General features: G+C 37.2%; 1 protein-coding gene across 1 annotated transcript; it reads right to left on the minus strand.

Moving 5' to 3' along the window:
- Window positions 1-28304: 28304 nt before the first annotated feature.
- MROH9 (maestro heat like repeat family member 9) lies at window positions 28305-91588 on the minus strand. Its single transcript, XM_003258864.3, has 15 exons — window positions 91538-91588; window positions 82245-82306; window positions 80271-80317; window positions 69261-69340; window positions 68192-68327; window positions 65814-65900; window positions 62548-62652; window positions 55970-56105; window positions 44300-44412; window positions 41128-41277; window positions 37720-37868; window positions 34783-34948; window positions 31582-31724; window positions 30480-30611; window positions 28305-28957 (listed from the first exon to the last, which is right to left on the minus strand). Exons 2-15 carry the CDS (start codon window positions 82267-82269, stop codon window positions 28711-28713), a joined length of 1716 nt encoding a protein of 571 aa, XP_003258912.2. The 5' UTR covers window positions 82270-82306; window positions 91538-91588; the 3' UTR covers window positions 28305-28710.
- Between the last annotated feature and the right edge of the window lie 52591 nt (window positions 91589-144179).

Genomic DNA, 144179 nt, shown 5'->3' on the forward strand with positions numbered 1-144179 from the left:
AGCAGAAAGAACAAAGCTGGAGGCATTGTGGTACCTGGCTTCAAACTATACTATCAGGCTACAGTAACCAAAACAACATGGTACTGGTACCAAAGCAGATACATAGATAAATGGAACAGAACAGAGACCTCAGAAATGACACCACACATCTACAATCATCTGATTTTCGACAAACCTGCTAAAAACAAGCAATGGGGAAAGGATCTCCTATTCAGTAAATGGTGCTGCGAAAACTGGCTAGCCATATGCAGGAAACTGAAACTAGACACTTTCCTTACACCTTATACAAAAATTAACAAGGCTTAAAAACTTAATGTAAAACCCAAAACCCTAAAAACCCTAGAAGAAAACCTAGGCAATACCATTCAGGACATAGGCATGGGCAAAGATTTCATGACAAAAACACCAAAAGCAATTGCAACAAAAGCAAAAATTGACAAATAGGATCTAATTAAATTAAACAGCTTCTGCACAGCAAAAGAAACTATAAGACTGAAAAGGCAACCTACAGAATGGGAGAAAAATTTTGCAATCTACCCATCTGACAAAGGTCTAATATCCAGAATCTACAAGTAACTTAACAACAAAAAACCGCCTCAAAAAGTGGGCAAGGGATATGAATAGACACTTCTGAAAAGAAGACATTTACATGGCCAACAAACATATGAAAAAAGCTCAACATCACTGATCATTAGAGAAATGCAAATCAAAACTACAATGAGATACCATCTCATACCAGTCAGAATGGCAATTATTAAAAAGTCAAGAAACAATAGATGGTGGCAAGACTGTGGAGAAATAGGAACGCTTTTACACTGTTGGTGGGAATGTAAATTAGTTCAACCATTGTGGAATACAGTATGACAATTCCTCAAGGATCTAGGACCAGAAATACCATTTGACTCAGCAATCCCATTACTATGTATATACCCAAAGGAATACAAATCACTTTACTGTAAAGACAAGTGCACATGTATGTTTATTGCAGCACTATTTAAAATGCCAAAGACATGGAACCAACCCACATGCCCATCAATGATAAACTGGATAAAGAAAATGTGGTATATACACACCCCGGAATATTATGCAGCCATAAAAAGGAATGAAATCATGTTCTTTGCAGGGACATGGATGAAGCCGGAAGCTGTCATTCTCAGCAAACTAACACAGGAACAGAAAACCAAACACCACATGTTCTCACTCGTAAGTGGGAGTTGAACAACGAGAACACATGGACAAAGGGAGGGGAACAACGTACACCAGAGCCTGTTGGGAGGTGGGGGTTCAGGGGAGGGAACTTAGAGGGCCAGTCAATAGGGGCAGAGAACCACCATGGCACATGTATAGCTATGTAACAAACCTGCACGTTCTGCACATGTATTCCATTTTTTTTTTGGAGGAAAGAATAAAAATAATTTTTCATTGATGGTTTTTGTCTGATTTTGCTAACATTTCTCAACCCTGTACTCCTTGTCCCTTACTGAGTTCTCAACAAATATTTTCTCTTTTGCTGGTTGTAATTTAATTTTCATTTTTGGTGATATATGCTTTTTCTTACATTTTCCCCCTTGTACTTTGAAAGCTTATTTTTCATATGCTCCCATTATCCCATCCTAGATTCCCTGTATGCTTGTGTCTATACTTTAGATCTTCATTTTAAAATGTTTTGTATTCATGGAAATATATATCATAACTTTCATCTGCTCTATAGACATATTTTCTAAGGTTTGTTTTTCTTCATTCTTTTGTCTCTTTTTTCCCTTGAAGTACCTCTGTAGAAAGATAATGCTGTTTCTTTTTAAAAATTACTTATTTACCAATCTTGCAATAGTTATATACAGAGGTTTATTTGTGGGAACTTCCAAGGTAGAATTCAGGATAGCAGGGATTATTTCTGGTTTGAAATAAAGTTACTATTGGCTGAGCATGGTGGCTCATGCCTGTAATTTCAGCACTTTGGGAGGCTGAGGCAGGCAGATCACTTTAGGTCAGGAGTTCAAGACCAGCCTGGCAAACATAGTGAAACTCCGTCTCTACTAAAAATACAAAAATTAGCCAGGTGTGGTGGCGCATGCCTCTAATCCCAGCTACTCTAGAGGCTGAAGCAGGAGAGTTGCTTGAACCTGGGAGGTGGAGGTTGCAGTGAGCCAAGATTGTGCCACTGCACTCCGGCCTAGGCGACAGAGCAAGCTTCTGTCTTAAAAAAAAAAAAAAAAGGAAAAAAAAGAGAAAATGACAGAAAGTTATAACACAGGGTTTTTCTTTGTGTGTGTGGGTGTGTGTGTGCGCGCACACATGTGCCTGTGTCTGTGTGTATTCTGCCCCTCCTCTCTGATTAACACAGATCAAGGGCTTTAGTGCTGATCATAATTCATTTTGTCATCTAACCTGACCGAGAGCGTCCTCTCTATATGTATGATGTGACCATGTATTTCCTCATTCTTTGCTGCTCCTGTTACTCCATGATGCTAATTGGGGTCAAGGGAAGATCCTACTGCCAAGTTGGAGACTCACTACTAAGATGGGCATTCCAAAATAAAGAATAATTAATTTTTATTTTCACAGTGAGAGCTAGTACAGAAAAACTGTTTGGTCAGGTTTGTCTGATACAAAAAACTTGTCTAGTCTTAGAGTCTTCCTGGGTTTCCCCTGCCTGTTTCCACTTTTTAAAAACTTTAGTGGATTTGGTAGTTCTTCCTCATCTATTGTAGTTTGTGGTTACAGATGTCCAAGTTTGGTCGAAGATGATGTTTTTATATATTTTTAAATTATTCTTTTTCTTTGGGTAGTAATTTTTAAGTGCTGAAGGGGAATAATGAACAATGGTATGTCACCATCTTAAGTTTTGAAATCCATTTTGCTGAACACACTTTGCATAATAATCATACAGCTATATTCTCTGTGTATTATAAAATAGAACTCTATTCTCATCACACGTATCAACCTCTGTTCATCACCATCACAGGTGCTGTCCCTCATAAACAGAGACATTAAAAAAAATGTAAGAAAGACTTTTAGCTTCTTCTCCATTCTATACCATTTAAGACAAATTAGGAATTGAGAACTGAATTATATTTACCTATCAAAATAACCGATGCCCTCTTAAGATATGTTCTGGAGCTCCACAGGAATCCTAAGGTATCAGATATCAAATCTCTAATGTAGTTCCTATGAGAAATAATCTGAGAATAAAAAGGGAAAAAAGCACCTCTCTCAATTGTTGAAATAGAACATTTGCTCCCTCCAGAAAGGCTTCAACATACCAAATCAGGACCAAATTAGAAGTTGGGATGTTTTTGCATGAACTATACTCTTGTTCCCAAAGTCAACTCTCTTTTTCCGTTCTTTGGTTAGCATTCATCCATCCCCACTTGTCCATCATTGCTGTTCATGCTGGGTTTCAGAGGACTAGCTCAAGAGGCAGTGGCAAATTAATTCTAGTTTTCTTTTTCATGATCTGGGATATTCTTCCTACCTTAATACCCATCCATAGCTCAAAATGGGTGGACTGGAGGAAGAAGATAAGATGGATGATCGGTGTTGAGAAATAGGAAGTGGAAAATTCTAATTCTCTCGGCTCAAGCTCCAGCTATAATCACTTATTTAAAATATTTTCTTCCATTTTTTTCCTCCAAAATCCACTCTTATCCCCATTACAGTTTTTATCACTTTGGATATCCTGTAAGTTTTGTCTACAACTCTTATAGTAGTAAAAATGGAAGGGCCACTTACAAGATTGTTACAGATACTGAGCACCACCATCTCAAAACTGTAATTTTCATCTTTGAGCAAACGTGATGTTGACCACTTTAATTGTGAGGTACAGATTTTTAATGTATTTTTACATGCCTGTGAGACAGAAAAAGGCCAGTGAAGATCTATTCATCTGTTGTTAGATAAAACATTATAATTCTTGGTAAATTTATGAAAAAGATCAAATGACTTACTTCAGCTACTCTTTTATCGTCATCCTCCAAAAATAGGATTAGGGGCACCAAGCCTTCTAGAACCACATCATTCAACATCCATGTGTACTCTCTCATATCCCTAACTAATTGACCAAAGTGTTGAATTGCCATACTTCGAATGCCTCCATTAATCTGTAACAGAAAAAGGCCTTCTTTGAGGATAATATTAGGGCTTTTTTCTTCAATCAGTAATCTACACACACACACACACACGCACATCGTATAAATATATATGTATATATGTATATATACATACACTATATGAAATTTTATTTATTTTTAGAAAAAATTCACCTTGGGTTAGTTAGGGCATCTTTTAATTTTAAAATAATATTTGCTTACCTATTATTCACAATAGCCAAGATATGGAATTAACCTAAGTGTCCATCAGTGGAATAATTGAAATACTTTTCAGCCTTAGAAAAGAATAAAATCCTGTCATGTATGACATGGATGAATTTGGAGGACATCATGCTATTTGAAATCAGGGACAGAAAGACAAATATTGCATGATCTCACTTATATGTGGAATATTAAAAGGTTGAACTCACAGAAGAGGAGAGTGGGCCTAGGTTGCCAGCAGCTGAAGGGTGGTGGGAGGCACTGGGGAAGATGTTGGTTAAAGGATACAAAGTTTCTTTTAGACTAGGTGAATAAATTCTAGAGATCTAATGTAAGTCTAGTTACATTAGAGTATAGTTAATAATGTAATGTATACTTAAAAATTGCAAAGAGACTAGATCCCAAATGTTCTCACCACACACACACAAAAAGATATGTTAGGTAATGGCCATGTTAATTTTTTTTGATTTAATCATTTCACAATGTATACATATATCAAAACATATTGTATTCTGTAAATCTATACAATTTTAATTTATTAATTATGCCTTAATAAAGCTGAACAAAATATATAAACTAGTAAAAAAATTTACTTACCAAAATTCAGATTGCATTAAAAAACTGTGAAAAATGAGTTTCTTAAATTCAGGAAGATGATTAGTATTTAATAACATCCTAAAAGTATAAACTGAAATAGTATGTATAACTTGGAGATAATTTTTGTAAGGATACTTATAATAATGTAACCATGCTGTGTTCAAAGGCTGGAGGACTTTGCTGAGTTGCCACTAAATAACAATGAAGCTCTCTGCATACTGGCATACAACCAGGTTTTCAAAGGCTACTTATGCCAAATAGGAAGGTAATTGGATAAAAATTATTGTATAAAGGAAAAATTGCAATTCAGAAGAGGTTAATTTTTAAATTTTTATTTATTTATATTTTATTAGAGACAGGGTCTCACTCTGTTGCCCAGGCTGGAGTGCACGGGCAGGATCATAGCTCACTGCAGCTTTTAACTCCTGGGCTCCAACAACCTTCCTGCTGGTCTGAAATTCTTGGGCTCAAGCAATCCTCCCATGTCAGTCTTGGAAAGTGTTGGGATTACAGGCGTGAGCCACTGCACTTGGCCCGAATTTTAAAAATATAATATCACCTTCTGGTTTTAAGGAAATGTTTATAATCTCATATTGATTTTTTTTATATGAGCATTCTGACTACTTTATCCCACATATGACCTTGGCCAAACATTGCCTTCTCTTTGCCTTAGTTTCTTTACATGAAAATTGGATAATAGTAATACAGTTGCTCAGAAATTTATGTAAAATAGCTCAAGTAAATCCTTTAGAAAAGCCCCTAGTATATATTAAGTGTTCAATAAATTAAGCCACTTTTTTTTTTTAACTTTAAGTTCTGGGATACAAGTGCAGAAAGTTTAGGTTTGTTACAAAGGTCTACGTGTGCCATGCTGGTTTGCTGCACCTATCACCCCATCATCTAGGTTTTAAGCCCCACATGCATTAGCTATTTCTCCTAATGTTCTCCCTCCCCTTGCCACCCACCTTCCTAAGTGGCCCTGGTGTGTGTTGTTCCCCTCCTTGTGTCCATGTGTTTTCATTGTTCAACTCCCACTTATGAGTGAGAACATGTGGTATTTCATTTTCTGTTCCTGTGTTAGTTTGCTGAGAATGATGGCTTCCAGCTTCATCTATGTCCCTGAAAAGCACATAATCTTCATTCCTTTTTATGGCTGCATAGTAGTCCATGGTGTATATATACCACATTTTCTTTTTTTTTTCTTTTTTTAATTTTATTTTATTATTATACTTTAGGTTTTAGGGTACATGTGCACAATGTGCAGGTTTGTTACATATTTATCCATGTGCCATGTTGGTTTGCTGCACCCATTAACCCATCATTTAGCATTAGGTATATCTCCTAATGTTGTCCCTCCCCCCACCCCCCACCCCACAACAGTCCCCGGAGTGTGATGTTCCCCTTCCTGTGTCCATGAGTTCTCATTGTTCAATTCCCACCTATGAGTGAGAACATGCAGTGTTTGGTTTTTTGTCCTTGCGACAGTTTACTGAGAATGATGTTTTCCAGTTTCATCCATGTCCCTACAAAGGACATGAACCCATCATTTTTTATGGCTGCATAGTATTCCATGGTGTATATGTGCCACATTTTCTTAATCCAGTCTATCGTTGTTGGACATTTGGGTTGGTTCCAAGTCTTTGCTATTGTGAATAGTGCCACAATAAACATACGTGTGCATGTGTCTTTATAGCAGCATGATTTATAGTCCTTTGGGTATATACCCAGTAATGTGATGGCTGGGTCAAATGGTATTTCTAGTTCTAGATCCCTGAGGAATCGCCACACTGACTTCCACAATGGTTGAACTAGTTTACAGTCCCACCAACAGTGTAAAAGTGTTCCTATTTCTCCACATCCTCTCCAGCACCTGTGGTTTGCTGACTTTTTAATGATGGCCATTCTAACTGGTGTGAGATGGTATCTCATTGTGGTTTTGATTTGAATTTCTCTGATGGCCAGTGATGATGAGCATTTTTGCATGTGTTTTTTGGCTGCATAAATGTCTTCTTTTGAGAAGTGTCTGTTCATGTCCTTCGCCCACTTTTTGATGGGGTTGTTTTTTTCTTGTAAATTTGTTTGAGTTCATTATAGATTCTGGATATTAGCCCTTTGTCAGATGAGTAGGTTGCAAAAATTTTCTCCCATTCTGTAGGTTGCCTGTTCACTCTGATGTAGTTTCTTTTGCTGTGCAGAAGCTCTTTAGTTTAATTAGATCCCATTTGTCAATTTTGGCTTTTGTTGCCATTGCTTTTGGTGTTTTAGACATGAAGTCCTTGCCCATGCCTATGTCCTGAATGGTATTGCCTAGGTTTTCTTCTAGGGTTTTTATGGTTTTAGGTCTAACATGTAAGTCTTTAATCCATCTTGAATTAATTTTTGTATAAAGTGTAAGGAAGGGATCCAGTTTCAGCTTTCTACATATGGCTAGCCAGGTTTCCCAGCACCATTTATTAAATAGGGAATCCTTTCCCTATTTCTTGTTATTGTCAGTTTGTCAAAGATCAGATAGTTGTAGATATGTGGCATTATTTCTGAGGACTCTGTTCTATTCCATTGATCTATGTCTCTGTTGTGGTACCAGTACCATGCTGTTTTGGTTACTGTAGCCTTGTAGTATAGTTTGAAGTCAGGTAGCGTGATGCCTCCAGCTTTGTTCTTTTGGCTTAGGATTGACTTGGTGATGCGGGCTCTTTTTGGTTTCATATGAACTTTAAAGTAGTTTTTCCAATTCTGTGAAGAAAGTCGTTGGTAGCTTGATGGGGATGGCATTGAATCTATAAATTACCTTGGGCAGTATGGCCATTTTCACAATATTGATTCTTCCAACCCATGAGCATGGAATGTTCTTCCATTTGTTTGTATCCTCTTTTATTTTGTTGAGCAGTGGTTTGTAGTTCTCCTTGAAGAGGTCCTTCACATCCCTTGTAAGTTGGATTCCTAGGTATTTTATTCTCTTTGAAGCAATTGTGAATGGGAGTTCACTCATGATTTGGCTCTCTGTTTGTCTGTGATTGGTGTACAAGAATGCTTGTGATTTTTGTACACTGATTTTGTATCCTGAGACTTTGCTGAAGTTGCTAATAAGCTTAAGGAGATTTTGGGCTGAGACAATGGGGTTTTCTAGATATACAATCATGTCATCTGCCAACAGGGACATTTTGACTTCTTCTTTTCCTAATTGAATACCCTTTATTTCCTTCTCCTGCCTGATTGCCCTGGCCAGAACTTCCAACACTATGTTGAATAGGAGTGGTGAGAGAGGGCATCCCTGTCTTGTGCCAGTTTTCAAAGGGAATGCTTCCAGTTTTTGCCCATTCAGTATGATATTGGCTGTGGGTTTGTCATAGATAGCTCTTATTATTTTGAGATATGTCCCATCAATACCTAATTTATTGAGAGTTTTTAACAGGAAGGTTGTTGAATTTTGTGCAAGGCCTTTTCTGCATCTATTGAGATAGTCATGTGGTTTTTGTCTTTGGTTCTGTTTATATGCTGGATTACATTTATTGATTTGCATATGTTGAACCAGCCTTGCATCCCAGGGATGAAGCCCACTTGATCATGGTGGATAAGCTTTTTGATGTGTTGCTGGATTCGGTTTGCCAGTATTTTATTGAGGATTTTGGCATCAATGTTCATCAAAGATATTGGTCTGAATTTCTCTTTTTTGGTTATGTCTCTGCCAGGCTTTGGTATCAGGACGATGCTGGCTTCATAAAATGTGTTAGGGAGGATTCCCTCTTTTTCTATCGATTGGAATAGTTTCAGAAGGAATGGTACCAGTTCCTCCTTGTACCTCTGGTAGTATTTGGCTATGAATCCATCAGGTCCTGGACTCTTTTTCGTTGGTAAGCTATTGATTATTGCCACAATTTCAGAACCTGTTATTGGTCTATTCAGAGATTCAACTTCTTCCTGGTTTAGACTTGGAAGGATGTATTTGTTGAGGAATTTATCCATTTCTTCTAGATTTTCTAGTTTATTTGTGTAGAGGTGTTTGTAGTATTCTCTGATGGTAGATTGTATTTCTGTGGGATCGGTGGTGATATCCCCTTTATCATTTTTTATTGCATCTATTTGATTCTTCTCTCTTTTCTCCTTCATTAGTCTTGCTAGCGGTCTATCAATGTTGTTGATCTTTTCAAAAAACCAGCTCCTGGATTCATTAATTTTTTGAAGGGTTTTTTGTGTCTCTATTTCTTTCAGTTCTGCTCTGATTTTAGTTATTTCTAGCCTTCTGCTAGCTTTTGAATGTGTTTGCTCTTGCTTTTCTAGTTCTTTTAATTGTGATGTTAGGGTGTCAATTTTGGATCTTTCCTGCTTTCTCTTGTGGGCATTTAGTGCTATAAATTTCCCTCTACACACTGCTTTGAATGTGTCCCAGAGATTCTGGTATGTTGTGTCTTTGTTCTCGTTGGTTTCAAAGCACATCTTTATTTCTGCCTTCATTTCATTATGTACCCAGTAGTCATTCAGGAGCAGGTTGTTCAGTTTCTGTGTAGTTGAGCGGTTTTGAGTGAGTTTCTTAATCCTGAGTTCTTGTTTGATTGCACTGTGGTCTGAGAGACAGTTTTTTATAATTTCTGTTCTTTTACATTTGGTGAGGAGAGCTTTACTTCCAACTATGTGGTCAATTTTGGAATAGGTGTGGTGTGGTGCTGAAAAAAATGTATATTCTGTTGATTTGGGGTGGAGAGTTCTGTAGATGTCTATTAGGTTCACTTTGTGCAGAGCTGAGTTCAAATCCTGGATATCCTTGTTAACTTTCTGTCTCATTGATCTGTCTAATGCTGACAGTGGGGTGTTAAAATCTCCCATTATTATTGTGTGGGAGTTTAAGTCCCTTTGTAGGTCACTCAGGACTTGCTTTATGAATCTGGGTGCTCCTGTATTGGGTGCATATATATTTAGGATAGTTAGCTCTTCTTGTTGAATTGATCCCTTTACCATTATGTAATGGCCTTCTTTGTCTCTTTTGATCTTTGTTGGTTTAAAGTCTATTTTATCAGAGACTAGGATTGCAACCCCTGCCTTTTTTTGTTTTCGGTTTGCTTGATAGATCTTCCTCCATCCCTTTATTTTGAGTCTATGTGTGTCTCTGCACGTGAGATGGGTTTCCTGAATACAGCACACTGATGGGTCCTGACTTCTTATCCAATTTGCCAGTCTGTGTCTTTTAATTGGAGCATTTAGTCCATTTACATTTAAAGTTAATATTGTTATGTGTGAATTTGATCCTGTCATTATGATGTTAATTGGTTATTTTGCTCATTAGTTGATGCAGTTTCTTCCTAGCCTCGATGGTCTTTACAATTTGGCGTGTTTTTTCAGTGGCTGGTACCGGTTGTTCCTTTCCATGTTTAGTGCTTCCTTCAGGAGCTCTTTTAGGGCAGGCCTCGTGGTGACAATATCACTCAGCATTTGCTTGTCTGTAAAGTATTTTATGTCTCCTTCACTTATGAAGCTTAGTTTGGCTGGATATGAAATTCTGGGTGGAAAATTCTTTTCTTTAAGAATGTTGAATATCGGCCCCCACTCTCTTCTGGCTTGTAGAGTTTCTGCCGAGAGATCAGCTGTTAGTCTGATGGGCTTCCCTTTGTGGGTAACCCGACCTTTCTCTCTGGCCACCCTTAACATTTTTTCCTTCATTTCAACTTTGGTGAATCTGACAATTATGTGTCTTGGAGTTGCTCTTCTCGAGGAGTATTTTTCTGGCGTTCTCTGTATTTCCTGAATCTGAATGTTGGCCTGCCTTGCTAGATTGGGGAAGTTCTCCTGGATAATATCTTGCAGAGTGTTTTCCAACTTGGTTCCATTCTCCCTGTCATTTTCAGGTACACCAATCCGAAGTAGGTTTGGTCTTTTCACATAGTCCCAAATTTCTTGGAGGCTTTGTTCGTTTCTTTTTATTCTTTTTTCTCTAAACTTCCCTTCTTGCTTCATTTCATTCATTTCATCTTCCATCACTGATACCCTTTCTTCCAGTTGATCGCATAGGCTACCAAGGCTTCTGCAATCTTCGTGTAGTTCTTGAAACTTGGCTTTCAGCTCCATCAGCTCCTTAAGCCCTTCTCTTCATTGGTTATTCTGGTTATCCATTCATCTAATTTTTTTTCAAAGTTTTTAACTTCTTTGCTATTGTTTTGAATTTCTTCCCGAAGCTCCGAGTAGTTTGATCGTCTAAAGCCTTCTTCTCTCAACTCGTCAAAGTCATTCTCCATTCAGCTTTGTTCCATTGCTGGTGAGGAACTGCATTCCTTTGGAGGAGGAGAGATGCTCTGCTTTTTAGAGTTTCCCGTTTTTCTACTCTGTTTTTTCCCCATCTTTGTGGTTTTATCTACTTTTGGTCTTTGATGATGGTGATGTACAGATGGGTTGTTGGTGTGGATGTCCTTTCTGTTTGTTAGTTTTCCTTCTACCAGACAGGACCCTCAGCTGCAGGTCTGTTGGAGTTTGCTAGAGGTCCTCTCCAGACCCTGTTTGGCAGAGTGTCAGCAGCAGTGGCTGCAGAACAGCGGATTTTTGTGAGACTACAAATTCAGCTGTCTGATAGTTCCTCTGGAAGTTTTGTCTCAGAGGAGTACCTGGCCGAGTGAGGTGTCAGTCTGTCCCTACTGGGGGGTGCCTCCCAGTTAGGCTGCTCGGGGGTGAGGGACCCACTTTAGGAGGCAGTCTGTCCGTTCTCAGATCTCCAGCTGCGTGCTGGGAGAACCACTACTCTCTTCAAAGCTGTCAGACAGGGACATGTAAGTCTGCAGTGGTTCCTGCTGAATTTTTGTCTGTACCCTGCCCCCAGAGGTGGAGCCTACAGAGGCAGGCAGTCCTCCTTGAGCTGTGGTGGACTCCACCCAGTTCGAGCTTCCTGGCTGCTTTGTTTACCTAAGCAAGCCTGGGCAATGGTGGGCGCCCCTCCCCCAGCCTCACTGCCACCTTGCAGTTTGATCTCAGACTGCTGTGCTAGCAATCAGCGAGACTCCGTGGGCATAGGACCCTCCGAGCCAGGTGCGGGACACAATCTCCTGGTGTGCTGTTTTCCAAGCCCGTTGGAAAAGCGCAGTGTTAGGGTGGGACTGACCCGATTTTCCAGGTGCCGTCTGTTACCCCTTTCTTTGACTAGGAAAGGGAACTCCCTGACCCCTTGCACTTCCGGAGTGAGGCAGTGCCTCGCCCTGCTTTGGCTCACGCACAGTGCGCTGCACTGAGTGTCCTGCACCCACTGTTTGGCACTCCCTAGTGAGATGAACCCGGTACCTCAAACGGAAATGCAGAAATCATCCATCTTCTGTGTCGCTCACGCTGGGAGCTGTAGACTGGAGCTCTTCCTATTCGGCCATCTTGGCTCCACCCTCCACATTGTCTTTATCCAGTCTAACGTTGATGGGCATTTGGGTTGGTTCCATGACTTTGCTACTGTAAGTAGTGCCGCAATAAACATACATGTGCATGTCTCTTTAAAGCAGAATGATTCATAATCCTTTGGGTATATACACAGTGATGGGATTGCTGGGTCAGATGGTATTTCTGGTTCTAGATCCTTGAGGAATCACCATAGTGTATTCCACAATGGTTGAACTAATTTACATTCCCACCAACAGTGTAAAAGCATTCCTATTTCTCCACAGCCTCACACGCATCTATTATTTTTTGACTTCTTAATAATCACCATTCTGACTGGTGTGAGATGGTATCTCACTGTGGTTTTGATTTGCATTTCTCTAATCAGTGATGTTGAACTTTTTTTCATATGTTTGTTGGCCATGTAAATGTTTTCTTTTAAGAAGTGTCTGTTCATATGCTTTGCCCACTTTTTGGTGGGGTATTTTTTTTTCTTGTAAATTTAAGTTTCATGTTGATTTTGGATATTAGATCTTTGTCAGATGGGTAGATTGCAAAAATTTTCTCCCATTCTGTAGGTTGCCTATTCACCCTGATAATAGTTTCTTTTGCTGTGCAGAAGCTGTTTAATTTAATTAGATCCCATTTGTCAATTTTGCTTTTGTTGCAATTGCTTTTGGTGTTTTTGTAATGAAGTCTTTGCCCATGCATATGTCCTGAATTCTATTGCCTAGGTTTTCTTCGACGGTTTTTATGGTTTGAGGTCTTACATTTAAGTCTTTAAGCCATGTTGAGTTAAGTTTTGCGTAATGTGTAAGGGGCGGTCCAGTTTCAGTTTTCTGCATATGGCTAGCCAGTTTTCCCAGATCATTTATTAAATAGGGAATATTTTCCCTATTGCTTGCTTTTGGCAGGATTGTTGAAGATCAGATGATTGTAGATGTGTGGTGTTATTTCTGAGGTCTCTGTTCTGTTTTGTTGGTCTATATATCTGTTTTGGTACCAGTACCATGTTGTTTTGGATACTGTAGCCTTGTAGTATAGTTTGAAGTCAGGTACCAAGATGTCTTCAGCTTTGTTCTTTGCGCTTAGGATTGTCTTGGCTATATGGGCTCTTTTTTGGTTCCATATGGAATTTAAAGTAGTTTTTTCTAATTCTCTGAAGAATGTCAATGGTAGTTTGATGAGAATAGCACTGAATCTATAAATTACTTGGGCAGTATGGCCATTTTAATGATATTGATTCTTTTTATCCATGAGGATGGAATGTTTTTCCATTTGTTTGTGTCCTCTCCGATTTCCTTGAGCAGTGGTTTGTAGTTCTCCTTGAAGAGTCCTTCACATCCCTTGTTAGCTGTATTCCTAGGTATTTTATTCTTTTTGTAGCAATTGTGAATGAGTGTTCATTCATGATTTGGCTCTCTGCTTGTCTATTGTTGGTGTATAGAAATGCTTGCGATTTTTGCACATCAATTTTGTATCCTGAGACTTTGTGAAGTTGCTTATCAGCTTAAGGAGTTTTGGGGCTGAGGTGATGGGGTTTTCTAAATATAGAATCATGTCCACAAACAGAGACAATTTGACTTCCTCTCTTCCTATGTGAGTACCCTTTACTTTTTTCCCTTGCCTGATTGCCCTGAATGGAACTTCCAATACTATGATGCATAGGAGTGGTGAGAGAGGGCATCTTTGTCTTGTGCTGGTTTTCAAAGGGAATGCTTCCAGCTTTTGCCCATTCAATATGATATTGGCTGTGTGTTTGTCATAAATAGCTCTTATTATTTTGAAATATGTTCCAACAATACCAGGTTTATTGAGAGTTTTTAACATGAAGGAATGTTGAATTTTACTGAAGGCCTTTTTGGCATCTATTGAGATGATCATGTGGTTTTTGTCATTGGTTCTGTTTATGTGATGGATTACATTTGTTGATTTGTATATGTTGAACCAGGCTTGCATCCCTGGAATGAAGCCGACCTGATCGTGGTGGATAAGTTTTTGAATGTGCTGCTGGATTTGTTTTGCCAGTATTTTATTGAGGATTTTCACATCAATGTTCATCAGGGATATTGGTCTGAAGTTTTATTTTTTGTTGTGTCTCTGCCAGGTTTTGGAATCAGAATGATGCTGGACTCATAAAATGAATTAGGGAGAAGTCCCTCCTTTTCAATTGTTTGGAATAGTTTCAGAAAGAATGGTACCAGCTCTTCTTTGTATGTCTAGTAGAATTTGGCTGTGAAATCTTGGTCCTGAGCTTTTTTTTTTTTTTTTTATCAGTAGGCTATTAATTACTGCCACAATTTCAGAACTTGTTATTCGTCTATTCAGGGATTCAACTTCTTCCTGGCTTAGTCTTGGGAGGGTGTATGTGTCCAGGAATTTATCCATTTCTTCTTGATTTTACTGTTTCTTTGTGTATAGATGTTTATAGTGTTCTCTGATGGTAGTTTGCAGTGCTGGCGGGTCAGTGGATTTCCCCCTTATCATTTTTTATTGTGTCTGTTTAATTCTTCATTTTTTTTTCTGTATTAGTCTAGCTAGTGGTCTATCTATTTTGTTATTTTTTTCAACAAACCAGCTCTTGGATTCATTGATTTTTTGAAGAGTTTTTTGTGTCTTTACTTCCTTCAGTTCTGCTCTGATTTTAGTTATTTCTTGTTTTCTGCTAGCTTTTGAATTTGTTTGCTCCTGCTTCCCTAGCTCTTTTAATTGTGATGTTAGCGTGCTGATTTGAGATATTTCTAGCTTTTTTTTTTTTTTTTGATGGAGTCTCGCTTTGTCACCCAGGCTGGAGTGCAGTGGTGTGATCTTGGCTGACTGCAACCTCCGCCTCCTGGGTTTAAGCAATTCTCTGCCTCAGCCTTCCGAGTAGCTGGGATTACAGGCATGTGCCACCACAGCAGACTAATTTTTGTATTTTTAGTAGAGACGGGGTTTCACCATCTTGGCCATGCTGGTCTTGAACTCTTGACCTTGTGATCCACCCACCTCAGTCTTCCAAAGTGCTGGGATTACAGCCATCAGCCACTGCTCCTGGCCGATATTTCTAGCTTTATGACATGGGCATTTAGTTCCATAAATTTCCCTCTCAACACTGCTGTAGCTGTGTCCCACAGATTCTGGTCCGTAGTCTCTTTGTTCTTATTGGTTTCAAAAGACTCCTTGATTTCTGCCTTAATTTCATTATTTACCCAGGAGTCATTCAGGAGCAGGTTGTTCAATTTCCATGTAATTGTGGGCTTTTGAGTGAGTTTCTTAATCCTGATTTCTAATGTGATTGCACTGTGTTTTTAGAGACTGTATTACGATTTCAGTTCTTTTGAATTTGCTGAGGAGTGTTTTACCTCCAATTATGTGGTCTATTTTAGAATCAGTGCCATGTGGCACTGAGAAGAATGCATATTCTGTTGATTTGGGTTGGAGAGTTCTGTATATGTCTATTGGATCCACTCGATCCATAGCTGAGTTTAAGTCCTCAATATCCTGTTAATTTTCTGTCTTTTTGATCTGTCCCCTATTTCTCAGAGGTTTTGCTCATTCCTTTTTATTCTTTTTTCTCTAATACTGTCTGCATGTCTGATTTCAGCAAGATAGTCTTCAAATTCTGATATTGTTTCTTCTGCTTCATCAATTCAGCTATTGATACTTGTGTATGCTTCATAAAGTTCTTGTGCTGTGTTTTTCAGCTCCATCAGGTCATTTGTTTTCCTCTCTAAACTGGTTATTCTAGTTAGCAGCTCCTCTAACCTTTTATCTAGGTTCTTAGCTTCTTTGCATTGGGTTAGAACATGCTCCTTTAGCTCAGAGGAGTTTGTTATTACCCACATTCTGAAGCCTACTTCTGTCAATTCGTCCATCTCATCCTCCGTCCAGTTCTATGTCCTTGCTGGAGGAGGTGCTGTGACCATTTGAAGGAGAAGAGGCACTCTGGCCTTTTGGGCCTTCAGTGTTGTTTTGTTGATTTTTTTCCCATCTTCATGAGTTTGTCTAGTATTGATCTTTGAGGCTGCTGACATTTGAATAGGGTTTTTGTGGGGACTTTTTTTGTTGTTGGTGCTGTTGTTGATTTCTGTTTCTTTGTTTCTCTTGCAATGGTCAGGTCCCTCTTCTGTAGGGTTGCCGCAGTTTTCTGGGGGCTCACTTTAGGCCCTATTCATCTGATTTGCTCCCATGTCTGGAGATGTCACTCTAGGAATCTGGAGAACAGCAAAGATGGGTGCCTGCTCCTTCCTCTGGGATCTCGAGGGGCACCAACCTGATGCCTGTGGGATTGCTCCTGTATAGGGTTCCTGATGACCCCTTTTGGAGGGCCTCAACTGGCTGGGTTTTATGGGGAGCAGGACCCACTTAACAAAGCACTTTGGCTGTCCCTTGGTGGAGGGGGTGTGCTTCGCTGGGGGGAAAGTCCACTTGTCTGGTCTGCCCTGCTTCCTCCAAACTAGTCGGAGGAAAGGCTATGTCTGCTGGTGTGCAGAGACTGTGGCCACCCCTCCCACTAGGGGTTCAGGCCTAAGGAGATCAGAGTTCTGTCCCTGAGCCCCTGGCTGGAGTAGTCAGACTTCCTGCAGGAAGACCCCAGTGAGGAGGGATGGGTCCAGGTCAAGCCTGAAGAGGCACTGGTCAACAGTCTGCCACAGCTGGTGTGTTAGGCTGTGGGGGATACCTCTTGGGATCAAGCCATCCAGTCTCACTGGCTCCAGCAGGGAAAAAGCATAGCCTGGAGCTATAGAGATGGCTGCTGCCCTTCCCCCACCCTGGGGGCTTAGTGTGTTAGGTGGCTATCAGTCTGAGTGCCAGCTGTCAGCCCTCCCCCAAGGAGTTTAAAGGGCTTAGACAGCAGGCAGCCACAGCTGCTGTGCCAGTCACCCCTCCCCCAGGAGTTCAGCAGTCTTAAACAGATTCTAGCTTAGTGGCTGTTGAGAATCTGTGCAACTCTGTGTTTGGGACCCTAGGTCCTTGTGGCGTGGGCTCACGAGTGGGATCTTCGTGGAAAAAGCACGTTTTCCCAGGCTGGGTAGCATGCTCACTCACTGCCTCCCTTGGCTGGGGGTGGGGGCTCCCCTGGCCCGTTTGGCTCTCAGGTAGGCCTCCACACCACACTGCTCTGCCTTCCTCTCCATGGGTCACGCCTGCTGCCTAGTCAGTTCTGATGGCAGAACCTGGATACCTCAGTTGCCAGTGCAGGATTTGCATGCTGTTTGGGATTTGCATCTTTGTGATGGGAGCTTCCGGATGCTGCTGCTTCCAGTTGACCATCTTGGCCCCGCCCCTTTAAGCCACTACTATTATTATTACTATTCTAATGTGTTTATGTGTTTATAAAATTCATTTTTGCCACTACTTTTTTTCCATAATTTCATAATACTGTGCTTTTCTTCACTGAAATATAAGTGATTAAAAACTTAGAAGTTTTGGCAAGATAATTTATTGTGAAATAATTCTCTGGTTTACAAACAATTTATTGTGGAGTTCTTTAAAAATACATAGATTCTCCATGGCATACCAAAGTTTTCATTCAACTTTTCTGAAACATATTTACCATGTAAAATGAGAATTTTCAGAAGGAACAACTTTCTGATAAAATACTTTTAAATTCAAGTTTTATATGATAATAACAAACATTTATTTGGGGCACGGCAAATATCAAATCTAATTCTTATAATAAACCTAATATCGTTTATGTTATTATTGCTGTTTTATAGATGGGGAGAAAGTGATACACCAAAAGACTGAAGAAATTACTCAGTGTTTCATAGCCAATAAGAGGTGGAAGAGGGATTTGAACCCAGGCAGTCCAGATATAGGGTTAACCAGTATATAGCCACAAAGCTACAATTTCATCCAAGGATAGAGGCTATTCCTTGATTCTTCTTCTTTTTTTTCCCCAGGTTCTCACAGTGTACTTTTTTTTTTAAAAAAAGACCAGTACTTACCTAACTAGTATTTTTATCTCTGGAAAAGAAATGGTGGCTTCTTACAAAATGACTATCTTCTATTGACTTATTCTGTGACCTAACATCATTGCCTCAACTTGAGTTTCAGCTGAACCACAAAACCTAATGATCTCACATATCTAACTGTGTAACTCACATGATCCATCAGAGGACAGTAGCTGGAACCAATTCCGGTACCCAAAGAGTAGGTCACTTTGTCCAGTTCGTTTAAAAGCCATCTAAGGGTGAACAAGGCCTGAAGTACAACAGTATCATCTTTGGAAAGGAAGGCATCCAGGATGGCTATTAATATACTGCTGACATTTTCTGTCTACATATAAAAGGAAAAATGATGGGATTTAGGAACTAGCAGGAGACTTGAACTGACATTTATATGGATACCTTGAGTCTGGGCGGCACATCATGGTGTGCGGAAGCCGACTCACGAAAATCTCTTGTCAAATTTTCAAAAATGTTGACTTTTTGTTAAAAAAATTAATTATTGAAAATTAAATTATATAAATTTAAAATTAAATAGAAACTGATAATACTAAAAAATTATCACTCCCTAATTCTTTCGCTACATTTTACTATTACCTATGCTCTTGAGGTTATTCATGGGCATTGTTTCTGATTGGCGGGAATATTAAATAATGATGTGCTATTGTGCATCTTTTCCCAGTTCCATGGTTAGTGATGTCCCTTTGAAAGCTTGAAATTAGCCATCATAAGGATCTTTACAACAGGGAATTGGCCTTATTTTCAGAGACCTGGCTGTCAAGCATTTACTAACACACTACTGGCAGAATGACCTCTAAATTAGATGATAGTGACCCATTTGGACATGAGAGCTACTGAGACACTCAGGCAGGTCATGGGAGTCAATGTACATCAGAACCAAACAGAATAGAAGGCAAGGAAAAACATGAAAAGGAGACACCAGAGAGAAAGAAAGGCAAGGAGAAAAAGACTAAAGGAAATGAATGAATATTATTTTGCCAAAATAATAGCTTTAAGGAGAAAAAAATAGAGCTAGGGACTATGTCAATGCCAGAGGCCATTTGTGTCTTTACCGACAGTATATGAAATCTCAACCCAGATCACTTTCCACTGCTTTTCTTTCACTCTCCTAGGAAGCCTTGACAGAATTTTCCTTTCCGTTTTTAATAACATTGGGAAGAGCTATGGGTAAAGCAATAAATAATTTCCTGCTTACTAAGATAATGTACACTACTGGTAAATCCATCAACTTGTATTATGTATTTAAAGCAAACAGACCATGGCTTATGTCATTCTAAATGCACAACGGGTGTGCACTGATAGGCTTCTGTTCTCAGAGGCTATGCTCAATAGATAAACAAGGATTTATTATTGGATGTATTATGAAAGTAATGATTTATAGAACATTTGCACTGTCAGCATTTTGCAAGATACTTTGGAGTGTAGAATTACAGAACATGGAACATGCTTAAATTCAGTCGACCTGGAAGGTAAGAAATATTCACGTGAGTCAGTGGGAAACAATATAAGATTGTTGTTCTCAACTTTAACTTGAATAACAGTCACCTGGAGGACCTTTAAAACACAGACTGGTGGGCCTACCCCAGAATTTCTGATTCCATAGGACTGGGGTGGGGCCTCACAATTTGCATTTCTAGCAAGTCTCCAGGTGATGCTGATACTGCTGGTTCAAGAACTATGCTTTGACACTGGTATAAAATATGAGTGCTCATAATTGATATGGCTCTGAGAGGGATGAGGCTGCTAGAGATAAGAATTTTCAGTGCAGTTTGACTTGGGCTGATCACTGAAAATGGAGAAAAATGTAAATATATATAGGTAAAGTAGGAACATTATGAGTAGAAGAAAAAGCTTGAGCAAGTGCTCTGAGATAGGAATTAGTGTGTACACATGAGCGCATGCTGGAGGGGAAATCATGTGTATATGGTTTAGACTGTAAGACAAGTCTAGGGCAATGAGGATAAATACATTCTGAGTGCAATGAATGATTTTCTGTAAAAAAAAAAAAAGGCGATAAAGCCACTAAATGAACTTAACACATCCTTTCTATTCAACTCAGTTTCCTTGTTAATAAAACAGCAGGCTTTGATATGTTTTAGTTATATAGAGACTGAAAAATATCACCGCTTTGTCAGTGAAGATGTTAAGTGGTATCAAAATCTCAGATTATGATTTTGATGATGCTGGCAGACACAAATCACATACACATACCTTATTGATAACTGGTGCCATGTAGACAAGTCTATGAAGGATCAGTTTGCTAACTACAGGATTGGAATCATTGATCCAGTTTGTGAAGAGGACCAAAAATTCTTCTGGTAAACGGTCCTTGAAGAAGTTATTCAGAAGCTGAAAGAAAATAGTTAATAAGTTTATAAGCAAAGTAGAGGCCAAACTGCATGACTTCTGTCATAAAAATCAAGATATTCTAGGTAAAACTAGAATGCAAATCTCACTAAAACATCAAATACATATATTTCAGTGCTCACAGCAGTGGGGAGAGACAGCAATCAGGATAGAAAAATAGATGCTTTGTTTCGTTTTGTGTGTGTGTGTGTATGTATTTTACATTTTCCTCCATTGTTGGAAACTGAGTGACCCAATTTAAATTTCCCCATCATGCTGATTGTAGTCGGGTTGTGAGTTTCTTCACAGTGTATGTCTACATATGCTAAGAGGTGATACCCACTACAGGCCAGGCACTGCACTAGTAAATAGAAATACGATGGTGAGCAAAACGGTAGCAACCCACAGCCCTGTGGAGCTTCCAGGCAAGCTAGAGAGACTGATACTATACTATGTACTATTCTAATGAGACAAAGTTTCTAATTTTAGTCAGTACTAGGAAAGAAAGCTACCAGATGTCACAACACATCTGCATCTACAGGAGAAGTCCCCAAACTTTTTGGCACCAGGGACCAGTTTTTGGAAGACATTTTTTTTCCAGGAATGGCTGGGGAGACAGGGTGTAAAACTCTTCTACCTCAGATCATCAGGCATTAGTTTAGATTCTCATAAAGAGCCTACAACCTAGATCCCTTGCATGCACAGTTCACAATAACGTTTGTGCTACTATGAAAATCTAATGCCGCCGCTGATCTGACAGGAGGCAGAGCTCAGGTGGTAATGCTCCCATGCTGCTCACTTCCCCCTGTGCAACCCAGTTCCAAATAGGCTATAGACCAGTACCAGTATGTGGCCCAGGGAGTTGGGGACCCCTGATCTATGGGACTATTGAATTTACATTGTGTAATGTAGATTCAATTTAGAATGAAGAGTGATATTTAGATTTAGATTTGTGAGTTGGCATTAGCTAGAAGAAGTGTTTAGAGAGGAGAACTTCAAGGATGGTGAACCACGTGCAAAGGCCCTGAGGGAGATGAAGCAGGGTATGTTTGAGCACCTGAAAGATGAGTGAGAGGAGGGGAGAGGGAACAGAAGACTGGACAGCAGGGTGGCTTGAGGGCAAGTATGGAAGGTGGGACAGAACCTGCAGGCCAGTTTGAGGAAGTTTAGTTTTTAAGAGATAATACCCAAAGTGAAGACATGAGTATCATGAGCCTTCATATATTTAATAACTGACAGTCAAATATGCTGATTAAAATCTCTCAAAAACAATTATGGTTTTGGCCGGGTGTGGTGGCTCATGCCTGTAATCCCAGCACTTTGGGAGGCCGAGGTGGGCAGATCATGAGGTCAGAAGTTTGAGACCATCCTGGCTAACATGGTGAAACCCCATCTCTACTAAAAAATACAAAAAATTAGCCGGGCGTGGTGGCGGGCACCTGTAGTCCCAGCTACTTAGGAGGCTGAGGCAGGAGAATGGAGTGAACCCGGGAGGCGGAGCTTGCAGTGAGCCGAGATCAAGCCACTGCACTCTAGCCTGGGCGATGGAGCAAGACTCCATCTCAAAAAAAAATAAAATGACAGTTTTATAAAATCATGTTTTCCTTGGAAGAATTTAAAATATCCTTAGATCAGGTACAGAGAAAGATAGGGAGTGACAGAGCAAGAGAGCGAGAGTGAAAGAGACAGTGAATGAGAGAGGAAGACAGATCACATCTTCTTTTCAAACTTTCAAAGAACCTTCACAAAAATTAGATACCGTGTCAAAAAATATTAATAACTTCTCTAAAGCAAAGCAATTAAAAAGCGATTAAAAAATCTGTGATCTAATAAAAGAAGAAACCAAAAATAAACTTTAAATAAAAAAACAAGAAAGCCTATAAAGCACTTGCAAATTTAAGAGAAATTTCCCCTAATTTGTGGATCAAAATCTTAAACCACAGAGGAACTCAAATACTCAATGGGATGACAACAAAATATAAAACAATAAAAATTATGTATAACATAGATATTTATACTATAGTTGGAAGTAAATGCATAATTTGACTTTAAATATTTTACTTAAAAAGAAATGCTAACATGAATTATTTATATCCTGAAATTAAGAGAAACAATATCACAAAATATGAAACAGTGCTAAAGAAAGTTGGTGTAAGAAAATAATAAAGGCAGAAATCATTGTATTAGGAAACAAAAAAAAAATAGAATTAATAAGCCTATTGCCTTTTCACAGGAAAAAATCCTATTAAGATAAACAGATTTTTGATCCATATAATACAAAAAAGAACAAGTAAAATGAGCAGTGAGAAAAAAAGTGTGGAGTAGATCAAAAATTTAAAAAGAATATCTGTGTTAGTAGTTCTTAGGCAAGGATGAGTGCAGGATCTTCTGTGGGCAGCTTTTATACATTACACATGTCTGGGCTTCATCCTAGTAGGTTTTCCAATGGCAGACCCTGGCTTATGTACTTAAAAATATTTATTGGTGATTTTAATATGCCCATCTAGTAGAGACTCAGTGATTATGGCAGTAATTTGAAATTCTGAGTGAAATAAATTATTTTCTGGAGAAATACAAATCTCCAAACATAAGTCAAGGAAAACTAGATCATTGAAATAGATGAAAAATAATGGGAGACTGGTAATAATCAATGCATTATTTCCAAACAGGATCAAAGGTAATTCTTTCTGAGTGATAACCACACATAAAAATGTAAAGTCATATTTTCCCTTTGGGATTCCAGTAAGTAATCTGTAGGGTGGTAATTTGGTGCTATGTGAATATTCCATTCTCTAACAACTTTTCACTTAATTGTTTTAACATCTATTGATGATTTTTCTGGATTTAGTTATCACATTAGGGCTTGCAGAAATTGTGATTTGCCACTTCTAGCATTCCTTCTACATTTAGTGGCTGGCATCTGTCTCACTGTCTGTCTCTATTCCTGTCTCTGTCTCTCTTCTCATTCTCTCATTTTCAGAACCACTAAGGACTCATGAAGTAAAAAAAAATCAATGTTACTAAAAATCCTAGAAGAAAACCTGGGCAACACCATTCAGGACGTAGGCATGGGCAAAACTTCATGTCTAAAACACCAAAAGCAATGGTAACAAAAGCCAAAATTGACAAATAGGATCTAATTAAACTAAAGAGCTTCTGCACAGCAAAAGAAACTATCATCAGAGTGAACAGGCAACCTACAGAATGGGAGAAAATTTTTGCAATCTACCCATCTGACAAAGGGCTAACATCTAGAATCTGCAAAGAACTTGAACAAATTCACAAGAAAAAACAACCCCATGAAAAAGTGGGCAAAGAATATGAACAGACACTTCTCAAAAGAAGACATTTATGCAGCCAACAGACACATGAAAAAATGCTCAGCATCACTGGCCATCAGAGAAATGCAAATCAAAACCACAATGAGATACCATCTCACACCAGTTAGAATGGCGATCATTAAGAAGTCAGGAAACAACAGATGCTGGAGAGGATATAGAGAAATAGGAACCCTTTTACACTGTTGGTGGGAGTGTAAATTAGTTCAACCATTGTGGAAGACTGTGGCGATTCCCCAAGGATCTAGAACTAGAAATACCATTTGACCCAGCAATCCCATTACTGGGTATATAGCCAAAGGATTATAAGTCATTCTGCTCTAAAGACACATGCACATGTATGTTTATTCTGGCACTATTCACAATAGCAAAGACTTGGAACCAACCCAAATGTCCATCAATAATAGACTGGATAAAGAAAATGTGGCACATATACACCATGGAATACCATAAAAAGGGATGAGTTCATGTCCTTTGCAGGGACATGGATGAAGCTGGAAACCATCATTCTCAGCAAACTATCACAAGAACAGAAAACCAAACACCACATGTTCTCACCCATAAGTGGGAGCTGAACAATGAGAACACATGGACATAAGGAGCAGAACATCACACACTGGGGCCTTTCAGGGAGTGGGGAGCTAGGGGAAGGATAACATTAGGAGAAATACCTAATGTAAGTGGATGGGTTGATGGGTGCAGCAAACCACCATGTCACATGTATACCTATGTAACAAAACTGCACATTCTGCACATGTACCCCAGAACTTAAAGTATAATAATTAAAAAAGGAAAAAAATAATGTTACAATTATTTAGTTACTATTCATTTTGATACTCAAAGTTGGCTAGTAGCAGCCACTACTTCTTGTGTCCTTTTGACATGGCCCCATGGGCCTTTAGTCCTTCTTTGGGTTGTGGAAAAATTAGATGTCCCTGACTCCTATTTTTCTTGCCCTCTGAAACCAGCCATTTTTTCAAGGAGACATGGTTCCTTTTGGTGAGTAATAGCACTTAGAAACCATTAGAAATGGATGCTAAAGTACTCCTAGCTGTCAGAATATCATGTCTTCTTGGCTTTTACTCAGAGCTTGGAAATAGTTATTCTTTAAATCGTGAGTTTATAATGTTGATATTTTTAATTCAAAGCTAATATAAGAGTTTATATTAACTTTTTGCAGCTTCATGTTTTTATTGCCTTCCTTTTACTTGGAAAACCCTGGCGTCTAATAGGATTAATATATTTACTTATTTGCTTTCTGATAAATAATACATACCTTAGTCTTAAAATGATATCAATATACAATACCAATAAACCTTCTGAGTAGAAGTGAATATTTCTTTATAGATATTTTCATTCTTACAATATATCTAAGTCAAAGCACTATGTTCATAAGCTGCATGGAGTAATTATATTATCTGTGTGGTTATTAATTTGCAATACAAATAAATTCATTTGCATCAGTTTAAATTTGGCTTTTTTCTTCTTGATTTAATTTTATTCTTTCAACAATAACTTTATGAGTCAAAACTACACAAGAGGGTTACTTTGAAAGTCTCATTTCCATCCCTATCCATTCTACCCTATCACTCCCATGTCCTTTAAAGTAACCAGTTTCTTTAATATCTAGTTTATCTTTTTGTTTTCTCTCCAAAAGGTAAGTACATATTTTAAAATCCTTATATTTTATAATATATAATAAAACTATATAGAATTATATATAATACATAAAACATGTATTTAGTGTGTGCATATGTATATGTTTCCTAAAGAATAAGTCTACATTTTATATACTTCTATAGTATATAATACATTTCTTTTTCTCTCTTATGCAAAAAGTAGCATCTGTGCTGCTCTGCAGCTTGTTTTATTTTCACTTAACAAAATCTCCTGGAAATTACTCTGCATCAGTACAAAGAGATCTTTCTCATTCTTTTTTTAAAAGAGATACGGTCTTGTTATGTTGCCCAAGCTGGAATGCACTGATTATTCACAAGCACAATCACAGCTCATGACAGCCTCAAACTCCTGGCCTCAAGTGATCCTTCTGTCTCAGTATCCTGAGCAGCTGTGACTACAGTTGTGTGGCTTCTCATTCATTTTTATGGCAACATAGTACTAAAATCTGTGTGGATCACAGCAGATGATTTTAACTACAGCCTTCTTCCAAAATTTTAAGAAATGGATGATTTCCAAGAATCATAAGTAATTCCATTGTACAGAAAAGTATTTAAAATTACTGAATTGATTTTTACAATTGAATGTAAATCTCATACAAAAATATGAGAGGCAACACATAATAAATAACTACAGAACAAAATCACCTCTGAACAAGATATAAAAATTCTTAATAAAATTCTAATAAGTCAAGTTCCAACTATATCTAGTTTATAGAATATTACAATGATAGTTTTAATGTTAGGCTATCTGTGACTATTATATATTATTAAAAAGTTATATAAAAATTATGTTGTTCACTGTCAAAATACAGTCAATAAAATTCAACATTTCAAATACAACTATGAATAGAACAATTGCTAATAACAGTGTATTTCCAATAAAAGTTAACCATCTTAATAGTGAAATAGAAGCATTTCTATGAAAATCCATAATAAAACAAGAATGGGGCCGGGCGCGGTGGCTCAAGCCTGTAATCCTAGCACTTTGGGAGGCCGAGGCGGGCGGATCACGAGGTCAGGAGATCTAGACCATCCTGGCTAACACGGTGAAACCCCATCTCTACTAAAAATACAAAAAATTAGCCGGGCGTGTTGGCAGGCGCCTGTAGTCCCAGCTACTCGGGAGGCTGAGGCAGGAGAATGGCGTGAACCCGGGAGGCAGGTTCTAGAAGATAACATTGGAAAAAAAACTTCTAGACATTGGCTTAGACAAGGATTTCATGACCAAGAACCCAACAGCAAATGCAACAAAAAAATAAATAGCTGGGACCTAATTAAACTAAAGATCTTTTGCATGAGAAAAGGAATAGTCAGCAGAGTAAACAGACAACCCACAGAGTGGGAGAAAATCTTCACAATCTATACATCTGACAAAAGACTAATATCCAGGGTCTACAATGAACTCAAACAAATCAGTAAGAAAAAAACAAATAATCCCATCAAAAAGTGGGCTAAGGACATGAATAGAAAATTCGCAAAAGAAGATATACAAATGGCCAACAAACATATGAAAAAATGCTCAACATCATTAATGATCAGGGAAATGCAAATCAAAACCACAATGCAATACCACCTTACTCCTGCAAGAATGACAGTAATCAAGAAAATCAAAAAACAGTAGATGTTGTGAATGCAGTGATCATGGAACATTTCTACACTGCTGGTGGGAATGTAAAGTAGTACAGCCACTATGGAAAACAGTGTGGAGATTCCTTAAAGAACTAAAAGTAGAACTACCATTTGATTCAGCAATCTCACTACTGGATATCTACCCAGAGAAAAAGAAGACATTATTCGAAAAAGAAACTTGCACACACGTATTTATAGCAGCACAATTCCCAATTGCAAAATCATGGAACCAACCCAAATGCCCATCAATCAATGAGTGGATAAAGAAATGGTGGTGTGTGTGTGTGTGTGTGTGTGTATGCATATATATATATGCGTATATATATATACACACACACAAATATATATACGTGTATATATATACAAATATATATGTGTATATATATATATTTGATGGAATACTACTCAGCCATAAAAAGGAATGAATTAACAGCATTTGCAGTGACCTGGATGAGACTGGAGACTATTATTCTAAGTGAAGTAACTCAGGAATAGAAAACCAAACATGGTATGTTCTCTGTGATATGTGGGAGCTAAGCTATGAGGATGCAAAGGCATAAGAATGATACAATGGATTTTGGGGACTTGGGGGGAAGAGTGGGAGAGAGCTGAGGGATAACAGACTACAAATATTGTGCAGTGTATGCTGCTCGGGTGATGGGTGCACCAAAATCTCACAAATCACCACTAAAGAATTTACTCATGTAAACAAATACCACCTGTACCCCAATAACTTATGGGGAAAAAAAAGAAACCCACCTGTAAATAGTCAACTAAAGATTGATAAAGAAGCCAAGAATAGACACTGGGCAAAGAATAGTCAATTCAATAAAAATAATGAGTCACACAGTAAAATTAATGAGAGGTCAAAACAGACTGAGCATATTCGAAATCATTGATGACTACCGCCATGTTCAGTTAAATTAATTTATGTATACTTTTGAAAGTTTTAGAAGTAGATGGTATAGAATAACAGTATGCTTTTCATAATTTATTAACCGTTTTACTATGATGTTTGAAATCACCTCAAATTTTGAAAATATTGGGCACTTCACCTTAGGTAATACGTGCCTATTATATTATTTTTATGAAAAAATTAGATTTGACTGATAATTTCAGGTTATAAAGCCTTTAGTTTTTGTAAACAAAAGTTTGTCAATTTGCTTGATTCCATTATAGTATTACAATACATGGCAAAATATTCATATACAAAGTAATATGGTTCCACATCTTCATTTTACCCAGTTACTCAGCCAGTTCCTTTCTCTCCCTAGATGGTCAGAAGTACTGCCTAGATCCCAGACGTTAACTACCATCTTTATTAAACCCAGTTATCCTTCAATATACTTTAACAATCATGCAGAAATATATAAACTGGTACTAAAAAATAATTAGTGTTTGTACAAATTCACACCCCTAGAAACAGAGAAAAACCAACTGCTGGGGAAAGGTGAAGGGACATCTCTTCTATAACCCAAATCTAACTCCACACCTCTCCCCATCCAACTTCAGATATCTTTCATGATCTTAAGTCTTGGTAAGAACCAACATTCAGAGAGAGAGATACAAGAAACTGGAATTTTGATTTAAATTTGGATACGAAAAGGAAATGAGAACACAGCTGTTCACAGTCTACAAAACTCACTTCAGTGAGGAATATTATTACGGTGACAGTGTCTTCTGACCTTCTAGGACCTTCTACTGAGAGCTTATAGAGATAACGCAGGGTCTCCGGAAACTGTGGAAAGTTATATTCACTGAGAGTTCTGTAAAAGAGAATAAGGCACTGAATTAGCAAAGGAGAAAACACTATGCTAATAGTGGCAAAGAGAGAATCATTATTCTAATACCTTGTACCTCCCAGAAGAAATGTATTCTTTAATATTCCCTAAATAAATTGTAGTCCCACTATGAATTCTACACATACTCTGGAGAATTACATATAACTGGATCCCTGTCAACATCTCTTTCCTTAATGTCACTTCTCTTTTCTGTCTCTCCCATTCTTTGCCACAGAACAGAATGTCCTATTTTAGTGCAAGCTCCCATCAATTCTTGACTAAAGGGAGAGGAAATAAAAATCTAGTGCTCAGTCCAAGATGGCTGCATACAGTTCATCTTTGTGGTTTTGGACCAAGCTCTTTCTCTGAATGATGTAACGCCGATGAGAGTTTGGGACCGCCCTGGATTAGTCAGGAAAGGAGGTGATGAGCTCTGATTCACTATGCCATTCTCCAGAACACACTTGGGTGGTGGAAAGCCTCACACTTGTCCTGACATGGTGGCCTGGATCAGATCAGTAAGGGCAGAATTGCAAAGGATAACATGAGAAAGTTTCCATTTTAAGATTCCCGGTTGGTCTTCCAAACCAGTGCTTCTCAAACTGCAACGTGCAAACAGATCACCCTGGGGATATTGCTAAAATGCAGTTTCTGATTCATTAGGTAGGTAGGTCTGAGGTGGGCCATGAGATTCTGAATTTTTAACTCTCAGGTGATGCTGTTGCTGCTTGTCTGTGGACCCAACTTTGAGTAAGAAGATCCAAAGTTTCTTCTTAGATATCCTTAGAGTGACAGTCAACTTGTGACAACTTGCAGGGTGCAGATGTACTATACTTTAACACAGCATGTGTTCCTGAAATCTATTTGCAAATGAGATGCTGTTATAAAAGCACCAAGGCCCCATAGACCACAAAGAGTGTAGTTTCTGGGTCAGTCACAACTTGAAATAGTCTTAGTCTGTCATGTTGTCAACAGCCCGTGTTTTGATTCTTGATCAGAAAATCTGATCCCTACAATCAGAAACTTGCTGTTCACTAAAGCGTTAACTAGAAACCCCCCCTTTTCCAGTACAAGAAAAATAAAAATTCTCTTCTATTCTTTTCCAAATTTATTTGGCTTATTGAGTATAGGTTTTTACTGGACCTCTTTCAAGTAGAAACACGTCTAAAACTGATGCCTGCAGTGCAGGAATCAGCTAAAATCAGAGGGAAAAAACCAAACTCACTTCTAGTTTTCTGTATCTGTGAAAAAAGAAACCTGTTCTGTGGAGGGAGGATAATTGGGCGTCTATATTATCAGGTAAGGGGGCAAGAAAAAGGAAAAAAAAATCGCAAATAAAAACACTTCAAAATAATTGAAGAAGTAGAAATCAAATAGCAACTCAGATCATTAAGAGAGATTTGGAAATTGGAATAGATGCCTATTTTGTTCCCGCATGGCTTATTGAAGGAAGTTGGAGAAGGTGGGATAGAGACCAAGAATCCTACACAGAGACCCCTGTTCTTACTTAGCAATAAAGTAGACTGCGTAACATGGATCTTCAGATAACTGGTCCCAGAAATTCATCTTCATTAGAGTAATATCCACCTGTTGCAGTCCAGAACAATTCAGCAGAACTCTCAGGGCATCCTGGGCATACCTAAAGCCCCAAAAGCGAGCAAGGTCATCACATGCCAGTGATATTCAAAAAACTAAATACACATTACCTGCCTTTTCATCCCATCTTGGGCAGAATATATATTTTGATAAAGGTGATGTCTCAATGGAAAAAGACTGCTAAATGTCCTACATCTTCTCTGATTAACAGTACAGGGATAAGGGTTAAATTAAAATTGTGGCACACAAAATCTAGCATCAATCGCAGAACACCTTATTTGTTTATTATTATTAGCTTATTTGCAATAGATAATTTGAAAGAGATGTTCAATGATGCAATGACTTGCTAAAGGTGTCCATTTTCTTCTATTAAATGATTAGGATATATTCTTATCTAGTTGGGATGCTTTGATGTATGTCATCTTAGAGAATAGGGCAAATAGTAGACAGTTGGGTTGAGATTTCCCTGCAGGGTAGCAAAATCAACTGTACTCTCTTGGGCAAAATGGAATTGCCAAACTTCTATGTGGACAGACAACTGCATGTAGTCATAAACCCACATATCACATCTCCACAAATTAATTTTACAGTTCACAAAGCTCATCTGAGCACATCATTTTTAATCTTATATGTATAATAACCCTGAGAGGTTACTAGCAGAAAGTAAGTAAATGGCAGAGCAAAAATGTATCTGACTTTGGATTTAATGCTCTGCTCTCTTTTCTGTGGTAGTCTCTTACTGATCTGATAGGGAGTGTGGTAGGAATCAACAGAGTTCTGTGGTCATGGCTCTTTATATACTACACATGCTCAGGGAAGGTGAACTAACTTTTAGGTACCCGGGCTGGTTACTTTTCTGAAGGCATTCTACCATTCAGAGGAGAGAAAAGTGTAATAAAGGAACACACTGCACATGGGACTGTAAAGAATCCCATATGAACTCAAGAGGGTAGAAGTATTGACAGCTGGATGCTTATCTCTTATTTAATCTGAAATAACCAGTTTTAACTCACAAAGTCCTGTCCTTAGGTTTCAGTTTCAGCTTACTGCTGTAGAAGACTTGGAACATAAGGGTCGTCAAGAGCTGGGGGAAAAACTGGGCCACCGCTTTCTTGTAGGAACCAAGAGGCAGAAAGGTGCACAGGGCCTGGGATGCCTATAAGGGAAGGAAATAGGAGGTAGAAATATAAACATTTTTCTCTAAACCCAGTCAACCTTACTGAGGGGAGCAAGAGAGTGACTCTGCAACCCCTCCTTCAGCCTCCTTGAAGAAAACCTAAAGCATATATGGGTATCCATTCATTCAATAACAGCCGTTACATCAATTGTGAGCTAGGAACTGTGCCAAGCCTACTATGGTAAGGGACTCTCAAGGCACTATACAAACACCCTGGATGACAAACCAGTGGGATGCAGGTTGGTTTCCAAGGTAGGATTCCCTCCCAAGGTCCCCTTCCTATGTGGCCATGAAGAGCAGTCATACTAATAACCTAGGTCCTTCCTGTGCTCAAACAATACAAGGAAGTGAGATATTTAAGGGGAAGGCAGGTCAGGTCACCAACAGATCATTTGGCATATTGACCACTGCAATATGGGTGGGAGGTCACCACATCAGAAATATGGGTCTGGGCTATAATCTTAAAAGACACATTCCCAACTGCCATAATCCTGAATATTGAAATCCTGGGAGTTCAAACTCCCAAAAATGTAACTCGGGAAAAATAATTTAAAAATTTTAAAGACGTGTTTACATTCTTAAAAATGAGATTTATTGGTTACCAGAGGTTGGGAAAGGGTAGTGGGATGGGGGGAGGTGGGGATGGTTAATGCGCATAAAACAATAGTTAGAATAAATAAGATTATTTGATAGTACAACAGGGTGACTACTGTCAATAATAATATATTTTTAAATAAAGAGTGTAATTGGATTGTTTATAATTCAAAGAATAAATGCTTGACGGGACGGGTACCCCATTCTCTATGATGTACGTATTTTACATTACATGCTGGTATTGAAACATTTCATGTGCCCCATAAATACATACACCTACTCTGTACCCATAAAAATGGAAAATTTTTTAAAAAATTAAAATGACATTTATTTGAGAAACATGAAAACATGACAGAAAACTTCATAGGTCCTTTTATACAATAAATTAGGCAATAATAACATATGTACTTTTCCAAACATAAAACACTTAGGTATACTAACAGCAGTCACATGGGTAACAGTTATGGGCAGACAAACCATATTCATAAAGAAATAGCTTATATAATTGTGGTCATCTGAAATCCCTTGGTGGACAACCTAAGTCTTTTCACAAGACAGACCAATGGATCACCACCACGTATGCAGTCCCCAAAGAGCCGAGATCTCAATACATTTTATCTTTCTTGAAAAAGGCAAATATACAAAAATGCATCACTTCATTTATTGAGGAAGTTTCAACATTTTTATGTATAAGCGCAATGCTTACACACAAAGTCAATATAGTGACAATGCATCTTCATGGAGATAAATTTGCAAAATACATAAAAATAATTAGAACCCTCTAGAAGTCTTTACATTTTTATCTCCAGTATAGGAAATGAAATATGTAGTATAGCAAATTGGAAAAAATAATGTTGACAACTTAAAATATAGAGAAAAATAATTAAAAAGAAAATAAAAAACACTAAAAAGAAAATTCAACATATAAAAACAATAGGAATAAATTATGGGCAATTGCATAGAGGTGGTTCATAAGAGCTGGTCAACTTTTATGATCATTAATTATATTTTGAAGTCCTTTATTATGATGAATGGCTGTTATTTTTTCTTTTCTCTTTTAGGGCATGGTTCTCCCTGGAGAATATGTTCACATTTATTTTACATGTGATACTACTCTTTTTGAAATTCTTTTATGGTTTGACATACACTAACTTAAGCATTCCCTGTTAAATTTTCCCATCTTCTGTGCCATGATTTTATGTTGTTTTGGCATGCAGAAATCTATTTCACATGCACTCATAGAAAGACCACAGATTTGGAGGAAACAATACTGATGGTTGAACAGCAACATCACTGCCTAAGTGTCTTCTCCTACTGTACACATAATTAATTTCAAACCAGTCAGTAACTTTTCTGGCTTATTCAAGGCGTATGTGGCTTTAATTTATCAAAAGCTCCTGGAATTTCATCAGCTGGAAGGAATGTCAATGCAAACAAATGACATATTTTACCACTAAAGTTTGCATCATTGCCATATTGCCTGGCTAATTCCCTCATCTGAATTTTCCTAGAAATGCTTTGGACTGAATGGAAAAAACAAACTTTGTTAGTGACAACTTGAAATTCACTTTTAGAAGCCTTGATTGCACCTAATTCCAAACCTGTCATTACAGTTTGGGGATTCAATTAGATGATAGAAATTTTAGACTTTTGGGATTTTGATATTTTGGAATTTCAATATTCAGGATTATGGTGTTCAGGATTTTGCCTTTAGGGATTATAATTGGCATCATAGAAATACATATTCCAACATTTCACATTTGTGAAGCAATGCCAACTTTATACTACTCTGTCTCTGTAAGACCTTAATTTACTCCCAGGAGTGGTGATTTTGGTTTTCAGGAGAATAAAATGATGGACACAGATGAGATTAGGTCTTTCCATGGCTACAAACGCCTATATGATCTAGCCAGTGGCTACTTCTGTCATATCATCTCCTATACTTTCATCTCCCTTGCCCAATTCACTCAGATTCTTTGGCCTCCTTGTATTCGCTGACATACAAGGTAAGTGTCCATCAATATAAGACTTTTCCCTTCTCTCAGTCTGGAACTCTCTAACTCAGATATATGTTAAGGATCACATCCTCACCTGATTCAGGTCTCTGATTAGATGCCAGCTCAGCAGAGAGGCCTGCCCTGACCAACTTACCTAAACCTTGCCAGTCACTTTCTTTCCTCCACACCACTATATATCTCTTTTAAGCTTTATACCATCTGACTTACAACACATTTATTTGTTCATTGTCTGTGTTTCTTACCACAATGTAAGCTCCATAATAGGGCATAGCACATAATAGACACTCAATAAATATGTGTTGCATGAATGGATGCATGAGAAGAGGACTGTGTTAAGAAAGTATGATTGAGTCTGTGGGCAGATAGGGATTTTCACAATCAGGAAAACAATACTGAGAAGAAGAAACACTCATCGTGTTATTTACCGCCAAAGGCATCAAGTTGGTAACATCAAGAGGGAAACATTTTCCTTCCGTTAGGGTGTCCTCCATTTTCCCAGGCATTGCTTTCAGTATCAATAAGATTGTCTTCAGCACATCAGGGGCCACGCTCGCCTCAGAACCTGCCGCCTGCCACATCTGTATCAGAGTGCTGCAAACACAGCCCCGCCCCACACAATGAGAATCATGTTTGTCATGTCCTACTTGATAGAATAACAAGAATCAGGAAAATAGTCTTGGTTTTACATTTTTATATAGCAAAGACACTGCAGACATGTCCAAAGTAAACTGAGATTCCTATTTCCAAATGATCCCACAAGCCTCTTATCCTAGTAAATAGAGTAAGAATTTAAATAAAACCTTATGGAAAATACCAGCCAGGCGTGGTGGCTCACGCTTGTAATCCCAGCACTTTGGGAGGCCGAGGCGGGTGGATCGCGAGGTCAGGAGATGGAGACCACGGTGAAACCCCTTCTCTACCAAAAATACAAAAAAATTAGCCGGGCGTGGTGGTGGGTGCCTGTAGTCCCAGCTACTCGGAGAGGCTGAGGCAGGAGAATGGCGTGAACCCGGGAGGCGGAGCTTGCAGTGAGCCGAGATTGCGCCACTGCACTCCAGCCTGGGTGACAGAGCGAGACTCCGTCTCAAAAAAAAAAAAAAGAAAATACCGGAGTCTGCTCTGCAAGTTCATTTCTACTGCAATTTAAATGTCTCTCTAGCTCACTGTCAAGAACTGATCAGCTTTCTGCAGTCTATACTTCCTCTGCTCCTCCTGCCTTGTGACTTTGTTTGTTTAGGAATAATAGAATATTTATTTATTTTATTTTTATTTATTTATTTTTTTTTGAGGTGGAGTCTCGCTCTGTCACCCAGGCTGGAGTGCAGATGGCGCGATCTCGGCTCACTGCAAGCTCCACCTCCCGGGTTCACGCCATTCTCCTGCCTCAGCCTCCCGAGTAGCTGGGACTACAGGCGGCCGCCACCATGCTTGGCTAATTTTTTGTATATTTTAGTACAGACGGGGTTTCACCGTGTTAGCCAGGATGGTCTCGATCTCCTGACCTCGTGATTCGCCCGCCTCGGCCTCCCAAAGTGCTGGGATTACAGGTGTGAGCCACCGCGCCTGGCCCGGAATAATAGAATATTTTAAAACTGGCATGGGAATACAAATTAATATGTAGATTAATATAAAAATAAAAAACCCTAAATAAAAATGATCTAATTAAATAATAAAAACAAAACTGAGCTCAGAAGAGTGAGCCATTTTGTCAAATATCACACAATGAGTGACACAGGTGCTATTAAAATCCTAGCTTCTCAACCTCCAGTCCCCTAGCTCCTTTTCCTATATACTCGACACTCTTCAAGATTAGTCTTACTATTGCTTATCTTAGAAACTGCTATACATCTCTGCACCGATGTATTTCTGATACCTTGCCAATTCATACTGGATTCTGACACTTATTGCTCAGGCTTTCTGTGTTTAGGTTCATCATATAGGTGCCTGATCCCTTGGAATATGGAAATACCCAGCTCTGTAGCACCAACTACCCACCTGCTCCTGCCTACAGGTCCCACCTAGAATCACATGGACATCAGCTCTCATATGCCGTGTCTCCTTGTCTTACCTCTTGTTCATACCTCTTGGCTGAGCAAATGTTTCATGTGTTTCTTTGGTTTAGTTTCACTCCAAATCCTGGCCTTTTCTACCTCAATCTTCACACAGAATTAGACCTGCTGGTAGCAGCTTTGATTACGTTCACCTAACAAATTATGCCTGCTTTCTGTACTTCCTCAGCACATATTGCTTGTACCAGATTTATTGGCAATTTTTATCTTGTATGCATGTGGATATATTCCCTCTCCTTAACAAAACGCTTGAGGGCCAGGAATACTTTACACAAAGTGGGTGCTTAGTTCTGGATAAGTACATTGTCTTACGAAGATCTTTCTAGGAATTTTATGAATAGTAAAATACTTTGTGAGTTAAAGCTTCCTAAATAAATGCAATCTTTCAGTCTGAAAAATAAAGTTATGTGATTTATTTAGACTTCTGTTGATTTCAATGCCCTTTCACAGACATTAACTAACTAACCCACATAACATATCTATAGATAGAACTTTCCTCATTTTCTAGATGAGGAAATTTAGCATCAGGGAGTTTTATCAAACTTGCGTAATGTCACATAAAATGTAAGGGTCAAAGTTGATGGAAACAGATTCATTTGTTTCCAAAGCCCAAGTCCTCTTCAAAATAAAACTCTCTGCCTTTTACGCTGTTCGTAGTAGAGAAGTAGTACCTTGATTTCCAATGTTTATGCCAATTGTAGAAATGGAGTGGCGTGATTTTTCTAAGCTCTTCTAATGTGCCTGTTAGGTTCATATTGTCCCATAGGCTCACATTTGTATTTTTTTCTTCTTAAACTTTTCTTGTGATCCTGGATCATAAATTTCAGTCTAATAGTTAAAGGACACAGGACTCCCAATTTTAATGCTTGTTATTGGTATGTAGAAATATCTTATGTCTCTCCTTTGTAAACAAGAAAAACACTACATGTACAAATTTATTTCTTCAACAAAAATGAGTAAATTCACAAACGGGAATAAAAATCCATTATCATATTGAGGAGAGGTTTGTTCCTCTGGGATATGCAACAGAACACAATTTAAAGCTTCAGATAAATAATAATGACATTGGTCATATCTTGTGGGCCTACTGTGTTTTAGGTATTATACAAAGATATGCACAACACATATGATCTTAAGTCTTACAATTATCCCACCTGATGCAAAAACAGATTTTCTCTTTCAGAAAAAAACCAGGCCTGACTATGGTAGATTGAGATTTGAACCCAGGTCCATCTGACAGTGCAACTTGTGAACAAGCCCTCGTGGAAGGGACAGAGGGTTGGGGGACCTTACTCGTCTGCTGGAACTGGGTAGTCCATAAGTTGAAAGATGACCTTCTTGGGTGAAGTACGTGTCAACAAAGTGATAACCCGCAACATAACATCCTTCATGCAATTGTTATCACACAATTGCCTATAAATAGTATCCACAATCTTAGACACCTGGAAGAGAAATTCCACAGGTAAACAAGAATCTCCTATTCCATAGTCACCTCTAAACCAAGGCATTTCTGGGACATAAGAATTCACTTTTTCTCAGAATTACCAAGGCAGCAACTAACATACAAATAAGCACTAGTAGAAAGCATATTTATATGTGTGACTACACAATGCAAAATATTCATTTGGATGAAGACTAAATCTGTGCATTTATGAATAGCAGGAAAATGCCCATTTCTTTAAAAGTTTATTTTGGGAGGGTTGAATTCATTATATAAGAAACATAAGCTCAGTATAGGAAACATGCATATAATTCAAGTACTTAAAGAAAATCAAAATAATGGAACAGAATAACAATGGAGCTACAGTGTATACTTCAAAGAAAACTTTTGCAAGTTAAAGACGATTTGAATCCACATACTGAAGGGATGAACCATGTATCAGAGGAATGACCCAGAATGGTAAACACTAACCCATAATCTTGCAAACTCTACTCATAGGTCCCATGTTAGTTTCATTTTCCCCACTTTTTACTCATTCTTGAACAAGGAGAGTTCTAGCTGGATCTGAAATTTGTCTCAAATCAGTGGCTGTGTATTCAATATCAAATGTAATCCACCCAGATCATCTCACTTCTTTTGAAAATAATCCATTGCATTTTTTTCTTCTTAAATATTTCTTGTGATCCTGGATCATAAATTTTACACTAACAGATTATAAGCTGAAAAAATAGTTGATGCAAATTTCCATTACCCTGCAGTTATATCATATACAATTCAGTTATCCGTACAACTTTCTATGGCAAACAAAATAATAAATTATAAATGTTAAAAAGTGCAGGGTACTTTTCCAACCACATAGGTTCCAAGGTGAGCAAGAAATGAGAGATATCAAACCACTCTTTTCCACAGACCTTTTAACTATAGGATTTAGAGTTTCTTCTAGTTGTTCTCTCCCTATTTTAAATGCAGATACCTCTAAAGCAAGCCACCTATGTCACTGGGTGCTTAATTGTAGAAATTTATACTAATTGATGTCCAGTTATAAAAATGATAGTCTGTTTCAATTTTGATGAAATATTTGATGTGTTAGGATTATTTAGAGATTAGAAGCCCATATACTGTATGTGCAATTTAGGGGATTTTTAGGGATGTTTTTAGTCTTATAACTCATTTTAGAACCTAACCCCATCTAAGACAAGAATCCACTGTGTTCAGTAGTCCAGTTGCTTGTGGGAGCTGGGGTTGAGTCATAAATTGAAGAGCCCATTTTGTCCATGTTTTTTCTGTGGTTAGAGATTTCACTGTAGCAGAGGCTAGTTTTACACATCTGGTTTTCTGTTTGGTCTCTCTTTCTCTCAGGGACTTGGTAAGGCTTCATCTCGCCTTCCTTTGAGTGCTCTTTTCCACTTCACTAGAAGAGAGCTCTATTTTGTAACATGACTCTTGCCCTTCACCTTTCCCTGTGGTTGTGTTTGCCCTACAGAATGCTCCCATTTGCAGCAGCATTGAGAGTTCTATATAAAGCATCACCTCCCCTTTCCTGCTCTATGAATTTGAGTAAGACTTCTCAGATTATTTTCAGTCACCTTGCACTCCTGTGTCAGGAGAGGGAACTGGAGGTTCATTCCTCACGTCACCATCAGGGCTGGTTTCATGGGCCTGTGACCTATGTGTTTGCACAGGGCTCCGTGCTGAGAAGGTACCTTTATTTTGTTTAAAGCTCTGCCACTATCACCTTGAACTTTTAAACAATTTCATCTTTGTATTTGGTAAATCAAGTCCCATGGGACAGTGGAGCAGAGGAGATACAATATGTGAGTCTGCCATTGTTCCTGTGGTCCCTTTCACATGTGGTGTTCACAAAATTCTAGGGGACCCATGATGTGAAGCTCAGTGGAAAAGCAAGATAAGCATCTTATTGAAACTATAACCTACTTTAAAAATTCCCACTTAGTCTGAAAATGACATAGAAGGAAACAGAAAGGGTAGCCCATAAATTATTTTCCTTTCAGGCTTTCCTTACTCATCAATAAGCTGAAGGTAGAGAATGTTGGTAGGATATGTGAATGATAAAAATTGAAATTTTAAAAGTCGAGCTAGTTTTATGTAGTGTTTCCACTCTTTTGGAAAGAATGTAATACGTATGCACGTGTGAGCTGTGAAACACAAATGGCATTATTTTGGTGATTCTGCACATGAGCTAAATGCTCCTATGTTTACGTTTCTAACTGGCATTGCACAATATATGTATGGATAGTAAAATTTGTGCACACGACTAAAAAATGTTAATTGTTCTTTTTGCTTAGAAAGACATTAAATAGCAAACAAAACCAGCATGAAGAATTGAGAGAGAGAGACTGTGGAGGAAAGGCGAACACTGCATGTGCTTACACATTTAATGACATTATTTCCTATGTTGTGAGGAAGCAGTCCCAGATTTCATTCTGCACTGAGCCCCACAAATTATGTAGCCAGCTCTATGGCAAGCTGAGGGTCTTTGAAATCTTTCCTTAAGGGATACACAGGGGATTTCAATTACAGCTATACTGTTTTATTGCTATTAATATATTTCTTTAAAATTTCTAAAGCAAATATGGCAAAATATTATGATTTAATATGATTGGTGGATAAGCATTCATTACCTACTCTCTAAAATTGCTCTTATGCTTGAAATATTTCACACAAAAAATTCTCAGGCCAAGCATGGTGGCTCATGCCTGTAACCCTCATGCTTTGGGAGGCCAAGGTGGGAGGGTTGCTTGAGCCCAGGAGTTTGAGACCAGCCTGGGCAACATAGCAAGACCTCCATCTCTACAAAAATTCATTTAAAAAATTAGCCGGGTGTGGTGGTACATGCCTGTAGTCCCAGCTGCTTAGGAGGCTGAGGTGGGAGGGTTGCTTAATCCCAGGAGTTTGAGGCTGAAGTGAGCCAAGGTTTCACCACTGCACTCCAGCCTGAGCCACAGAGCAAGACCCTGTCTCTAAGTAAAATTTAAGAAACCAAAAGCCTTATTATATTGAAGTGATATAATGAACAATGACAAGAAGTACATATAAAAAGAAGTGGACATTTAACAATGACGAGTTAATGGGTGCAGCACACCAACATGGCACATGTATACATATGTAACTAACCTGCACGTTGTACACCTGTACCCTAAAACTTAAAGTATAATAAAAAAAGTGGACATACAACAAAGGCAAAAATGCACATTAGAGAGTAAACCCTGTGCTCTCCTGCTTATTGTCAAGTATCTTACCATGGTGACCTTCTCAGCATGAAATTCCAGAGTAAATTTCAGTATGGATGCTGCATCAGATGCGATTTTATCATCAGATGAAGAGAGTTTCATCAGGAGACTCCACACAAAGTCAGTCAGCAAGGAAGGCAGTAAGGTTTGCCCTACTCTCTGCAACCACAAAGGATAGTCATGACCTCAGGCCTTACTCACACCAACATAAGACAGCTAAACTCAGATATGGTGGGGGATGCTCAAGAGCTAGGCAGGGCCACAAGACTTCCATGGGCCATATACATCTCGTTGGAGTCTCCTTCTTCCATGAAAAATATTAAAAATTATATTTTACAACAATGTTGGTACAAAAATGACTATAATCCAAGTGAAATTTAATTTTTTTCTTCTGATTTTAAAGCAATTCAGCTGTTCAAATATTATCATGAATTTCTTCAGTTTTGGAAATGAGTTTACTCAGATCAGAAACAAGTTTGAAGAAAGCAGAAGATGCAGGAGGGGACAGAGTGAGGAAGTCAAGGGAATCAAAGGCATGGACTTTCCTCTTTTACAGAAAGGGATCAGGAAGCAGAAAGAAATAAAAGGCCTTTATGTCCATGATCAAGGTGCAAGAACTACAATTCAAATAATCTCTTTTTAAAGTCAGAGGACTATCCATGGATTGTAAAATTTGAACAAACTCACATTGATTATAGATTTCTCAAAGAAAGATAAACAAGCCAAATTTTCTCCTTTTGCCTTTATATGGAAAAAAAAGTCATTCTCCCAAGTACAGAGGATGCCCAATCTCACCAATAAAGGTTTTTCTTCACTCTCCTTAAAGAGATGGATTATTGCTTTTTGGTCATAAGGCAGAACTAAGGTCTGAGTGAGAATTGATGATCACTAGCTCCTCTCCCACTGGGCAGAGGGGTGACGGATGGGAATCTTGAGAAGCTATGGAAGAAAATTGGAGGGGGATAACCAAGGCTTGGAGAGGTGGGCTGAATATCATAAATAGTTTGCCCTACTTTAAGAAAGCCAGATTTAATTATATGACACTGGATTTTTTAAAACTGTTGGAAGGCAGAATATTCTTTTTGAATATTTGCTTACTCAACAAAAAATTTACTTTAGTATCTATCTAAAAAGTTGTAGAAAAAGCAATTCCCAGTGAAACTTAGAGCCAGTGTTAGAAGTTTCTGTCATGTACAGGTGAAGATGTGATAGCAGATTATATAAAATGGTAGGTTTGCTTTGTAAAATATGATCTACACGTAACTCTCCAGAAATACACCAATTGCACAGGATCAGCTGGGTTCTTCAGAGGTCATTTTTATCTCCTCCTGCTTCTTACTGCTACGCCATGTTGTTACATGTTCTTGATGCCGCTTGCTTGAATGTTTGCATAATATACTATTAACTTAATAGTCCACAGATTTTCATTTATTCCTCTATGTTTGGCATATACTTTAAAAAATCTGTGAAGAAGCTCTTCTCACAAATAATGGTGTCATTTTGAGTTATTTCTTTCTATAAATTCCCATGAGTGACACTGCTAGTTTATTTGGTATGAACATATATAAATATATATATATTTTTTAGTTAATGACACTTTTGTGGCTCTCTGTGGATCCTTTGCAAAACAGTGTCCTCTCTTACAACCAACCACTATATAAAAAGAGAGTGCCATAGTTTGGGAATTGTTTTCTGTTTTGTTTTTCAATCCAGCCCTCCCATTTAATGGTGCTTTGCTTCCAGTTTCCATAGTTAGCAACCTTGCTGCTTCTACTCCTATTTGCATGCTTTGAACTTTGTCTTTGGCTATGGTCCTCTTGGTCTTGTATCTACAATCTTGTATTCTCTCAATTTACCTGATCCATCTACTACTGGAAGTCCCAACTCCGGGTTTTCTAGCTACTGCTCCTGCATGTAGTGCTGGGCTTGCTTTGGTCTCACAATTGGGAAATGAATAACAGGTCATGAACACAAGGACCCAGGGTGCCTCCCCCAAGCCAAAGGATTTTTACACCTGTAGGACATTAAACTCAGATGAGCAAGGACACCAATCTAGAGGCTGTGATGATAAGTCTCATGAACAGCTTAGAAGAGGCCCCATCAGACTGCTGGTCCTAGGTTCACTAGCCTAGTTATGGTACTCAGGATTTCAATTCCAGGATACTGGAGTGGAGGATAGAAGGATGAGAGAAGATTTGCTAGTAAACTTAAACAGATGCCTGGTTTCTTTATGTAAATGAACATAGTCAACCAGGCTTGAAATTTTTGAGAGGAGGTGGGAAAGAATAACTTTTGATTTTGGAAAGATGTACCATCAGGCTTCTACATATTTAAGACAGCTATGCAGTATTTTTGACCATATCATGTTAGATGTATTGCTTCTGCGTGTCCTCAGCCTCCCACAATTCAACCCATCTCAGCCATGGAAGAAGACACTGCTTTATACATGTAGTTTTAAGAGGAACCCCTAGATCCTCCCACCCCAAGAGATGAGCTAGCCTAACGGGCTTCCCCAGAAATTTTGCTGAACTACTGGCTCAACGTGTGTGGCTGGAAGGTGCTGGAAAGCCCAACCTGGGCCCCAGGGCTGTGCAACTTCTGGAGCCTATGGCTAAACCTATGTAGTTTGACGAAGGTGAGGGAGTATATATAGCTATAGAGCCTCACAGTTCTTCCAAGGGTCGAGACAGTGTAAAAACTACTTACTTGGTACTGAGGTTTATCATGTAGCTTTTTTAATTTTTATTTTTCATTTAATAGCACTTTTAAACAAAATCAAAATCACAGTGTCATTATGATGTTTGCAGATTAAATTGTGATAGTATTGGAAAGTCTATTAACTGATGACTGTTAATTTTTCTAAATAAGCAGAAGTTCTCCATTTTTAATGAACTATTTGTTGGCCAAACAAAAAGAAGTGTAACTAGGAAATACCTCATTTGCTTTCTATAGGGATTAAGTAAAGTAATACAAATTACTATATTTGGGAATAATAGGTATAACTACTATTAATAGAGAGGAAAATCAAAACTAAATGGTCTATAATCATTTACATTTTACCACACTGAGTTTAAAAAAAAAGAAAAAATACTAACAATATAAACTTTGTTGAAATAAATTGTTACTAAGGGTAATAATACATATAAACAAAAGCCCTTGGAAAAAGTGGGGGCTAAGTTACCTGAGCTATTTTACTTTTGTCTTGTTGAAACTCCTTGGGTAGAAATTCTACATCAGAAGAAGGAAACTGGAGGCTATGACTTTTACCGTTTGTAGGCTTATCTTTTCCAATATCTGCTGTGTTAAGAAAAAGAGTTTAAGGTTGTTATTTGATCACTGGTTTGTTCTATGACATTACTATTTCCAATTTTCTTTTACTGCCCAGTTCTGGAGATATGAAGTTTTCCAAATATTTAACTCTCTGCTCATAGTTTAGTCTCATAAAATATTATGGCACTCACACAGAATTCATAAAGTGTTTAAGAGAGTCCGTGTGATATATGAATGGACAAATACTTTTAATAATAGCCTGACAAGATAACAAATACATACAGACCATCAAATGCATGGTTGAGTGTGCTGGAAAAGCTAATGCTAAGCTGGAGGGTCTATTGGCAGGGAGAGTAGACTTGGAGGCATCTGAAATGAGCTGAGGAGTGGTAGACCAGGGAATCCAGGGAATCCAAGGAATCCAGAAGTGCTCAGCAAAAGCTTCAGGTGCAGATAACTTCAGTTCCGGAGAAGGTGAGCTTTAAATGATTTTGTTTGTTTTTAAATAGCTCTACAGAGATATAATTGACATTTATTTACTGATTTTTTTTTTTTTTTGTCTTTTTTGAGCCAGGATCTTGCTCTGTCACCCAGGCTGAAGTCCAGTGATACAAACAGGGTTCACTGCAGCCTTGACCTCCTGGGCTCAACTGATCTTCTCACCTCAGCCTCCCCAGTAGCTGGGATTGCAGGCACCTGCCACAGTGCCTAGCTAATTAAAAATATACATATTTTGTAGAGATAGGGTTGCACTATGTTGCCCAGGCTGGTCTCCATTTCCTGGGCTCAAGTAATCTGCCCGCCCAGGCCTCCCAAATTGCTGGGGTCACAGGTGTGAGCCACCATGCCCAGCCCATATAACATATCTAAGTTGAACAACTTGGCAAGGCTTTGTGTATCTATCCACTCAGTAAAACATTACCACAGGAAAAAAAATGAACATATCTATTGCCTCCAAAAGTTTCCTCATGCCCTTTTGTAACCCCTCACACCTAATCCCCGTATCCATCCTCTGACGCCAAGGCAACCACTTATCCACTTCTTGTCATCTGCTCTCTGTCAAGTTGGTACTTTCTAATTTTATATAAGTGGATCATACCATATGTACTCTTTCTGGGGAGGGGGGTTGGCTTCCTTCACTCACCAAAACTACTGAGATTCATCCATGTTTTCGTACATATTAATAGTTTGTTCTTTTTTACTGTGAATAATAGTATTCTATTATATGTACATACCCAAATCTCTTTATCTATTTGCCTGTTAATTGACATTTAGGTTGTTTCCGGTTTGAGGCTATTACAAATAGTGGTGTTATGAACATTCATGTACCAGTAAGTGTTTGTATGAACAATTGCTTTCATTTCTCTCAGGTAAATATAAAGTTGTGTATGACTGAATCATATGATAGCTATATGTTTAACTTTTTAGGATAGTGCCAAATTACTTTCCAAAGTTGTTATACCATTTTACAGTTTCACCCACAATGTATGTGAGCTCCAATGACATCCTTAACAACACATGGCAGAATCAGTCTTTTCAATTTTAGACATTCTAATGGGTGTGTAGTGGTATCTCATTATAGGTTTAATTTACATTTCTTTAATAAGTATATATAGAACATTATTTGATTTGCCTCTTTGCTATCTGTGCTTCTTTGGCTATTTAAATCCATTTTTATTTTTTATTTGGTTGTCTTTTTTCATAGGGAGTTTTTTTTTTTTATTCTAAAAAAAAAGCAGAAGGGGATACATGTGCAGAACGTGCAGGTTTGTTACATAGGTACACATGTGCCATGGTGGTTTGCTACACCTATTGACCCATCCTCTATGTTCCCTCCCCTCACCCCCCACCCCCAACAAGCCCTGGTGTGTGTTGTTCCCCTCTCTGTGTCCATGTGTTCTCAATGCTCAACTCCCACTTAAGAGTGAGAACACGTGGTATTTGGTTTTCTGTTCCTGTGTTAGTTTGCTGAGGATGATGGCTTCCAGCTTTATCCATGTCCCTGCAAAGGCCATGATCTCATTCCTTTTTGTGCCTGCATAGTATTCCAGTGTATATATGTACCGCATTTTCTTTATCCAGTCTATCACGGATAGGCATTTGGGTTGGTTCCATGTCTTTGTCATTGTAAATAGTGCTGCAATAAACATATGTATGCATATGTCTTTATAGTAGAATGATTTATATTCCTTTGGGTATATACCCAGTAATGGGATTGCTGGTTAAACGATGTTCTGGCTCTAGAACCTTGAGGAATTGCCATACTGTTTTCCACAATGGTTGAATTAACTTACATTCCCACGAACAGTGTAAAAGCATTCCTATTGCTCCACATCCTCTCCAGCATCTATTGTTTCCTGACTTTTGAATAATCACTATTCTGACTGGCATGAGATGTTATCTCATTGTGGTTTTAATCTGCATTTATCTGATGATCAGTGATGTTGAGGTTTTTTTCATGTTTGTTGGCCATGTAAATGTCTTCTTTTGAGAAGTGTCTGTTTGTATCCTTTGCCCACTTTTTGATGGGGTTGTTTGGCTTTTTTTCTTGTACATTTTTTTAAGTTCCCTGTAAATTCTGCATATTAGACCTTTGTCACATGGGTAGATTGCAAACATTTTCTCCCATTCTGTAGGTTGCCTGTTCACTCTGATAATAGTTTCTTTTGCTGTGCAGAAGCTCTTTAGTTGAATTAGATCTCATTTGTCAATTTGGGCTTTTCTTGCGATTCCTTTTGGTGTTTTATTCATGAAGTCTTTGCCCATGCTTATGTCCTGAATGGTATTGCCTAGGTTTTCTTCTAGGGTTTTTATGGTTTTGGATTTTACATTTAAGTCTTAATCCATTTTGAGTTAATTTTTGTGTAAGGTGTAAGGAAGGGGTCCAGTTTCAGTTTTCTGCATATGGCTAGACAGTTTTTCCAGCACCATTTATTAAACAGGGAATTCTTTCCCCATTGCTTGTTTTTGTCAGGTTTGTCAAAGATCAGATAGTTGTAGATGTGTGGTGTTATTTCTGAGGTCTCTGTTATGTTGCATTGGCCTATATGTCTGGTACCAGCACCAATGTTCCATTGGTCTATATGTTTGGTACCAGTACCATGTTGTTTTGGTTACTGTAGCCTTGTAGTATAGTTTGAAGTCAGGTGGCATGATGCCTTCAACTTTTTTGCTTAGGATTTCTTTTTGCTTAGGATTGTCTTGGCTGTACGGGGTCTTTTTTGATTCCATATGAAATTTAAAATAGTTTTTTCTAATTGTGTGAAGAATGTCAATGGTAGTTTGATAGGAATAGCATTGAACCTATAAATTACTTTAGGCAGTATGGCCATTTTCATAATATTGATTCTTTCTATCCATGAGGATAGAATGTTTTTTCTATTTTTTTGTGCCCTCTCTTATTTCCTTGAGCAGTGGTTTGCAGTTCTCCTTGAAGAGGTCCTTCACATCCTTTGTTAGCTGTATTCCTAGGTATTTTATTCTCTTTGTAGTGATTGTAAATGGGAGTCCATTCATGATTTGGCTCTTTGCTTGCCTATTGTTGGTGTAAAGGAATGCTTGTGATTTCTGCACATTGATTTTGTATTCTGAGACTTTGCTAAAGTTGCCTACCAGTTCAAGAAGTTTGTGGACTGAGATGATGGGGTTTTCTAAATATGAAATCATGTAATCTGCAAACAGAGATGACTTCCTCTCTTCCTCTTACAAAGTTTTGATGTCCTTTATGAACTTTGAATATGGGTCTTTTATCAGATATGTAGTTTGCAAATATTTTCTCCCAGTCTGTGGCTTAACTGTTAACAGTATCTTTCAAAGAGCAGAAATACCTAATTTATCATTTATTTTCATTTATACTTTGACTATTGTATCTAAGAAATCTTTGCCTAATCCAAGGCCCCCAAATTTCTTTGAGTTTTATAGTTTTAGATTTTACATTTAGTTCTATTACTCACTTTGGATTAATTTTTGAATATGTATGAAGTATGGATCAAAGTTGTTTTTCTGCCTATAAATATCCATTTTTTTCCAAATGCAATTTATTGAAAAGTTTTTGCTCACTCCTTTAAATTGCCTTTGAAACTTCATAAAAAATCAACTGACTATATATATGGATTTATTTCTGGACTCTCAGTTCTATTCTGTACAATGTTGAATAGAAAGAAGTAATGACAGTGAACATCCTTGTCTTATTTCTGATGTTTCAGGGAAATCATTCAGTATTTCACCATTAAGTGCAGACATACCTCAAAAGATACTACAGGTTTGGTTTCAGATCATTGCAATAAAGTGATTATCACAATAAAGTAACCCATATTAATTTTGCTGGTTTCCCAGTGCCTATAAAATGTATATTTACACTATGCTGTATTCTATTAAGTATGCAATAGCATTATGTATAAAAACATACATATCTTAATTAAAAACATTTTATTGCTACAAAATGCTAACAATCATTTAAGCTTTCACTGAACAGGTTCTCCTGGCTTGGATCTTCAGCAATTCCTCACCAGAGCTACTGAGCCAGTAGAATCTCTGCAACTCCCTGGGACAGACCTCCCTGGGAGGGCGAGTTGCCATCTTTGCTGTCTTATAACCCTTACTGTCTACAGGCTCTTGAGAGTCTGTGGGGACCAAAGGCTGGTCTGGATTCCCAATACAGAGCATTCCTGACATGAAAAAGTGGCTGGGCTATTTTCCACACAGGTCTCAGTCCTTCTCCTCACTGGACAGGGCCTCTTGACTTTGGACTCCAGCACAACCACTCTGCTCCCACCTGTCCCCTTCAATCAGAGGCAGCCCAGCATTTCTCTGAGTAGAAAATCCCAGAGTCAAACACAACACCTCTGTGACTGCAATTGCAGTAGTACTCCCTTAGCAGCCCTTGGGCTGGGGGGAGGAACAAAGGGCCTAGTCACTATACTGGCACCTCCAACACACTCCAGCCACAAGAGGAAAAGGAGTCTAGCCCTTATTCCCTGGAAATACCCAACCCCCACTCCTCACCAGCCAGGGCCCCTGGCTTATAACTGCAGAATGGTCACCCGCAACCATGGCTGAGCATATCCACTGGTAAGTGGCCTGGAATCTCCCTGGGGAGAGGCTCCCAGAGGTGGTTGACAGCCCCTCTGCCACTGCCATAGCAGAGTTCTATCCCTGCTGCCCTCAATTTGGGGAAGAAATGAGCCTGAGGGCTACATCTGAGCTTATAGCACACCACAGTCACCATAGGGAGAGGAGACCAATCTTTCCACCTGGAGAGCCTTTGAACCCCTGATCTCCAATAAGCACAATCCCAAGCTCATACCAGCAATTTAGCTGTCCCATCCTACTGGCTGAACAATCTCAATAACAGCAGCTCCATGTTTCTTGGAAGTAGAGCTCACAGGGGCAACTGAAAACTCCTCTGCCACTGCCTCAGCAGTGGTACTACCCCTGCTACCCTCAGACTAAAGAAGGAGCAAAGACTGTAAGTACCTAATCTGCAACTCCAACAAGCTACAATCAACCCAGAGAAAGAGGGCCAGTCTGTCTCCCGTGGGTTCTACTCATGTTCCCTGATCATCACCAGGCGGGGAACTCCTAGCTTGGGCCCACAGCACAGACCTTCAATCCTGGGTTGATTGCACTGAGTAATTGCTGACCTGCATCTCTCTGATGTGGAGTCTCCAGAAGACAAGTAAAAGACCCTTGGCCACAATCACTGCTGAGGTCACTTTCTCTGCTGCCTCCAAGTTGGGGAGGAAACATAAACCTTGAAATCAACCCAGAGTTGTGGTAGGCATCCCGGAAGTGCCAAGCCATGATCTATAGCAAACACTTAAATGGGAAAGGAGCCCATGCTTTCAGGGCACTGAGAAGGAGCACAGCTGCTACTGTAAGGAAATATAGGGGAGCCAGACTGAGCAAGAGTCTACCAACTGACCACTATGCCTAAGTGCTATTGACCAGACCAGATCACACCCTAAAGCTTCAACAACAAAATATCTCACTAACATACCCTACCATGAAACCAAAGATGAGAAGTCAGATACAAATACAGACCCTGTACAAGGCTCAGCCCTGTGAAGACATCCAGAAAGGAAGTCTACTGACTATACTCAATCTCCACTGCAGTTAAAGGAATACCCTCATGCAGAGCTGAGAAAGAACCAGTAACTCAAATAGCTAGTGTCTTATGTCCTCCAGATGACTGAAATAGTTCTCCAACAAGGATTCTTAACCAGGTTGGATTGACTGAAATGACAGAAACATAATTCAGAATATGGCTAGGAATGAAGATCATTGAGATTCAGGAGAATAGAAAAACCCAATCCAAGGAAACTAAGACTCACAATAAAATGATACAGGAGCTGACCGATGAAATAGCCAGTATAAAAAAACCTAACTGGCCTGATAGAGCTGAAAAACACACTGCAGTAATTTCACAATGCAAATGCAAGTATTAACAGCAGAATAGATGAAGCTGAGGAAAAAAATCTTGAAACTTGAAGACTGGCTCTCTGAATTAAGGTAGTCAGAAAAAAAAAAAAAGAAAACAGAATGTAAAGGAAAGAACAAAACCTCCAAGAAATACAAAATTATATAAAGAGGCCAATTCTATGTGTTATTGGCATCCCTGCAATAGATGGAGAGAAAGCAAACAACTTGGAAAACATTTCAGGATGTCATCCATGAAAACTTCCCCAACCTTGCTAGAGAGGTCAACAAATACAGACAACCCCTGCACAATTCTACATCCCCAAGACACATAATCATCAGATTCTCCAAGGTCAAAATGAAAAAAGAAAATATGTTATCATTTTTTTATATACCTCAGCCTCCTGAGTAGCTGGGATTACAGGCACACACCACCATGCCCAGCTAATTTTTGTATTTTTAGTAGAGACGAGGTTTCACCATGTTGGCCAGGCTGGTCTCAAACTCCTGGCCTCAATTGATCCACCCCCCTCAGCTTCCCAAAGTCCTGGGATTACAGGTATGAGCCACCATGCCTGGCCTCAACATTCTTAAAAAAAATAAATTCCAACCAAGAATTTCATATCTGGCTCAACTAAGCTTCCTAAGTGAAGGAGAAATAAGACCCTTTTTAGACGAGCAAATGCTGAAGAAATTCATTACCACTGATCTGCCTCATAAGAGCTCCTGAAAAGAGCACTAAATAGGGAAAGGAAAGACCGGTACCAGTCACAGCAAAAACACACTGAAGTACACAGACCAGTAATACTGTAAAGCAATCACACGAACAAGTCTGCATAATTAATCAGCTAACATCATGACAGGATCAAATCCATAAATAACACTAACCTTGAAGGTAAATGGGCTAAATGCTCCAATTAAAAGGCACAGAGTGGCAAGCTTAATAAAAATCAATGACCCAATGGTATGCTGTCTTCAAGAGACCCATCTCACATGTAATGACACTTACAGGCTCAAAATAAAGAAATGCAGAAAAACCTACCAAGCAAATGGAAAACAGAAAAAGGCTGGGGTTGCAAACCTAATCTCAGGCAAAATAGACTTTAAGCCAACAAAGATCAAAAAAGACAAAAAGGGCATTTACATAAATGGTGAAGGATTCAATTCAATGAGAAGACTTAACCATCCTAAATAAATATGCACCCAACACAGGAGCACCCAGATTCATACAGCAAGTTCTTAAGAGTTCTTCAAAGAAACTTAGACTCCTATACAATAATAGTGAGAGACTTCAGCATCCCACACAGTAATAGTGGGAGTCTTCAACATCCCACTGACAGTATTAGACAGATCTTTGAGGCAAAAAGGTCATTATCTTAAGTGAAATAACTCAAAGCAGAAAGTCAAATACCACAGGTTCTCACTACATAATGTGTACACATGGGCATACAGAGCAGATTAATAGACATTAGAGACTCATAAAAGTGGGAAGATGAAAGAGTGTAAGGGATGAGAAAGGACCTAATGGGTAAAATGTACACTATTTAGGTGATGCTTACTACTGAATATATCCATGCAACAAATCAGCGTTTGTACCCCCTAAATCTATTCAAAAAATAATTATTATGTCTCCTTAATTAGTTGATCCCTTTATCATTATGAAATGACTTTCTTTTCCCTGGAAGCATTCTTATCTCTAAAATATATCTTTTTATAATAATAGAATGTAGCCTCTCCAATTTTCTTTTTATTATTGTTAACATGTTATATCATTTTCTAACTTTTAACATTTAATTCATGTATGTTTTATATTTAAAGTGAGTTTCTTGTGGGCAGCATATAGTTGAGGCTTGCTTTTTATTCAGTCTGACAATCTGCATTTTTACTTGGGGTATTTAGAATATTTACATTTATTATTATTGGGTTAAAAATTTTTTCTCAATTATTTGTTTCCTATTTTTTGTTATCTGTTTTTTTCTATTCTTTTTTGCCTCATTTTAAATTATTTTCTATGATTCCATTTTAGCTCCATTTTGGCTTATTATATATAACTTTTTGCTATATTATCTTAGTGGTGGCTTTAGGGTTTAGATGATACATCCTTAACTTATTAGTTCACTTTCAAGTGTTATTTTGTAACTTTGTGCATAGGAGAAGAATTTTAGAACACATTTATACATTTTTCCCTTTCAGTTTTCATGTTACTGTTTTTATACATTTTACTTTTGTTATTATCTTTGCTTTAAAGAGTTGATTATCATTTAAAGAGATTTAAATAAGAAAGGTAAATGAATATTTATCTATATTGTTGAAGTTTTCCAGTACTCTTCATTCCTTTTTGTAGATCTAGATTTTCATCTGTTATAATCTCCTTTTCTAAAAGAATTTTCTTTAACATTTCTTGCAGTTAAAGATCTTATGGTAATTAATTCTACTAACTCTTGTATATCTAAAATGTCTTTATTTTATTTTTTTGTTTTGAAAGATATTACTACTGGTTTAAGGATTCTAGATTGACTTTTTTTTTCTTTTCTGTATTTTATGATGTTCCTTCATTGCCTATAACTTGTGTCATTTCTGGTGAGAAATCTGCTGTCACCCTTATCTTTGTTTCTCTATATGTAATGTCCTTTTTCCTCTTTGGCTCCTTTTAAGATTTTTTTCTTTATCACTTGTTGTAAGCAATTTAATTATGATGTGCCTTGATGTTCTTTTCTTCACATTTCTTGTTCTCTGCTGAGCTTTTCAGTGTGTGAGTTTATAGCTTTTATTACATTTGAAAATTTTTCAGTCATTATTCTTTAATTTGTTTTTCTGTCCTTACTTTCTCACTTTCAGAGACTCAAATAAGATATGTATTAGGCTCTTCAGAGACTCAAATTAGACATGCCTGATAGCTCATTGATGCTCTATTTGTCTCAGTCATTTATTTCTCTGTTTAAATTTTGATAATTACTATTACTATGTCTGCAAGCTCATTAATCTTTTCTTCTGCAAAGTTGTTGTTAATCCATGCCAGAGAATTTTTCTTCTCAGATACTGTAATTTTTACCTCCAGAGGTTCAATATAGGTGTTTTAGGAGTTTTTCTATGTCTCTACTTAAGAAGTTTTTATCTTCTAATTCCTTTAATAAGTGGAATATAGTTATAATAATTCTTTTAATGTCACATTCTACTCATTCTATCATTTGTGCCATTTCTCTATCGCCCAGGCTGGAGTGCAGTGGTGCAATATCAGCTCACTGCAACCTCTGCCTCCCAGGTTCAAGCAATTCTCCTGTCTCAGCCTCCTGAGTAACTGGGATTACAGGCACGCACCACCATGCCCAGCTAATTTTGTATTTTTAGTAGAGACGGGGTTTCACCATTTTAGCCAGGCTGATCACGAATTCCTGACCTCAGGTGATCTGCTCACCTCAGCCTCCAAAAGTGCTGGGATTACAGGCATGAGCCACCGTGCCCAGCCTAATAATTTTTTTTTTATTGGATTTCAGACATTGTTAATTTTAACTTGTTGAGTGCAGGAACTTTTTTTTTTTTATTTCTAGGGGTATTCTTCAGCTTTGTTTTGGTAAGTAATTAAAATATTTGGAGATAGTGATACTTTTGGATCTTGTTTTAAGGCCTTTTTAAGTGCACTAAAACAGTTTAGGGATGATTTTTTTTTCTCCTAATGAGACAAAACCCGTCTGAGTACTCTACCTCGGTACTTGTGAATTATAAGATTTTAAATTCTGGCTTACAGGCACAGGCATTATCACTAGCCTTTGTTGAGCACTGGATCTTTTTCTCTAATCATTTTTGTTGTTTCCTACCCTTCAAACTCAGGCAGTTTACTCGCATGCATGTTCTCATTAGTACTCAGCTAAATACTTAAAGGGAGCTCTCTTTAGATCTTGAGTTTGTGGGTTTGTGCGTGTGTGTGTGTGTGTGTATGCGTGTGCATGCACTCATGTACTCCGTTCTGGTACCCTGGCCTTTCAACTCTAGCTATTGACCTCTCTGGACTCCCATTTCTGTCTTTTTAACTTGATGAGACCACTGGCTTATCTCTTTTTGTGTTGGCTCTTAGAAATGTACCCTAGATGGTAAGCTCAGACAATTACAAACCCCACCTCATTCGTTCTCATCTTCTCATCTTTCAAGAGTCATTGTCCTTTGTTATTTAGTGTCCAATGAATTGAAAATTGTATGTGTGTGTGTGTATTTATTTATTTATTTATTTATTTATTTATTTTGAAACGGAGTCTTGCTGTGTCAACCAGGCTGGAGTGCAGTGGCATGATCTTGGCTCACTGCAAGCTCCATCTCCTGGGTTCACGCCATTCTCCTACCTCAGCCTCCCAAGTAGCTGGGATTATAGGCGCCCGCCATCACGCCCGGCTAATTTTTTTGTATTTTTTAGTAGAGAGGGGGTTTCACTGTGTTAACCAGGATGGTCTTGATCTCCTGACCTCGTGATCCGCCCACCTCAGCCTCCCGAAGTGCTGGGATTATAGGCGTGAGCCACCGTGCCCTGCCAAACTATATATATTTTTAATGTTGCTTATTATAGGAGTGTAAACAGAGTGAATCTGTTCTCTGTTATTACATCTTGGACAGAAACAGAGGCATAGGCTCCACAGACAGAGGCTCCACCCCTTACAAATATACAAATATTTTTAAGCTTTGTTCTAAAATGCAATTAAATTACTTGGAAATAGCTTAATACTTTCAGGTCTTGCTTTTATGCTTTGTTAGACAAGCCATAGCAACATTTATTTTAATCCTAGGCTGATTTTTCTCCACCATTGAAGCAAGAATCTTCTGAGTAGTCTATTAGATGCTCAATTAGATGGAAAAAAATACCGCATTTTTAAAGTCCCATTGGTAAACTCTTTCCTTCTCCGTCCTCCCTGGATGCACCCAGCATTCCTCTCCCTACCATTAACCCTCAAGTGATCTAAGCACAGTACTTTATAAATCTTGAAGAACCAACCACACTATTACCAAAATTTCTTGGCAATGCTAAAAAGATTAAAAGACACATTTTAGAAAGTATAGCTATGACTCTTGGGGCAGGATTTAGAAATTAACAGACGTAGAGCCTTCCCAGGACCCATAAGTTGAATAATGAGGGACATATTCTTAGTAATCCTGAGAAAAGATGGTGAACCATTCTTACCATTCTGACACTGTGCAATGCAGAGGAGGTGACACATTCCCAGTGATGCTTGTTGTACAGTTGAGGGATCTTCATGGGAACACAAAAGAGAGAGCTCTGCTGCCAGGAGACCCAAACATGGAGCATCAACACTTGTCTAATGGAGAAACAAAGGAGAACATGAGTTTGCTATGCATAGCCAACATGAAAATGTCTGCATGCATCTGATCCTGTTATAAATCAGACCAGGATTCTAAGATAAGCTTCAGAGTTTATAATATCTGTAATCAAATCCTGGCCCTGTTACTGACTCTCAATTTCCTCATCTGTGAAATGAAGATAATAAATTCCACTTTGTAACAGTTATTGTGGACAGTAAGGGGTAACACTGATGACAAGAAGAAAAATTCCTAGGAAAGTACTTGGACATAATGGTGACTCAACTTATGTTAGTTTCTATGCCATGCAGTGGATAGTCACTTGCAGGTAGCAAATTCCCAGGACATAGAAAGGTAAGGTGGGATGTGTATTTCCAAAACCTTTAGTACTTCCTTCTTCACATATGAAACACTAGATGTTTCTACAAATCACTGAGGAGGCATGCCCCTTTTCCTCTGGAAGTTATTCTGACTCTTCTCAAGGAAATTCATTTTTTAAAATGCAGAGCATTTGCTTTTGATGTCAAAGCTACTACCAAAATATTTCTGTATTTCTTTCTACAACTTCTTCAACCCTTAGACTGATCAAATATTTAGACTTTCACCTTAATGAACCTGTTTGATAGATAATATCCAAACAGAAAAGGGAGTAGAGAGAGAAAAGAGGAAAGGTAGAAAAGGCATTTGCTTTTATGAAAGTATGAGTGCCCTTTACCAATTTTGCGTGTCTTTTTTTAGACAAAGAAGGGCTCTGATTAAATGTAGATTTGGCAAACTAGCAGCATGGCTTGCAGATAGTTCTTGCCTCCAAGACAAGTGAGTACTTCTCCTAGGTAGAGGCTTTGATGATTGGAGCAATTGTTGATGGTAAACTCTAGGGAGATCCCAAGGCCTGCTTCTGCTTCTGTTGACCTTTTTCATGCCCCATTTTCCCTGCCCTTTACGTGGCTTAACTCACCACTCCCTGCCCACTGTGTCTCTCTCTCACACACACACAGAAATTCCTAAGGAAGAAATATGAAGTGATCTGGGTCATCTAGGTCATGGGCCAAGGCCATAATTGAATTGTGATGTGGGGAGTGATGATCTCAGTAGGAGAAGAGAGATTATAAATCTCTTTTTTCTGTGGATATTCTCCTTGTATTCTTTTCTACCCATACAAAGACTGGCCTGGTCCTTTGCCTTTTAGGAGCTCTGTGCCTTTGGAGAATCTGGGAGCAGACAACCTCTGCTCTAGGCCCTAGGGAGAAATGCTGTCTTTCCCTGGATGTCCTTTTCTTTGGGTTTGCATTCCAAGTTTTTTTTTTTTTTTTCCCACTCGATGGCAAGATCTTAAAAACCATCATTGTGTATGGCCATGAGAAAAAGGAGCAAGTTTTCTCTCTCTACTGGGTATGAGAGAAGAGTAGTACTTCTCACAGCTTAACTCACTGAAGCTGAGCACCACTTACAGGGGATTGGCCTTACAGTCATCTTATATTACAGGTTTTGCCTCAAATGTCCTCTCTGATTATCCCTGCTCAGTAGCTTGTTAGATGTGTAGTTCTTAGTAGATGTTTTTGTAAATGAAGCTCCTGCTGGTTTCCTTCTGTTCTGTTTGCCAGTTAGGATCTATCTAGGTGTATGTCTCTGGCAGAGTATGTGTGGTCGTGCTTAGATTGCATATCCACTTACTGTCACCAACTAAAAAGGCATGTTTAGGGAGTGGGACATGACCCAAGGTAGGCTGAGAGAGGAGTAAGGCAGCGTGGATCGTGGAGCACACTGATGTATATCCTGCCAAGCCCCTTCAGAAGCATGACAACCACAGTTACCCCTCCTCTAAGACAAGACTTTGAGAGCTTTCAATATGATATATCCTGCCTTTATAGAAAATCTACCCAAGTACTAAAAATAAGCAAATATTTAAAAACTGGAGAAAAGTAGCTTCTCGGTATTCACTCCTAAACCTAAGTATTCCTGCTTAGTTTTCTGGCCCTTTTAACTGTGCCCTTTCTTTGTAGATCTGGCCTCTCCAGTCCCTTATCTTAACAATAATGATAGTTTTAAGTGCTTGGTTCCAGAAGCAACCACTTCTATGGTTTTCAGCTGCTTCTTCTGGAAGTCGCCCCTGTTTCTATAAACAATGCACCTTCGCTTCTAACATCAGTTTGAGACATTGTCTATCTCAATTCCATTCTTCCTCTTTGCCACAATTCTCTCAATAGAGAACATTACTCATCATAGTATATTATTTTTTAATTCTTCTACTTTTGTGTTTTACTAATATATTAATACTTTTATTTCTCGTTTCATAGAACAGAATAACAGAATAGGAATGTAACAGGATAAAACATAACAGAATAGGAACATAAGTAGAATCATACAAAATGTAGCCTTTTGTGCCTGGCTTCTTTCACTTAGTATAATGTTTTCAAGGTTTATGCATGTTGTAGCATGTATACAATTTTATTCCTTTTTTTGAGTGGATAATATGCCATATGAGTATGTTACATTTTATTTGTTCATTTATCTGTTGATGGACATTTAGATTGCACTTTTCAGTGACTGTGAATTTTGCTGCAATGAACACTTTGTACAAGTTTTTGTTTGAATAACTGTTAAATTCTTTTACGTATATACCTAAGATTTCTGTGTCAAATGGCAATTCTATGTATAACTTGTTGGAGAACCACTAAACTATTCTCTGCACTTTAATTTTTGCACTTTTGAGCTCATAGCATTTACATTGTGTTCAGTAACTCATTTAAGTTTTCCTGTGCTGGGTTTATAGATTAATTCTAAAAGTTGAAAATGAATAATATGGTCTCACCATGACTAGGTAAAATTATTCAATGTATAGGCCATGCTCACTTTAGTTATATTTCCTTTTGGTATGTACCTATGTCTTTCTCATCTGTACCCTGCATTACCTCTTTATTTTATTTCTAAAATTATTTTTATTTTTAATTTTTTTGGAGATGGGGTCTCACTCTGTCACCCAGGCTGGACTGCAGTGGCGTGATCATAGCTCACTGCAGCCTAGAACTCCTGGGCTCAAGAGGTCCTCCCATCTCAGGCTCTCAAAGCCCTGGGATTATAGGTATGAGCCACAAAGCCCAGCTGTCTCTCTATCTTTAATAATAAATTTTTTCTTTATTTACCTTTGTCTGTCTCTTTTATTTGGAGAGTTTCCCCAAATTTCACAAAGTGTGGTTTCTGCTTAATATTTAAGGACGTAATGCCTCTTGATGGGGTTTTGTGTGTGAGCAAGGCTTGCCACCTGTTGTACTTTGTTTTAGAGCAGCTAGGAGGGAGGCTGGGGTCATGCTGTAGTATATCTAGACAGAATGCAAAACTCTTTTCTCAGGGAACTTAACAATGGTTTTTGCAAAAGAAAAATTCTCAACTTCGGTCTGCCAATGTGTGTCAAGAGGAATGCGGGACAGTGTAGGTTCTTCTGTACACGCTTTCAATTAATCCTTTGAATTAATGCATATGTTTCCAGCCTGCCTTTGACTCCCAGCCCTTATCATTATTTGGCCTTTCAGAACTCATCTCTAGGGTTCTACAGGGCAAACTACTTTTCTTTCAGCTAACCCCTACCCTAATGCTCATGGGTTCCCACCATTCAATTCCCCTGCCAGGTTTTATCTTCTACCTAATCTGTCTTCCAGAAATTTGTTGGCATCACTAGCCCATTGAAAACACTTCATTAATTCTTTTTGTTGCTGTGTATTTATACTTTTAAAATATTTGATTACCATAATTTTGTGGGGACTCTGGAGAAGAAGGAGATATATACACATGGGCAATTTGTTAGATTTAGCTGGAAATCCACCATCCATTTTTAAATGCTGATGTGCCAAAGGAAAAAAGCTAGGAAAAAAAATCTTAATGCTATAAGTTGACATGCTTAACTTACATTTCTTTGCCTGTTGAAAGTTGAACCATTTAATTGAAGGAACATGTGCTTTGAGTGTAGGAGTTTCTCTACCCTGATGGGCACAAGAGTCATGTGAGACAAATCATCACTTTAAAAATGTCTATGACAAGATAAAAATGATAGAATTGTTCAATAGGACAAGAATCTCTGACACTCTGGAGGACCTAGGCTAGGGTTACTATGAAGAAAATAGTCTATCCAATGTAGGAACAGTACCAGAGAACAAATGAGGTGGATGCACTTAGAGAAGGGTAGAACAAATATTCATTGATGATATACAATGTGTCAGATACAGAGATACACAGACTAGGGCTGTGGGAATCTCAGATTTTAATTTGTCAACAATGTGTTTTGATTTTTTTGTTTTGTATATTTGCCTCCCCAATTAATTTCACCGGCTTAATCATCTTTACAAGACATTATTTTAAAGAGAAAGCGAACTGATCGAAGTTTTATGCTTCCCTGATTGTGACGAGCTGGTTTATTCTAGCTCTAGTTTCAATGTTCTGGAAAATACTGAAGTACTTCCACCTGGTGGCACTTAGTGACCATTGCAGAACCGAGTAATAGGTTATTCCGTTGGGTTTCTCGAACAAATCTGAGTTACAGCTAGGAACCCTCAACTAACAATTTATGAGAACCTTCTGCTACACATGTGAATTTACATATTTATTCCTTTGCGGCTGAAGGATGGGATGTATACAAAGGAGAATGAACTCCACTACAGTAATGGAAAGAGGTGATAGAAGATGAAACTCCAAAATGTCTATCTGCTACTTGAGTGGAACTCACTAGAATATATCAAATGCAGAGAGAAACATGTGACTAGGCTCTAGTCAAACAATTGTCATCAAATACTTGCTGAGTATATAACACATTTTAGGAGCTGTGCAGGAAACAGTCTTGAGTGGTGAGATGCACTTAATTTCAAGCCTCACTTTCAAAATTTTCAATGGTGAACCTTCTGGACACCAAATGTATAACTCAAGCTATTTTAGAAGTTAGAGAAAGGCTGCCTTCCCAGGTCAGAGAATCAGAAGATTGAAATAAGCCGCTCTCTTTTTTTTTGGACACTGAAATAGGGACTCAGCATGATACAAAGAACATTCTGGACTGTATCCTCCATCTAAGTAAATTGTATTATGTTCCAAAGCTGAGTTTAAACAAAATAGTAAAAATTCAGATGTATTACAAAGCTGATCTAGATTCTTCATCTCAATAAATCTGGGGACTGCTTGTACAAGCAGTAGAAAATTGCTCAAGATAACATCATGAATGCATGTTTCTCATTCTCTTTACTTTTATCTCCTCCTGAAGTGACTCCAGCAATCAGATAAGTAATTAGCAGAGTATGTTTACAAACCGCTGTGAAGGATGAGTTGGGAAACAGAGGCTGAATATACAGTATCTACAAAAGGGAAATGTTCATAGGTAGCAAAAGCTTTTTGAGAAGGCAGGCCATGACGTCATTCAAAGTATAGACAAACTCAGTAAATATTGGTGATTATTACTTACCTATTTGTTCTCCACCTGAAATGCAAAAATTAAAAATTCTGATTGTATCCCAGTATTTGTGAAGGTGTGAGGAAATGGGCACCTTAATATTTACATGAATGCAAATTGGTGGACAATTTTGTGTTACTAAACTTTAACCTGTCAGACTTCTTTATCTGACCATTATCTTTTTAAGCCTTTCCAGGTACACACTCATGTACTTGCACAAAGATGCCCATTTTGTATTGTTTGAAGCAGAAAAAATTAAATGATACTTTAATGTCCATCAACTGAAAAATAGCTAAGTGGATCATAATATGTCAAAACTATGGGCTATATACTGTATTTAAAATAATGAATCTACATATGTTGACGTGAAAATATCTGTAGGATATATTGTTTCAGTGAAAAAAGCAAATTGTAGAACCATATGTAAATATAACTTTAGTAAAGAAACAATAAATAATAAAGCTATGTATTTCAGTGTGTGTTTTATATGTGGGTGTGCACATTGAAAGTGGTTTGGTAGGACACACATCATGCTGACATGGCTACGGCCAGGGTTGGTGTGGCGAGGATAGTAAAGGGAGATTTATGCTCTACCTCTAGCATGTTTCACAATGAAAGAACTTGAGGATTACTTGTATAAATTTAAAATAAATAACAGCTTTCAAATTATTTTAGGAAGTAATATATAAGAGGACAGATAAGGTTGGAAGAATTTTAAAAATTACAAATTGTGGTCTACAGAGGAAATTTCAGAGTCAGCAAGAATCTGGTTTTAACACCCTCATGCTCTTTGCATAAAGCATGATGCATCTTAACCAATTGTTTGAGAAACTCTGTTCTGATTGACAAAAAGTCACGTGGGATATTGACTCCTTTTCTGATATCCCAACCAACCTACCAGTACAATAATACCAAGGACCTGTCAAGTAGTGTTAGGACCCAAGACATGGAAAGCAGCACTATGGAAATACAGTCTTCAGAATCAGGTGGCATCGTTATATTCTGTGACTTACATATTTTCTGACTTTCCTGACTGTAAATCTTAACACCTTGTTGATGATCACCATTATTCTCTTTTGCAGATATGAGCTATCTTTACTCATCCACACGAGCATTTCCTGTTGGAAACATAAAAGTCATCCTAGAACCATGAAATTTCCATTTTCTAAGAACCTTTCCTCTATTCTCCAACTTCACCAATTCAGGCATTCCTACAGTCTCCTGGTTATTTCAGACTTAACCTACATTTATCTCAAAAACACAGACAATAAGCATCTAGTGTACTACTTCATCTACTATGGAAACTGTATCTCGGTTTTATTTTACTTTATTCTATTCAAAAAGTATTTACTAATATCCACTATAATAGTCACTTTGTTAGGCACCATGAATAGTTCAGTACGAGGCTATGATATGATTATCAGCTTCTTTGCCTCCTCTTTTTCTTTCAAAGTATGTATTCTCCCTATTATTTTTAAATGACAATCTGCCTTTTAGCTTTAGAGACTTAAAATCTTGTCTGATCCTGCAATATCATCTTATTCCAGAATTCCTCTGCCAATTCACCACTCAAATATTCTGGCTGATGGTTAGAGAGTATATTACTGGAGGCAGGTTGGTTAGAAAGTTCTTGCAAACTTTGATTCAAATCTGTCTTAGCTGCACCTTCTAGCTGTTCTTAATCCTCAGAGGCAAGGACACATTTACAACCTTGAGAAGGGAAGAATACTGCATATGCCTCATATGCCAATCGCCATTAATAGCCTTCTTTAAGGCAATCTGTCAGGGACTACTATATTTATGTCAATGGTTGGCCAAACCTCTTCACCTTCTCTTGCTCCCATTGTGAAAAATGTTTGAAGTCTATTTCCTAAGGTGAAAGAGTTTCTAAATCTCAGGGGGGTCAGCCTCTGCCTTGTCCTTTTCAGGAATGAGGTTTCAGCCCTTTCTGAGAATCAGGGAAGCTTTTAGGCATGGTAGGTATAAGAACAAAGTGGTTAAGTAACAGGCTCCCAAGCTAGAGGGGCTCCTCCACACAGTAGCATTATATATATTATTGTTCCTTTCTCCGTTTTCATTTTTTTTAAATCTATGAAAGGAAGAAATAATAGTAACTCCCTCATGGGATTATGTTAAGGCTTATATGAGATAACCCACATATTCAATTTAGTGCCTGACATGGAGTCAATGCTTAACTCAATAAATGGAAGCTATTGATAGTGTCATGGGGTGAATAAAAGAGCATGCATGGGCAGGGAAGGGGAGGATTTATAATCACGGTGAAGGGTTGTGAGGATAACAACTTTTTTTAACTTTTATTTTAAGTTCAGGGGTACATGTGCAGGTTTTTATATAGATAAACTTGTGGTATTAAGCCTAGTACCCATTAATTATTTTTCCTTATTCTCTCTCTCTTCCCAACCTCCACCCTTTGTCAGGCCCCAGTATCTGTTGTTCCCCAATATGTGTCCATGTTTTCTCATCACTTAGCTCTCACTAATATGTGAGAACATGCAGTACTTGGTTTTCTGTTTCTGTATTAGTTTGTTAAGGATAATGGCTTCCAGCTGCATCCAAATACCTGCAAAGTACATCATCTCATTCTTTTGTATGGCTGCACAGTATCCCATGGTGTATGTACTACAGTTTCTTTATCCAGTCTACCATTGGTGGTTATTTAGGTTGATTCCATGTCTTTGCTATTGTGAATAGTGCTGCAACAAGTATATGTGTACATGTGTCTTTATGACAGAACAATTTATATTCTTCTGGATATATTATATCCAGTAATCGAATTGCTGGGTCAAATGATATTTCTGTTTTTAGGTCTTTGAGGAATCACCATTCTGTTTTGTACAATGGTTGTACTAATTTACACTCCCACCGACAGTGTGTAAGCATTTATTTTTCTCCACAACCCTGCCAGCATCTGTTGTTTTTTGACTTTTTAAGAATAGCCATTCTGACTGGTGATAGTTGGTATCTCATTGTGGTTTTGATTTGCATTTCTGTAATCATCAATGAGGTTGAGCTTTTTTTCATATTCTTGTTGGCCACATGTATGTCTTCTTTTGAAAAGTGTCTCTTCATGTCCTTTTCCCACTTTGTAATGGAGTATTTTTTTTCTTGTAAATTTAAGTTCCTTATAGATGCTGGATATTAGACCTTTGTCAGATGCAGTTTGCAAAAATTTTTTCCCATTCTGTAGGTTGTCTGTTCACTCTCTTGATAGTTTCTTTCACTGGGCAGAAGCTCTTCGGTTTAATTAGATCCCATTTGTCAATTTTTGCTTTTGTTGCAACTGCTTTTGGTGTGTTTTTCATGAAATTTTTGCCTGTTCCTATGTCCAGAATGGTATTGCATAGGTTGTCTTCTAGGATTTTTATAGTTTTGGGGTTTACATTTAAGTCTTTAATCCATCTTGAGTTAATTTTTGTATATGGTGTAAGGAAGGGATCCAATATCAATCTTCTGCACATGGCTAGCTAGTGGATAACATTTTTTAAATGAATTAAAAAAAACAGTCGGCTCAAATTAGGCACAAATTAGCCTAATACATTTTTATTTTCCTTCAAATTCCTCTTTGTCTTCATAAATACCAATTCTGCTCCTTTACTTGTGTGTATTTATGATTTATACAGCTCATAGATGCTTCTGGTAGGATAAATCGATCTGTTTTTCCAGTAGTTCTAGACAGTTGGCCTCTGATGCCAACATGTTAGGAATGCAAAATTGAAGACCATAAGACATGCAGTGCAGTCTTCTGTCTCTGGTTGGGACATTAAAAAATGAAGTGAGGTCTCAGTTGTGAAAAATAGGGTTTTGAATTGTTGTTAGGCCTTCTTTAGGTACAGTAATATCCATGAAGATAGAATGCTCAGCATTTTCTTTAGCACCTGAGTTGATGAGGAAGAAGCATGAATACAGACATAAACAGCATGGTTTCATTGCTATGTGAACTTGAAGGTAGTTTAGGCTAACACTGCTCTCTAATACTATTCTCAGCTACTTCAAACTGTGTTCACACATATATCACCACATGAGACCTGGTTTCTCAAGTACCTGTTGATGCTGTCCTTCCCAGATTAAATTCCTAAAAATGTGCCTCTGTAATTCAAATAAAGGGAAGTGACTACATTTCACTCTTTTGTGGTAAAGGATAACTTTCAGCCATCAAATACTTGAAGGAGATACTAATATAGCAAATGAAAAGAAAGCAAAGCATAGTGAGCATACTAGATTTATGACAAGAAAATTAAACTACTTATTTCCCCTTTACCTTTAAGATCTGTAGTTTGTAGAGGTCTTTAGACACCAAGGTCATAAGAATGTTCTCATATATATGTAAAATTTTGTGGTATAAATTCTGAAACACAAAAACATTGCACAGTCAGCCAGACTTAGATAAAATTTTACCTAATGTCTACAGTTTTTTTTTCTTGCTTAAAAGTTACTTTTAATTGGGTTTCAATTCCTTGAACATAAATCAGTGACACAGAAAATACTTAAAATCAAATTGTAAAATGCCACACATATTTAAAGAATTTTAGCATTATCTCAGATATTAAAAAATGTACAAAGAAAAAGACAAATGAAAACATAAAAATGTAATTCTCTTTGAGAAGTAGAATGAGTATTTTTTAGTGACTTTCTATAATATTTAAATTTTCTACAATAAGCATCTACCATGTTTATAGGAGGAAAAGCTATATGTTTAATTTTATAAAAAATTGCTTTTCCATGTTTATGAATGCTGCATTTCCTCAACATTCTTTGTGCTTAAATGTAACTTTGCTTGAGAATTCAATATGTTGGATTTATTTTCACTGGATGTGTGATTTTGAGTTCATTTTCAAAAAGAACATAGCCCTGGCTAATAGTTTTGTCCCCCTATTTATAAGAAGTTTTATTTCCTATTCTAATGGTGAACATTTAGAAAAATTCTCACCTCTAAAATTTTAAATTTTCTCTTGCCTTAGCTATTTTTAGATTATTCTTTTAGTGCTTGTTTTGGGATACTCTTGTACGTATACTTTTCAATTTTCCACTGTCTTTTAGAATGTAATTCATGAATATATTTTATTCTAACTCTTGCTTTAAGTTCATTGAAAGCAATAATTTGTGAATATCCACCTGAATAGTTGTGATGGAAGTAGACAGTAATTGCTATTTTAAGTGCTGCTACTTACTACTATCTATGTAAAAAAAAAATAGACTTTTATGCCTTTGTGATTTGAAATAGGTTGGAGAAGACTCAAGCATGATGTGACTTGGTTCTTATTTTAGCTGACACCTACAAGTTATCCAAACATCTTATTTAAATATAATTCAGGCAAGACACAGTGCCACACACCTATAAGCCCAGCAATTTGGGAGGCGAAGGTGGGAGGATTGCTAGAGTTCAGGAGTTTGAGACCAGCTTGGACAACATAGTGAGACCTCATCTCTATAAAACAAAACAAAAATTAGCCAGGTATGGTGGTGCATGTCTGTAGTCCTAGCTACTTGAGAGGCTGAGATGGAAGGATTGCTTGAGCCCAGAAGGTGGACACTGCAGTGAGCCAAGATAGTGCCACTGAACTCTAGTTTGGGTGACGGAGCAAGACCCTGTCTCAAACAAAACAAAACAAAACAAAATCCAATATTGAATACATTTTATATGTAAATAGATGGAAACAGTAAGCTTTATTGTTCCACACACTATGTAGGTACTAGAAATTGTATGCTATGTGGGTATTGGAAATTTCCATGTGTGAGTAGCTGATATATAAAATATATGGAACATTAATAAACATGGGGCATTTGGATGTTGAAATGCTATATAACAACACATTTTTTATTCCTTTCTAGTATTGGAAGAAGACTTTTATTTAACTCAGAAGTTATTTTTCTTCTCCCAACTACCAGAGTGGTCTTCACCAGTAAAAATAAAAGTATCTCTGGGTATCCTCAGGTAGCCACTCAGGAATATTTGGAAGAAGTACAGTTGGAAAAGAACGGCACATCTGGGAAAAATAGCAGCCTATAAATCTGTGTTAGGGATATAGGATATAGCTGAGAAAGTTTCTAATTAAAGTCACCTTGCATCAATTGCAGATGAGGCTGAAATTCTCTGAGATTTGTATAGAAGCTCTTATAAAAAGAAATAATTAGCCTGATAGTTTTGCATCTGAGTGTTCTAGGTTCTCTCCACAAACTGAAGAAAGGAGAGAGGTGGCTAGGCTGAGACCTCACTTTATACCGTATGCCATGAATTTCTTCTCTAGCTTATAGAGCAAGTTCACTGTATAGCAATGCTGAAGAAATGTAGACCACAGATGTTTGCTAATCTTGCTATAGGATTCTTTCTACTTCCATCTTTCTGTGTTCCTATTCTATTCTTTGAAGCACTTGCCAGCAAACTCCCTATTCTTGCTAAACCAATTAGCCAAAAATATCTTTGCCTATTTGCTCCTACAAATCCTATAGAATCCATTAAAATCCCATGGGTTGTAGAACTCACAAGGAGTCCAGTGGTATAGATTAGTGCACTGACTGTTATAACTAAAAAGAGTGAAGAGGAGGACCCTAAAGATTATCACCTGCTGAGACACATTCTTCAGGATTGCTGTGATGTGTAATAACATCCTATAATGATTAAAGGAAGAAAAATTTTACCTGCATGTCCTCAGTGTCCTCATAACTGCTCCCCATTTCTTTCACTTTGTCCAGACTTGGCATGACAACCAGCATTCCAAAGGATGACTCTATTATCTTCAACTGAGATTCAAACTGCAGTAAGGGATCCACAAAGCTGACAAGAAAAACGAGCAATTATTAATGATGAGAAAACAAATATAATAGAAATTTAGTGGCCTTTTTTTTTCTTTTCTATTTATTTATTTATTTTTTTGAGACAGAGTCTCACTCTGTCGCCCAGGCTGGAGTGCAGTGGTGCCATCTCGGCTCACTGCAAGCTCCACCTCCCGGGTTCATACCATTCTCCTGCCTCAGCCTCTTGAGTAGCTGGGACTACAGGCGCCCGCCACCATGCCCGGCGAATTTTTTGTATTTTCACTAGAGACGGGGTTTCACCATGTTAGCTAGGATGGTCTCGATCTCCTGACCTCGTGATCTGCCCGCCTCAGCCTCCCAAAGTGCTGGGATTAGAGGCGTGAGCCACCGTGCCCAGCCCAGCCATTTCTTAGTGATAAGCGAAAATGAGGTTCAGCTTTTGGCTTTGTATGACAGATGAGTCTTAAATATTCTCTTAAAAATGATAATAATGTTTTAAAAATAAAGGAATTAATTTCTTTGTAAATATTATCTATAAACAGTTATTTAGAAATCAGAATATATTTCTCTATAAACATAATAATGCAAAGAGTGGTTACATTCCCAGCCAAGTCCACAAAGCCATGCTAAGCTTTAAACAGTTGAACTATATTACTGCCACAGTTTCTGTAATCAATGATAATATGTTTTTCACATCTTAGTATTTCTTACATTGAGATGCATCTTCAAATTGATGGCAAATGAAGCTTGCCTCAGCAGCTAGAAAGATTATCTGCTTGTCTATGCAATACAGAAAGACTGGGAAAGAGTATAAGAAAGAAATAATAGTCGCCAAATTATGATGGTGAAATTTGGAGTAATTTCTTATTTTTCACAATTACATGTTTTTAAAGATATAACATTTTAAATACATCCAATTAGTGAAATAAAAGAGCATGATAGCTTATCATACCTGGAGTTCACAGCCAGGATCATGGATTCATTACTTAACAGGCCTGAGTATGCATCCAATAGGCTGCTAACTTTATGTGCCTAAGTACCACGTTAAAAAAAAAAAAAGAATTAATGATTACAGAGCAGTGAGACTCATAATAGCACATGTACTTCTTCCTTTTACAGAGACTAAAGGAACCAAATCAGACTGGAAAACATGCTCAAGAGTTCATAGAAGTGTTGAGACCAAACTGTAATTTAAATCTACAATAGTATGTTTGCCTAAGTGGAGGTCTTTTACAGTCAACCACTATGCTTGTATAATTTGCATTCCCAGACAGCATTTTGTAAGGTGTGCTCTTTACCGGATGAACTTCTGTACACCACTATAACTATTAAGTCCCATCTACACAGTGTGAGTCTACCTATAAAAATGCCAGCAGGGCCGGGCGTGGTGGCTCACGCCTGTAATCCCAGCACTTTGGGAGGCCGAGGCAGGGGGACCATGAGGTCAGGAGATCGAGACCATCCTGGCTAAAATGGTGAAACCCCGTCTCTACTAAAAATAGAAAAAAATTAGCTGGGCGTGGTGGCGGGCGCCTGTAGTGGGCAACTTAAGTCAGGCCTTATTAAAGAATGACTAAACTCACACTATGGAATGAGAATTTAGCCTTTATAAGTGGTAATTAAAGGGATTCCACTAACAATTTATCATTCTTTTTTTCCAAGAAACTGGACAACTATACCTCCAACAGCCAAAACAATCTTAAGAAAGAACATGGAGGTATTACAGTTATGATTTCAAGCTATAATACAAAATTTTAGTAATTAAAATTGTAGGGACTGCTATAAAAACAGACTCATGACAAATTGAATGAAATAAAAAGCCCAGAAATAAATCCATTAATTTATGGTCAAGTAATCTTTGATAAGGGAGCCAAGAATTCACAATGGGCAAAGGACAGTCTCTTCAGTAAATGATGTTGGGAAAACTGAATGTCCATAAGCAAATAAATGAAATGGGACCCTTATCTTTTACCATATACAAAAGTTGATTTGAAATGGGTTAAAGACAAATGCAAAGATGTGAAACTGTAAAACTCTTAGAAGAAAACATACGGAAAGAGCTTCTTTACATTAGTTTCGGCAAAGATTTTCTGGACATGACGTAAAAAGCACAGGCAACAAAAGCAAAATCAAACAAGTGGGAATACATCAAACTAACAAGCTTCTGCACAGCAAAGAGAACAATTAATAAAATTAAAAAGACAACCTATGGAATGGGATAAAATATTTGTAAAACATAGATAAGGGGTTAATATCCAAAATGTGTAAGAAACTCATACAATTCAATGGCAAAAAAAAAAAAAAAAAAAAAAGCAGATAATCCAATTACAAATGGGCAAAAGACCTGAGTAAAATTTTTCCAAAGAATACATACAAAAAGCAGTCCCTCTGAGAACTGGAACAAGACAAGGATGCCCCCTCTCACCACTCCTCTTCAACATAGTACTGGAAGTCCTAGCCAGAGAAATCAGGCAAGAGAAAGAAATAAAGGGCACTCAAATCTGTAAAGAAGTCAAACGGTCACTGTTTGCTGACGATGTGATCGTTTACCTTGAAAACCCTCAAGACTCCTCCAGAAAGCTCCTAGAGCTGATAAAAGAATTCGGCAAAGTTTCCAGATACAAGATTAATGTACACAAATCAGTAGCTCTTCTATATACCAACAGCGACCAAGTGGAGAATCAAATCGAGAATTCAACCCCTTTTACAATAGCTGCAAAAAAAAAAAAAAAAAAAAGAAAAAGAAAAACAAACCAACAACAACTTAGGAATATACCTAACCAAGTAGTCAAAAGACCTCTGCAAGAAAAACTGCAAAACACTGCTGAAATAAATCATAGGTGACACAAACAAAAGGAAACACATCCCATGCTCCTGGATGGGTAGAATCAACATTGTGAAAATGACCATACTGCCAAAAGCAATCTACAAATTCAACGCAATCCCCATAAAAATACCACCAACATTCTTCATAGAATTAGAAAAAAAATTCTAAAATCTATGTGGAACCAAAAAAAAAGCCCGCATAGCCAAAGCAAGACTAAGTAAAAAGAACAAATCTGGAGGCATCACATTATCTGATTTCAAGCTGTACCGTAAGTCCATAGTCACCAAAACAGCATGGTACTGGTATAAAAATAGGCACATAGACCAATGGAACAGAATAGAGAATCCAGAAATAAACCCAAATGCCTACAGCCAACTGATCTTTGACAAGGCAAACAAAAACATAAAGTAGGGAAAGGACACCCTTTTCAACAAATGGTGCTGGGATAATTGGCTAGCCACATGCAGGAGAATGAAACTGGATCCTCATCTCTTACCTTATACAAAAATCAACACAAGATGGATTAAGGACTTAAATCTAAGACCTGAAACTATAAAAATTCTAGAAGATAACATTGGAAAAGCCCTTCTAGACGTTTGTTTAGGCAAAGATTTCATGACCGAGAACTCAAAAGCAAATGCAATAAAAACAAAGATAAATAGCTGGGACTTAATTAAACTAAAGAGCTTTTGCATGGCAAAAGGAATAGTCAGCAGAGTAAACAGACAACCCACAGAGTGGGAGAAAAGCTTCACAATCTATACATCTGACAAAGAACTAATATGCAGAATCTATAACAAATTCAAACAAATCAGTAAGAATAAAACAAACAATCTCATCAAAAAGTGGGCCAAGGACATGAATAGACAATTCTCAAAAGAAGATATACAAATGGCCAACAAACATATGAAAAAGTGTTCAACATCACTAATGATTAGGGAAATGCAAATCAAAACTATAATGCAATACCACCTTACTCCTGCAAGAATGACGGTAATCAAAAAATCAAAAAACATTAGATGTTGGCATGGATGTGGTGATCAGGGAACACTTCTACACTGCTGGTGGAAATGTAAAGTAGTACAGCTGCTATGGAAAACAGTGTGGAGGTTCCCTGAAGAACTAAAAGTAGAACTACCATTTGATCCAGCAATCCACACTACTGGGTATCTACCCAGATGAAAAGAAGTCATTATTTGAAAAAGAAACTGGCACATGCATGTTTATAGCAGCATGATTCACAATTGCAAAATCATGGAACCAACCCAAATGCCAACCAACAAGTGGATAAACAGCGGTATATATATATATATATATATATATATCACATCATATATATATATATACACCACATCATATATATATATATATATATATATATATATATATATATATAAAATGGAATACTACTCAGCTATAAAAAGAAATGAATTAACAGCATTTGCAGTGATCTGGATGAGACTGGAGACTACTATTCTAAGTGAAGTAACTCAGGAATGGAAAACCAAACATCATATGTTCTCTGTGATATGTGGGAGCTAAGCTATGAGGATCCAAAGGCATAAGAATGATACAATGGACTTCGGGGACTTGGGGGAAAAGTGGGAGTGGGGTAGGGATAAAGGCTACAAATATGTTGCAGTGTATACTGCTCAGATGATGGGTGCACCAAAGTCTCACAAATTACCACTGAAGAATTTACTCATGTAACCAAATACCACCTGTACCCCAATAACTTCTGGGAGGAAAGACATATAAATGGTGAATAGGAACGTGAAAAATGCTCAATATTATTAATATAATAGTATTAATTATCAAGGAAATGCAAATTAAAATCACAGTGAGACATTACCTCACACCTGTTAGGATAAGTATTATCAAAAAGATGAAAGATAATAAGAGTTGGTGAGAGTATGGAAAAAAGGAAACCCTTGGATGCATGTAAACCCTTGGCATGAATGTAAATTGGCATGAAAACAACCACATGGGAAAACAGTTTGGAGATTTCTAAAAAATTAAAAATAGAACTACATATGATTCAGCAATCCTATTTATGGGTATTTATCCAAAGAAAATAAAAGCAGGATATCAAAGAGACATCTTTACTCCCATGTTCATTGCAGCATATTCACAATAGTCAAGATATGGAATCAACCTAAGTGTCCTCTGATAGATGAATTGATACAGAAAATATAAAATCAGATATTGAAGAGTCCCGAAATTCAAAGCTGTCAAATTGTAAAATTTCTTAATAATTTACAATTCAATATGTAGCTAATGGGAGTCTCATAAAGAAAGAATGGAGAAAATATGAAGAGAAAAATTATCCGATCAATAGTGTAGTATAATTTCTCAGAGATAAATGGCTGGAGCATTTGGATTGGAAATGTGTGAGTGCCCAGTATATTTGAATTAAAAAAATACCTAGAGACATTTTTATAAAATTCCAGGTTACCAAAAATAAAGATAAATCTTAAAGGCTTCTACAGAAAGAATCCAGGTGACAAAGGCTAGAGAATCAGACCACCATCATGTTTTCATCAGTCATAACGGATGCCACAAAACAATGTAAGTTATGCATTCAATTTTTTTTTTAAGAGAAAATGACTTGTGACCTAGAGAAATGGCCGAAATAATAACTGGTGATGACTCTCTTCACGATGCATCTTTCTTTTTCTTTCTTTTCTTTTCTTTCTTTCTTTCTTTCTTTCTTTCTTTCTTTCTTTCTTTCTTTCTTTTTCTTTCTCTTTCCCTTTCTTTCTTTCTTTCTTTATTTCTTTCCTTTCTCTCTCTTTCCTTCTTTCTTTCTTTTCTTTCTCTTTCTTTCTTTTGTCTCTCTCTCTGTCTCTCTCTCTCCCTCCCCTCCCCTCCCTCCCCTCCCTCTCTCCTTCCTTCCTTTCTCTTTCCTTTTCTCTTTTCTTTTCTCTCTTTTCTTTTCTCTTCTTTTCTTTTATTTTCTTCTTTTCTTTTCTTTCCCTAATCTACATTGTGTGGCTTTTAAAAATAAGAACATACCATTTTTGTAAAACTATAAAAGCATTTGAAATTGATCATATATTCACTTCATGAAGAAAATCTCCTTAAGCTCTGAAAGTTAAAAACTGTGTGGGTCAATGCTACAAGACTTTATGTTACAAACATAAGAATGGGACAAAAGACGTTTAATACAACTAGATGAATTTATACTTTACCTCACACCTACACAAAATAGATCATAAATATAAATGTAAGGCTAAAACTATAAAACCTTTAGAAGAAAACAGCCATTTTTGGTTAGGAAAAGTTTTTTTTTGTTTTTAGATGCAACACTAAAACCATGGCCCAAAAAGAGAAAAAAATGGTAAATTGGACTTGATAAAAACTAAAACTTCTTGCTCTTCAAAAGATACCATTAAGAAAAATAAGACAAACCATATACTGAGAGAATACATTTGCAAATCATACATTTTACACTCTAACAATACTATTTATAAAATACTTCAAAAGATATTGTATGAAGTCTGCATGTAGAAAAAAACTTTACTAAATATTCAAATAAGTAGAAAGAAAACATGTTTCTAATGATAAGACAATAGTTTAAGGAAGTATTCATAAATTAATCTATAAATTCAGTGTTTCAAATCAAAATGCCAAGAGAAATTCTGGAAGGAATTTGACAAGTGTATTTCAAAGTTCCTCTGAAAGTGTGAATAATTAAAAGTAGCTAATACATTTTTGAAAAACAAAAATAATTGGATAGATTACAAAAGATTTTGTGTTATACATCTGAGCTATCTGTAGTAAAGATTTGTCTGATACCTCCTTCACTGCTATAATTTGATGTGTTGCATTGCCTACCTCTGTTGAAGTCAAAAGCTGCTGCTTGCTGCTGCTGCTGCCTCTGCCATCTGTCAAAGGCATTGATACTGTTGCTAGTGCTTCTTTTTTTAAATATAGATATATATATTTTATTATACTTTAAGTTCTAGGGTACATGTGCGCAACGTGCAGGTTTGTTACATATGTATCCATGTGCCATGTTGGTGTGCTGCACCCATTAACTTGTCACTTACATTAGGTATATCTCCTAATGCTATCCCTCCCCCCTCCCCCAACCCCACAACAGGCCCTGGTGTGTGGTGTTCCCCTTCCTGTGTCCAAGTGTTCTCATTGTTCAATTCCCACCTATGAGTGAGAACATGCGGCGTTTGGTTTTCTGTCCTTGCGATAGTTTGCTGAGAATAACGGTTTCCAGCTTCATCCATGTCCCTACAAAGGACATGAACTCATCATTTTTTATGGCTGCATAGTATTCCATGGTGTATATGTGCCACATTTTCTTAATCCAGTCTATCATTGTTGGACATTTGGGTTGGTTCCAAGTCTTTGCTATTGTGAATAGTGCCGCAATAAACATATGTGTGCATGTGTCTTTATAGCAGCATGACTTATAATCCTTTGGGTATATACCCAGTAATGGGATGCATGGGTCAAATGGTATTTGTAGTTCTAGATCCCTGAGGAATCACCACACTGACTTCCACAATGGTTGAACTAGTTTACAGTCCCACCAACAGTGTAAAAGTGTTCCTATTTCTCCACATCCTCTCCAGCACCTGTTGTTTCCTTACTTTTTAATGATCACCATTCTAACTGTTGTGAGATGGTATCTCATTGTGGTTTTGATTTGCATTTCTCTAATGACTAGTGATGGTGAGCATTTTTTCATGTGTCTGTTGGCTGCATAAATGTCTTCTTTTGAGAAGTGTCTGTTCATATCCTTCACCCACTTGTTGATTACAGTCCCATGGCTGCTGTAACCCATTAGCAAAAGAGCCAGCTTCTGCGCAAAAGGTGCTCTCACTTTATAGCTAAAGCCACAGGTGACTGAATTCACTCTCATCATTTTCAGATGGTCATTGTTTTGCTCTTTTACAACAGCCCTGTCTTTATAGGACTTAGCAGCTGGGACTGTGCTATTAATATAGTGAAAAGCACTGATCAACCTCTCATACTAGCCCACTGTCTTTGAATCACATTCACACACCTTGATAATCTTCAGCTAGGAGATGTCTTTCCCTGCAGGCTCTTCCATCCTGCTAGTCCTGCCTTATCTTGAGTGGCCCAGACATGCCTCAATGCTAGCAATGACTCAGTTTCTACCTCAAGCAAGTTTATGTTTTGTTTCCAATGAGCCATTTGACTATCTCCTTCTCTTTCCCTGCAACTCCTATTTCCAATCTAAGTCTGTGTCACTCTTTTGAATATAACTGGGTTTCTGAAGCTGACCTTTTCCACAGCTAAGAGAAATGTAGATTCTGTTGCTGAAAAACAAATTAAGGCCTGGAATGGTAGTCCAGTTTTTGCTTTCTTAGAACCACAGTTTTACTATGCATGCTTAGGAGCTGGTTCACTAACTCCCATTATTCCTGTAGAGACAAATTGATGGAGTTAATTAATTTGTTTCTGTAATTGGAATGCCATAACTAACTCTTTGCACTTTCTGAATTTTCTGTGCACTTTATATTTTCAACAAAACTCCTTATCATACTATTGGCAATAGTGTTTGGACAATTCTACTTCTCTAACAGTGTATACATCTAACTAGATCAAAATTTACTGTGGTCATCTCTAACTGATGGCAAATCTCTATTTTAAAATTCCTTCAAATCCACATAGGAAGACATCCTTCAATTTATTCATTAGGAACCCCCTCCCACACTAGGGAAAAAAAGAGAAATTTTCAGTGGCTTAGAGACAAAGAAAAACAATTCGATGATATAAAAATAAAGGCTAAAAGAAAATAAAGAATAAAAATTAAGACAAAATGGAGGATTTAAGGGTGAGGGACATTTACAAACGTGCATAGTAAACAGCACCTTTATGAGAGCAAAAGATGGATTGTAAATATATAGACTATATCAAAATATAGACATAGTTTGATCCAGCAATAAAACTTAGATTATTCATAGAAGCATGTTTTTGAATGGACTTTTAAAGTAGTACACCGTATTTATTTGTTTGAACATGTAAAAAGGTAATATACATGCATGTGCAGTACAGTACAAAAGAGTAAACAGTGAACAATGTTTTCAAGTCTTCCCCTTCTCTAGCTCCCATCCCCTAATTTCCATCCCCAGAATCTACAGTTGTTACTGCTTTCCTGTGCATTCTCCTAGCAATAGAATATGCAGATATAAGAATGTTAATGATACTCTTTTGTGAGCAGTTTTAGCCTCTAAGGTATATATACAGGAATTGGTTCTATGTTTTCCTGTAACTGCTGCCACTGTGCTCTGTCCCTCTTCTCTGCCAACTCCCTTGCCCTGTCTTTCCCTGATAGATGGCTGTCTCCTTTATGGACTATTCTAAGTCTGATTTCATGAATTCTCCATCTTTTTTTGGTTATTAATACAGTCTCATAATTATTGTTAGTACTAAATCTTGCTTATTTAAAATCTTCAACTTTATTGTTTGTTCAAAAGTCTTCCTTGATACCCAGAGCAGGCAAGGATTTTGGTTTTAGGGCAAACACAGTATAGCTTGGTGCTCAGACCAGCAACTCTGCAGCCAGGATCTATGAGTTTATAACCTCGTTCTGCCACTTGCTAGCTATGTGACTATAAGCAGGTCACTTTCTGCCTCTGTTTCCCCATTTTCAAGGCAGTACCCCACAGGGCTGTTGTGAGAATTAAATGAGTTATTCATTTAGAGCACTTAGAGCATTCCTAACACGTTATGGGTACTATATAAGTTTCAGCTGTTTTTACTGTCATTGGAATGGGGAAGGGATTTCCCTCTCTCATACCTCTCTGTACTCTGTTCCCTTTCTCATCTTCCTTGTCTTTGTATCTCTGGGGTTGTAGGTGGCTGAGGAATTGGGGGAAATATGTTTCCTTTTTGGTCCATCCATGAAAGAATTTATTGTCCCCTTCCTGTTGGTGATTTGTTCTGGCAAGCAGGTGGTGCCCCCAACAGCTCTGCTGATGAAGAACTCAATTTACTAGGAGAGTGTCACTTTCAAGGTCCAGCTACATGTTCTGGAAGCCCCCCACTGTGCTGTGTTTTGGTTTTTTGTTTTTAAATTTTGAAACACTAGCCCACTTGACCCAGGTGCAGGAGTTCCCAACAGCCATCCGCCCTCAATTATACACTTCAACTCAGATGTCTGTTATTACTTGTAAGGAGTATCTTTGCATTTCATCACCTATAATTTTGTTGGAGCAACACCACTCTCTTGATTAAGTAAGTCACCAAGGTTTTGAACTTTTTAGCAAAGCGTAAAGGAACTTTTATGACTAAGTCTGTGCTTACCTCTCTATCCACAACTCCTATCATTTCCTCTTGACTAGTCTTCATTCTAGATACACATTTTGTCTTAGATGGATGCTGCAGGGTGCTGTTTAGACCACCCCTCTCCATTTCGGTACTGAAATACTCTTTCCACAACTTGTGGAAATGTTGGCAGCTGAGAGTTTTTAGATAAATATTCTTGAGACTTCCCTTAGCCAAAGAGCCTTCCTACCTAAGATCACATCCCTTCTCTGGGAGCAAGCTACATCTAATGACTAGTTGACATGGGGAAATAAAGACCAAACCTCCTTGCCTCAAAGAGGGTCAACTTTGAAAGGTCATTCCAGTTCCAGAGCGCCCTGCAGAAGTAGCTGAGACCTATCTTGCAAGTGCATTGCAGTTCAACACCTCCTTGTACATAATCCTGCTTCCTTCACTTTGCCTCTACTACTAATCCCCAAGTATTGATCCAAAGAGCACATCCACTGTTATTTTAGAGTCTGCTTCCTGGGGAACCATAGCTAAAATCTATAATTCTACAAATGTATGTTGCTTTTTCTTTCTCCACGCCTTTACAGGTGTACAGAAGTACATTCCTCTTCTTGGAATGTACTTCACCTTCATCTAGGCATTCTACTCATCTTTCTAAGTCCAGCTCAAATCTTCTCTGGCCCAAGTCACATTTGAATGTCCCTCCAAATATAGTTCTATCACTTCCTGAATATTGTAACTTCTTCATAACTTATAACAGTTTCTAACTACTGAATTTTTTTTAAATCTCTCCCATTGGACTATAAGCAATTTGGGGCTAGTGTTTGAGTTTTATTCTACTTTGTTTCTCAAAAAGATAGCATAATATTTAATGCATAGCAGATTCTCAGTAAATATTTGTTGAATAAATGAACGAGTGATTGAGTGAGTGTAATGCTAAACTGCATCTTTCTGACTCTATGGACTATACAAATGGGAAAAGATTAAATGATCCTGTTTAATAGAATATGGTTTTATTAACAACTCTCCTCATGTCCTGGCTGGAAAAATCAATTTGTCCACCAAATGTTATCAATGTTTTGCTTTAATTATCAGCGACTTCGACCTATGGATTATGAACGAAGTCTATAAAAGTTTTAATATCCACACTGAAGCATTTCTTTTCTAAAGGTAGAAGATTACATATTTTCTTATGGTAGCCCTCCCCTGTTTCTTCTGTGTTAATTTGGATGTGGATTAAAATGACGGTAGGGTCTATTAGAGGTTCAGAATTTTAAAACAATTTTGAAAAATGACTGGATGAATATCCACCAAGACAATACTGTGCTACACACTGCAGAGAACACAAAGATGAATAATCACAATCTCTGCTCTCAAGAGATCAAAGACAAGAAATCTGCCAAAGGCCTAGAAAACAGTAAGATAAATGGAAAAGGAAAGACACAAACTAGAATGGCTCTCAAATAAGGAAATAATATCATTCAATCAGAGACTAGGTAGAAGGGCTTCACTTTGACGGGAAGGGTTTCCACAGTGATGATGGAAGGGAAAATATGAGTGAGGAGACTATCCTAGAGACCAGTCAGTTGATGGAGGATGGGTGGGATAACTAGTAGGATGGGTAAAAAGTTTCATCCTTTTAAATTAGTACTGAAGGTCATTTTCAGGAGCATGAGAGAGTGAAGAAGAAATGACGCTGCAGGGACATACAGGTAAAAACAATTTTTAACCAAATTGCCTTTTTTTCTCCTTTCTCCCCCAACACATTGTACTTTAAACATTACTTGTAACATCCTTGTAATGGAAACAGTAAAAAGTTATTTTTTCCAAGAGAATTCAGTTACGTTGATATCCTTATAGAATATCACTTACCATGTGGTGCCATTTCACACTGTTTTGCAGAATCTGGAGACTACTCTCTAGCCAGAAAGAAGGAGATTAGTTAAAAAGGAATGAACATAGACTCTTATCATCTTAGTGGGGCCTTATTTCCAAACCTGAAGCTACTATGACCTTGATGTCAAAGCCCAACAAGGACGTGCACACACACACTAAAACTATAGACAAATTTACTGTGAGTATTACTGGACGACACTTAACAAAAAAATTAGCAGGCCGGCTATGGCAGCACATTAAAAGAATAAAAGTAGTATTTATTACATAGAGGATGGTTCAATAAAAGAGAATCTATAATACAATTCTCAACATTAATTGCTAAAGAAGAAATTCTACACAATAATTTTTGAGTTCCAAATTTATAAGATTTTAAATATAAACTTGATAACATTTGTAAATAAAATGGCTATGTAGTTCATGTGTTAATGTGATGGATAAAAAAGTCAGTACCAAGTGTAATTAGAAAATAAATAGAAGCCTTCTTATTAAGGTAAAGAATAAAACAAAGATTATCATTACTATCACCATCATTTACCATTTCTGGAAGCACCATCAAATATTATTTAAAAATAGAAATAAATGCATATATTAAAACTGGAAAGGAAAATATAATTTTGTTTGAATTGTAACTTCATAGGAAAAAGTATAAGGGGCTTTTAAATGTTTTAATGTTATCAAAATAATTTAATTAGAAGTGGAGTTATCAGTTACTGAAATGATTGATAAAATTGCCTTATGAAATTTTTAGAAACTGTTATGTTTTCCTTTGCTTGCTTGGGGGAGGTAGCCCTTTGATAATTATTTTATGTCTTCTATTTTAATTGGTATATTTAGATTTTCTAGATCTTCTTTGTTTCTTTTTTAAAAAAAATAACTTTTATTTCAGACCTATAGGAAAGTTGCAAAGACAATAAATTCTCATGTATCCTTCAACCAGTTCCCTCCAATGTTAACTAATATCTTACATAATCATGGCACATTTTTCAAAACTAAGAAATTAACATTATTACAATTACATTAACTAAAATTCAGACTTTATTTGGATTTCACCTATTTTTCCACTAATATCCTTTTCTTGTCCTGGGATCCAGTCCAGGATTCCACGTTGCATTTAGTCAGCGTGTCTCCTCAGTTTGCTCTGATCTCTAACAGTTTAGCAATCTTTCCTTGTTTATGACCTTGACAGTTTTGAAGAGCACTGGTTAGGTATTTTGTAAAATGTACCTCTATTTGGATTTATCTGATTTTTTTTTTCATATAATTAGACTGGGAATATAGGTTTGTGGAAAAAATATTACAGAGTGAATGCCTGCCTGTCTCATCATGAAAAAAATACAAGATTTTGAATTTATTTATTAGTCCTACTATTTTTCTTTTCCTGAATTCATCTTTATATGGGTCATTTTATTTCTGCCTTCCTTAGATTTGTTTTGTTTTATTTTTATAACTTCTTGCTTTCGATACTTGATTTCATTATTCTTATTTTTTTCTGGTTTAGTTTTCTAAGTATTAAAGGCTATAAATTTTTCTCTGTGACCCCTTTGGCTGTATACTATAGGGTTTGATATGTAGTGTTATCAATACTTTGTAATTTCCTATTAATTTCCTCTTTGACCCAAGAATTAAATAGAAAATAGAAAGCTTACTGGACAAGTGGTAGGTTGTTTTTCACTTGTTTCATGAATTCATCATTAGTTTCTAATTTTTTGCATTGTAATCAGAGAATATGTCTTCTATTTCTACTTTCTGGAATTTATACAGAAATTTCTAGCCTAATATTTGGTTACTTTTGTGAATGTCCTATGGGCATTAGGGAAAAAAAGGTACATTCTTTGTTATCATGGTTACAGAATGATGTATAGGTTTCTCTCTGTCATCTGTCACTCATACACACACATATACACAAAAATCCCTTCTCTTATCTCCATCTATTATGTCTTAAAGCCTTACTTGTTTTTGGGTTCCTTGTCAACATGCTGACAGAGGTGAATTAAAGTCTTCTACTACTAATGCTGCAAAAAAGTATCATGTATTAGTACATAAACCAGAAACTTTCCTACAGTTTTGTTTAGCTCTGTCAATATGGATGGTACTATGATATACAGTATGTGGATTGTATTAATTTTCTATAGCTATGCATCAATTTATCACAAATTTAATGGCTTAAAAATACATTGTTATTTCAGTGTCTGTAGGTCAGAAGGTTCAGTCTCAGTTTAGCTGTAGTCTGCTCAGGGTCTCACACAGCTGGACTCAAGATGTCAACTTGGAGTGCTATCTCATTTGAGGCTCAGAGTTCTCTTTCGAGGCCAGTTAGATTGTTGGCAAAATTCAATTGTTTGAGGCTGTCAGATTGAAGAAACTATTACTTTGCTGGCTGCAGCTGAGGGCAACACTCAGCATCTAGAAGCCGTCTGCAGTTTCTTGCCATAAGACCTGTTCCAGAGGCCATCTCACACTGCCAATCTCTGACTTCTGTCTCCAACCTCCAGACCCAGACTTAAAAGACTTACGTGATTAGGGCAGGCCACTCAAATACTCTTCCTTTTAACTCAAAGATAACTGATTAGTAACCTTAATTATAGCTGTACAGTTCCTTCTTCCACGTTATATAACATAATCATGAGAGTGATTTCCCATCATACATCATATTCAGCTTTTCATCCCATACCCTTCCTTCCTAAATATTTCAGCTTCAAGTGGAGGGATTGATATAAGATGTGGATACTAGGGGACAGGAATATTGGGAGCCATCTTAAAATTCTTCTTACCACATAGATTTTCATAATTATTTTATCATCATAATGGATTATGAACTTTTTCATAATGTGATGCACTTAAAAAATCACCTTTACTGCCTCAAAGCTTATTTTAAATCCTGAAATTCAAGTTTGTCTGAATTATAATCCCAACACCTACTTAGTGGTTGTTTACACTTTTTTGGTATTCCTTTTTTCCATCTTTTTATTTGCAACCTTTTTGAGATACTTTGTTTTATAAGTACCTCTAGTATGTAACATATTGCTGGACTTTATTAGTGATTTAACCATATTTCTTTCTCTTTCTACATAAGTTCAATCCATTGTCATTTATTACGTAACAGATTTTGTCACTATATTTTGTATGTGCTTTTGTTCTTGTTGTTGTTACCTTTAAATATTTTATTATTTGATGTCTTTCTCCTTACTTTGTATGTGTGTGATGTGGTGTTTTTGTGTGTTTCTTTAATACGAAAGGTTTATATTCCTGTTGTAATGATGTTTAGCATTACAATAACTTCTTATATTTATTCTTCAAAACTTTAGACAGAATCTGTTGATTCCTAAATATGAGCAAAGATGAAATTACTTCATTTCTGTTTTCTCTTCCTGTCACTCCTCATACAATTTTAGTTGATTTATTAGTGAAACCTTTATGCATTTGTGTTTATATTGCTTGTTTAATAACCCCTAGGCTTTAAAAATGAAATCAATGTGTTTATTAACTTCCCTTTATCTTTTATTTTTATTATAATTGTTATTAGCGATATCATCTTTATACTTTCAAGATGTATAATATTTACATTCAGTTCTGTAACAATAATCCTACTTCTTTTATGTCTTAGCCCTTCATGTAAACAGATTCTATGCATACTGCCAGACTTTCCCCATTCATTTCTTGTTGAGCTAAAGTTCATTTTCTTTGACTTTAAGAGAGACTCATGAGAATCACATTCCTTGATTTTTTTTCACATTAAAACTGTTACACTGAGTTAAAGTCTGGCTGCATATAATACTCTTCAGCTATAATGTTTTCATAAGGATTTTACAGACATTGTTCCATTGTCATCTAGCATTGTTGTGGAAAAACTACTTTTTTTTCTCCTATATAGATCAAATGAACCTTTTTCTCCCTCTCTGGATTTCCAAAGGATTCCTTGTTTATTTTTGAAATTAAGTAACTTTACAAGGAAAGAGCTCATCATTGATTGACTTAATTTTTCTAGGGACATAGTCTGCTTTTGAATCTATATGTTCATGGAACATTTTATTAAAATTTATGTACGTATTTTATTCTCTTCTGTTATTTTGGTTCTCTTCTTTAGTGATATCTGTTATGCTTATGTTTTATCTCATTTCTAAAGTCTTTCTAGCTTACCTCAATTTGATCCTTAATTCTCCTTAGCACATTTTTAGCAATATTCATTTTATTTGCACTGTTTCCAACGTCACTTTTGGCCTTTTCAGAGTATTTTTAACACTCCATTTTTTTCCTGAGCTGCACTTTTTCTTTCCTAAATTCTTATATATCTACTCTGAGATCACATTTTATAGATAAAACCACTCCATTAAATTAAAAAAGGTTTTATCTGCCATTTGATATTTTCCCAGTTTTTAATTGTCATTGATTTTTTTACTTTTCTACTTTTTTCTTGTAAAATATTTGTTTAGATCCTGTATTGATTCTTTTAAAATTATTGCTTATTAGAATACGATGGGCTACTTCCAAATCAAATATTTTCAGGACTTTCACCTGGAGGAATTTTCCTCTTGATCCAGCATAGTATATGTAAATTTGCTCTTTTAGCTTTACTTTTCCCCAACTGTTTTACCCTGGCAGCATTAGAGCTACTGCAGAATTGGCCTCCTTTACCCTGGCCCACCTGCAAGCAACAACAGCTTGTTTGTGTGATTTCTTGTTTAGTTCAGCTTCACCAGCTTATCTTTGGTTCAAAACCAGAACCAAAGAAGGTTTACTTAGTGCATGTATTCCATTCCCCTTTCTCTGTCTAAGCTACTCACCTTGCTTTCCTCATATCCCTATCACCCAGGAAAAGCATCAGTCATCTATCCAGGGAGGTATCTCTGGGTCCAAACATGTGAACAAAAGCCCTATTCCAGGCATGTCATATTTCCATACAATTCAGCGGTTACTCCATGACTGGAGTGCTTTCCTTGCTGTTTTTGAATATCCCATATTTTAGTAAATGTATGTTACTGGCCTACCCTATCAAACACTTTGCTTTAGAAAAGTTTCTTAAAAATTTTCACAGGATTAAAGACATACAGAAAGAAATTTTAGGACAAATCTAAAATTTTACCCTTGATAAAATTACTGGTATTCTCTGGGTGTGTGTGTGTGTGTATGTGTGTGTATATGTCTACTCTACATTGCCGGAGGAAACTGTAATTGCCTCCCCTGAGGCAGTTGCCAAGCAAGATAATGCTGAGTCTTCTAAGCGGACTCACCCCCACCACTCTTCTTTGCTTCTAGACCTGTAACTAGACTCAAGTTCCAGAATGCCCCTAAAGCCAAGGTACAAAGTGTGACCCATGAGGAAATGTGCTACACTCCAAAAGAATGACTTGAGTTTTCTTATTTCTACAAGCAGAAATCCTGGGAACCGGTGTAGAAATGGTTATTAAAGCTGTGGGATAATGGTGGAAGAAACAAAAAGTTGAATTAGGCCAAATTTATTGGTATGGGCTCACTAAGCAGATATTCTGTATTTAATGGTGCAGCTCAGGGAATTAGAAATGGCTCTAACTACTTGTTTGGTTGATTGGCTAAAACATGGACCAAAAAGTGGCCAATGAGGAGAAAGTTAGAAATGCCAGACCTGTATAGCTTACTGTAGAAAAGGGATTCAAAGGCTTAGGGCGATTGGAATGTTAAGAGTGAATTTGTCATTTAAGACCTAGTCCCTCACGCTGGGAGTGTCCAGAAGACACATCTTTCACCACTACAGCAAGCAATTTGTGACAGAAGTCCCAGCATCCTTGAGGAGATCTGTGCTTGCTCTTTTCTGTAGATCAGACTCTACTATGGTGGAAACTGCAGCCACTGAATGGGGAAATGTAAATGTGGTGAGAATAATTGGATTTCAGGGTGGCAGGGGCAAAGGGGAAAGTTCAACAGCCAACGGAAAGATGAGTGCGGTTGCCTTAATGAACAACAAAAAGTCAAAGCAGCAGTCAAAATAGTCTGACTCTTGTGAACCTATGGTATTGGCTAGTTGATCATGGTGTTCCTAGAAGTTAAAGAGATAGGAGGCCTATTAAATTCTTATTTGATTTGAATAAGCATAAAAGTTCTAGGTCAAGTGAACAAAAATCTAACCTAAATAAAAAATTGAGTCATGATCCCTCAATCATTTCCCAGGCTTAAGCTGGCTTATAAATCCAGAATTCCTTGAGTGAAGGGGAGGCTGGGTCCCTTTGAAGAAGGACCTTAGTATACTACCAAAATTTATACTATGAATCTTTCTCCCAGACTGCCACAAGGGGACCTATGGCCTTTTCCAGGGTAAGTGTGCCTTGGGGAAGGAAATAATCAGACCTTTTGGGGAGTACTAGACAATGGTTCTGAACTGACAATAATTCCAGGAGACCCAAAATGTCATTCTGGCCCTCCAGTCAGAATAGGGAACTAGGGAGGTCAGGAGATCAATGGAGTGTAGCTCAGGTCCTTCTAACAGTGGGTCTGGTGTGTCCCCAAATCTATCCTGGGTTATTACAGAGTTGTTTTTATAACTGAGGTTATTTCCTCAGTTCTGGAATGCCTAATTGAAATAGGCAAGCTGAGTAGCTAGTGGAATCCCCATACTGGTTGCTGGAGCAGTGGAGTGAGGGATATTATGGCAAGAAAAGCCAAGTGGAAGCCACAAGATAGTAAGCTGGAAGCAATACTGCATTCCTGAAGGGAATGCAGAGATTAGTCCCACCATCAAGGACTTGAATGATTCAGGGGTGGTCATTCGCACCACATCCCCATTTAAATTATCTATTTGGACGGTGAAGAAGATAGATCTTGGAGAATGACAGTGGATTACTGTAAACTTAACCAGGTGGTAACTCTAAATGCAGTTGCTGTTCCAGGTGTGATTTCATTGCTTGAGCAAATTGACATATTCCCTGGTACCTGGTATGCAGCTATTAATCTGGCAAATGTTTTTTTTCTCCATCCCTTTCAGTAAGGTGTACATGAAGCAGTTTGTGTTCAGCTGGCAAGGCCAGCAATACACCTTCACTGTTCTACAACAGGGGCATGTCAACTCTCCAGCTCTATGTCATAATTTAGTTTTCAGGAGTCTTAATCACCTCCCTATCCACAAACATCACACTGGTTCATTATATTGATGACATTATGCTTATTGGACCTTCTGAACAAGAAGTAGCAATACTCTAAACTTATTGGCAGGACACCTGTGTGCCAGAGGGTGGGAAATAAATCTGACAGAAATTCAGGGGCCATCTATCTCAGTGAAATTTCTAGGGGTCCAGTAGTGTGGAGCATGTTGAGATATCCCTTCTAAGGTTAAAGGTAACTCGTTGCATCTGGTACCTCCTAAAGCCAAAAAAGAAGCAGAATGCCCAATGGGCCTCTACAGATTTTAGGCAACATATTTCTCATTTGGGTGTGTTACTCCAGCTCATTCACCAAGTGACCTAAAAAGCTGCTAATTTGAATGGAGACCATAGTAGAAGAAGACTCTGAAACAGGTCCAGGCTGCTGTACAATCTGCTCTGGTACTTGGACAATAGGATGCAGCAGATCCAATGGTGCTTGATGCATCAGTGGCAGATAATGATGCTCTTTTGAGCTTTTGGCAGTGAATTGAAGTGCAAGCCCCCAGGATTTTGGAGCAAAGCCTTACTCTCCTCTGCAGATAATTAGTCTTCTTTTGATAAACAGCCCTTGACATGCTACTAGGCCTTAGTAGAGACTGAATGCTTGACCATGTGGCACCAAGTTACCATGTGACCTGAGCTGCTTATCATGAACTGGGTGTTATCCAACCCACCAAGCCATAAAGTTGGGTGTGCACGGCAGTACTCCATCATCAAATGGAAGTGATATATATGTGTGATCAGGCCTGAGCAGGTCTTGAAGGCACAAGTAAATTACATAAAGAAGTGGCCAAAAGCCCACGATCCTTCCTCCTGCTACACTGCCTTCTCTTTATTAGCCTGCAACTATGGCTTCATGGGGAGTTCCCTATGATCAATTGACAGAGGAAGAAAACAGCCTGGTTTACAGATGGTTCTACAAGATATACAGGCACAACTTGAAAGTGGACGACTATATCCCTATAGCCCCCTTTTGGGACATCTCTGAAGGACAATGGTCAAAAGAAATACTCCCAGTGGGCAAAACCCCAAGCAGTGCAATCCTCCCTGTAGGCAGAACTTCCAGCACTGAATCTGATTTTTTACTTTGATTGGAAGGAGAAATAGCCAGATGTGTGATTATATACTGATTCATGGGCTGTGGCCAGTGATTTTTCTAGATGGTCAGAAACTTGGAAGGAACATGATTGGAAAATTGATGAAGAAATTTGAGGAAGTGATATGTGGACAGACATCTCAGAATTAGCAAAAAGTTTGAAGATATTTGTGTTCCCTGTAAATAGTCACCAAAGGGCGATCTCAGCTGAGGATTATTTAATAATCAAGTAGATAGAATGACCCATTCTGTAGATACCAATTAGGCAATTTCTTCAGCCACTATTGTCATCACCCAATAGGCTCATGAGCAAAGTAGCCATCCACCATCATGTTATTCCACACAGCATTGCTTCTGATCAAGGAACTCACTTCACAGCCAAAGAAGTGGGGCAATCGGCTTATGCTCATGGAATTCACTAGTCTTACCATGTTCCCCACCATCCTAAAGCCACTTGTTTGATGGAATGGTGGAATGACCTTTTGAAGACTCAGTTACATCACCAGCTAGATATCAATACCTGGAAGGGCTGGGGCAAGGTTCTCCAGAAAAGTGAATACGCTCTGAATATGTTCAATTTATAGTGCTATTTCTCCTATAACCAGGATTCCTGGGTCTAGGGATCAAGGGGGTGGAAATAGGAGTTGCACCACTCACTATTATCCTTAGTGTCCCACTAGCTTCCTGTTCCTGTGACATTATGCTCTGCTGGCTTAGAGATCTCAGTTCTGGAGGGAAGAATTCTTCCAACAGGGGACACGACAATAATTCCATTGAACCGGAAGTTAAGACTGCCACCTGGCCACCTTGGTCTCCTTGTGCTTCTGAGTCAACAGGCTAAGAAGGGAGTTATGGTGCTGGTTGGACTGACTGATCCACACTACCAAAGAGAAATTGGGCTACTATTCCATAATGGAGGCAAAGAAGAGTATGTCTGCAATACAAAAGATCCCTTAGTGTGTCTCTTAGTATTACTGTGTCCTGTGATTAAGATCAATGGAAAACTACAACCACCCAATCCAGGTAGGACTACTAGTGACCCAGACCTTTATGGATCACTTTAGCAGATAAAGAACCACAACCAGCTGAGGTGCTTACTGAAAGCAAAGAAACTACAGAATGTGTAGTAGAAAAAGGGAGTTAAAAATACTGATTATGATGCTGTGATCCGTGCAGAAATGAAGACTAATAATTACGAGTATTTCCTTTTAATTTTGTTCTGAATACATTTCTGTGTGTATATATTAGATACCAAATATTTTTTCTTTTCTTATTCTCTTATCACATAATACAAAATGCAATGACTTCATATTCTAGTATTTAAGTATTGTTAATGTTACATCATAGTGTTTAAGTTACAGGACATCAAGGAAGAGAGTAAACATCACTGAAGGACTTTATCTCTTCCTCTGAGAAGGGTTTAGTGCATTTTCAGTTGTATGCAGGACATATGTTGGAACAGGAATTAAAAGAAATTAAAGAATGTGTAAGCAGAAACTCAGCTGTATGTAAGAAAACCCAATTCCCCCTGAGAAAGAGAAAGAGCTGGAGTCCTTTAAAATTAACTGTGTTTTTCTGTGGCTAGTGAGCCTTATCTCTCCTCCTTTCCCAGGCATTATGAAGACCCTGTTTCTCTAGCTGTGCAGCTGCAAGGTCACTAGACAGATAAACTCAAGTCGTAAAACATGTTTTTCCTTGAAAAGCAAGACATGATGTAATGCATGTTTCACTTAATTGAATAACTGTCTTTGTTTTTCACTTCTGTAATATGCTTCCCCCTACACAGATCTCCCCCACCCCATGAAATGATTAAAAGATAACTTAACTCTTTGTTCAGGGCTCAGTCCTTTGGAGGTTAATCCGACTGGGCCGGTGCACCTCCTCAACCCCGTCGGTCTCTCTGATTCCTTATCAATCCCACTACATTTCAACATGTTAAATTGAATTATGAGCTCTTATTGACTTTATTTGGAGATTAAATATGGCTTAAGGATATATATGGGTGCCAAATTTTCAATGTGGGAACTCATTATAGTTAGTTAATATTATGTGTCAAACTGAGTGAGCCATAGGATGCCCAGATATCTGGTAAACATTATTTTGGGGTATGTCTGTGAGGGTATTTCCAGAAGAGATTAGCATTTAAATTGGTGTTCTGATGATAGGAGATGACACTCCCTAATGTGGGTCAACATCTTCCAATCCATTGAGGGCCTGAATAAAACAAGAAGGCAGAAGAATGCTTAGTTTTCTCTTTGCCTGACTACTTGACTTGGAACACAAATCTGCTGCCCTCAGTGCTCTGGTTCTCAGATCTTCAGAACCAGGCTGGAACTTTTATCATCAACTCTCTTGCTCTCAGGCCTTCAAATTGCACCATTGGAACTCCTGGGTCTCTGTCTTGCAGAAAGCAGAATCCAGGACTTCCTAGCTTCTATTATTGTGTAAACCAATACCTTATAATAAATATATTTATCTATATAGTTGTGGTTTCTCTCATCCTTACTAATAAGAGAATCCTTACTAGTAAGGCATGAAGTTAGGAGATTAATGAATAAAGACAAATTCTTCCAATTGCCAACTTTGGCAAGATTTCTGGATGAGGGCCCATAGTAATGTAATTTTCTTTTCTTTTTTTTTGTCTCACTCTGTTGCCAGGCTGGAGTGCAGTACCACGATCTCAGCTCACTGCAACCTCCACCTCCCTAGTTCAAGTGATTCTCCTGCCTCAGCCTCCTGAGTAGCTGGGATTACAGGCGCCCACGACCACACCCAGCTCATTTTTGTATTTTTAGTAGAGACGTGGTTTCACCAAGTTGCCCAGGGTGGTCTCGACCTCCTGACCTCATGATCCGCCCACCTCAGCCTCCCAAAGTGCTGGGATTACAGGTGTGAGCCACCGTACCTGGGCAGTAATGTAATTTTCTAATGTATTCATAGTTCTTTCTCTTAACAGAACAAAAATTAAGAAAAGTAGTCAGGATTAGAAAAAAAGACAAGCTTTTGACTGACAGAAATATTAATAGGAATTCACTTACATATTTGTAACTTCTCTGTAATCACTGGTGAGACAAAGTAGTGAAGGTAAAATATTCTAGATAGTTATCAATCAAGTAAATTCTTTGAAATGTTGACATTTGTCATGGCAACTATATATTTCAAAGATTCCATTCTGGAATGAATGTGGTAGAATGTCCTGGCATGCCCAAGTGGCTACTAATGCTTGCCTGTCATTATTGAGGGGTGGGTAAGTTTCTGGTTTCTATGTTACAAGCACTGAAAGATAGTTCTGCAGACCAACAGTCCAGTAGAAGCTGGGCAAAGGATAAGAATAGAAAATTCACAAAAAAGGAAAACTGAATGGCCAATATATATTTTAAAAGATATTTAATCTCACTTGAAGTTATGAAAATACAAACCAATGAAATATTATTTCTCAGCTAATAAGTTAAAAAATACTAAAATACAAGTAAAAATTTAAAAAGATAATTTCAAATATTGGCAAAGATAAAGGAAAGTTGAACTTTCTCACATGACTGGTGGGATTATAAATGGATATAACTAGTTTGTAGAGAAACTTGTCAAGTTCTAGCAAAATCGAAAATGTACAACCCAGAATTTCAAATTGTAGGTCCATAGAGTGTATAAACATGTATACAATTGATGCACTGAGAGACATGAAGGATGTTTATTGTAGCACTTTTTATAATAGATTTATTAAGATATAATTCACATACCATAAAATTTATCTTAAAGTATATAATTCAATCATTTTAAATATATTTACAGAGGCATACAACCATCATTACTATCTAATTTTAGAACATTTTCATTTAGAATAACCTCCAAAGAAACCCTGTACCTGTTAGCAGACATTCTCCCTCCCTCTGCCCCAAGTACCTGGCAACCACTAATCTTCTTTCTGTCTTCTGGACATTTTATGTAAATAGATTTATACAATATATGACTTTTTATGATTAGACTTTTTTTTATTATTGAGTTGTGATTTTTTATATGTTCTAGATGCTAGTCTCTTATCAGATACATAATTTGCAAATATTCCTCCTTTTCTATGGGCTGCCTTTACATTTTCTTCACAGTGTCTCTTGAAGCACAAAAGTTTTAAATGTAAGTGAAATTTAAATTTGCCATTCTTTTTCTTTTGTTGCTTGTGTTTTTGGTATCATAACTAAAAAAAAAAAGAAAAAGACATTGCCTGCATTCCCTGGCCCAGCTTCACAGAGATTAGATTTAGAACTTTTCTAAGAGTTTTGTAGTTTTTGCCTTACATTTAGGTCTTTGGTTAATTTTGAATTAGTTTTAGTATATAGTGTGAGGTAGGGGTCTAATTTAATTTTATTTTTTGCATCTGGATATTTACGTGTCTCAGTACAATTTGTTAAAAAGATGATTATGTTCCTGATTAATTGTCTCCACATCTTTGTAAAAAATGAATTGACTAAAATGGTTTATTTCTGAACTCAATTTTATCCCATTAATCTATATGTTTTTCCTATACTGGTAGCACACTGTCTTGATTTCTGTGTCTCTGTAGTAAGTTTTGAAATCAAGAAGTGTGAATTTTCAAACTTTGTTTGTTCTGGGGTCACAATTATATTAGCCTAAAACAATGTAGTTTGAATTAATATCAATTTAGTTTCAATAACATACAAAGGTTTTGCTCCAGTATACCTGGTTTCCTCCTTCATTCTTTCTGCTATTATTATCATGCATATTATATATATTCACATTATACATACATATATTTAAACATTATAATCCCACCAACCCAGTTTTATAATTATTGCTTTAAGCTGTTTTCTTTTAAACATAATAGGAGAACAAAAACAAATAATTTTATTCTACCTCTGTAGTTTATGAGTGTGCTCTCTGTGTAGACTTGAGTGACTAGATAGTATTCTTTTATTTCAGCCTGAGACAATATCTTCAGTATTTCTTGTAGGGCAGATCTGCTAGAAAAACAATCTTACTTTATTTGTGAATACTTTTTTCTTTCTCTCTCTTTCTTTCTTTCTTTCTTTCTTTCTTTCTTTCTTTCTTTCTTTCCTTCCTTCCTTCCTTCCTTCCTTCCTTCCTTCCTTTCTGTCTTTCTTTCTTTCTTAGCTTCTTTCTTTCTTTCTTTTTTTTGAAGGATAGTTTGGTCAAATATAGAATTCTCAGTTGGTAATATTTTTTTTTTTCTTTTTTGAGATGGAGTCTTGCTCTGTCATCCAGGCTGGAGTGCAGTGGCGCAATCTCGGCTCACTGCAAGCTCCACCTCCCAGGTTCACACAATTCTCCTGCCTCAGCCTCCCGAGTAGCTGGGACTACAGATGTGTGCCACCACAGCGGCTAATTTTTTTGTATTTTCAGTAGAGACGGGGTTTCACTGTGTTAGCCAGGATGGTCTCCATCTCCTGACCTCATAATCCGCCCACCTCGGCCTCCCAAATTGCTGGGATTACAGGTGTGAGCCACTGCGCCTGGCCCGGTAATTTTTTTTATGGTTCTTTGTTGTCATCTGACTTCCTTCTAGCATCCCTCTTCTCTGTCTTCCTCCTGCTTTGGCCATGTAAGATGAACCTGCTTTCCCTTCAGCCATGATTGAAAGTTTCCTGAGGCCTCCCCAGCCATGCTTTCTGTACAACCTGTGGAACAGTGAGCCAGTTAAACTTTGTTTCTTTATAAATTATCCAGTCTCAGATATTTATTTAAAGCAGTGTGAGAACAGACTACTACAGAAAATTGGTACCTAGGAGTGGTGCATTGCTATAAAGATACCTGAAAATGTGGAAGCAGCTTTGGAACTGGGTAATGGGCAGAGGTTGGAACAGTTTGGTTGGCTCAGAAGAAAATAGAAAGATGAGAGAAAGTTTGGAACATCCTAGAGACTTGAATGGTTTTGACCAAATTGCTGACAGTGGGACAGAGATGGCCAGGCTGATGAGGTCTCAGATGGACATGAGGAACTTATTGGGAAGTTTGAACTTGAGAGTGATGATTTAGGGAATTTGGTGAAAGAAATTTCTAAGCAGCAAAACATTTAAGATGTGACCTGGCTGCTTCTAACAGTATATGCCCATATGCCTAAGCAAAGAGATAGTCTGAAACTGGAACTTAAAAAGGGAAGTGGAGCATAAAAATTTGCAGCCTGACCATGTGGTGCAAAAGAAAAACCAATTTTCTGGGGAGGAATTCAAGCCAGCTGCAGAAATTTGCATAAGTAAAGAGGAACCAAATGTTAATAGCCAAGACAATGAGGGAAATGCCTTAAAGGTACTTCAGAGACCTTCAGGGCAGTCCCTCCCATTACAGGCTGGAGTCCTAGGAAAGAAGAATGGTTTTAAGGGCCAGGCTTAGGGCCCCACTACCCTTGGGACACTGCTTCTTGTGTCCCAGCTGTTACAGCTCCCACTGTGGCTAAAACAGCCCCAGGTATGTCTCAGGCCACTGCTTCAAAATATGCAAGCCATAAGCCTTGCTGGCTTCCACATGGTGTTAAGCATGCGGGTGCACAGGGGACAAGGGTTAAGGCTTGGGAGCCAATGCCTAGATTTCAGATAACATATGGAAATGCCTGGATGTTCAGGCAGCTGGCTGCTGTGGCAGCACAGCTCTCATGGAGAACTTCTACTAGAGCAGGGTAGAGGGAAAATGTGGGGTTGGAGCCTTCACACAGAGTCCTCACTGGGGCACTGCCTAGTGGAGCTGTGAGAAGAGGGCCACTGTCCTCCAGATCCCAGAATGGTAGATCCACCAACAGCTTGTACTGTGCACCTGGAAAAGCTGCAGGCACTCAATACGAACTTGGGAAAGCAGCCAGAGGGGCAATACCCTGCAGAACCACAGGGACGAAGCTGCCCAAGGCCTTGGTAGCCCACCCCTTGCGTCATTGTTGTCTGGATTTGAGACATGGAGTCAAAGGCAATTATTCTGGAGCTTTAAGATTTAAAGACTGCCCTGCTGGGTTTCACACTTGCATGGTACCTGTAGCCCCTTTGTGTTGGCCGATCTCTCCCTTTTGGAAAGGGAATATTTACCTATTGCCTGTACCATCATTGTATCTTGGAAGTTACTAACTTATTGTTTTTGATTTTTCAGGCTCATAGAAGGCACTAGACTTGTTTCAGATGAGACTTTGGACTTTTGAGTTAATGTTGAAATGAGTTAAGACTTTGGAGAACTATTGAGAAGAGTTGATTGTATTTTGCAGTGTGAGAAGGACATGAGATTTGGGAGGGGCTGAGGGCAGAATGATATGGTTTGGATTTGTGTTCCCACCCAAATCTCATGACAAATTGTAATTCCCAGTGTTGGAGGAGGGGTGTGGTGGGAGGTGATTGGGTCATTGGGGTGGGTTTTCCCCCTTGCTGTTCTCATGATAGTGAGTGAGTTCTCATGAGATCTGGTTGTTTGAAAGTGGGTAGCACCTTCCCCTTCTCTCTCTTTTCTCTCTCTTCTTCCTGCTCCAGCTATGTAAGATGTGCCTGCTTCCCCTTCTTCCATGAATGAAAGTTTCCTGAGGCCTCTGCAGCCATGCTTTCTGTACAGCAAAAGTCCTTACCCTACCATTCTAAAAATGATTTCACTGCTTTGTTTTGATAGAAAAAAAATTTTCTAACATTAAACAAATTGTGATCTCTTCATACAATGGAAATAGCAATTAAAATAATGGACTAAGATTGTATATCTAAACATGGATAGCTATAAAAAATTATGAAAAAATTGCAGAATGATATGTATGGTATGACAATTATCATATAATAACACACTGAATTGTATTTTTGTTGGATGCAAAACACTATTTTTGATATGAAGTAAATTTTGTAAAACAATTAGGATAAATACCACATGCATCATAGTGATGGTGAATAAAACTAGAATGAAGAAAAAAAATTAGATAAACTTTTTCTATTATATTTTCTTTTTTTATTAAAGAAAATCTGGACACATGAAAGTTTGCTATATTATTTTCTGTGCTTTTCTGAATTTAAAATTTAAGAAGAAAGTCATAATGAATTAGTTCCGTCTGTTCTCTGGGAATTCCTTTGACTCTATTCAATATTTTATAATCTAAGAGCGGAGAGAAAAAAAACGACAAGAGTAAGATAAATAACTGCAACCACAATCACGTCTGTTATATAATGATTTTGAAATGGGTTTCAAATCTGGAATGTCAAATTCTGGTTTTCATTTTGCTTTTAAATAAGCAGAAGTTCAAACCAGACAGAAAAAAATATGAATCATTGGCTTCTTACTATCTAAAAATCTCCATAGTTTGTTCTGCTCTGTCCAGGGAATGAGAACTTTGGACATTGTTTCTCTTCTTTCCTCCTCAGTGTTGGTTTGTAACACCTCCACAGTTTCCAAAGAAGGGAAGGAAACTGCTTTATAATCACAGCCACTTGGAAGAACATAGCACCTCTCTTCCAGAGATTTTTAACATTCCAGCAATGAAGGGCGAGCACAAATATAAATTCCGTTTTACAAGTAAGAAGTGGAACAGTCTGAATTGCCGTGATCCCTAAATCATTTTTCTCACATGACTATTTGACCAGGGTAAGGATGCAAAACAAGCTCAAACTTCACCCCTCTGGCCTGCTCGCCAGAGCTTGCAAGCCTCCTCCGTGTTCTTATTACAACATGAAACCACTAGGTGTCACTCAAGATAAAACTTGCAGGCATCATATCAGAGACTATAACTAGGGGACCAGAAAGGAAATTCAGTGTTAGTGTGGAATTCAAGGTGTTAATAGAGAAAACTGAAATTTGCACACTTACATGACACAATGGAAAGTGGCCTCTCTCCAGCCTATAGTACCCTCAGGAGAAGGTTTCAGATCCTCTGTATCATATCTGTGTAGTGTGTGGACTCATTTAGGTTGGAATCAGCTTTCAACAGAAAAATAACTAAATGAGTTCACAAAACCCAAGAGGCGTGTTATGGTGATGCCTCTGTCAGTAAAATGGGGTTAAAATTCCAAGCCTTAAGTTTGCTGGCATCTCTCCTGGGAATTGCGTCTAAAATTTCAGCAGCTGCCCTCGGGGGTTAGTCAGCCAAATAATTTGGATTCTCATGAGATATGATTTTAAAATATCCATTTGTACTATTTCCTATGATTTTTCCAATTGTATGTCTTGTATAAACCATAACTAGCAAATAGTATGAATTTAATAAATATTTTTTCGGTGAATCAGATAAATAAAGAGAAAGACACTATATTTAGTGCCACTCTATGCCTTGTTCTCTACGGCTTTCTTTCATTCTTTTTTTTTTTTTAATAACTTCACGAAAAGCCTGAGAGGTGGTTATTGTAGCCATCACTTTGTACAAGCAATACTCACAGGATATAATCACAAGTGACTTTTACTTTTATTTCTCCCTATACTTTTAAACGTTATTAAGTAGGAAAGCTTTTGTCCTGTTCCTGGACAAATGTCAGGCACACCTATGATATTTCTGATTTCTTATTGCTAATGAAAAGTCCTGTAGTCACTGTATGTAGCAGAATAATCACAATTTAATAATTATAACGGTCCCTTTTTGTATAATAACACAATTTATTTCAATCAAAATTACATTTTCCTTGTGCAAACTAGGCATGGCTGCAGTCAGGCAGCCTCCAGAAGTGGGTGAGGTATGTTTGTCTTCTTTTTCTTATTTGATTCCTCTGCACTCCCTAACTTGGAATGAAGAGGGTAAGAAAGAAGGAGAGATGACAAAGGCAGTGAAGTTTCTTTCTTTGAATGGTGCTTTTGAGATATTCAGATGTCCCTACTAGAATCATTTGACTGCACTTGCCAAGATGCAAGCTAAGCATTTTCTTCCAGCTGGCCATTCTCTTGCAGTTTTTCATATAGTTTTACCTTCTTTAATGAAGATTTATTAACTACTGTGGTGTTTTCTTCTTCTTCTATATTATAGAGTCCCCAGTGTTTAGCTGAGTATATGACTGCTTGGAATAAGCCTCTGTTACCATGGCTCATGTGTAAATTCTTGGACACCTCCTTGCCTTGTTTTCCTTTTCCCTCTATCCTTTTTCCTGTTGGCTGTAGCAGACAGACAAAATTGCGGCCTGGATAATGAGGTGGAAGCCCTGTGCTAAGGGCCTTAATGATCATGAAACTCACTTGCCAGCCTTGCTCAACTTTGCTCATCGTTGTGCAACCTTGCCCAGTCTGGACTTTATTCACCTGAGATAAATAAATTTCTAATCTGCTATGTTAAGCTTTTAGCACTTGCAGACAAACATAAGCCTAACTGATAGAACTATGGAACTATACTAGGTTTAATTTTAGTGGAACTTCTTTGTGAATAGTCAAAATTAGAAAAATAACTTTTACTGATGCATTCTAATGTTTGATCACCTTACATCTAGGAATGACATTGTGTGAAGTTCTGGAAGAGGAGGATACTGAAGTGAAATAAGAGAGGTCCTGAACACAAGAGGTCACTCTCCTCCTCTCCTACTAGAAACATTTACCTGTGTTTCCCCAAGTGTAAGCTCGGAATTTTCTTTCATCTGGCCATTCTCCCTCAGTTCTTCTTATATTATTATTCTTATATACTTACATACATATATACTTTTATATCATATACCTTTATATTTATACACTTACGTACATGTATTTACATACATACACTCCAGTTTTCATATACCTCATGCTTTCTGCATAGTAAATTGGATCTATTGCCTATGGCTGATTTCTTCTCTTCCAACACTTCATAGCTACTGCTTCTTTATTCTCTGGTGGCAAATCTTATTATTTGCTTATTGAACTCCAACAATACATATTGACATAAGAGAAAATAAATAAGTAAATAATGTTGCCATGGTTTTCTCATGCTTAACTTCCTAAAATTCTGTTTTTCTCAGATGAATTTAGGTGTAATGTGTTATGACAAGTTGTAACAGGAAATGAGAGTTTTCTTTTTTCCTCCAATGGTCACACTCTGATGTGATTAGAGAAAATTTCCCTGTGTGACTTCCAGTTTAAAAAATATGCTCCAAGAACAAAGGATTCTATGGTCACTCCCTCTTTTTGCAAATTCATATTGAAAATTAGCATACTAAAGTTGCACAGTATCCCTGTGGTAAATAAATGTATTTAACTTTCTTTAACCTAGCATTTTCCAATCTCATTTGATTATGGAAGGCTTTTGTCCTATAGCATCTACTAACGTATATTAGCAGAATACCATGTGTCCTGAGGCATCAAGATCCCAGTGAGCTCCTCTTGCTTTCTGTGGCAATGATCTGTGAGGTGGATCACTGACATAATTAAATAGTGATGACCTTTCCTAATTTGCAGATGAAAGGCAAACAGAAAGAATTCCTTAGTTCAAAATTATACTTTCATTAGTTTTGCTTAACTCTTTGGTGTCATGATTATCTGCTTTACACAATAAATGAGCAAGTAACAAGCATTATTACTAGAAAAAATTTTAAAAAGAGCAGATCATATTTAGAGTTACAGCTTATTTTTCCAAAGTAACAGTTTCTATGGCTGTGATTTTACATAATACACATATAGTATTATACATTCATTAGAAAATTATTTCCAGATCTCATGATAAAATACTTTTTGATGCACTTTCATGGTGAATCTCAAGAGTGTATTGGGGATCTAGAGAGGCAACACTCTTTGGACTCAATGGTGGGCACTTGAGGGAGCAGGAAGGCATTGGGGGAGGGCACAGGGCAGGAAGGATGAGGAGAGGGAAATGGGGCATCGCTTTCTATTTATTTGAAACTGCTAAGATGTCAACATTTTCCAAGCTTATAAACTGCTCCCACAAAAAGGTGTGTCCTCTCCTCTCAAGTTCTCCCATTTTTTCTCTTTATTTATTTTTTAATCATGTATCAAAATGGAAAGGACATGTCTAAGATAAGTAGAAACCATTCTGATTCTTTCTTACCTAGTATTTAGTATAGAAATGGTAAGTATGTGATGCTAAAAAAAAAAATTCTTTTTTGGATCATTTCTTGTTTGAAAGAATAATTTCAACTTTTATTTTAGATCCCGGGGGTACATGTGCAGGGTTGTTACATGAGTATATTATGTGATGCTGAAGTTTGGGATATGACTGAGATTGATCTGATCATCTGGGTAGTGAGCATAGTACCCAGTAATTAGTTTTTCAGCTTTTACCCTTCCCTCCCTACCCTCTGTAGTGGTTCAGAGTGCCTATTGTTTTCATCTTTATGTCCATGAGCACCCAATATTTTGTTCCAACTGATAAGCAAGAACATACAGTATTTGATTTTCTGTTCCTGTGCTAATTCAGTTAGAATAATGGTCTCCCGCTGCATCCATGTTGCTGCAAGGGACATGGCTTTGTTCTTTGTTATGGCCGTGAAGTATTTCATGGTGTATATGTAGTATATGTACCATATTTTCTTTACCCAATCCACCACCGATGGGCACCTAGGTTGATCCCATGTCTTTCCTATTGTGAATAACGCTGTGATGAACATGTTAGTGCACATGCCCTTTGGTAGAACGATTTTCTGCTAAAAACAATTCCTAATAGAAAACAATATCTAATAGAAAAACCAACTAAAAAGTAAGACGTTGACCCTATCCCCAGCATGTGTATTATAGTATAGTTCAATTGTATTTGATTTTTATATTTAGTTATTTTTACAGTTTCATTAATAATTAACAAGAATATTTCTTTAAAACTACAACTAAATAATTATGCCTAATTTTGTAAAAAAAAAAAAATACATCCTACCCTCACATTAAATAAAACTCCCCAAGTAAAAGGATTTTATTCTCTAAGTTATCCTTCCAGAGATGTGGAAATTTGGCAGGAGGGATACTAGTTATGTTGTTGTATTTTCATTTAGACATGGTGAATGTTAGAAAAGATTAAGAATTTAGAATGAAATTCTTTTAGTGCAAAATAGAAAAAAAAAAGTCCATAAAACATTATCATACAGTAGTTCCCCCTTATCTGTGAGAGATATGTTCCAAGATCTCCCCAGTGGGTATCTGAAACCATGGATAGTACTGGACCATATTTATACCATGTTTTTTTCCTATACATACTTACCTTCAATAAAGTTTAATTTATAAATTAGGCACAGTAAGAGATCACCAACAACGAATGATAAAATAGTACAAATATACCAATATACTGAAATAAAACTTATGTAAACATGGTCTCTCCCTCTCTCTGTCTTCCTGTCTCTCTCTCTCAAAGTATCTTATTATACAGCAGTTAATTATTTTTGAACCATGAATGACCACAGGCAACTGAAACTACAGAAAGCATAACTATGGGTAATTGTAAATGGGATTGCTGCTTTGATTTCTTTTTCAAGTTGACTGCTGGTAGTGTATATAAATGCAACTGATTTTTGGTGTTGTATCCTGCAACTTTACTAATTTCACTTAAGAGTTAAATAAATTCTCTGAGAGTTTTTTAGTGGAGTCTTTAGGTTTTTCTAAATATAAGATCACGTTGTCTACCAACGATGATAATTTGACTTCTTTCTTTTTAATTTGGATGTCCTTTATTTCTTGTATTAGTCCATTTTCACACTGCTGATAAAGACCTACACGAGACTAGGCAATTTGCAAAAGAGAGAGGTTTAATGGACTCACAGTTCCATGTGGCTGGGAAGGCCTCACAATCATGGCAGAAGGTGAAAGGCACATCTGATGTGGTGGCAGAAAAGAGAAGAGAATGAGAGCCAAGCAAGAGGGGTTTTGCCTTATAAAATCATCAGCTCTTGTGAGACTTACTCACTACCACAAGAACAGTATGAGGGAACCCATGATTCAATTATCTTCCACTGGATCCCTCTCACAACATGAGGGAATTATGGGAGCTACAATTCAAGATGAGATTTGGGTGTGGACACAGCCATACCACATCATTTATCCTACCTAAATGCTGGTTAGGACTTCAGTACTATGTTGAATGGAAGTGGTGAAAGTGGGCATCTTTGTCCCATTCCATATATTAGTGGAAAGGCTTTCAATTTTTCCCTGTTTAGTCTGATATTAGCTGTGGGTTTGTCATAAATGGCCTTTATCATGTTGAGATATGTTTCTTCTATACTCAACTTGTTGAGAAATTTTATAATAAAGGAATGTTGAATTTTATTGAACACCTTTTCAGCATCTGTTGTAATGATCATATGGTTTTCATCCTTCATTCTGTTGTTGTGGTGTATCATGTTTATTGATTTGCACATGTTGAACCATCCTTGTATCCCTAAGATAAATCTCATTTGATCATGATGAGTGATCTTTTTTTTTTTCAACTTTTAAGTTCAGGAGTACAAGTGCAGGTTTGTTACATAGGCAAACTTGTGTCACGGGGGGTTGTTGTACAGATTATTTCATCGCCCAGGTATTAACCCCAGCACCCATTAGTTGTTTGTCCTGATCCTCTCCCTCCTCCCACTCTCCACCCTCCAAAAGGCCCCAGTGCGTGATGTTCTTTTCTATGTGTCCATGTGTTGGCGAGTGATCTTTTTAATGTGTTGTTGAACTTGATTTGCTAATATTCTGTTGAGAATTTTTGCATCTATGTTCATCAGGGATGTTGGCCTCTACTGTTTTGTGTTTTTTTGTTTGTTTGTTTATTTGATTTGGGGGATGTTCTTCTCTGGTTTTGGTATCACAGTAATGCTGGCCTCAGAGAATTAGTTTGCAAATAGTCCCTTCTGTACAATTTTTTGAAATAATTAAACTATAATTCGTATTAGTTCTTTACATGTTTGGTAGAATTCAGCAGTGAATCCATTAGGTCTTGGGTTTTCTTTGATTGAAGACTGTTTTGCTCTTGTTGCTCATTATTGGTCTGTTCATATTTTCTATTTTTAAATGATTCAGTCTTGGTAGTTTGTAAGTATCCAGGAATTTATCAATTTCTCCTAAGTTTCTGATTTGGTGGTGTATAGTTGTTCATAGTAGTCTATAATTATCCTTCGTATTTCATAGTAGTCTATAATTATCCTTTGTATTTCTGTAGTACCAGTTATAAAGTTTCCTTTTTAATCTCTGATTTTATTTGGGTTTTCTCTCTTTTTTTTCTTAGTCTAGCTAAAGATTTTCAATCTTGTTTATCTTTTCAAAAAAACAGTTTTTGTTTCATTGATCTTTTATATTTTTGTCTCAATTTCATTTGTTTCTGCACTGATCTTAATTACTTATTTTTTCTTGTTAAATTTGGCTTTGTTTTTTTTGTTGCTTTTCTAGGTCCTTGAAGTGCATTACTTGAAGTCTTTCTGTTTTTCAAATGTACATATTTATTGCTATCAAATTCTCTCTTAGTGTTGTTTTTGCTGTGTCCCATAGGTTCTGGTATGCTATGTTTCCATTTGCATTTGTTTGAAGAAATTTTTCAGTTTCCTTTTAATTTCTTCACTGTTTAGTCTGATATTAGCTGTGGGTTTGTCATAAATGGCCTTTATCATGTTGAGATATGTTTCTTCTATACTCAACTTGTTGAGAAATTTTATAATAAAGGAATGTTGAATTTTATTGAACGCCTTTTCAGCATCTGTTGTAATGATCATATGGTTTTCATCCTTCATTCTGTTGTTGTGGTGTATCATGTTTATTGATTTGCACATGTTGAAGCATCCTTGTACCCTAAGATAAATCTCATTTGATCATGATGAGTGATCTTTTTTTTTTTTAACTTTTAAGTTCAGGAGTACAAGTGCAGGTTTGTTACTGGTAGTATGTTTTAATTTGTTACATTTTATTTTTAATGTGTGTATTATAGGTTTTTGCTTTGTGGTTATCATGAGGCTTACATAAAAGTCCTATAATAACAAGTTATTTAAAAGTGATACTAACTTAACTTTGATCACAAAAAAGAAAAGAAACAACCACATAAGATCCTGTATACATTAACTTACTTCTTTCTCCACATTATGAGTATTTGATGTCACAATTTGCATTTTTTATATTGCCTATCTCCTAACAAATTGTTGTGGCCATTATTTTTAATAGTTTTCTCTTTTAGTCTTCTTAGTAAAGCTATAAGTGGCTTATACAGCATAGTTACAACGTTAGTTTAACAGTTACAACATTAGTTTTAACTGTTTTAAAACATTAGTTTTACAACATTAGTAATTTAACGTTAGTCAAATTACCATTTTTCCCTTTCAGTTTGAAGAACTTGCTTTAGCATTTCTTGTAGGACCAGTCTGGTGGCTACAAACTCTCTGAGCTTCTGTTTGTCTGGTAAAGTGTTTATCTTTCCTTAATTTCTGAATGATAGCTTTGTTGAATACAGTATTCGTGGTCAATAGTATTTTTCTTTCAGCTCTTTTAATATATCATTTCACTCTTTCTGGCCTGTAAGGATTTTGCCAAGAAGTCTGCTGCCAGGCACATTGGCTTTTTAAAATGTTATTTGCTTCTTTTCTCTCACTGCTTTCAGAATCCTCTCTTTGTCTTTGATCTTTACAGTTTTGATTATAATATGCCTTAAGGTATTCTTATGAGTTTGATTGGTGACCTTTAATGTTCCTGTTCATGCACATTTATATCTTTCTCCATATTGGGAAAGTTTTTGGTTATTATTTCTTTGAATAATCTTTCTCTATCTTTTTCTTTCTCAGTTCCTTCTTTAATTCCAATAACTCAAATATTTGCTTTTTGATGTTGTCTCATAGAACCCATAAACTTTCTTCATTTCCTTTTATTCTTTATTCTTTTTTCTCCTCTGACTATGTATTTTCAAATAATCTGTCTTTGAGCTCCCTGATTTTTTCTTCTTTTTGATCAGCTGTGCTATTGATTGCATTTTTTATTTCATTTACCATATTTTTCAGCTCCAGGATTTCTGTTTTTTTAAAAAAATTATTTAAATTTCTCTGATTAATTTATCTGATAAGTGTTTCAATTGATTCTCTGTGTTTCCTTGAAGTTTGCTTAACTTCCTTAAAACAACTATTTTGAATTCTTTGTCCAAAAGATCACACATCTCCATCATTGTCTCAGAAGGTCTCTGCATAAGCAAGGTAATACCTTGACTGCAACAGAAGAGGCTGGAGCTGAAACTGGGCCTTCTTGTGGGACAGAGGCTGGGATACCTATCACATTGGCTCAGATAGGCATGCGTCTACCAGCAGGTCCCTGCATAGAAGGGATAGTTTCTTGACTGCAGCAGGAGAGCTGGAACTGAGACTGGTCCCCGTTGGGATCCACTATAGGGCAGAGGCTGAAGAGCCCAGTCTCATTGGCTTAGAGGTCGTGTCTCTCCCAGAAGGAACCTGTCAGCCCTTCATGCAGCATGAGGAGCTGCAGCTGAGACTGGGTCCCATTGGGATATGTTGTGGGACAGAGGCTGGAGAGCCCAGTCTTACTGGCTTAGAGGGTGTGCATCTTCCAGGAGGAACATACCAGCCCTTCATGCAGCATGAGGGTCTAGAGCTGAAACTGGGCCCCTTTGGGATCTACTGTGGGAAAGAATATGAGGTTCCCAACTTGCAATTTAAAATAACGTGGGTAGCCAATGCTACACCAAGAGAGTGGCATTTAAGCAAACCTAGAGGAAGTGAGGGTGAGTGCTATACATATAGCTGGTGGAAAGGCATTTCAGGTACGGAAAACAGCAGGTATAAAGGCTCTGATGTCAGAGCATGCTTGAACTCCTCCAAGATGGTCATGAAGACCATTGTAGTTGGACATAAAGGGTGAGGTATTGTATTAGTCTGTTCTCATGCTGCTGATAAAGACATACCCAAAACTGGGCAATTTACAAAAGAAAGAGGTTTAATTGATTTACAGTTCCACATGGCTGGGGATGCCTCATAATCATGGTAGAAGGCAAAGAGGAGCAAGTCACATCTTACATGGATAGCAGCAGGCAAAGAGAGAGTGCTTGTGCAGGGGAACTCCTCTTTATAAAACCATCATATCTCATAATACTCATTCACTATCACAAGAACAGCATGGGAAAGACTTGCCCCCATGATTCAATTACCTTCCACTGGGTCCCTCCCCCAATACATGGGAATTCAAGATGAGATTTGGATGGGGACACAGCCAAAGCATATCAAGTATTAAGAGAGGAAGTGAAAGGGGAACCTTATAGTCAATTATATGTACTTCACTCTTATTATGGGTAAGAAGTGAAATTATTGAGGACTTCAGGTGGAGGAAATATGTAATCTTACATATAATTCTGTTGCTGTCTTGAAAATAATCTAAAACTGACCTAATGCAGAAGTACATAGACTGGTTATGAAATGATTCTAATAATTCAGGCAAGAGGTGATGGTGATGGACCAGAGTAGAAGCAGTGCAGGTGGGCACAATGGTCAGATTCTAACTTTATTTTGAAAGTAGAGCTTTAGCTGGTAGATCAGATATGAAGATGTGAGAGAAGAAGGGGTCATGAGCAAATCGAAGGATGGATATTTCACTCCCTTGTGGGGAGCAAGGATTTTATAGAAGGTAAGAAATTTAGTTTTATATGTTAATCACATAGATGTCCTTGTAGAGATGTTGAGAGGACAGTTGGATATAAGAAATTAGTTTATAATACAAGATACATCATAAGATCCTGGAGAACGTATGGATTAGTCCACAAAGAGTGCAGAAAAAAATAATTATTTAAGGGGAAAGTCAGCTTACAGCTTGCGATTGCATAGTCTAGCAAAAGAAATTCAAGCTGGATTAAAGAGATAAATATTTTTTTAAAACAGCAGAAAACAAGTAAATTTCTGATCTCTGAATGAATAAAGTTACTTTTGATTATTAAAATAATGGAAGAAATCAAAAGGGAAAATATTGGTAGATTTATGCACATACAAATTTGAAATATGACAAAAAACATAAAAGGTTAATAACAAACTAGAAGAAAATGTACCACAGATAGGAAAAACAGGGTCAATAGTCTTTTATAAGAGGCCTTACAAATTAGTGATATCAAGACTAACATACAATATGAAAATGTTAAAGGTCATATAGATATAATTTATGAAAAAAAGAAAGGCTAATAAGTATATTTTAAAATGTTCAACCTGACCAACAATCAAAATGATGAGAATTAAAACAAAGAAAACACACTTCTTTTTTTTTCTTTTTTTGCTCATCACAATGTGTGTTCATAGCAGTGCTGCAGGAGAGCACTGCATGGTTCATACTCAGACTCTGCCTCATGGGAACGCATGTTTCATTTTTCCTGAATTTGGAAATATAAATCAAGAGTCCTGGGAGAGTTCACACCCTGTGACTCAATAACTACATTTCAAGAAACTAGAATAGAGATTCAAATTTTTTTAAATAAAGACATTTATAACAGTATTATTTATATTGTGAAACTTAGGAACAATAGAAGTATCAACAAAATAAATGGTTACCTCAATTATGAAGCATAGTTAAAGACTATAATGCAGTCATTAAAATTAGGTTTTGGAGAATTTTTGGTCTCAATCTGTTTTGTGCTACCATTAACAAACTACCTGAGATTAGGTATTTTTGGAAGAATAGAAATTTATTTTCTTATAGTTCTGGAGGATGAGAAGTCCAAGATCAAGGCTCTGGCATCTGGTGTCTAGTGAGGGCCTTCTTGCTATGTCCTCACATGGCAGAAGGTAGAAGGGCCAAAAGGAATGGACTACTTCCATTAAGCCCTTTTAATGAAATCATTCATTCATGAAGGCAGAGCCTTCATGACTTAAACACTTTCCAAAAGACCCCACCTCCCAGCAATGTTGCACTGGGAATTAAGTTTCTAACGTAAGAATTTTGAGGGACACATTCAGACCATAGAAATTTTTAAGATGGGGGAAACTCTAATGATGGAACTTTTACTAAATAGAATCACAATATAAAAATATGTACATCATGAATCTAATTATGTATTAAAGAAAAATACATAAAAATTAGCTTCTTATAAAAAAGAATACTTACAAAAAGGATATTTAATATACATAATATGGAACATATAGAAAAGTAAGAAAGAGACAATAAAATCACCCATAATGCAGATTTATAATAAGGCCACCCTAAACCATCAAGCCCCTGATTAACCAGCCCAAACCCAAAAAACCTACCAGGCAACCCATGGGATAGTGAAAAATAATCTTTATTGCTTTAAGGTACTAAATATTGGTGTGGTTTGTGACACAGCAAAAGCTAACTGATGTACTTCATTACCCAAGCCCAGGCACCAAATGTTTCTTTTTCCATTATTACAATATCTGGGAAAGGAAGGGTTTAACTTTTAATAAAACAAATGATACTGGTGAACCAGCAGGCAATACTCCCCTTCCCTCCCCTCCCCTCCCCTCCCCTCCCCCTCCCCTCCCCTCCCCTCCCTTCCCCTCCCCTTCCCTCCTCACCCACACATTTTTGCCTCCAGAAAAGCAAGCTTCATCGTGGATAGAAACTTCTTCTTGTAAACTTTGAGTGGTAACATAATCTCATATGAACCCTGTGAGAAGCCGCTGAGCAGAGCTCATTAGAGTTCATTTGTACTTTGTAAGCACTGCTTTTCTCCCATTGCTCCATTAGTTCTACTTGTAAGACTCTGTATGCCCCTTTAGTTTACAAAATGGGAAGAAATACTGGACATTAGTTAACTGAATTAATAAAGTCACACTTCAGGGTGGAGGAAGCAATTGAGTATCAAATATTTTTTATTACTTGCCTGAAAAAGAAAGGCAGGGAATTTTAATGGTATTTGAATACTGGAAAAACAGATTATCATTTCTTGGCTTCACATTTCAATTGTTTCGTAAAGACCTAAGGTGGAAAATTTTCTCTCTATTTACTTATCATCCCATGTGTATTTCCAGGGAAATACAATCCTTGTGTTTCTGATTCATTTACACTTAACTCATTACAATGTTTTTCAAGAACTTTTTCCAATGGGCCTTTAAAACATGAGTTTATTTATTGGGAGAATGGGTTCATAATCTTCCCTAGCCCAGATGGACACACATGAAGAGAAAGTGACAATCTCTAGAAAAAGTATTGGAATGCGGATTCATTCCAATAAGACTCTGGATAAATAAGAGTTACCTGGATAATTTACTTTAATGCTCCCCATATTCGATAGAACTAAATGAAGGAAACCAGAATTCCTGTTTTTTTTAAGCAACTAGTTATAGTTTGCCAGGGAGGGAGGCCAGAATCATCCCGGGAATGATGACAGACTCTAGGCCAACAGATTCTAGGAAGATTCACTCATACTCACTCCATCCATGCTTTGATTCTCAGTTGCTGCTCAGCTCCCAAAATCCGTCTCTTACCTCTATTATTCACTTAAAAATTCACTTGCTAAGGTTGGCCAAATATCTCTATAATTAGCGTATCAAAAGGAAGGGAGCACGTTGCACTGCGCATCATTCTTGACGCCTCTTTTGCATTAAACACTATGGAAGCATATTCCTTCATAAAGCTCATTTGTCCTTTTCCCCTGGCTCTCTTCTGACTTCTCTGCCTGTGTGGTCTCCTGCAGTGACTCCTTTTCCTCTTCCTACTTCTTAAATATTCACTTTCCTCAGGGATCTAGCTATACACATTATTATCAGAGTCTCCAAAATGAGGAGCCGTAATCAGAGACAATTGGTCTCTTCATTTCACATCAGAACATGAGAGTCTGCTTGCTCCCTCTTTCTTCCCTGCATGCAAGCTTCCGGGTGAGGGGTCTTTGTTCACTGAGTCAGATCAGATAAATAAACAGAACCCCAAGTCATCATTTCCAGCTAGGTACATCCTCTCAGGAAATATTAATTACTGAGAGCCACCTTGGGAAATTTCCCTACAGATCCCATAAAAATTTGGACCATGTCAAAAATTTGTCCTGAGCAGATTTATCTACTAACCTGTTAGAGTCTCTACTAAAGCAAGACTTTACAAAGACTGTTAAACTAGATGGGTAATGGGGTGTCCCTTCCCAGGCATAGACACAGGCCTTTCCACATGTGCATCTGGCTATATAGCTATTTGTTTTCAGTGTGACATGCTCTGAGTTATGTGTGCTCATAGCAACACATCAGGCCAACTTATCCTTTGCTTACAAAGAGGATCTGTAGGGCACATCCATCAGTAACCCTGCTTTCCAGGTGTACGAACATTTGTGATATTAAAAATAAATGCTCGAGACCAAGCTCTTAGCCTGTTCTCAACATGGGGAGAAGCCTACTGTTGATTCAAGTTGGGAATTTCTCCTCATCTATGGAGACTTCATCACCTTCCCTGGGACAGTGTAGATTTGCTGTGCTAGAGTTTTTTGCCTGCATCTGGAATGATGCAGGCCCACATCTGGCCGGCGTTGGTAGTGGTTCTGGCTGGTGAAGATGTCAGCATAATTCCCAGGAAGGTCCAGAGCTGGATATCTCTGAAATGAAATAGAAAAACTCTTATATTAGATGGAATTTATAGCCAAAAATCCCATATTCTGCTGCCATGTAAAGTTAAAACTTCAGAGAAAACCATTGGCAACTTATTTCTCAGAATTTACACACACACACGCACACACACCATATATACATACCTCATACACACACACACCCCATATATGCATACATCATACATATGCACACACACTTGGCTCAACACTTTGAGACTATAGGACTTCTTTAAGAAAAGTACCACATTTGGTCAAAATTTTGGGGGACGGGGATTTTTTGGTATATAACTGGTAATGCTTTTCATTCTGGGGCAGACAAAATGAGAGGTTCAAAAGCCCACTCAAAACATTATGTTTTATGTGGGAGAGGGTGAGGGATGCAGTGGTGGGGAGACAGATTGAGAAAAAAAAGAGGACAACAGATATTTTTTTTTTCCAGAAAATAACACCAATTGACTGACTTCCCACAACTGAATATCCCAAAGCCTAATAGATAAATGTGTGCTTACTGCAAAGCACTTCTGAAGCTAACCACCCATAATTAATGCAGACTTCACAGATTAAGGGCACAGACCCCACAGGTGTCATCACATCAGATATTGGCTGCAAAGTCTGTGATTCCCAGGACACTGGCACTTCTGATCAGCTAGCTACAAATTTGGAGCTTCCTACTAGTCCCTCGAGTTCTATAATTCACTGGAGTGACCCACAGCACTGAGGAAACTGTTATACTCATGGTTACAGTTTTATTATAAAGGATAAAGATCAGGAACAACCAAAAGAAGGAACCTATAAGATGAGGTTTGAGGCCAGGTGCGGTGACTCACGCCTGTAATCCCAGCACTTTGGGAGGCAGAGGCGGGCTGATCATGAGGTCAGGAGATCGAGACCATCCTGGCCAACACAGTGAAACCCCGTCTCTACTAAAAATATAAGAAATTGGCCGGGCGTGGTGGCGGGCACCTGTAGTCCCAGCTATTGGGGAGGCTGAGGCAGGAGAATGGCATGAACCCGGGAGGGGGAGCTTGCAGTGAGCCGAGATCGCGCCACTGCACTCCAGCCTGGGCGACAAAGCGAGACTCCATCTCAAAAAAAAAAAAAAAAAAAAAAAAAAGATGAAGTTTGAGAGGGTCTCAAATGTGAAGTTTCCATGTCCTCTGGATATATCATCCTTCTGACACATCGTTGCGTATTGCCAACTAGGAATCTCACTTGACCATCATTGTCTAGAGTTTTTATTGGGAGTTTTATTTCATAGATAGAATCATTGACTATACGATTAAACTCATTCTCTAACCCCCTTCCCTCCTTGGAAGTCAAGCTGATATCATGTGGCTCAAAGCTCCAACACTCTAATGACATGGTTAGTGTTTCTGGTATGGCTAGCCCGCATCCTGAAACTATCTAGGAGCCCACGATGAGTAATCTCATTGGCATAAACTCAATGTGGTCTCAGGTGCCCACCATGGATAACAAATACACTTTTATCACTTGGGAAATTTCAAGGGTTTAGAAGCTCCTTTCCAGAAACCAAGGTCAAAGGCCAGACATATTTTTTATTTTACAATATTCAATCTGAACCACTGCAGCCAAATTGAAATTCTATAGGGAAGCAGTGATGCATAGAAGGGAATGATAGGGTTTCATTACAGCTTGAGTGTGCCCTGTTTAAACAAAATCTGATATATGAAAGTCAGATTTATAAAACAAAGTTATTCCAACAATAAAGAGAAATTATAAAGTAATCATATGATAGATGGCATAATATGTAGTTAGTAAATTGGTGTTCAAAAAAGGTTAAAGGCATGAGAAAAGTACTTAGATAATATTAAGATATACTCTGTATAGAGAGATCAAACAAGAGCAAAAACAGAGTGAAAGAATATTATCAGTGACTATAGTTGGGAAGTGGTAGAAAAGAGTGAAGGAGGAGAAGCTTAGGGAATGACCTCTTTAGGAGACTCTAGGTCCTGTGTCTATCTGGTAAGCCCTGGTGGCAGCAGGCCTCAATGTCTACATAGCTGTGAGTTTAACATGGCGAAGCTTTGTGTCCTCCCCTATATATCAGTATCAGATAGAAAATAAAGTTTCTGCCTGGCCTACTTGAAGGCAATGATTATTTAAAAAATGACTATTTTATGTTTTTATTTCCATTGACTGTTTAACTGGTTTAATGAGACAGAGAAATTTTATCACATTTTATGATTTCTTTTTCTTATGTCAGTTTTTATTTGAATATTTCCCAAATTTTCTACTGTAAATGTGTATTTTTCTCTAATAAAAAAATCCATAACATACAAAATGGTAACATGGCATTAAGAATGTTTTATTGTCCTATTTTCCCCTTTTTCTTATAGAAAAAATGTAAAATGACTTCTATATTTTCTACAAGAAAAATTCTTTACGTTTATAAAAGAGCACCAGTAAAATGTTTAAAAAATAGAAAGTAATTACACGGTTGACAAAGGTTCAACTTAGAATTCCCTTCAAAACCAAGCATTTTAAATGAATATTAAATGTGTCGATGTGCAAATATGTACTTTTCATTTGATTCACACACCTGTTGTATCAAACTACATACATTTGCATTCAAACTTTTATTATTTGCTACATTACTTTGGGAGTAAATTTTCCCACAATTCTGAGGCTGGTAGTAGAGTTGCTACTCAATGCTGTTAAATTAAAGCTACAGAGTTTACATTTCTTTGAAATGTTAAAGTACAATTCTAAAATAAGGAATTGTTATTCTTATATACTGGACAAGAACTCGGAGTCCTTTCCAAAATTTGTCCAGTGAAATATTGTCAAATCAAGATTATTGCCATAGTAGAGAGAAAATAAAATCATGAGAAATCAAAATGCATTTTCCATGTTTCACATGCAAAATCCTTTTATAATTTTTAATTTAATCTTTTATGCTGTGTTAGGTTTTCGTTAACTTTATTCCTTCATTTTACCACTGAGCTGCAATGATTAGCTTTATAGCATACCCCTAAGATCAACTCCCTTAAGTATCTTTCATTAAGTTACTTTTGACACAACTCAGGTAGAAATTAAGACTCTTTCATTTTTAGAACCTAAGCTAAAACTTTTTTCCTTGCCTATCTCCTGTACTCTTTCCTTATTATACCTTTATTTCAAATCCTATTTTGTCAGAATGAATATACAAGGGTCATTGTATAAGGCAGCAGTTTTCAGAGTGTCATCAGCACATCCCTGGAGGCCCTTGAAACTCTATCAGGAGGTCCATGAGGTCAAAACTGTTTTAGTAATAATGCACCGATGATTCAAAACCATTGTCAGATAAAACTGCTAGTCCTTCAGCAAGAATCAACATAAGGCACCAAACTATGCTAGTAGTCACCGTATTATCCACTGCCGCATACGTACAGTAAAAAAAACAACAACAAAAAAAACAAAACCCACCAAAACCTCCCCAAAACCTAACCAAACAAAACAAGCAAAGTCAGCACATGAATTTTTAAATACTCTATATAATGAACTGAGAAATACATATAAAGTACTTCTGCTACATGGAGAAATATGCTAGTTTCATATTTTCAAGGAAAAGCACTTGTGTGAGTATTTGAATTGTGAGCTGAACAGGCCACTCTATAAAACCGTTTTTATTATTTGAGTGAAGCAATGACAGACTACGGTTATTCAGACTTGGGTATTTGGCAGACTTTTCTTTCAAAAATGAATGATATGAGTCTGTCACTTCAGAGAAAATAAGTATCTGTTGCCAATGATAAAACTGAAGTTTTCAAGAGAAAATTAGAATCTTGGAAAATGTTATCCACCACCATGAGTTTGACAGCTTCCCAACACTGAAACACTTTTCTGATGAAATTGGCAATGATATTAATAACTGTGATTTTGCGTCAGCGTTTGGAAGATCTGCATAACTTGGTAAACCAGTATGTTCCAAATTACCAACGTATAATGTTACAAAATCAAACATGAGTGAAAGGTCTCCTCAAAGTGCAAGACAGACAAGTGGATTTTAATGTAACAGAGCATGCAAAGTTTATAGGTATAGTTTGAGATTTCACATTGCAACAAACCTTTAATAAGTTATTGCTTATCAAACTTTATTGTAGTAGCAAAGAATAGTGGCAAATGTCTGAAAGGATATGTAGAGAGACATGATGTCAAGAGAGACTATAAATAATTCAATAATTGCTAGAACAATGGTTCTCTTGCAAGCATATTTGCTATTGAGAAACGCTTATAAGACAGTAAAATCTTTTGAAATTGCTGCTTAATTTAGAAAATGCTTCGCTGTGTGCCAGTGGTCTCTATGAGTAGTAACTGCTTCATAGTTTTCTTCCCCATCAACAATTTACAGGGTGAAGAGACATGAAAAGGGTTTCATAGACCTTTGTAAAGGCCCATTTTAATCAATAGCACCTTTGAAAAACAATGTTTTGAATAATAACTTCAATTTTGAATTCCTTGTAAACATTTCTATAATTCAGCCACTGAAATCTCCCAAGAATAACTTTTAAGACAGAGGTTTGAAAATGACTTTGAAATATTCTTTACCTCCCAAATGCCTCACAGATTAAAGCTTTGTTCTTGGCAATGCAAGAAATTTACAGTCCTTCTTGAAAACTGTTGCTAGGAAAGAATATGCTTACTTTGGATGTTCCTTGTGAACAGTTAGGACACTCAAATAAAACAAATGTTGCCTTAGTTTCAAGGCAAATCAATGATATTTTCAGATACCTCCAAGCAGACCTCAAAAATGATCTGTGTCACTGTCATTACTGAGTTCTTGGAGTGACCACTCAGATAGGTCTCATCAGCCATGAAGGGTCAAATAAGGGAGACAACCAGAGTCCTAGAGGTTTATAGGCCTCACTGCCTACAGTTTGACCTCCAAAATCCTTTGGAAACTTGACCTTGCAAAACAGGATGAATGATGAAGAATGACTCAATTTCCTGCTAGCCAGGGAGTGATGCTCTGGTTGTCTGCTTCAACCCTTGTCAACCCCACTGCACAGATTTCTTTCTATGTTTCTCAATTTTTAGAACCACTTTCCAAATCTCAAAATAAGATGCCTTGCAATTATAGTCATAATTGATTTCATGAATGAATGTAATTTCCCCACTGATGCAATGCTGAGATATGAGACACATCACTTGTCTTACTGGAACCTTGAGATTTGAGTTCTGGGGACCATTTAATTGCCAGCTGTATAATTTTTAGCAAATTACTTGACTTCTCTGGACTCAAGTTTCTCCTCAGTAAAAGAAAGAGATAAAGTAGATTAGTCTAGTTACAAAGTTCCATAATTTATGAAAACTGATTGGCTTTTGGGCTTCATAGAAAGAGATTGATAAATACCTCCACATAAACCCACTCTTCCCACCCTTGCAGACCTAAGTGTAAGTTATTTTTTGCTGTGTCCACATTTGGTCTCAAAATCATATTCTTCTCAAGACTCTAGGAAGCTACTACCAAGTGATTGAAGTTGGCACAAAGAAAAGTCTTCCAGTTAAGCTTTAAAACTAATTGCTAATTAGGGTAACTTCGCTTTTAAATAGCTAACATGTATTAGCACATACTGTTTATCTCTCACTGTTCTAAATGCTTTATATGTATTAATTCCCTGAATGTTGGCAAGTTTGTTAGCCAAGTACCATTATTATCCCCATTGTACAGACGAGGAAACTGAGGCACAAGAAGATTTATTAGTCGCCATAGTCCCTCAGCTCATAAGTAGTAGAGTTGGAATTTAATCGCAGGCAGTTGATTCCAGAGCTATATTCTGAATCACAACACTGTACTGTGTTCAGTCTTCATTTCTGCCTGTTTTTTCCCTCTTTTTACATTGTTTATTATGGAAACATTAAAACATATATGAAAGTAGCAAGAACATTATAATACATCTACATATACCTACCAACCCACCTCGGTAATTATCAAACATGACCAAACATAATTTATCTATACATCCCTTAATTACCTTCAATTAGATTATTTTGAAACAAATCCTACATATCATTCATCCACAAATCTTCAGTGTGTGTCTCTAAAAGATTTCCACCACTACTATTATCACACCTAAAACAATAGACAAATAATTCCTTAATTTGATCAAATATTCAGCCAGTATTCAAACTTTCCTGATTATCTTATTTTTGTATTTGTTTTGTTTTACAGTTTGTTCAAATCAGAATCCAGAAGTGTTTACACATTGCCTTTGGTTGACGTGTCTTTTAAGGATCTTTTAAACTATAGGTTTCTTCTTCCTCTTTTTTCCCCTTGACATACACTTGTGGAGGAAACTGAGCTGTTTATTCTGAGGAAAAAAATCTTTAGAATTTCCCATAGTCTGGATTTTGTTATTGCATTTGTGGTGTCACTAATATGTTCCTCTATGCCCTGTAGCTTCTATAAACCAGAAATGTGATCTAGACGCTTTATAAGATGTATTTTGGCAAAAATACTTCACAGATAATGTTGTGAATGTTCTAATACATCACACTAGTACTCACAAAATGTCAAATTGTTACCATTTTTTGTGATTTTAAGATCAGTGGGTTCAGGTACTATCAGCCTGAGTCATCTACTATAATGTTCTCCATCAATTTTTCATCTAATTATTTTAGTATGTATTGATGATCATTGATTACCTCCAGTATTTTATTATAGTTTGCAAAATGGTGATTTCTAATTATGTGATTTCCTTCTTCATTTGTTAGCTAAGATTCTGATTCAAGAAAAATCTTTATGGACAATTTATCTCAAAATAGAGATAATACATCTTTCTACTTATTGTTACCTATGTGATTGAAGCAATGTACAGTCTAAATAAGCCAAAATAAAAGGTATCTGTTCAGCTTTGGAAAAGGTGAATAATAAGTTAAAGAGAACATTGAAATGCTATAATTTATATGCCAGTCTTTTAATAGCTCATTAGCAATTATAACATATGAAAGATGGTTAGCTTAATTTTCATATTAATTTTTATCTTATATTTCTATTCTAATTTGAGCTGTTTTACTTATTTACATGTTCAAGAAATGTGTATTGAAACCTCACTATGTACAAGGCACCCTGCTAATGAGTGGCTATAGAACACGAAACAAAATAGTGCTTGCCCTCTCTGAGCTCCCAGTCCAGTGGGAAAGAGAAAAAATAAATACACAAATACCACATAAATATTGTTACATGTTATTCACACATCATTTACATCCCACATTTATTACATTTATACATCTTTCATACATTGTGGTGCTATGAGAGCATATAACAGAGAAATCTCAGAGGTTAGTGGTTAATCAAGGCATCTATCATAGATCTTTCCATCTTTAAAATCTCTGTTTCTAAATTCTAAACTATTTAGGCAGCCACTAAAGCCTTGATTATTCATGAAACTCACAAAATGACTGATTAGCTAAACTGCAGTAACTTTACTGAAACTTGCTAGAGAACGCTATTTCTCCTTATCTTTATGGCTATTATATTTTCCCAGAGTATTTAATGGTTAGCAAAATGTCACTTGATCTTGATTGAAATATTGAAGTAAACAGTGCAAATATGATTAAATGATGGTGACTGATATGTCTTTTTAACATTCTGTGTAAGGAAATTGAAGCAATTGTACAACTCTGCTCTTAACGCACTGAAGTTCCCTGGCTGTGAAGTCAAAACTGGCAATGTGAGATTTTGAAATGAGGAATTATATTAAAACTTTCCTATTGATGCTGGAAATTTCATTTGACCAATTATATAATTTCCAGTGACTTGCTTAGGCGATATATTTCAACAACATATGCAGCATTTATATAGAGGGGGCCTATTAGTTTGGGGCCAAAATATTACCATTTTTATTACTGAGAATAAGATATCAGGATTTTAAAAAAGAAGACTGAACTGGTATCACAGAGATCTTTACTTTTCCCTTCAATTTGAGAATCTCCTTTTCTTATGGGACAAAGAAATGGATGATGTGTTATTGATGAGGAAGTATGTATTATTGATGAGTACTTATTAATACTCATCCAAACAAAACAGGAAAGCAAAGCAAAACAAAACAACACATGCAAGAGAGAACTAGGAAATGCTTTCCACAGTCAAAACTTTTTTAAAGGCTGGATTAGAAAACCATTTGCCTTTGGCCAGGCGCGGCGCCTCACGCCTGTAATCTCAGCACTTTGGGAGGCCGACGCGGGTGGATCACGAGGTCAGGAGATCAAGACCATCCTGGCTAACACGGAGAAACCCGGTCTCTACTAAAAATACAAAAAATTAGCCGGGAGTGGTGGCGGGCGCCTGTAGTCCCAGCTATTCGGGAGGCTGAGGCAGGAGAATGGCATGAACCTGGGAAGCAGAGCTTGCAGTGAGCCGAGATCGCGCCACTGCACTCCAGCCTGGGCGACAGAGCGAGACTCCATCTCAAAAAAAAAAAAAAAAAAAAAAAAAAAAAAGAAAACCATTTGCCCTAATATCTGAAGTTGAGGTATTTTTTCTCCCATACTTCAAGTGAGAGAAACTAGTCAACTTGGGAACTGGCACAGTATTGAATTCTTCAGTGAGAAATCTTAGTGTTCCTGGGTCCAGGGTGAATATGAATCTGACAGAGTCAACAAACTCATCTGTTCCCAACAATCTGTAATTGTGAGTTGAATTTTTTCTAATTTAGTAAACAAAAACAGGGAGAAAAGAAGTGGTACAAGGGTGCTTCATGCTTATGGAGCATACACTATGGACCCAGCAATCTTGGCACCTTGCATGCATTGTCTCATTTAATCTGTGCAATAACTTTATAAGATTTTAATTCTTGTCCATTATTAAATATCCCATATTTAATATATAAATCTAATATTACACTATCTTGATTGTCATAGCTTTATGTTAAGTTTGCAATCTAGTAGTGTGTGTTCTTCAAGTTTTTCTTAAGATCGTTTTGATATATATATTAGTTTTATGTATATAATATATGACATATCGTATATAAATTTATATACATAAAATAAACATTTTAATGTATAATTACATATATTGATATATTATATAGCATATAATATACTATATAACGGTATATAAAAATATATAATCTATATTATATATGTGTACTATTTATATATATTTTTTTCTCCCAGTCTATGGTTTGTGTTTTTACTTTCTTAACAGAATCTTTCAAAGTTTTTAATTTTGATCACGTCTATTTGACACTTTTTTTTCTTTTATAGTTAATGTGTAGGAAATTACTGCTTATAACAATTTCAAGATGCTGTTTTCCTTTGTTTTTTTCAACAAGCTATATAGTTTGGCTATTATGTTTAGGTCTATGATACATCTTAAAATAATTGTTTGCATGTCTCATGAGCTATAGGTTGAGGTTCATTTATTTTCATATAGGTAGCCAGTTGATCCAACACTATTTGTTGAAAAGTCTTTTTTTCCCCATTGAATTGCTTTAGAACTTTAGTAAAAAACAGTAATAAATATAAGAAATCAGTAAAGATATAGGCTTATTTCTGAACTCTTTTGGTTTTTTGATCTATTTACTTTTTCCATTGGATTCCTATAGGTTTTATAAACAGTGTGACAATTTAATTCTTAAAAGTCTGAAGACTTTGGTTGGTATTGCTTTGAATTCATAGATTAATTTCGAAAGGATTAACATTACAACAATATTGAATCTTTTAATTTATGAACATGATGTGTCTCTCCATTTATTTATGTCTTCAATTTCTCTTAGTGGTGTTTGTAATTTTCATGTACATATCTTGCATCTCTATCACTAAACTTGGCTCTAGTATCTTATATGTTTGGGAGCTGTTATAAATGTTATTTTTAAAAATTATTTTCCAAATGTTATTGTCCAGTATCTAGAAATATTTTTTGTATATTGATTTTGTATCCTGTGACCTTGCTAAATTCACATATTGGTTATGATAACTGTATATTCCTTAGGTTTTTTTTTTGTTTTTTTTTTTTTGAGATGGAGTCTCCCTCTGTCACCCAGGCTGCAGTGCAGTGGCATGATCTTGGCTCACTGCAGACTCTGCCTCTTGGGTTCATGCCATTCTCCTGCCTCAGCCTCCCGAGTAGCTGGGACTACAAGCACACACTACCACCCCCAGCTAATTTTGTGTATTTTTAGTAGAGATGGGGTTTCACTGTGTTAGCCAGGATGGTCTTGATCTCCTGACCTTGTGATCCACCCGTCTCAGCCTCCTGAAGTGCTGGGATTACAGGTGTGAGCCACTTCGCCCAGCCTTCCTTAGGATTTTTTATGCACATGATTATGTCATTTGAGAATAAAGTCTTTTATTTATTCCTTTCCAATATGTACGTCTTTTATTTCTTTTTCTAGTCTTATTTCATTGGCTAGGGTTGCCACTGCAGGCTGAACAGATTGAAAAAGTGGATATCTTCCCTTGTGTGCTCCAGAAATTTGTATTGAAAATATGACAGAATCAAAAGCTGCAAATGCTCAGGTCAAAACTCTGCAAAGCCTGGCAGAATATACCTACTTGGGGAAGAAAAATTATCAAGAAGTTTTGAACTGAGCAACTACCAGAGGTCACACAGGGGTGGAAAACATTCAAGGTTTGACAGAAAGAATGAAAAGACCCTGTAGAACCCCCACAGAATTCAATGAAGACTTTGTAAATGCTAAGCCTAATAGCTAATGACCTGCTTTCCTCACCATGATAAAGATTTGGAACTGTCCTAATACACTCTCCACCAACCTATCTTTTAATTGTTTCTTTACCATTCAAGGTAATAATTACTTTAAACAGATGTCACATTTTAGGGATTGGTGAGTGCTCAGTCAAATATTTAATGTCTCATTCCTTTGTATGCACATGTCTTTAATCTCAGTATGATAAGTGATGGAAATGCTTAAATGCCTTTCTTAACATTAAGAGCATAACTTCACATTAAGATGACAGCATAATAGAGATAGATGTGATTCAGGGATAGAAACAAAAATTTTGGAAATTAATCAAGGATAACCAGAACCAGAAAAAATATCTAATAATAATAACTAAATTTGGGAGTCATGTCTCAAAGACAATAACAAGGGAACCACCATAATTTAAGGTTAACTGAGTTCATAAATGTCTTAGAATACACATCACAGAAAATAATGCTTTGGCCAGAGCAATAGAGAAGATGATTTAATGCTTTTTCTCAGTTTTGGAAAATACTGCATTACCACAGCTTGAAAAAATACTAAAGTAAAGAAAAAAATACCAAAGGCAAAATTTGAGTTTTCTGCCTCACCAAAAATAACAGAAGACTGTCAATCAAAGCATAAAAATACAGCGAACTGCAGTTCAAGTCAATCATCTGCCTTTGATGCCAACTTTTTACCAGCCATATAGAGTCTCTCTGCCTTATCTATCTCTTTGGACTATTGGAAAGTAATTTATTTTAAGACACTTTGGACTGTTGCTGGTCCTCAGTTATGTGCCTGCCTCACCCAATGTGTTCTTTAAAAATTACGTTAGCACACATAAAAGGAATTCTATTTGGGCTAGTCTTTCTGGCTCTATCCAATTAGTGGAAGCTCTGGGTCTCAATATTAAGAGCAAAGTGTCAAGGACTAAGATATACAGTAGGGAACAGGTTGAAGCATCACTGTCTTCTTAGTGCACAGTACACATGGTCTTTCTCTACGATTTTATGCCTTACCCCAACATAGTGCCTTGTATACTTGTAAGGAGGCCAAGCTACACATTTGTACAGACTACCTCTGGCAGTGTGGTGAATATTTTAGGACGAGTCTTCAGCTGAATAAAGTGTTTCTTATTTTCAGTTGCAGTGTTATCAAAATTTAATGGATCTAAAAAGTCAACAGATTAGTGAAATGGACTAAAATTGGTAAAACACAGAAACTGGTCCAAATAGGTTGTCAAAACAAAAAGAGACCTAAAGCAGATGACAGGAGCTGGGTCACAAAGCCAACAGATCAAAGATGTAGGAGATGAGGGCTGGAAAAAGCTAGTCAAGTGAGTTAAGTGGAGGAATGGGAGGGTAGCTAGAGAAAATATTGACAGCAGAAAGGTATTATCTGGAGCTGGATTTTTTCTTTTTCACCCTAATGTGAAAGTGAACCAAGATTAGAGCAAGTAGTTTTATCCAGTTAAATTGAACTGAGCCGATTTGACTTGAATGGAATTGATGTGAACTAATTGAACTAGATTAAAAGATTGTATTGGGCTGCACCTATTTCCTTTTAGAAATGTGGGTTTTTTATGTGGACACACACACAACTATAAAATTCAGGTAACACAATGCTTTTACTAAATTATTTTAATTATTTAAGCATAGAATGGACATTTAAAAGTTTTGAAGTCTATCCTCTTGATCTCTAGGACCATAAGTAAACCATTTCAAAGATGTAACAATTCATGTTCATGAAGACACACACACACACACATATACATACACACATATACACACATAAATACACACACATAGTTTTGGCTTTTTAAAAATAATTTTTGTTCATTTTTAGGAAACATGGAAGAGAAAAGCTGTATTCCTGCTTCTGTACTTGTCTTGGCCTGGAAACTCCCACTCAGTTCTTCATTATAGAAAATAACTTGTAAAACTGTGAGCCCCAAAATGGGATGAGGCAAAAGATGAGATGAAAGTTATAGAATTAATGAAACAGATTATGAACTGAAATAATAGCACAATAGACCTTGTAAATAATAAGAAGAACAAGGAAGGAAATAGACATGGACAAAAACTGTATTTATGGCATGGGGGAGACATTGAAATGGTCACGGATCAGAGATTAAAGCAATTGGAAGAGATGATAGTTATGAAAAAGTAAAGATAATCTAACATAAAGGCAATTGGTATCCCTGAAGGAAAGAGCTGCTATGATGTAAAGATATACCACAATGACAAAAATTTTCCTGAAATGAAGAAAAAAATTGAGAGGGAATTTTATATACTAGGAAGTAATGCAAAATTATTCCTATCTGAAGATTTTTTAAAAATAAATTACTATTAAATTACCAAACTACAAAAAAAAAAACTTTAAAGGAATTGCTTTAGGTGTTTAGGCAGAAAAAGTAAGTTACCAAGGAGGAAACAAAATCCAGAAGACAATGAAGCAATGGCTACAGAATTCTATTCTTGGGTCTAATGTTAGACCCAAGAATATTTAACCCAGCCAAATTGCCATTTAGGAAAATAGAAGAAAAGGCAGATACCGCATATATGAAAAAAGTAAAGGATTGTAGGTTCCAGTGAAGAATTCTTAAGCAAAACATTCAATAAAACAAAACAGACAATCAAGTGATGTTTAAAGAAATGAAGAACCCTGACTTGGAAAACTGATAAAAATTAAACAAAACAAAAACTGATGGAGTATTAAATCTATTTAAAAATAGAACAAAATTAGGCCGGGCCTGGTGGCTCATGCTTGTGATCCCAGCACTTTGGGAGGCCGAGGTGGGCAGATCACGAGGTCAGGAGTTCGAGACCAGCCTGACCAACATGGTGAAACTCCATCTCTACTAAAAATACAAAAATTAGCTGGACATGGTGGTGCAAGCCTGTAATCCCAGCTACTTGGGAGGCTGAGGCAGGAGAATCGCTTGACCCCAGGAGGTGGAGGTTGCAGTGAGCCCAGATTGTGCCACTGCACTGCAGCCTGGGCGACAGAGTGAGACTCTGTCTCAAAAAAAAACAAAAACAAAAACAAAATTTAACAGTTGAAGGAATTTTCATTGCAAAACATAAGTGTTATAATCTCTAAACAAGTAAAAATATAAGTAACAGAAAAAAGACGGTGGGAGGATTAAAAGAAGTTTAGTAATAATTATTTCATTTTTGGTGGAAGAGAGGCAATTCACACTAAAATTGAAAATACAGTTTTTTAAAAAAGATAACACTAATATAGTTATCTTCATATAGTTCCTTTAATGTTAAAAGAGCTTATAAAAAGTAATAGCTCTGGCATATAGAAATTTTTAACTCAAGTTTACAAATTCATTTCTGTTTTTTTTTTCAAGTAAAATTAAATGTCAGGTATTTTATTAAAAATAGCTTAGAGTATAATTCCATCCTTATAAATTAATTTTATCCATTTATTTGTCCTCCTTTCTGATATTCTATATATATTTGTTGTATTCAAATTTTATTAATTTTCTGCTTTTTTTTTAGGGTTAAGTTTTTCTTTTACTTGCCTCCACAATAGTATCACATTAGCTATATTCTAACAAATTACAAAATTTAGTATTCTCATTATAATTTTCTTGTAAATATATTTCTATTTTATTTATGATTTCTCTTTTAAACCATAAGCTTGTAATCCCAGCACTTTGGGAGGCCGAGGCGGGCGGATCACGAGGTCAGGAGATCAAGACCACGGTGAAACCCCGTCTGTACTAAAAATACAAAAAATTAGCCAGGCGTGGTGGCGGGCGCCTGTAGTCCCAGCTACTCGGAGAGGCTGAGGCAGGAGAATGGCGTGAACCTGGGAGGCGGAGCTTGCAGTGAGCCCAGATTGCGCCACTGCACTCCAGCCTGGGTGACAGAGCGAGACTCCGTCTCAAAAAAAAAAAAAAAAAAAAAAAAAAAATTTTTTAAATTTTTGTGAGTATATAGTAGATATATATATTTATGGGGTACATGAGATGCTTTGATACAGACATGCAATGCCTAATAATCACATCATGGTAAATGACATATCCATCTTCTCAAGCATGTATCTTTTGTGTTGTAAACAATCCAATTATACTCTTTTAGTTATTTTAAAATGTATAATTAAATTATTATTGACTATAGTCACTCTGTTTTGCTGTCAAATACTAGATCTTATTAATTCTTTCTCACTACTTTTTGTACTTATTAACTATCCCCACTCCCCTGCATCCCCACCCTTCACTACCCTCCCTAGCCTTTGGTAATCATCCATTTACTCCCTCCATTTACTCTCTAAACTGTTTTGATTTTTAGTTCCCACAAATAAGTGGGAACATACAATATTTGTCTTCTGTGCCTGGCTTATTTCATTTGACAAAATGGCTTCCAGTTCCATCCATGTTGTTGCAAGTGAAAGGATCTCATTATTTTTTATGGCAGAATAGTACTCCATTGTGTATACATACCATACTTTATCTGTTCATCTGTTGCTTCCAAATCTTGCCCATTGTTAATAATGCTGCAACAAGCATGGGAATGCAGAATATCCCTTTGATATACTGATTTCCTTTCTTTTGGATATGTACCTTGGAGTGGAATTGATGGATCGTGTGGTAGCTCTAATTTTAGTTTAGTTTAGTTTAGTTTAGTTTAGTTTAGTTTAGTTTAGTTTAGTTTAGTTTTGTTTTGTTTTGTTTTTGAGACAGAGTCTCACTTTGTTACCCAGGCTGGAGTGCAGTGGCGCGATCTCGGCTCACTGCAACCTCCACCTCCCTGGCTTCAAGCGATTCTCTTGCCTCGGCCTCCAGAGTACCTGGGATTACAGGTGCTCGCCATCATGCCAGGATAATTTTTATATTTTTAGTAGAGATAGGGTTTTGCCAAGTTGGCCAGGATGGTCTTGAACTCCTGACCTCAGGTGATCCACCTGCCTCGATCTCCCAAAGTGCTGGGTTACAAGTGTGAGCCACCATACCTGCCCTATTTTTAGTTAGTTTTTTTTTTTAACTTTGTGAGTTCATAGTAGGTGTGTGTGTGTGCGTGTGTGTGTGTGTATGTGTATCCATAATGGGGTACATGAGATGCTTTGATACAGGCATGCACTGTGAAATAAGCACATTATGGAGAATGGGGTATCTATCCCCTCAAGCATTCATCCTTCGAGTTACAAACAATCCAATTACACTCTTTAAGTTATTTTAAAATGTACAATTAAGTTATTATTGACTATAGTCACCCCGTCGTGCTATCAAGTAGTAGGTCTTATTCATTCTTAAACTGTTCTCCATAGTAATTGTTCTGATTTACATTCCCACCGACAGTGTATGAGGGTTTCTTTTTCTCCACATCCTTGCCAGCATTTGTTATTGCCTGTCTTTTAGATAAAAGCCATTTTACCTGGAGTGAAATGATATCTTGTAGTTTTAATTTGAATTTCTCTGATGATCAGTGATGTTGAGCACCTTTACATATGCTATTTCCCATTTGTGTGTCTTCTTTTAAGAAATGTGTATTCAGATCTTTGGCCCATTTAAAAAATCAGATTACTGTATATTTTTTCCTATAGAGTTGTTTGAGCTCCTTATGTATTCTTTTTTTTAAATTTCTTTTTTTATCTTTTTTTTTTTTATTTTTATTATTATACTTAGGTTTTAGGGTACATGTGCACAATGTGCAGGTTTGTTACATATGTATCCATGTGCCATGTTGATTTCCTGCACCCATTAACTCGTCATTTAGCATTAGGTGTATCTCCTAATGCTGTCCCTCCCCCCTCCCCCAACCCCACAACAGTCCCTGGAGTGTGATGTTCCCCTTCCTGTGTCCATGAGTTCTCATTGTTCAATTCCCAACTATGAGTGAGAACATGCAGTGTTTGATTTTTTGTCCTTGCGATAGTTTACTGAGAATGATGTTTTCCAATTTCATCCATGTCCCTACAAAGGACATGAACTCATCATTTTTTATGGCTGCATAGTATTCCATTGTGTATATGTGCCACATTTTCTTAATCCAGTCTATCGTTGTTGGACATTTGGGTTGGTTCCAAGTCTTTGCTATTGTGAATAGTGCCGCAATAAACATACGTGTGCATGTGTCTTTATAGCAGCATGATTTATAGTCCTTTGGGTATATACCCAGTAATGTGATGGCTGGGTCAAATGGTATTTCTAGTTCTAGATCCCTGAGGAATCGCCACACCAACTTCCACAATGGTTGAATTCTTAAACTCTGAGTTATTTAAATGTGTTTTTTAAAATTTTATACACATGGAGTACTTTGGTTACCCTTTTGTTATTGAGTTTTTAATTTTATGCTACTGTGTAGTTAGTTTTTAAAATACATCTTACATTCTTTAAAACAATGTATATTTTCTAACTAAAGGAAGGAGGATAACTCTATAGGCATAAAGACAGAAATATGGATATAAGATCAAACTTGGTAATGTGTGGTTCAAATATTCTCTAACCTTGCTGATTTTTGGTTTGTTTTGATGGGAGATGTGTCTATTTCAAATATTTTCTTAGGTATTAGAAACTATGTTTTTAGGTGCATATGCATTTGTGATTATTATTTCTACTTGGTTGATTGCTCCATATATTGTATCACACTTTATTCATAATTACTATTTTGTTTTTAATTCTATATTATCTGGTATTAACATAAAATAATCTTTATTTTGGTTAGAATTTACATGTTACATCTTTTTTTCATAATTTCTTTTCCGACTTGCAAGGTTTTATTTCAGTTGTGTGTCTTATAAGCTGCATATAGCTGGATTTTATTCTTTTTTATACTATCTAAACAGTTAATCTCTATATTTTAATAGGTGACTTAATTGTATTTAAATTTATTTTAATTATTACATTGCGGATTTATTATTCTTGTCTTATTTTGTGTTTTTCAGTTTGCCACTATTTCTTTGCTTTATTTTTCCTTTTCCTGTTTTCTCTTGGATTAAAGTTCGATTTATTCCCCATTTCTTTTGTTAGTCCAGAAACTAAGTATTTCTATTTCTTTAGTGATTACCTTAAACTTTTTATTATTTTATAGTGCAGAATTAGCTCTAAATTTTTAAATGGTTTATAAAATTGTTCAGTATTTACATCCTACTCTTGTATAATAGGATCCTAGCACTTTTTAACACCCCATTGACAAACTCTCCTAATGCTTTTGTTTTACCATTTTTAACCCACAAAAGTTCGTCATTCGAATTTTTATAGTCACATTAATTAATTTCTGGTATGTTTTATTAATTTTCATAACCTCTGTTGTTTTTTGCATTCCATGCTTTCCCTGTGGGCTCTCTTTTCTTCTAGGCTTCCCCTAATATTCAAAGGGCCTAGATCAAGAATATAAGGAAGCTCACATACCATACATATTTTTTACATACATAGAAGTTTTCTTCCGCTACCACAAGCCCCTGTCTCTTCTCACTAGGATATCACCATTGCTTTTGCATTTACTGGACAAACTGGGACCTGAAATGTCCAAGCTAAAATATAGATTGTGAGCAACCACTCACTTATTATTATTTTTCCTAGACTGTAGTTTAGCTCTTTCCCTGAGTGTTTGAAATTTGAGGGGCTTTTGTACTGTAGAGAGGCTTTTATACTGTAGAGGGACATTTGTACTGTAATTCCATCGAGGCTTTAGCTGTTTGTGTGCTCCCTGTGTACTCTTTACATAGCTGTACTCCTGTGTTAATGGTTCTAAGTTTCTCTTTGTAGAGCTATTTGTTTCCACGCAACTGTACATAAAGCCCCACAAATTGTTAAATACACGATGCTCTGTCCTCTTTCTTGGCAAATATATCCTCCTAACAACCTAGAAGGCTAGGTTCAAATTTAGATTTCTTAGACTTCTTGGACTCTCAAACCAGAAAGTCGTGGCTTGGAGAGAGTGGGCCCCTGGCTTTTGTTTTGCAGCTCACACCAATTCTGTTCTCATCCTGGCTTTACCTCACACAACTAAGGGTCTCACATACATGTTTGTAGTTATCTCCACACATATACATAGTTCCATCTAGAACCCTTGCAAACAGCTACCTCTCAGCCACCTCTTCAGTTGAGAAGTGTGACCACTGGTGGTATCTCCCTCTGTTGAGACAACACACTGGGGAAAGAGATCCATGTGGGACCTGTAAGTAGGCCCAGGTTCTGGTGGAAAACTCTGGCGTTCTAGGTATTTGGACCAGGGTCTAGAAGGAGAGGCAGGTTCCCAGTGAGCACATCCCCTTAGCCCTATAGATTCTACCTTGTAGCAAAAACAGAGACAGAGAGAGGATTATATAATAGCATGAGGGTCAGGAGAGCTGCCTGACTCTAAAAACAACCATGTTCTGAAGCACATCTTTACTAATTATTTCAGCGAGAATCTGTATGTGGTAAACTGTACTTTTCTCCTTCCCTCTTAAATAATAGTTTAGCTGAATAAAAAAATCTAGTTTTACATTATGTTCTCTTAGTACTTTCAATATATTACTCCATTGTCTTCTGATATCTACTGTTCCTGATTAACAATCTGCTTTTGATCTCACTGTCACATTTTTATAGGTAATTGGCATTTCACTACGTGTTTCAGTTTGAATGATATTCACTCAGTTTTTTTTATAGGCAGTGGTTTCATAGATCTATGGAATCTCAATACCAGGAAAGATCTTAGAAGTCCTTTACAGAGAAGATAAATTATTTTTCTCTTTTGTGTCTCTATCCCCCGCTTCTTCCTTGGAGAAATTTCACCCACATTTTTGACCTTATGTGCCTTTGCACTTGAGTATCTGAGTGACTATTCCTATCCACAAGGGTGGTTACTTAAGTTAATCTGGAATATACTACACAGATCCAATCATGCTAGATGGAGCAGAGAAAAGAAGGTTCAGCCCAGTTTCAAAGCCCAAGATACTCTGATGTGACTTAGCCAAGGAATTTTACAACTGAAATGCTTGACATATCGTTTTCCGTTTAGCTGTTCAGCCTCGCTCAGATAGCTTCTTCCACAGAGAAATCTAAGTTAGGGGCAGTCTTTAACAGCAATCTTTAACAGTCCCCCGCAATCTTTAACAGCATTAAATTCATCTCCTTAATTTGGTAGCATAGATGATACAACCAAAGTCTGAAGAGATAAAGTGAGTGACTTACCTAAGATTATAAAGTTAATTAGTAAAACAGTAGAAAATAGAATTTAAATCTAATTTCTAGCTCAGGAATATTTCCAGGACTCTATAAGTTTTTAATCTTTTTTTCTCTATTTTCAATCTGCTTCCTTCACAGAACAGAATTTTCTCCACCATATTCTCTGATTAATACAGAAAGAACAGAAATTTTAAAGTCAGGAAGAACTGAGTTTTAATTTTGTTCTATCATTTACTAGCTCTGAAGCCTAAAAATGTTAGTTTCTCTGAGACTTGATTTTCCATCTGTAAAACAGGGATAAGAACATTCAACTCAAAGAGTCTGTATAGAATCAATATGAAGCTCCTAGCACAGTGCTTGCCACACAGTAGACATTAAATAAATAGTATGAAGTTTTTTGTTGTTCTTGTTATTGGTATTAGTGTGTTTACTTTAACGCATTGACTTTTGCCCCGCCCTGGCATTCCTTCTCTTTGAGGGAGCTCTTAGCTTTAGCTTTATCCCGTGTGTGTGTGTGTGTGTGTGTGTGTGTGTGTGTGTGTGTGTGTTTGATGAATTTAAATGGAACGTTCCCTGGGTAGAGATAACTCTCGCTTGTGGCTCAGAGTAGCACTTACTATATTATGGATGAAGGCTGGGAAGTGGTGATTAATATTATTAAGTGATAAATGAAGAGTTGACAAAAAGATCATAGCCATTCTAAAACAGAATGAGTGCTTGTAGTTTGTCCATAACTCATTAGTCTGCTCCAGACCTAAAATATGAATCATAGTCACTGAATGCCAAGCTCAAGAACATGGAGTCCAGCTCCTTTTTTTTTCTGACCACATAATTTCAGAAGCCACTCATTAGCATGAGTGTGTTAAGATGCTCAGTCAATATTCAATTCATATGTCTCCGTTCTCTTTCCCAACTTTCCATCATTTCCCTTTATGTTTCCCTTCATTATGTTATCCTGTACCACCTCTCACTTGATATTCCCACAAGAATTCCTGACTGATTTCTGGAAAGTTTGGGGTGGGACTAAATTATGAAAGTTTAAGAGATTGTATTACACTTCCATTTAAATCATCACAGAAAGAAAGCCTGGGAGAGATGGGTGGTTTTCTTTAAATCAAGCCTGCCAAGTCCATCCAATCTGATAGGATGACATTTCAACTCCAAAGGGAAAAAAAAACACATTACTTACTCTCATGATTTTTGGGAAACCAGAAGAACATCTTCTTGAATGGAGCTCATGAGGTCCAAAAGCCACAGACCTGCAAGCTACAGGGATCCCAAATTAAAGGATGTAGAAGTTATTAGAAGGTCCAGGCAATATAAGACTCCAGGAACTTCAAGGGAGAAATGGGATTGTCAAAGAAGCTTCAAGGGAGAGATGGGAAACTACTGTTTTTCAAATAATAATAATGTAGATTTTAATAATTTTAGATTTTTTTTTAATATGTGATTATGAGTCCTTGGGTTTGTGTTAAAGACAAACTTTCCTAAAAGACACTTTAAGTAGTGTATAGGAGCCAATAGATAACATATATGAGTATCAACTTTTATTTGCTTATTGATTTGCATTTTGGTTTTTAATTTTTAATTGACAAATGATAATTGTATATATTATATATTTATGGGGTACAATGTTATTGACTTTAAGACAAACCTGAGTTCCTAATCTCATGTTGGCTTTACTAACTGATTAACCTTGGCAAGTGATTTTCCAGATAAAAGCTTCAGCTCTTCATCTGAACACTGGAGATATTTAGTACTTCACAGAGTTTTTGTTTGTTTTGAGGATTAGAGAAGCTTATGTATAAAAACATTCAAGACTTATTAAAATCTAAGTAAATGGTAAGTTTCTTAGGTGGAAGCCAAGACATGTATGCATGCTGAGTTAAATTAATCAAATATTTATTAAATGCCAAGTCTAAATTAGACACTTTGCATCTAGGCACAGAGATGAACAAGACACAGTCTCTGCTCTTGTTCTATCCTCAAGATGTTTACTGTCAACATGGTTTGTCTTTTGAGCATTTTATTTTCGTGCCCAAGACACTGATCATGTTGAATGAAAGTCTCTTAAGAGACTTTTTTGTATGTTTTATATCAATGTATCATCAAAGTCTAAAAGAATGAACACATTCAGCAAATAGTCACTGAGGGCCTCTTTGCACCAAATTGCTGTTCTTGGTATTTGGGATATATCAATGTCCAAAACAGTTAAGAATCCCTGCCCTTGAGAAACTTACATTCTGAAAGAATGAATGAAACTACTTAATAATCGTCATCAAAAATTTGCCATAAAATGTTTTTTGACCTTTTGATAGAAAATTTCCCTGAAGAATAGAACCAATTCAGAAACACTCTCCTAGGTGGAGTGATGCACTCACAAGTCACCACCACAGATCCTGCATTTTGCAAGGCCACCAGTCTTTCTCATAGCTTTTATGAGAATGACATGGGAATGTGTGGTTGAAGAGAGTATCTGGTTCCTTTGGGGAGATGGCTTTATACAAACTCAGCTTAGGATTCCTGGTTTCCCATCCATCACATTGCTTCCTTGTCCTGACCCTTGAAGACAGTATGGGGCAAGCATAGGGCCAAGGAGGTTAAGCCAACTTGCTCTGATCAGTAGGTGTGTATCTACTGTGCTGCTCTATCTGCTCTCTGCAGGGCATGTGTGCTCCTTCATCAAGAAAGCTGCCAGCATTCACAATTGGAACATAAACAGACCAGCAGGTTCTGATTAATCCAAATTGGAACTATTCAAACATTCACAAAAAGAGATCTTTTCCCCTGAAGGAATTTACATGTGAAGAGAGACTAAGATGGGAAATAAACATTTCTATAATGATTAAAGTTAATTGCCTTGAAAGGATGCCTCTGAAAGAACTGCTTTCTGGTTTTAGTTCCAATCTATTTCGGGACAAGCCTGTTTTTCATAAGATTGGTAACTGCAAACAGATACTGCCCTTTCATTGAAAACAGATGGCACAGGACATAATTAAAGAAGTATGCACTGGCATCTCAAATAACTGCTTTCAATTACAGCATTTCAAGAGTATTAAGGGGAAATATTTTAAACAAGACCACTGCAAAAATAGATTTTGTCATTAACTTTGAAATAATATTTGACTTAAGGCTGAAATTTCCGTGTGCCAGGTCTGGATCTCACAGGCTGATGCTGATTGGTGCAGGAGAAATTGAATCGTTACCATCCTATCATTCAGGGGAAAAAAATCTTATACTTTTAATCCAGAGAAAAACCATATTTTTCCTCTGGTAAGACTTACATTTTATTTTGCTCTTGAATCTCAGTTATATTTCACAACTTTGAGGAGCTTTCATAGAGAAAACATTTCAATGCTAAGCCTGAGGTTATCTATCTGTCACTAATGCATGGGCTTGTGTGTGTGTGTGTGTGTAGCCAGTGGGTACAGGTCCACCCCCACCATAAAGTGTGTGTGTGTGTGTTGTGTATATATATATGTGTGTGTGTGTGTGTGTATTTTTTTTTTTTTTTTGAGATGGAGTCTCGCTCTGTTGCCCAGGCTGGAGTGCAGTGGCACAATCTCGGCTCACTGCAACCTCTGCCTCCCAGGCTCAAGTGATTCTCCTGCTTCAGCCTCCCAAGTAGCTGGGACTACAGGCACCTGCCACCATGTCCAGCTAATTTTTTGTATTTCTAGTAGAGACGGGGTTTTACCGTGTTAGCCAGGATGGTCTTGGTCTTCTGACATCGTGGTCCACCCGCCTCTGCTGCCCAAAGTGCTGGGATTACAGGCGTGAGCCACCGCACCTGGCCTGGTAAAGTATATTTATATGCCCCGTATACCAAATTGGTAAGTAACACTGTAGATGTTCATGCCAAGATCAATACATATAACCCCCAAATTAGATAATTTGCGAAGTTGCCAGATTGCCTGGGCTAGCACACTCATAATCTGTGGTTTGCCAATTGTAATTTTTCTCAGTAGATAATTTTAATGGAGATTATACTAATTATAACATAGTGATATACAATTGACAATTTACAAAATGCTTTACTTGTATTGTCTTATGTAACATTTGGAATGATGTTTACTTCTCTCAAAAAAAATTATTGAGCATATAATATATGGCAGGCACTATGCCAAGAGAGAAAACTATAAACAAGATGAGTTTACTTGCCCTCTCAGAGCTTATGGTTAGGTAGAGACAAGTGAATAGGCAATTACAATACGGGATGGTTAGTGCTGTGTTGAAAGGTAATTAGGGTTACGTAGTAACCTAGAAAGAAGTAGCTTCTCTCCTATTACCTGAAACAGTTTTAGAAACAGAAGTGTGAGGAAAATGTAGAATGTATTATCTTAGTGACTCAAACACATATACTTTCTAATGAATCAATGGCTCCCAATAATTATAGCAGCAGTCAGGAAGCTATACTTTGTTGATTATTAATGGCCATTAATTGGTTAATAAGCACAACATATATTTACTTTTGATTATATGTACACACACCTACACATATGCACACATGCATGAAGGTGGAGAGACAGAGAACACATATGAGCCATACTACCTCTGATCCACCAATCAAAACTGCATGGACTTTGAGCTCTGTCCGGTCATGCTGATGAGTTAGTTGTGAGCTCTCACCCACTTCCTTTGCACTAGTGGTGTGCATAGCTTAAGGACAAAGGTAGGGTTGTGGTGAATAACAAGCAAAGGATCCCAAACTAACCAGTTCACATGGATGTGTGATTTGCCTCACACATCTAATGCTTCATCATGTGAGTGGTGAGTAGAATATTGCAACTGGAAATTTCCTTCAAGGTTATACTCAGTGTTCAAGTTCTCCCTGAAGATTTTCAGATGAATGTCACCCAATAACTAATTCGCTTTTCCTCATTTTGGATATTCTCGTGTGTGTGTGTGTGTGTGTGTGTGTGTGTGTGTATCCTATATCATTTATTATTTATGGGGAATGAACTGAGGCAGTACTGTAAATGTTAATGACATCCATTCCAGATGAAACTGTATAGATTGCCTCCCAAAGAATTAAAATACAGCACAAACAGTAATCATGTTTTGATAAATGATGAGGGGAAAAAGTTTTCAGTGTGGAGCATAAAATGAAACGGGGAATTATGGATTCTGGCTAGGGAAGAAGTGTAGGGGGTTTAGAACCCCCTTGAATGATCTTAAAAAGTGAAGAAATAGCCTTTCAATAGAGAAACTTCAAGTTCTACAAGTGAGCATTTTTAGCTTAGGATTGGGAGTGATTCAGAGTGGTAGGCTGAAAGATTGGCTCTCATTCTTCATACTTTCTTGCTTCCATATTTAGTCATAGCCCCATCATGGGTGGAGTGTATTTTCTTGCTTCATAGACTTTGGGCTCGGCCATGTGACTTGCTCTGATCCTGGGGACAAGAGCGACAATGGGTCAGTTTCATACCCGAGCCTTAACAGGACTTATATGCTTCCTCTTGCTCCGTTTTGCCTCTGCTCCCTCCATGAATAAAGAAGTGTGCCTGTTTCTGGGACTCTAGGATAATGAGATATGTGAAGTAGAGACTCCAGGCTGGCCCACAGACCTGTAGTGGGAAGCAATGGCATCTAGGGAGCCACAGCTTCAAGTAGATCCACCCAGCTGAGCACAGCATCCATCCCAGTTCAGCCAACCCACGGAATAATGGAAATAAATGTTCTTTTAAGTCACTGAGTATGGGATGAATTTTTTACTCAGATATATAGTGGCAAAGGCTAGTTAATAATTGTTTGGGAAAGAAATGGTGGTGTGTGGAGGTAGGAAGAGGATGAAGCTGGAAGCAGGTTTGATTCTGGCTGTCTTTCCTTGGTTCTTCACAATCTCTAAATAGAGGCAGCTATCAGGCAAATGGCTGGCCAGCCCAGCATTTGACTGTCTTCCCTGACTCGTTGCAATTCAAGTCCTGCTTGCTTAACCAGAAACCCAGCTTTCCAAAATTCAGAGCAAGCCATACAGTTTGGGAGGTAAAAGGCTATTATTTCTGCTCACATATACTCTAAATTTGACAATAACTAAGCTGAAAATGGGAGAAGTAGCTTAATTTGGGAACACAGGAATATCTATGCTTCTTATACTCTAAAATATCATGTAAGCTCTTTGATTGTAAAGAATGATTCCAGTCATCTTTTTGCCCAGTTCAGTGGTGGGTAAACACAGAAATGTTAAATGTTCCTGGATTGTAAGGCCTGTTTCAGAATCTGGATAATAAGTTGAATGTTACATTTGTAGCTCTCTTCTCTACATAACCCCAACGTCAACAAATCGTTTTTTATTCCTTGCTGTCTTCCCTAAATAACCCCAATATCAATGAATAGTTTTCTAATTCCTTTTTGCCAAGCTTTCTTCCTCCAAAATATTGGATTTATGTTATGTGATTTATACAGATACATGCTGAGATTGTGGATGCTGAGACTTTGAATGGTATATTCACTCTGCATCAATTCCTCAATTAGAAAATCTAGCTACCTATACATGTAGAAGCTGAAGGTTAATTGCCTCAACAAGCATGCATTGAGGATGTGTGATTGCTTGGTGCCAATGAGTAGCTTCCATCTACTTCCTAGATTGATGGTATTTGTCGTATCTGCCCCCTCAATTTGATCTCAGAAAAATCCAATTCCGCTGTACAGGCTTAGAAGCTTGCGGGGGTGGGAGGGGGGGCAAGATACCAAAGTAGAAATGTCCTGTCACACCACTTGGACTGCACTGAAGGTTTACATCTAGATAATAAAAATAACAACAACAATAACAACAACAACAACAACAATATTTTAGCTAGAATATTTTCTGAACACTTAGGATCAACAGGCACTGTGCTAAATGTTTTCCTCGCATTATTTCATTTAAACTTCACAACAATCCTATGAGGTGGTAACTATGATTAATCCAGAGAAGTTAAACCACTTGTAGTTAGTAAGTAGCTGAAGCAGGTATTGAACATATTCCTAGGTCACTGCTTTTCACTACTTTGCTAAGAGGTGTTAGCTGAAAGCATGATTTTGGATGTTCTCTTAAGAGACCAGGACCCTTTTTCCACTTACTTGTCTTTTCCATAATTAGTAGTTAGTCTTACTTTATTCCAAGTTTCTCTTGATAGAACTCCAAAAATACTTAACAACTTCCAAATGTAATAGTGGGTGACCCGGCGCTTTCTCATTTATACTTTCAATTCAGGTCAACGGTCATCACACTGAAGCCTTCAAGCATGACTGAGTTTGCACTAGAAGTATAGAAAAATCTCACTTGTCACCAACCACTTCATAAGAAGATAGGCACAAAAACTAAGTGGCCTTATCTAATTGAGCTCCTTACCTGTACTGAGTCTAATCATAAATACTAATTTTTAAAATAAACCTCACATGTTTAATTTGATTTTTTCTGAAAATAAAAAAGTATTCCCATATGATTACTTAGAATAAATCTAATAAATCACCTCTTCATTGTACCAAAGATTTTTTAAAAGTCTACTCCAATAGTTTTCATGTGGTTAACTGTCTGGGTCCTACTGATGGGACGAGTCCTAGAGTTAAAAAAAAAAAAAAAAGAAAAAGGGAGAAATGCCTTTTTTAAGACTATGAGAACAGAATTACTTTATGCTATTTAGAGAAGCTTGGAAGATTTTTTTCCCTTTGGTAAATGCCACAAAAGAGACATTTCTCATGAAAACTTAACAGAGAGACGGGCTGTAGCATGGTGAGGATGGCCTCTGGGAATAGTTATGAGAGAGAGTTTGGAGCCAGGATCAGTAATTATGAGACACCAAGGAAAAAAGCAGAGGTTACATAGACATAAAACATTCTGAAAGCAATAATGGAAGTGGAATGAGAGGATGAAACACAGTAAATGCTTTAAATAAAAGTAGTTCTCACCATACAAAAACCAATAGCATTCACATCTGGTGTAGCAGAATATATATCAGACTTAGACATATCCTTAAAAGTATATTGAAAGCTGAATGTATACTTAAAAATATGCTAGACAGAGAGTACTGGATTTTGAATCTTGGACCTTCACTTAAAATGTGAGTGACCTTGAACAATTTACTATACCTTCGGATTCATTATTCGCAAAATAAAAGTCATGAAACAACATATGCGAAAGTGCCTAGCATATACAGTAAGTGTTTAAAATGTATAATTTTGAGTCTGAATTATGTAACCAGTTCTATGCTAGAGGCAAGAATGCTTATTATGGTGAAAAGAACTTGAAATATAATTTTCAGACCTCAGGTTTCTCAAGATCAATCACTTGATAGGCAGTAGGGAAAGTATAGTTTCTGTCACACAGCTGAAAATACATGATGTGAACCCACTGAGTGGCTGCCGTAAACACAGCATTTTGGTAGGCATATGGTGCTGAGAAGAATGGGGTGGGGATTATGGCATGGAGAATAAGAAAGGAACACCTATTGGACACTACACACTTCCGCCAATCAAACTGAGGCTTCAGATGTTTATGACTGGGTGACATCATAAGCTTTGAGTTAGGCTTTTTCTCAAATCTTGACTTTGAATATGTGACTTAGGTATAGCCTTCTAAGTCTCAGATCTCCCATCCAGAGAATGGGAATGAAAATACACGGCAATACCATTTAAGGATTACAGATGATTGATGAAAAACGCCTAGCAGTTAGTAGACATCTGATACATGGCAGCTATTGTTACTTAAAAGGTCACAGCTGCCTCAGAGAAGAAACTGAGCCTCATGAATCTTAGTATTCTTCATTGTGTTTAGCACAATGCCCGTCATATATTAAGCATAATAAATCTTCCTTGAATAGATGGATAACCAAAAGACTAATGCTCTTGGCTTTTGCTCTAATTGCCATCAGATGGAGCTTTGCCTGATTTGGGAGATTTTTTTCCCCTAAAGGACCAATTGAGTACCACCTTTGACTTCAGAGCATATCTCCAAGACAGAGGAACTATAATAGACATAAATTGGCTGTCAGGTTTGCTTGCCTATTAATGACACATTCACATCCCACCTAAATGTTGGTTATACCTTTGGTTTTGGCCTTAGTCTTATATTCATTTTCCAGCACCATCATGTCTGACAAGTCACTTTGCGAAAGTTAGTTACCTCTTTGAACTTAATTTCCTCATTCATAAATAATGACCTTAACGGGTGATGGGAAAATTAAATGAGACAGGTTATGTATAGTGTCTGACACATAATAGGCAGGGCAAGTTTTGAGACTGGGTATATGACACAAGAACTGAAGCTCCTTAGATTACATTTGACTTCCAAAGGATTTTAAGCTTGTTGAATAAAGCAGCCATATCTTATTCAGAACCACTTTGCATGTGCCTTGGTGCCTAGTATAATACAGGGCAAAGAGTAGATGTGTAATCAGTACTTGTGGAGCTGAATTGCTTCCAACTGTTATCTGTACTCTAAGTGAATCAAGAACATTTTTCCAGGAAAATGTGACTTTAGGCACTAGGAACCACAATTGATTCACAAAAACAAGGCATACCAAAGACACGTTTTTCCCTTCTTAATATTATTAGAGCAGTTGTTCAGAAAAAAACACAGACATAATATCTCTTTAACAAGGCTTTAGACAAGTTGAACACTTATGATGGTTTTAGACGTAAATAACAGACAATCTAAATCAAACTGGCTTCAAGAATGAGTACATTTATTGGCCCACATGCTTGGCAGTGTGTATCAGAATTCATTGATCCAGCAGTTTAGTAATATGACCAAGGATCTAGGTTTTATTTTGTCTTTCTGTGCTAACAACAGTGTTGGCTTCATTTTGTAGGTAAGTTGTCCAGTAGTCGAAAATAGGCTACATGTTCTCTCATTCATATCTGAAAGAAAACATGAGCAAACGATTCTCAAGCACTGAACATAATTTTCCTTTCATAATGTTCCCACTTCTTAACCAGTAATTGTCATCAATGGAACACTGTGCACTGATGGCTTCCAGTTAGGGATCCTGGCAAGGGGTGGGTTTTATGACTGGAGTTGAGGTCAGTTCCTCAAACTTTATTGCTTCTACACAGGGGTGGGAGTGGAGTGGAGAAAGCATGATGGAGACTCGGTCACTGTGTCCCCAGCTAAGATGATTATGTTCATGGAAAGATGTAGACTTTAGACCGGATGATATAGTTGGGCTGATTATTAACTGATTAAATAGCTGCACAACTAACAAACTAGAAAGTGAGGTGACATATCATATACTCCAGGAATCTTCCCTTCCTTTACCTTACCAGCCTAAATTGGAGGAATATGTCCCTCCACTCTGCTTTTATACAGAACTATGCACAGCATATGAATTATATATTTATATGACAATTATCCAACCCAACTATGAGGCTGTTGAAAGCAGGAGCTGTGCCTTATCCATCTTCCTGGCCTCAACACATAGCACAGAACCTGAAATGTGATAAGGAGCTCCATGTTCAAATATTAGTTCATAAGCAATCAATAAGTAGAAGTTTCAGCAAGGAAGATTTCAAGTCCTCATATGTGTGAAAAGAAAACTTTCTAACAATAAATGTGTTATGTAAATTACCAGCAGTCTTCAATCACATAACTATAAGGAGGATGGATGTTGGATTAAGATACCATTAAAGCCTCTTTTAATCCTGGAATTCAGTGATTTTCTGAGCTTACTAGTGGTGATCACAATGTATACATGATGACGGAGTATTACATTAATGGCCCAGATACCTCCTTGATAGAAGTCAGGACATCTGAGGGGTGGGAAGGTAGTATAGCCAACTGTTTGGCTCCTGAGAATTTGAATCTTCTTTCTGAGCCATGATCTTTACAAAGGGAGCATATTCCATTCTCCTTGCCAGTGGTGATAAGCATTTTTTTGCATATTGTGATCTGGCGTGAACTTGGCATTCTTTGTCTACTTATAAGTCAGATGCCAAGACAATGAGAAAGATAACTGAAAAAAGCTCATGAGCCAATACAGTACCATGGATGGGGGTAGCATTTCTCAACAGCTTGAGAATCTTTAGCTCTATTGACCTTTCAGAAAGAGAATAAATAAAAGCAGAAGTCAACATGGCAGACACTCAGTGTTCTCCTAGTGCCGAGTACTGGGCAGGCCCTCTGGTTAGATGGATAGTAAATATAAGCAGACAAAATTCTGGCCTACAATAAAGTTCAGAGTTAAGTTGGGTATTTGCAAAACACACACACGCATGCACACACACACGCACACACACACAATGTGAAAAATGTACAAAATGACATCCAAGACAGCAAAGGAAGTGACAGGGCAATATTACATTCAGGAATGTATTACCCCTCTACTCACCTCTTAAACTATCCTAACTTGTTTTCAGAGGGAAATTTATTCCTCTCAAATTGCTTCCAACATGGACACTTCACTCCACCCTATTAGAACTTACATTTATGTAAGGTGTAAACCCTTTGACTACCCTAAAAATGAGAGAGGCTTGATTTTCTTGTAGAGCCCTAAAATGCTTAATGGCCAAAAAAGCAAATCTATGAGGATAAAGCACAGCCCACATCAGGGAGGGAATTATTCCCAAAGGGCTTTTCAGAGGCAGGATTTTGGGTAGAGAGAGAACTTGCTAGAAATGAGGAGGTATGAATTTTAGTTCTTCTTTTGCTATAATCTAGATAGACAAACATGCAGAAGTCATGGCATCTCTCTTGACTTCAGTTTCCTGCCTTATGAAATAGCTAATTCTAGAATATTTAAAAATTAGGTATTATTGAGGATATTCAACTTTTCACTTTGCCAAGTACGGGCCATTAAAAGGAAAAAGCTAACAAATAAGCAGCAAAATAAAAACTGTCATCAAACTCTATCATTATTTAACAAATGAAAGGACACTTTAGCACCAAAAAAATGTAAGGAAATAATCCACATTTTAAAAAATAAAATTTAAAACTTAGCTTTATGTCAATGCCTTCAAATTTGCCTTTTTCTATCTTTTTTCTTCATGGGAAAGTGCAAATTTTGCCATAGCTTTCATATGGGAACCTCAGAAGTAAGCCTGCTTATATTTCTGTCCTGTGCTATCATGCTGGCATGCTGTGACCCTGAGCCTGACCCTGGGCAGCATACTAGACATTGAGTAGTAAGTCCAGGGATACAGAAGGGGAATTCAAAGCCATATTGCACAGCAATGAGGTTCAGCACTGAGAGAATAATCCAAATTCATTACTGTGTGCTAGGTCGTCTTCTGGGTGATGGAATTCCGCAGAGAACAAAACAGACCCAGACCTGCCTTCATGGAGCTTATGTCCTAGTTAAAGGAAAAAGGTTATTTACAGATACACGAGCAAATTGTAGTATATCACATCATCTTAAATACTCTAGAGAAAAATAAAGCAGAGTGAGTATGACAAATCCACTCAAGTATGAAAAGTGTTCAGGGAAGGTCTCTGAGCAGAGCCCAGAAGGAAAGGAAGGGAATGAGCCATGTAAATGTTCTAAGGGAAGAAGCTTATTGGCACAGATAATAACAACTATAAATTTCCCTTAAGCAAGTGTGCTTGATATAGTTGAGGAACAGCTATGCATGGAAGTTAAAACACAAAGAAAATGAGGTCAGAGGTGATTGAGGGCCAGATCACATAGGACCTTATAAGCTCCAGCAAGGACGGACTTTTCTCTGAGTGAACGATGAACCATTGGAGGTCATGGAGCAGAGGAGTGACTTAGTCCGACTTGTGTTTTAATAAAATTGCTCTGTCTACTATATACAAAGCCTCTATGTGGACAAAGGTAGAAAAAGAAAACTGAGTCAATGCTTTAATTTCCAGTCTTGGAAATGGTAAAGAATATTAATAACAGAGAGATAAAGGAGACATATGAAAAATACCATTGTATTGTTGTTGCTGCTGCTTTCAGAGTTGAGGAAATAGGGGAAAATATGTTATTAAATAGGGAAATGGCTAACATTTGGAAATACATTTCTAAACCATATATATTATAGACACACACACATATATATTGACTTCATATACAACACATAACTACTAAAAAACCCTTGTCCTCTAGCTTTTCCAAAGCTAATGTTTTCTAATTTTAGGTTTTTTAAGGCTTTCCTTCTTATTTTTACTTTTTTTAGCTCATTACTTTATATATTTTATGGGAACCCCATGTATTAGTCAGGATGTGCTAGGTTATGCTGCAGCAACAAACAAACCTCACAATCTTGATGGCATACCACAATAAAGGTGTATATCCAATGTGAATCAGCAAACAGACTCTGATCATCTTGGTTACCTAGAGACCAGACTAAGAGACACTCCATCTCAACATCTGGATTCGCAATTGCTGAGGTAGGGAAAAGATACATGACAAATTCTATACTGGCTTTTAAAACTTCTGCTCAGAAATAATGCACACTGTTTTCCTTCACATGTCTTTGGTATAAGTCATACAATCATGTCTAACTTCAAATGAGGCAGGAAAATGCAATTGTGTCACGTACCTAGAAGAATAAGAAGTGGAAAAACAAACCCGAATAGTCCTAATGACTCCCACAGTCTGGCTCTTTGTTTCTGATTGGATCTCAGCTATTCCTTGCCCTCATCTTTC

This window comes from Nomascus leucogenys, chromosome 12 (assembly GCF_006542625.1).
Source record: "Nomascus leucogenys isolate Asia chromosome 12, Asia_NLE_v1, whole genome shotgun sequence".
NCBI classification, from domain to species: Eukaryota; Metazoa; Chordata; class Mammalia; order Primates; family Hylobatidae; genus Nomascus; species Nomascus leucogenys.

Excerpts from the sequence above, each read along its gene's own strand:
- MROH9 (XM_003258864.3), bottom strand. The coding sequence starts at position 82,269 with ATGTTGACAAGGAACCCAAAAACAA. Across the intron at positions 56,106-62,547 it reads TCAGGAAAGTCAGAAAATAT|ACAAGTGTTGATGCTCCATG; the intron begins GTAAGTCACAGA and ends TTTCTCCATTAG. Across the intron at positions 30,612-31,581 it reads AAACCTAAGGACAGGACTTT|GTATGCCCAGGATGCCCTGA; the intron begins GTGAGTTAAAAC and ends TTGGGGCTTTAG.